Raw genomic sequence first — 138,192 nt, forward strand, 5'->3', positions numbered from 1 at the left:
ACACAATCTGTTAAAACGAAATCAATTATAAATTAATTACCAACAAATCAAATTGTGCAGGCGTTTATAAAACACAAAAATATTCAACAAAAACTATTCAGACATATATTTTCAAAAAAAATGTTGAGGGCAACTATATTAATATTTATTTGATAGATTTAATACTAGTCTATTTAGACTAATATGAATTTAATAATTCTCATTAATTACGACAGCGTTACGAACGAAAGCACTTTGGGGCAGGCGTATTTAAAACACAATAATATTCAACATAAAATATTGTGGCTCCTTTTTAAGGACATGTTGAGGGGACATATATTAATAGTTATTTGATATATTTAACACCGTATATAAATACGATACGAGTATATTAAGGGCTTATATAAATGCCAATTTGTATTGTTTACTTCGTTAATGCAACAATGTTACTTTCGTATTTAGGTACTGTAAATGAACGATGCGAAACTGAATTAGAATGATGTTAACACATGACCTATAAAGAACATTGTAAGTTTGACTGAAGGGTTTTTTATATATTGTATTTTTTCGGAAGCACCGACCGCGCCGTACCTGTCACGAGGCGATCAATATCCGCAAGCACGATACATTGTACTCAATGTACTAGTACTTACAACTGAATACTTCGTACTGCGATAAATGTATGAAGTCCGTATCCTGTATATGGTTTGTATATTTATGTTTAAAAAATAATGATTCATTTATTTTTTAAGTAACAGGGAGCAATCAGGTAGGAGGCTCATCTGATGTTAAGTGATACCGGCGCCTATGGACACTCATCTAGCCAGTCTTGCAAGTGCGTTGCCGACCTATAATTATAGCATGGGTTTATAGCTAGGATGCGGTTGAGACTCGCACGCTTAACTGTTAGGCTAAAGCTGCTTTGTACAGTATTTGAAAGACCAACTGAATTTACGAAGGTATTTCTAAAGCTAACTTCATTCTTTAGTATCTGTTAGCGACGTTTGTTATGCTTGGACAGTGCCGTAAATTCAGCTGCGCCAAAGCCGACACCAAGTTTCTTCTCTACTAAGTCTAATTACATTGTTACATTTAGACACCGGATGGGCATATAGTTTCTTTTTTCGGCATATATATTTACAAAGTTGGATTACGTGAAATGTCCTTTACAAACAAATGTATGTTTGTATACGTTGTTTTGTACTATTAACTTACGGTACTATAGTTTTGTAACCTTTCTATAATCATAATAATCACTAGATAAAGGTGAGCAACGATAACTCCGTAAAATGTCGAAATCAGTCGACTTTATTTGGTCTGCCTTGATGTCCATACAATGTTACGTTTCTTTCAGTTTAGCGACTCTATATACTCGTAGTCTACACTATACTTAATTTGCTTAATGAGCGTGGAGCGTGAATGTGGCTTCAGCGTGCGTCTCTCATTGTCTTAAGTTCTATCCCCGGGTGTGCGCCAATGGACTTTCTATGTGCGCATTTAACATTCGCTCGAACGGTGAAGGAAAGCATCGTGAGGAAATCCGCTTGCCTTAGACACAAAAAGTCGACGGCGTGTGTCAGGCACAGGTAGCTGATCTGACAGACAAATGATCATGAAACAAATACAGAAATCTGAGGCCCAGACGTAAAAAAGGTTGTAGTGCCACTGATTTTTTTTTTTAAATACTTCTGGTTACTTGGTGATGAAATGAACTTATTATTGTCCAATTTGAGAAGTTACTCGTAGTATCAGATATAAGCTAAAGAGGAAGTAAGGGTTTCATTAAGTAAAATATAGTCAATGAACCATATTTATTAAATAAAACAAGGACTGTAACTATTATTTATAAAATTATTCATGATTTAGCACTTTACACATCAAGTATTTACAAACAATACGAGCTACATACATGACTACATACATAATATAAATAAAATTCATCGTCTCCCTTTATATATGTATACAACACCCCATGACACAACGACCTCAGCGATTACATACAATATCGCTACAATAAGAAATATCATATGGACGTATAAATTAAAGCGATAAAATATGCGATGATAATCGGTCGTCGAGCTCCAAACATATAACATTATGACTATATGTATTTTTGTTAAGTATATGTGCTACGTGCACTTTTACGACAATCGTAAATTCGTAATATCAACGTTATTTCATACATTATTTACAAAATATCAAATTTAACTGTACTAAAACTCTTAATTGTGCAAAAATATAACAGTAATACTAAAAGTAATACATATACGCCTCTTATTTACGTGTATATAAAGAAATTGAGGTAATCGGTTCTGAAGATACGTATGGGTAACTCCAATCATTCCCAGTATACAGAAAAAACCGAGAAAACAATTTTGTGATGTAAGAGTTCAAATGTCATTGCACGTCAGAAAGAGTACTAAATATATCTATATACATCAAAGTTAACTAAAATAGCCTATTCCGCAAATGATAATAAAAGTTGAGCATCAAACAATGATTATAGCGATATTTGGCGACAAACAAGCCTTAATTGTAAGCACTCGGGCCAGTGTTATACACATCAATTAACCTTTATAAATACGCCTCAGCGATTTAAATTTTACAAGAGAAAACTTAACATAAATCAGGTCACAGAAAGGATAGTCTATGTTTCCGAAAGCAATCTAATAAAACTTTGTATAATCTGTGGTTTGAAGCGTGAATTCGATACTAGATGGCGCAAATCGAAATAATCATATACTGTCACACACTCGATATATTGATACACATTCAATCACACATTCTCGAATATAATCTATTATCAATAATTTCTCGTCACCTTCACAAAAAAAGGTATCCAGAATTCTTTTCATTTGAACCTTTAACTAAAAAGGTAAAATGTTACTGAACAAAGGTAAAGGAGTCTAGCGATGTCAGTGATAGACTTCAGACCGAGGTAACAAACGTGTCGCAATTAAAAACTGATCTTAAATCGAATCGATCTTATCAGGTCTTTAAGTTCCGTCTTCAAGAGAACTGTGGATGCCTTTCTAAATAACATATTTCTATGGTTCTGTAAAGTCGCCCGAGGAATAATACAGATTGAAATCAATATTTGAAGATACCTTACAATACCGTAACTATAGCAACGTAGATACTTTTTTAGGCATTCATATTAACGGTGATAATCCTTTAAATAAAACCCTATTTCTAAACTACAGTTCATAATAAAGCTTATAGCTTATAGTAAAAAAAATCATCACTTTTCCATGAAACAGAAGCTAACTCACTCACGAGTGTGTTGCCGGCCTAGGTATCGATACTTTTATACAAATGTTCCTCGGGCATCTTTACCAAGTTCCCTATACTACACTTATCTTTAAGTCCCACTATTTGATCCTATTAAGGACGAGGTCGGTGGTAACAACTAGGCCTTTTTGGTAGGGCGAGTCCGCGAGTTCCGAGGCTAAACGTGCGGCCTCTAAGCCGTGTTTGCGAGCGAGGAAGCGGGTCTGTTCGAGACCACGCGATTTGTGGACCAGTTCGAAGGCTTTCTCAACGTCTCCGGCCTCTTGGAACCGCCTCATTATCATTGGATTCAGTTCGGGGTACTGTGGAAGGAATTAAGTTTACAATAAAAAAATTTAACAAAAATCTGTAAAACATAAACCCATATTTAAAAGGAAAACTTGAGAGAGAAATAAAATAAACAAACCTTTTCACACGCGAAAAGCACCGGCGCAGTGGCTAAGCCAAGTTTAAGGTCAGTGGCAGTGGGCTTTCCCATTGCTTGCGCTGAAGACACGAAGTCCAGTAAATCATCAACCAGTTGAAAAGAGAGACCCACATTACGTCCATATTGGAACGCAAGCTCGCATGTGCTTTCGTCCGCGCCGCTCAGTAGCGCCACCTGCGATTAATATTTTGCAGTTTGAAACCCATAACTCACTAACAGTTCATAAGAGTCATGTCATTTATTCACAGAACTTACAAACTTTAGATTTTTAACATTTACTTTCATACAGTAATCTTTTACTGCTATAATAACGTAACCCGTATGACCCAACCTAATAAAAAGGTAATTTTGCACTGTTGCGACCTCAAATCTCGAAACGGTTCTCTTTCCGCACAAACTCTAGCGTGGGGCAGTTTATTAACAGTTTAGTTTTTTCAGTAACGTCAAATGCACCACTAAAGCCATTTCTATATTCAAGATACAAGAAGTTTAATACGTGCTGTCAATTCAATAAAAAGCGCATTTAATATCTCTTTTTGAAGTTATACTTCTTTAGGCGCGTTATGAAAAATTGATGAGAGTGAAATTGATGCGCGCGCACCGTGACCCAAAATTATCAGAATGAAGTTGCCCACGGAAGATGCTACGGCATTGGACTTAATTTAAACACAACATTCGAATAATAATAGAATTTATGTTACACTAAATGTAAGAGAATAATAATAAATATTTATTTATTTCATTTTTCAAGTGTAAACTGAACTTTATTGACTATAATGACTCCTTTTCCAGTTTTTGATTATTTAATTGTAATTAATTATTTGCATGCAATCAAAAACTATTTTTTATAATGCCAAAAAGTATAACTTCTTACGCGCATAAGTACACGCAACCTTTTTTTTTAATATACACAGAGACGTTTTCTTATTCCCGAACTAATTTGATGGCGCTTTAGTCGACACTGATACCTATAAACACGCCACTAGAGGGCTCTTATCACAAATATTATACAATAAAAGTAATATAGTCTAGTTAATTGTATAATTAAAAAAAATCGTGTCGCTGAAGAATTATGGGAAGGGAAAAACAAATATAGTTAGAAACTAGTATTTTTATTTTATATAGTTTATTTTTAAATAATTTCATAACACGATGTACATAACTAACTTACCCTAAATTTTCTCGCTAAGTGAATGTTATTCTTTGAGAAATAAAGTATATTTGAACCGAATTTAGTACTCAATAGAAGATACGCCGCCGTATGGAACTAGAAAATATTCTTACTGTCATAGGGAGCGTTCAATTATTACGTAACGTATTTTTGTCCTTTTGTAAAACGTTACGATGCGGGGCGGGGATTAAATTACGCGTTATTGTTAATATTTTTTTCGACCTACACCACATAATAGTAACTAAAGAGTCACTAGGTGGTCACGAAACGTTTTACTATACTTGGGTACAGTACTGTACTTGGGTACTGAAAAACGTTACGGCGAGTTACATGGGGGGGGTCAATAATCTCCAAAAATTCCGTTTCGTAATACTTGAACGCTCCTTTATTCATAAAAATAAATATAATTGCACCCGTCACTTGTCATCACAGCGTAAACGCAATGTGACAGGAAGAGACCAAAGAGTACTTTTGAAAAGACCGCAGTTAAACGGAATTATTTTTTATAAATGCTTTTTTTTATTTAATTATGTCAGTTTTCGTGAATGTATGAGAGTCTGACAATTTTATTACGTAAAGAAAATATGTTAACCATAAAAACAATGTTATTTACAAGTAGTTTAACTTACCGCTTTGACCGAGTTGGCGATGAGCGATGCCGTTTTTCTGTAATTCTTGGTGAGGTAGTGGGAGAATCTCTCGTTTTCTGTTTCTTTGCTGCCGAGCTGCATGAATTCACCTTGAACTAAGTCAGTCACCACCTGGAATAAGAAATAAATATTCAACATATCTAGCGTATACAACTAGTAAAATGTTTTAATGAATTTGTTAATCTCACATTTTGTGATTCTTCTTGTATTTTTGCTTACAAACCAAACCGTGGTTTTTGTTAAGTAACTTTTCTAAAAACGTATTTTCGTCTACTGTTTTTTTTAAATTGTAAATATGTATTTCTGTTTGTATAAATGTGGCTACGTATTGTATAAATATTATTTTGTTTAAACTTCCTGTTGGGCTACAAATAATTGAATAAATAAAGCCTTCTACGTTCGTTTAGTGTACTGTAAACGGTTGATAATTAAACAATTTTAACTTTACCTAAAAATATATTTTGTCTCGTTCTATCCAAATAAGTTTAGGATGTTATGAAAAGGGTTAGAAATCAGTGATCGAAAATAATTAATACGATTGTTTTTTTTACAAATTAAGTAGTATAAAAATGTTCTATAAAAGTATTATATTATTTTACATCTGTTGTTACGGATAAACTCAAAAACTACTGGACCGATGTTTATTTACAACACTCTAAATGCCAGAGGCCTCGCGAGTTGGTAATTCCTAAAAGGCCACAAAATGCTCTTTTCTTGAAGGTCGTATTGGTTTGGTAATACCTCGATGGGCAGCTGGTTCCACATTGTGGTGCACGACAGAATCTGCCTAAAAAACACTCTGTTGTCGGACGACGGACGTTTACGGGTGTAATTTCGTATTCTGCCTCGACGAACTATCCGAACTATTCTTTCAAAGTTGATTGCTACATTATCCCCGAGTTGGCTATATTTCTTTCTAAGACTTAAAACTGCTCCGTGCGTGATAGCTCGCTATTAAAATATATAAATTAGATTTAAACAAAAACTATGTATTGTTTCATGCAAAATCGCGTGTTACACTAGTATTTTAAGTGTAATAACCCGCTTCCTAAAATGATATAAGTACAAATGTTTATTTTCCACCATTCCAAATAGTCACTCGAGTGTGAAGACTCATTTGCATAGAAGAGTCATAACTCTAAAATTATCAGAACTAACTGAAGCCCGCGATTTCATCGTAACAATGACATTTACAAGGATTTTTTATATCCATTTCGTATGAATGGTCTTAGCTGAAGTTAATCAACATTTTATTTGTGTCTTTAATTATGGTAGCGCTCGAACACCAGCTACTTGTGAGACGCTGTATGATATAAATATTGCAAATAAATTTAAGCATAAGTTCTTATAAATAATCACACATTAAATCACAAACAATATAACAAGCAAGACGATGTTCTCAATACTGTTTGCCACGTTAAATTTTCCAATAGGTGCATCATGACCCGACGGATTGGTCAATTTTTTTTCTAGAATCTATGGCTATCACAGACAAACGCCTATCGTTCGTTTTTCAAATTCTTACTTCACAGATTATTAAAATAATTCAAATTTAGAAGTTTATATGAAGTTATACTTGGGTGTGTTCTATATATATTGTTACTTATGTAATACCTGGCTGAGCACCAACGTAACTTCATCACTGCGCAGGCGAGCTATCATCATCGACGCCACAGCGAGGATGAAGTCGCCAGCCATTGCAACCTGGAAAAAGGAATATAATTTATAAATAATGTGAATGCTGAGGCAATCTAACTTCTTAATACAACAGGAAACGCCTACAGATAACAAAACCTTTTGAGTTACTAAAACTAGTGTAGTGTAATGCGGTGCGGTATCTCGGACACACGAACATAGTGTCAAAACATTATAGGACACTAAGACTGTTAATGAACATTCCCTTAGTTTAAGCTAATGTTTTTGTAGAAAATTAAGTCAACATAATATTACTTATTAGCCATAATTATTGTATATGCTATATTGTAATTCATGTAAAGTCGCAGACCCGTTTGTGAACTTTACATTAGAATAGTAGATTTTAAAAAAATTACATTGAATAGTAGATTGTGAACTTTACATTAGAATAGTAGATTTAAAAAAAATTACATTAGTTCTTATAATAAACAGTGATTGCAAACGCTTTTGTTTCTCAAATTAATATCAACAGTAGTTAACATTGGCTTAGTTATTAGCTCATTTGGTGTATAGTCTAGGGTACCTGGGTTATATTCTTGACGAAATAATTATTGTTTCGGGTCAGTATACATATTGGCTTAAAACAGAGATGTTGCCATGCTTGGGGAACTACAAAAATTATTTAAATAATAAACGTTTAATACGTCCTAAGCCCACACCTAACCATTGAACTCCATTTATAATAAAGCCAATTAAATTCAATACTGTTAACAGAATTACATACTCATAACTTATATTGATTAATTTATAGGCCTTGAAACAGATATAATCGCGGGCATGTTCATATTAATTTTAATATTGACGTAATTATAATAACGCCACGCATTTTTTAGAAACTTAGAAAGTAATGAGAATGAGTTTTAACACCCATTCAAAAATTGTATTAATAATTACTTCATTAAGTAAATTCGTCATTAGAAACCTAATTATAATAAATGAAATTATATTGCTCTATTGAAACCGAAAGGAAACTTTCTTCAAAAATGTGAGAAAGTTGTGCGAAAAATCAATAGTGATTGGAACAGGTCAATTATTTATTACTATTTAATTAAATATTTAAAACATTTGACAAAATAATGTCAAAACGGATAAAAATGTCTATGATTTTCCTTATTGTCTTTCCTTAAACCTTTAAATAAAACTCAACTTATTTGTATGTAATTTATTATTTAACACGACATTTTGGTTACATCACGCATCAGCGATAGAATATCAATAAAATAATTGAATTTTTATGAATGAAAAAATTATTCAAATTATAATTATTACAAGTGCTATTTAAATAATTTTTAGTCTAATAATTTAGCACTCTACTTCTGTGATAATAATTCCCAAATAAAATGGTTATTTGATCAGAAAGTGAACATTTCGTATTCATAAAAGCATTATTTTTAACCAGTGACATTTCGACCGAATCCAGTTCAATGACAACCACCTGCCAGCTACCAGAAGATATTGGACCTAACAGTAACTGGGACACAATAACACTAAATTAAGTATCTAATAATATATACTCCAGTATTTCTAATTAAACTAATATTTAGTTAATTAGTCTGAAAACTTAATTGGCTTAAACCAAAGAGGCATATATGTATATTGTATATATAATCTAATATATAAAATTCTCGTGTCACAGTTTTCGTTGCCATACTCCTCCGAAACGGCTTGACCGATTTTGATGAAATTTTGTGTCCATATTCAGTAAGTCTGAGAATCGGACAACATCTATTACTCATCCCCCTAAATTGTAAGGGTAGTCCACCCCTACATTTTTATTTTTTATTTTTAGACAAAACATTTTGTTTTTATTTTTAAATGATACAACATGCCAAAATACATACAACCCTTAACTTTCACCCCTCTACGATCAACCCCTATTTTTTTATTATAAATGATATGGCAAAACGACGTTTGCCCGGTCAACTAGTAATGTATAAAAAGACATCTGAATTCATTTGTTATTTTAGTCTTACGTCAAAATCACTGTTTGTAACGCTCTAGTGATATTATAATCTGTTCCATATTCTTTGAACAAAAGAGAAAACATTTTAATCATATATTTTAAAAATTTCTTAATTACACAGTAATATAAACCAAGACTAGATGTTTTAGAATAAATATTACGTGTGCGCTCATTTCTCCCGCCACCAAGAATGCGTAGAAAGTTGTGATCCGTCCGCATACTAATACCGTACGACGGTTTCGCCGGTGACTGGGCACACCGCTCCGCTCATTAACAAACACTGGCCACTGGTTAGCCTACATTGGCTGACCGGCTTCGGCACTCCTACTCAAGTATGCAGGGACGAGTAAGGGGAAGCTAACTGGCACACCTCATCCGACCCGCCTTTAGATTTGGCCTTGACTAAGATACTTTCATTTATGATCTCCTGATAGCGTAACATTTAGTAGAGGAAAAGGAAATCATTCCAACTCATTGCTTCGATTGTTTGATTGGTACGGATTTTTAAACGCGAAACTATAAACATTAAATTGCAGTAACATTTCTACTTTTCCGCAATGAATTAATACATATATATAATAAGACTATTTTCTTTTTTTAATGTTTCTAATTTACACCCGATTTAGAACAGTATAGACTACTCGATACCGTTTTAAATTGTCGATGTGATTTTGTCTTATTGAACATACATTCAATATAGACAAAATCATTCTAATTTTCATATATCTCCAATTCGATATTTAATCATATGAGGGAAATATCACAAATACGAATACTCTATATAAATTCAACCTTTGTCCTGATATTAATTTCATAAACTACTGTGTAGAACGCTGTTATAGAAATATAGAACTATTATTTTTTACTTACCACTCCTATATATGTAGATAATTCCAATAACACTATTTTTTTCAGTTGAAATGTTTTCGTGCTCCCCTACTTCCTTTAAGCGCCTTTTAAAATCGTTGTAATTGTTTTGTCTTTTGTGTATGTACTACACTCCTGTGTTTACATTTTAATGCCAATTTACTATATATTTTTAGTTGTGATACTCATACTTTAATTAAAAAAATTACCTCTGTGAAAAAATTTAAGAACTTCAGCAATTATAACTTGCATATACTTTTTTAGATATGTTGTATTTGTGATGTGTTTGTCATGTTTCCTTAATAAATAAACTAATAATTATATATTCGTAAATACTAGTATTTCTACAATGTCATGAAACAAATAGAAAGTCGAGTCGGTAGTCGTTGTAAAACATGTGAATTGGATCGAATTATATTGGTTTCCGATCACGAACGTCACTTGGAATTTACATTAATAATATTAATTTGGTTTATAACAGTTTATATTAACCGTTTTAGTGTGTATTCTATATATTTTCAGCAGAAGTCAAAGGTTTCTGGTGGATAGGTATTTGTATAAAAATGGAAGATATTTTTATACAATGCAATTTTACAAATAACAATTCATCTATCACGGTCCGGTCCACCTTTGTTGAAAATCCCTCAAAACGTTTTTTAATCGGTTGAGGAGTTTTTAATATATAGTACGCACGTAAATATAATATATAATATAAATATAATATTAAAAATAATTTAAAAACATCTACTTAAGTTTAAATGTAAGACCTATGGCAATTTACTTTACACGTAATGTCTTGTCCAAACATTTGAAGCAATACGCCCTTGAACCGGCAAGAACTATAAGATTTTAAATAAAAACTCGAAATATATTGCAAAAGAGGGTTAAGAAACTTAAGACGTTGTCAAAGATATTATTCGTAATCCTAATAATGCTTTTCATCTATCAATTAGCAATTTTATGCATTTGTATTTTTAATTATTTATATATGCATATGTCGCGCGCTATTAATACAAACCACAGTGGTTTTCAAATGTAATACACCATGATTTAGATTATTCTGTATGTATTATACTGTAAAAAAAACTTATTTTCTGATATCTTACGGAAAACTTTTGTACTAGGAGAAAAAACCTCGATTAGCACACATAATCTATATCTCAACTAACATTATTTAAATGTTTTATTACTATTGGCTTATTGGGATAATAAGCTACTTTAAAAAAGAAATCAATTTGGAAGTTTTTGGAAAATTATAGACATTTAGTTTAAGAGTCTCTTTCTCAATTAATAAGTGTGATTTAACAGAAAATTATAACTGCAAGGTGCGCGTATCGCGTGCGCTCAGTGATCGCTTGTGGCGCGTGTCGTACGCGCATCGTTGCGCAAAACGTGCACGCATTAACACACTTTCTGCAACCGCCCCTGTCCGAACTCCAACGCATCCGTTATTCTACCATCGTCTTATCGTTAAATAAGGCTACACCACATTAATTAAGTTTGATTTATTGCTGGAATCTATAAATTCAAGCGCGAATACTAAGCAGTCAAAATATATGAGATGAATATTAATGTGTATAAGCTTTTAAGGCAATAAATTTAAAACGTACATACATAATTGTTTTATTGGCCGTATTAACTATTGTTTTGTTACTCTGTGCATGCCTTTGCTATATGTCAAATGTTTCAATATATTAAGCGCTTACTTCTAACGGATATGTTAACGTAAAACTGTAAACACCGTTAGATTGTAATCTATCTCGCGAGATTATAAACTGTCGAAATATTGTGAACCTCAGCTTACTGCTTACAATTTAACGTATTATTATTCGGTAGATTGTACTACACTAACTTAGTTATCATTCAAACTTCTTTAGTCAATTACAGATTAATTTTACTTTCCAACAATTTCATATAACTACCGAATAATAATACGTTAAATTGTAAGCAGTTCGTTGAGGTTCACAATCTTTCGACAGTTTATAATATCGCGAGATAGATTACAATCTAACGGTGTTTACAATTTTACGGTGACAGATATAAACAAATAAATTAAATATGTCAACGAGAAAGTGTAAGGTCATCTAACTTGATATTGCGCAGGCTTCACACACATGACGAAGAGTGAAAGCCTTTCACAAGATCGTCGAAAGTCCCAGCTACAAGCTACATGAATAATTTACCAGAAAAATCTCTACGATTTCACGCTAATTTTATTCCCAATGCGTTTGAGTTTCTCTCCAATTCATTTACACCAACACATTAATATGCAGGATTGCACCTCCTTACATCACAATTAAATACACTTGTGTCAAGTGACACATATTAGTACTCTAATAGTAATAAATAATCAACGCATTCAGTTAATTTAAGACTTAACTAATTCAGTACCGTTAAAGAATATTAATGCCGATCTAAATAACATAAGATTCACGCTTAGTGAACTTGAGATTTTTAATCGATGGACAGTTGCGGCAATATTTTCACAAGCTCTCGTGTAGGCTAAGTGGTAGCGTGTGGTGTTTCGCAAGGCAGCCTTGACAGTGGTGGTAGACAGGTGGTCGGAAGGTGAATGTGGATGTATGTCACGGCCGGCCTTGACTCCCCTCTCACCCCCACTTCACTGGCCATCCAAATACTTAGACGAGATATCAAATATCTGGTTATTGCAAAACTTAAGACAACATTATAGTTAGCGTAGACTCTGTCGACATTTTCTATTAATTTGTTTAAAACATGGGATGATAATTTATGAATGTATAAAAAAATTAATTAAGTTTGCTTACGTGAATGAGTTGACGAGGAACAAAATTGCGTATAACAATTAATGGAAATTTAAATATGTTAATTTTGCCTCTATCTGTATAGTTATATACACTACTTAATCCTATTTATAATTGCGTTACAGACCCATAAGGCTTTAGAATTTTAGGACCATGGTCTTTTCTAAAATTGGAGTCTGAATGATCAAGATTTATTCGAATGAATGTCGATTCGAGTATTTCGCATCAAGTGAGTGGTCGGTCCGGTATGGTTGCGAAACATACAGGCATGTAGTGGCGATTAGTGGCCAAGAAGTGGGCATCGTTACAACACACCTGGCTAGATACTTCTCACATATGGTAACTCAAACAGACTACTATTATTTCCTCTCAAATATTCTATGCGTTACCTGTAGTTATTGATATCGAGTTCCGACTTATAAACAATAAGTAAGTTTAAATTATACTCATATCTTTATATATATAATTCTTCTGTGAGTGTGTATGTCACTGAACTTTTCTCAAACGACTGGACCTATTTTGATGAAATTTTTTGTGTGTGTTCAAGGGGATCTGGGAATGGTTTAGATTCACAAATCAGCCCGCCAGATGGCGCTGCAGTCGGTACTTTCATACTTTGCTTTACTAATCGCTTGAAATATCATGCAGGACAACGTCTGTCGGGTCCACTAGTCTCTCTATAAATTCGCGCGTTGTGTGAATTCGATGTCTCTAACAATTCACAAATTATAATACTTCTTTGATATATAGTTCCCTGGTAGAACAGAATGGCTCCTACGGCTGCTCACTTGAAAAATAAACAATCACGAAACGGATATAAAAATCTGAGGTCAAGAGGTAGACTTTATGGCGCTACTGGTATTTTTAGAACAGGATGTTCTATGCCTTGTTAGAACAAAACCGCCACCCCAAAAACCCAGACATCGCGGCAAGCACGCTGGTGGTTTTAATATGTATTTATCACCGAGAGAATCAGATTTACCGAGAGTAAGATGTGATCTACATGCCCTCGAACTGTGGGACTGCAAAGGTCATTTCCACATACGAATGTATTACTTTACATAAACTAATAATAATTTCCAAATACTTCAAATTTTAAGCAAACAAAGAATGAAGAGTGTTTCACCTTGACCCATAGATTTATAACAAATATATTAAAGAAAATAAATTGTGTAACGGTCTTACAAAATATTACGTTTTGCATCTTGAACTTTGGCTTAAGATTATTAAGAAACAAACAGATACAGCACTTTAATTAAAATAAAAAGTAAGGTTAATTGATATATCCTACAACAGTTTCATAGATAATTAATTATATAGAAACATGACAGCAGAATAGTAGATAATAGAATATTAAGGAGATCACACGTAATTCTGAAAGAAGATTCAAAACCTAAGAAAAGTATAAGAATTGTTTTAATTTATTATTTAATTAAATTTCAATAGAATTTAACTGAATTCTATAAAAAGGCGGCGCCCAATATTTTTCTAGGAGTAGGTAAGTTCAAAGTTCTGCGCGTGCGTAGAACCTTGCAGGAACATTGAATGATAAGCGTTCGGGGGTTCGGAGCACGTAATGCGTATACTTAAAATGACACAATCTATCAAGTGACTTCTTTGGCTCAGTGAAAGTAAATACTAATTATTTTTAAGAGTAAGGACGTCTGGTTAATCATGAGTCAACATATAATTGTGTCTTTTTATTTTCGACTTGACGGCGCGGTTGATTGAAGAACAGAGTAGAGAACCCTTTAATCTATGGTAAATTAAATTTTTATCAACACATTTACTTTACATGTTTTTTTGCATATATTAATTTGAATCTCATAGCCACAAAAGTGACACGCAGAAATGAATACCAGGTTACTAAATTGTACAAAATTTGCTTACAACGGAACCGCGTAGTCAGAAGAAAGTAATAGTCGCTTTCATTACAATGAGTAGCCGGTACCCCCAGTCCCCATCGGACATTTCTTTTGTTACCTTTGATTAGGTAGACATTCGAAAACCGCGCGAAACTTAACAATCGCCTTTGAGCGTAATTAATTTACCTTAGAAAAATTATAAACGAATAAATTAATACATTTAGAAATTGATTAAATGATCTAGTTATTATAAACCGTAGACTAAAGACTGCGTTTGTTAACGAACTAAAATTCTTATATTAAAACTAGGTGACCCGGCAAACGTCGTTTTGCCATGTATATTATTGCTAAGAAACATTAATTTTATGTATTTTGTATGCTGTATCATAAAAAAATAAAAACAAAAAAAATATGACTAAAAAATAAAAACTAAAATTTTGAGGTGAACACCACTTATCACTTAGGGGTTTGAAATATAGATAGTAGCCGATTCTCAGACTTACTGAATATGCATAAAAAAAGTCATAAGAATCGGTCAAGCCGTTTCGGAAGAGTATGGGAAGTGGGAACGAACATTGTGACACGAGAATTTTATATATATAGTGATTACAATTACTTATATTAGCAGTATGCGAGCTAAATAGTCCTCCCTCAGTACTTAAAAAAAGTGTGTTAAAAAGAACTAATTAAAGAAGCAACAAAAATATTATTTTAACAAGCGAGAAGCTAAGCCATATATGCCTCTGTCTCAATGTAATCTAAGCCAAATAATTTAGAATTTAAAACTGTATTGTTTGTAACTAAGGTAACAGGTGTTTTATCATTTATGAATGAACATTTTTCACACAAAATTTGATTAAGTATATGCTAATAAAAATTATTTGAACAACTAAACATGCTAATCTTAAGTACGGAGAAGGATATTTAAATACACTCATTAAAAAAATATGAATACTGATTGATAAAAAAAAATAATTATCATAAATACACATCAAAGGTTCCACTCAAAAAATGAGATGGAATTATATTAACAATCATTACTCAATCAAATTCAGACATGTGCGCTGACACCCAATGAAAATTACCAAGAAAATTGACATATCAAAACGTGTCGAGGCCCATAATTAACAATGATTACTGCATCTTTGCAGGAAAGGGTAAATACATTTTTTTCTTACACCAGGTCACGAATAGCCGGACACGAAATTAACTCGCGAATTGTCGCCGACGAATTACAACAGAACAGCTGAACTATTAAAAAGCCAAACGTTATGCAATTAAAGTAAACAGTAAACACTAAAAGGACAAGAAGAATAAATAGATATGAAAAGAATAAACAAGGAATTTACTGAAAATGAGGCTGAAGTTGAAGGAAACAAGTCCAAAATAGAACACAAAAATAAGGCAATAAACATGCAAACAAAATAAAACAGAGTATATGATTGTATTGTAGACTTTTTCTAACGATCATTTTAAATATAAACCAAAATGTGAATGGTTAAGGAAGCAAGTTCAAGTTGGTTCCAATATATTGGATGTAAGAGTGAAAGCTCCGAGCGGCGACCGGCCTTGAAACCAGAATACGAGAGTTGGTATCAGATGACAAACTGTAAATGATTTAATTAAATCAAATATTTCAACACAAGGTTCTAATCTCGTACAAATATTAATTGTTTTACGCATGTCTGAAATTAGCAGTCAAATAGCAGATGAAGGAAAATAGAACACAAAAGGAATAAACTGTAAAGAATTTATCTTGAACTTTATACTTAACTATTTACGTATTCTAGACGCGTGCGGACTTATTAAAACACTGTCCCACGGAGTCCGGCAAACAATAAGTACAGAGACATATTCTGAACAATGGTCACATACGATAGGAATCGCCAATTCGTTGGTGACGTTTATTCGTATCCTTGACTACAATTGTCGCATCTACAAAGCTTTTGCAGAATGCGCATATTTAAATCAGAATAAAAGGAAAACGAGTGTCAACGACCACTACTGAATAGGTCCCTCACTACCACATTCTATACACTACAAGCTCAAATACGAAACAATAATAGGAATTTGTCATTTATGTGAAGCACGTAATACATTTACGACATCAGTAAACAATTCCACAATGTGCATAGTAACGTGAGCGTAAATGATGTACAAACAGACGCACCCCAATATCATTGCGAAGCGATCTTCTGCTTAGAAACGGTAGGTGTAAATTCAGACAAAAACGAAAAATCAACATTACATTAAATTACATAACAAATACAGGTTATTAGAACGTGTATGGGATTCCACTGAATCAATATCAGGTACTCAAGGACGTGTTAAATTAAACTTAGCCAATAGGCCAATTATATTTGCCAATAAAAGCCAATCTTACTTAACACCATAAAATCCGAGCACCTACAACTAATCAATAAAAGCAAAGTGGCAGGTATAAGAAGCCCTAGGCGCACCGACGTCGCTGTTAAAGAATCTTAGGCAATGCTTTGGTCAAAGGACATCCACCTAGCAGCCTCCAAAATCAAAGTAGCCATGATAATCGCCAACCTTCTAAACGAGACGACACTAAGAAGATAAAAGCCGATAGCCGGAAGATACTAGCATTTATCCTTGAGGACAATCACGGTATGCGTACAAGTGATCTAAAACAATGAAGATTTGCTGTAAAATATGTTATTGCCTTTGTTAAACAAAGGTTTATACATCAGGAACTAAACGAATGCAAATACAGAAGACGTTATAAATATGCAACGTTTGTAATACATTTAGGAGATAAAATAAACGCACCCGTAAAGAATTTTAAATTATAATTTTGTTAGCTTTATCTTTGATAATATTGTAACAGTTACAGTCATTGTCAAGCTTATCGTGAATCGACTTTTTAAAAATTATTAAGCGTTATGCTGCTTTGTTGAGTTAAAGTATTGTTATTGTTTAACTATTCTTTAGATTTCAATCAAAAATTAATTAAAAACTAAAGAACACGCAAATAATACTATTACAATACAATTAAATGAGTCTCCTAGACTTAAAAGAATGAGTAATAAATTATAAACCGATTGAAAAATAACAAGATGACCGCGAGCCACTTTCACCAAGGGTCGTCAGCTTTCGGTGGCTTGTTTCTCTATAGTCTATACAATCACTCCGATGTTTACGTACAATATAGCCATCTCTCTCTGTCTAACGCGAGAGAGAAAGGTGGCATCGTCTGCCCGAGTCGCTCGTACGCGGACTACTTCCCACATATTGTATTCTCTTTTTATGTAGGGCGAGAACCTGAACGTGACTTAATGACCCAAATTCCTCAATTATTCAAAATACCACGCAACTTGATTTTATAGCTATAATGTGAAATCAAACATATTAAATCCGTTTGGAAATCATCATGTTCTTTGTATATGTAAATTCCCGAACAATGTGTGCTATATGCAAACAATACGTGTTATAAAACTAATATTTTTTATGTCAATATGGTTATAGGACTTTAATATATCCGCGTCCCAAAAATATTGCGAAAACGGATACGTTTCTGCCTCGAAATATCGCAAAAGGTGAAGAAAGTAATGCCTTATGTTAGTCATCGTGGAAATATGTTACTACGAGATCGGTGTGACTAACATCAGGTGCCTTCAATGGCCTGGTAGTGGCCTACTTTTTCAATTTGTTTGCAAATAATGCGATTAAATTTTCTGAGATTTAATACTCTTGCGGTAAAACAAAAATTTAATTACATCGCAATAACACAAAACAGGAGAAAAATAAAATTAAACAAATGAAGACGTAAATGGACAACTCAAATATAAATATTAAAAAAAATACTAGTACGCTACTAATTGGTTTACACGTATCAATACTGTATAAACTTGAGATTCCAAATTGAGAGACATGCTAAGTTGATGAATCAATCGAATCGTCGATTCAAAACATCTCCGTCGGGCCTTGGTTATGACAGGCTCATGTCAGCGTCAACGTGTCTTAGCAACATGATATCCAAAACTCAGGCATAATTATCCATTGAATCAAAACGACGCATACATATGCACGACGCATTCCATTCACATACATATTGGATTATAAATTTGAAGATTCAGTGCCGAAGGTTACACGGGTGTCTATTAAATCTCCCTTGACGTTACAATAGCAACCATTTCAAATATATTTAATTATAAAATATTCGTGTCACGGCCGGTTATTCCCGATGTGTGCATTGAGCGACATACAAATTGTTGGACCTTGTGAAGGCTGCATTATATACATTTTAATAAGTTTAAGATTTACACATTACAGTAAAGATGAGAAGATTAAATATATTTTTAATAAATAAAGCTTGTTTTCATTTACTCATTAGTCTTAAGTTATGTTAATGGTAAATGATGTCTTTGTAAAGACAATTTATAAATAAAAATACAATAATGATATTACGAACAAATGACTGTCACTGATAAATAATATTGTTTTTTTTACAAATACGTTGAAGCATGATTACAGATGCTTACAAACATTTAGTAAAAAGTTTGCGCTTTATAAGAGGGACGTAGAGTTTATTGTCAGCTCTTCTTATCTGTCCTTTGATTTGAGAACCATCAATTATTTTTACTGACGTTATAATTGTACATTGATATAATTAAATATTTTGATTTTGAATGCATATTATATACCATGGAGTCCAACCAATTATCTGTTCGTTCTGGCTTAGCGGCGGAGCATGTTATGAGTGATTACGTAATTGTTATCTTGACTTACCTTCTTGTGATTCCAGAGCACGTTGACGGAGGGTTTACCGCGGCGGAAGTCACTCTGATCGATGACGTCATCGTGGATCAACGAGGCTGAGTGGATCATCTCGCTGATCATGGCCACCTGTCGCTGAGATGGCAGCAGTGCACTAATAACAACATATGATTTTACGATCTGATCATTAAAAGCCGTTGATAATTGAAATATCACCTAAAAAATTAATGAGAACGAGGGAGAAAACAGCAGTTATGGTTTAGTGGCTGCAGCGTGCGACTCTCATCCCTGAGGCAGTAGGTTCGATCCCCGGCTGTGCACCAATGGATATTATTGTGATGTGCGCATTTAACGTTTAACGCACATAACGTAACGTAAAAAAGATGAAGGAAAACATTGTGAGGAGGGTGGCTAGCCTTAGACCTAAAAAGTCGAAGGCGTGTGTCAGGCACAGGAGACTGATCATCTACTTCCCTATTACATTGACAAATGATCATGAAACGTATACAGAAATCTGAGGCCCAGACCGGAAAAGGTTGTAACACTGATTTATTTTAGTTTTTAAGAGGGGTAAAATCTCGTTAAGAGGGGTAAATCGTTTCTAATATTTTAAATGACATAATTTCAAAATAACCATCCGTCATTTCAGATATAGCCTTGGAAATTTTTCTTGAATCATATTATGTAATTGTGTTTTCCCAACGCATTATCATCTTTATGTCAGTAGGATTCTATTCACTACTCTCGGATACATAGTACGGAGAAGCGCTAATTATATTAGAAATGTATATATAAGGTATGTTATATAAGGTACATATATATGTAAAATTATATAATCACTAACAATAAATTACATTTAGGAAATATTTCAAGTTCAAAAAAACCGTTACTAAAATTAACGAGGACAAAAAAATTCACACTATACCAAGCAAGTAGGTTAATTATTTCCGCGTTTTTCCGAAGTTTTACACATTAGATCCTTACATCATGTGAAGTGACACGAGTTTTACATTTAAACCGACTTCAAAAGAGGCTTCCAAGGAAAATACCCGGGAGATGATTTTTTTTATAAGTATATTCCAATTTAGGAAACTGTTGAACGGTTCAAATCGGGTACAGTAGTTTTTAGATATGCGCCTTCCTATTTCTAAGGACAGAACTTTTATTACTATTACATAAGTAACATTGCGGGTATTTGATGCCGGGTTAATTTAAATGACTTTTATAATTCATATAAATACGTTATTGCAATTTTGCGCCCCGGCTGTGCCACCAATGGACTTTCTTTCTATGTGCGCGTTTAACAATCGCTCCAACAGTGAAAAAAAAAACAAAAAAAAAAACTTCTCAAAGAAATCTGCTTGCCTTAGACCCAAAAAGTCGACGCGTGTGTCAGGGACAAGAGGCTGATCACCTACTTGCCTATTAGATTGACAAATGATCATAAAACAGATTCTGAAATCTGAGGCCCAAAAAGGTTCTAGCGCTACTGATTTATTTTATTTTTAAACTTTGCTCCTATGTCTGCTCTCATGATCAGAGTTTCATCTCATCAGAGTTTGAGTATAAAGTATAGTAGTACTTATATAGTATAAAGAGCGCAATCGTATTGACTCAACAATATCTCCTCCGCCCTGAAGCAAAATATGTTGAATCACTTTAATTCCTTTGTCATTTCATAATCATTACATACCTGATATTAGAACATTTAATAAGTGATTCTACCCACAACCGGGTTTTACACGCACCTTACATAAAATGTTAAATATTCCTCACATGTAAGATATGCGAATGATATATACGTGCGAACAATATATTAAGATCAATAATGTCTTTAAATATCTTTTCAAGGATATCTCATATGCACATAGATACATTAGCTCATGAAAGTTGAGTAATAAAGACGTAACATATGCATAAAACAAGTGTAATCTTCGACAATGTGTAATCAATCATGCGCTGCATAAGGTTTTTGCTCTTGGGACATTTTCAACTATATTACGTGATATTAGGAAACATCAAACAACAGAATTTCAGTATTACTTGGATGATATTGTTGAATGAATAAATGAATTAAGCCATCGTTTCTCAACCAGTTTTATGTTGTACCCACTAAAATGCCAAAAAGTTAAGTAAAACAGTCTTGCGACCACGTCACTCTAAAATTATATGAATATGTACATTGTACATAGCGCGCAATTTTTTTTCCTATATGTAGTTTGTATATTTATATTTTTTTAACAGACTGCGACCCCCTTTTAAACACACTCCGACTAGGCTTTCTTATTTTTTTTATTATTATTCTATACACGGCAACCACTTTACCTCGATACTGTTGGGGAATAATTGTATTTTTTTTTAATTTTGGTGTAACCAAACAACAAGCTTTACTAAAGAAAGTTCATCTCACCTGTTTTCACCATATACATGGTAGTTGACAGCTTTTGCCATAAGTATGGCAACCATCGGCCTCAGAGCTTTTCCCTGACCGTCGAAATAATACGTAGCAATGGTGTTTAATTCTGGTTGATTTGTGTTGCGCTCCAACTCCTGCGAATCAGATAAACTAAAGTCGAGTTGGGATCACGTTTTCAATGACGTAATATAAATAATTTTAATCTTTGACCTATGATCGTTTTAGGCGTCGATTTATTATCCATTCATACACAAATTTTATACAACAATATATGCAAAGGCATTGTATCAGCAGTGCACTAAAGGAAAACCTTTTCAGCGTAAAGTCGTATCTCCCACTTCACAGCGCATCTAAATTCGTTTGATTACGAATACAATGAATTATAAACTTAACATTCAATTGTTTTTACAGATAAACGACCGCTAAATTTCCTTTAAATCTAGGAATTATGAGTTTTTTAAAGTTTTCCTTAACTAAATTTTAACACACCTAAATCGGTAAGGTGTAAAGCTTGTGTTGTAAACGTGTTGAAGCTTTTGACGTTACAATATGTTATACAATAAGAAGGATAATGGACATGGATATCGTAAAGTTCTGTTGTCCAAATTTATGTTACCATAACATTATAAGCCATAATCAATAAAGGCTAAATAAATATAAAGTCTCTATTTTTGTAGTAGTCAAAATTACAATAAACTTATCTAAAAAATTAATAATAACATAATTGTCATCGTTACTGTTAAAGATCATAATCATTCGTTGACTTGAGAAATATTCAGCTAAAGCAATGTAGTAACAATATGGATGATGTTAAACAATGTGAATCTCGAAGGAAATCACTAATGTGTTTGTCCTCGTGAATTCTATTGTACACTGCAATCTCTTAAGACAGTTTAGTTCACTTAATTTAGACTTAGACAAATTTCGTAAGACCAGTAGCATTGTCTTTACGATGTTGATTTGCACGTATTTCAAAGCATATTAATGGATTGTTATACAAAATAATAATTATACAACTTTCTCATTAATCACAATATCTATCAGTAGCAAAATGTTAAGTAAAAGTTTTTAAGTTTTTCGCGTTCATACTGATGCGGCCTCCATCAATCCAAAGGAGGAGGTAATCCATTCCACGTGTAATTATTTTTAATATGTAAGGATATAATGTAAATATAATATAATTATAATTATAATTTTCATAACTAAAATTCAATCCATTACATGTGGAGCAAGGTCCAATACTTGCAGTAGACATCAAAATAAGTGATGAAGGACTAAAAAGAGAGGCGAAGAGTTTCGTTCCAAATCCCTTTAAGACAGTAAATAATAATCGAGTCATTTAATTTTTTAAGCGTTTATACATTAATAAAAATATTTTCACAATGAATTTAAATTTTTTATTAATAGTAAGTTAGATTAGTGAATATACAGCTTTAAAGTTTCACTTGTTCAACTAGGAAATATTTGTCAAAACATTTCAGTTATATTTGTACCCAACGTTTTCCTATTAAGGTGATGCTAAAACATATAAGGTATCACGGTATTGTCCAATGTCACTGAATATATCTATACTAAAATTATAAAGAGGAATTGATTGTTTTTTTTTGCATTGAATAGTCGTCGAAACTACAGTACAGATTAAACAATTATTTAACCATAAGAACCCTATGTACCCTGCTGAACACAGGCTATAGAATATTGTCAAAAAAGTTACGATTTTGTATGAAATAACAATAGTGTAACTCGAGGTGTGAAAAGTACCAATAAAAATTCCTAAATACGCTGCGGAAACTAGCAATAGAAAACACTAATATCTAGAAAAAACGTCCGCAATACCATATTTCTAACAAAAATTACTGAGAAACGCTTATCATCATGCTACGACCGAATTTATGCGGGTGAAACCGTAGAGCACAGCTAGTTCTTTATATTTTATTAGGACTATGACTTGTCAATGTCAAAATATTACAACATTATTTGCCATGCAATGTGTTCATTAGCGTTGTAGTATTGTGGTCTTGTCGAGTTGAAAATCAGTTTAGAAGGTTATATACGACGTAATGGTTAACATAATTAAATTAGTTTACGTTTAAATGATATATTCCATTTAGGAATCAGGTCTCTGTGTTCATTAAAATATGCCCAAGTTATAAATCAAATTCTAACAGAAATATAAAATAAAATAAAAAATGCGGCAAACCAGTGCTTCTTAATATAAAACCTTAATCAATTATTAGACGTATTAGTTAAACTTCTGACAATTACTGCACGCGCAATACGATTTTCTGACTTAGGTCGCGTCATTTCTTCTTTGACATTTTAATAAAGATGTTTCTTAAATAGCACACGTGTTAGTTTACCTTAAAATAATATGTGTGGCTGGGAATTGAACCCAGGACCAGGACTATATTCTAATTAAGTCATGGAAGCAGTCAACGGCCAGAAGTGGTCAATGTAAAGTGTTTTTGTTTAAGTTACTTTATTCGAGAGTAATTACTGTTTGCTCTGCAGAACGAGTGCTGTCAAATTAGAGCTGTGCTAACCGGTTAAAAATAGTATCAATAACGACTTAAGAAGAAAGTTTTGCGTCACGGTAGACAATTCGAAAAGAAGGTCATTGTTCGTTCACTGCACTTTACGCTTGACATCATAATACTGAAACATTGTTGCACCAAGGTCATACTAGATTGGGCACCCAGAATGCAATTTTATATTCTTTAACATAGTCCTACATTAGGGCTATAATTATACAAATAACAGCTTATGATACGACTAATTTTAGAGAGCATCCTGTGAACATCCGAGTCAAGGATTTAGAATGACGAGATCTTAAAATTTTGCAACTAATGTGAGGTAAGCAATACAGAATTTGTGTGTCAATAATTTTATTTTAATTTCGGTCTTAAATACAATTTAACTGCATACATTTATTGTTAACAGTGGAACAGAAATTGGTAACAATTTTTTGTCCCCCAAAACATAGATTATACTATTAGTTGAATAAAATTAACAACAAAATATTAAAATTATAACTGATAGTCAGTTGTTGGATAAATAAGGTCAGAATATTATTATGAAAATTTTGGAACGATATAAAATGCATATAAATATCTAATAATATAATACTTTGAACCTGATCATCTTTTAAAAAACTTGTTCCAAAGCGTTGAAAGTCAAGAGTAAAACTTGAAAGAACGACATCACTAAAGATAGTAATAAAAGCGATATCTAGGAAACATAGAAAATCAACTTGCAGCATCCACCAGCCTAGTTCGAGACGGGTTTTCCAAGAAAGTAGGCGAACTACTCAAAGCTATCATTTCTAAGCTCTTAACAAGTTTATAATTCTATTTACTTATTCGAATTCTCTAACTATTTGTATATGTTAATTGCGCATTAATTGATTGATAATCACGTGTCACTACAATAGTCGTCCTTGTTGATTTTATAAGACATTTGTGGAGTAACACAAGTATTTATGATGTATTGCATCAAGATGTAGCATAATGTATGCGCTACGATGTCACATAACACATCATTAGCATAATCGTAGCTATACGTAGCAGTGTAGCACGTCTACGAATATTGGTGTGCAAATTTTATCATATTAATAATCATTACTGTAGTTAAATAATACTTACGATAAAATTTTATATTTGGAACATAGAACAACCATTTCTAAAAATTAAGTTGATATTTTAAAAATCGAACAAAACCTATTAATAATATTATAGTTAACACCACAAAATTGAATTGCACAACCCTCGACCGCTCGCGTGTCAACACGTGATGACTTTGACACAATTCTAATAATCGTGAACACTGCTTGACCTATTCTTAACATTTAAAATATACTTAATTTTGTATTGAACATATTTATATTTGGTTAACAACCTCTTGTGTTTCTCTAGTCTATACGATATACGATATCTTGCGTAATCACTTATACCTATTACTATACAAATTATGTCTCTCAAACATTAATCTTGTAGTTTTGTATACGTATTACGTTCCGGTTCGGTCACTGTCATTCGCTTTAATTAGAGATTTATGAATATTAAACGTCTTTAAATAACACAGCAAATATAAGAAATATTCTCACCGATCGTATATCTTCATATATTCCGTTAAGATCGTCTTCGAGGAGGCGGTAGGGGTCAACAATCTGAGCACCGTAGTCTGGCAAGGAGCCCGTGCTTGTACTTTGCATGCTGGAGGCCAGGCGTCGCATCGCACCTGACGCAAGCGCCCCGGAGGACCCACATGCTGGCCCACATGTGGTTACTCGCTGAAACACAACATAGAACTTATACACTTACAATAAAACAAAATTTTAAACAGCTTTATAGCTTAGTAAGTCTACCATAGCAGTATTTTTATACGAATATTATACGCATTCCTTTAATACTTTGCCCCACTCATGGCACATGTTTGGTGGCTTAAGTGAAAGACGAACCTATATAAAAAGCGATTACACATATCGAAGTGATACCTACACTCCACTGTATCCTTGACAACATTTATACTTGGAAGTATTTTAAATGTAACCTAAAAACGATGGTAATTAAGCGAGTTGTTAGTGTTTTGCCTATAAAATACGTTCCACTTTTACGTATTAAATTTAAATGTTACAATGTTAAATGAAAAACTTTTAATATGATGAACCCCTTAGAACTTGGCAACCTCTTCCGAATCTAACATACATAAATATCTAAAAATGAAATAGGTTTAATTGAGATTAAAGCATTTATCATTCACATTAGTAAAAAAATCCAATCAGATTTCGCATATGTTAATTTTCATATGATCTTGCCAAACACGCCTTTGACTTAACGGTCAAAGTTCGCCATCACTTAGCGTTCCAGTTAAATGTCATTATTTATAGTGTCAAAAAAAATCCTTGCAAATAAAAATTCTTTGTGGTACATATACTATAATCTGACAGGGCGCGGCTATGCCCTTAGCTCAACGGCGGCAGTGACCGCGATCCGAGTTTTGCAATTGGTTTATGCAACTGCAGTCGAGTGCAGTATACACCTGATGGGCTTCAACCGGCTGGCCGCTTGCAAAACCACCGGCACACGTATGCATATATTGGCATGAGACCTTTACAGGCCTTCATAATAACTAATAAATACTCCACTCTTCACTTCGGTAGTAATGATAGTATTGATTTCATATGTAGAGAGACTCCATAACATGAGTGATTTACTCGTTATGGAGTTTCATATAACTCTTGATATGATTTTTCTAGGCAATTATCTCTATTCTTCTCATTATTCTCTCTCTCTTATTCTCATTAAGGCTATATTTTAGAATAACTTGAATGATTTTTGTGATTAGAAATGATTTGCGCAAGTTCTCGCTTTATTATATGAAATAAAAATGATACACGGCTGAGTTTAGCTTGTACTTTTCAGACCGCATTTATAACTATTAGCTACGTTTTAGCAGCAAGATGTATGCAATAAATGACTTATCATTTTGATCTATCGTTAGAAATGGTACATAAAGTAACGGTACTAAGAACGTAATTTTTTCAAGGTCCTTTTACAAGGCTGCCTTGCTTTTAAACTTTTTAACCGTATGCAATTTTGTAATCAAAGTTGAACGAGTTAGTTATAGTTCATGTATGCGCGTGCGACATTACGATAATTACTGTTTTCGTATGCACAATTACACCTAATATTTTACCGCAACCTCCTTTTACATTTGAATGACTACATTAAGTTCAGTAATCTATGAGTAATTACTATTATTTGTAATGCACGGGAGGTTCTTGGAAATAAATTGCTATTATCCTGTGAATAACCTCAGATTTCAACTGCAATGTGTATTACGTTGTACCATATTTGTTTCAAAATTTGTGTTCGACTTTGGTAAATATTGAAATTACGTTACACAACTATCGCATTGGCTCTTAAGGTAGTTGTATAGTTATAAGTAAATAAATAAATAATGTATAAATACACTAATCGGTACGTCCACTAAAATAATGTTTTCTTTATAAACAGCCAACATATGAACAATCAAATTTGACATATAAAAAACCCATTGTACTCAATAACTATAATAAATATTGACAACCCATTAAGTGTCATAGTATTTAAGATTTCTGTATATTTTATCACTATTGTACAAGACCTAATTTCATTTGTGACAATGCTTATCAAATAACACGATGTAAAATTTGGAGTAATTCCACTATAAATAGTAAAAAATATTCGTGAAACTTGCTCCAATAGCCGCTACAGCCTTAGGTCTTAGCCTCAGATTTCTGTATCATTATGTGTTTCGTTATCATTTATTTCTTTCGGCAATTGGATGAGTTCTGTACCTAACACACGCCGTCGACTTTTTGGGTCTAAACTAAACTATACTAGCGAGTGTCAGGATGAATCACACGTTAATCCAACCATTATTGAAGCCGAGCAGGCTTCAATACTTGCGTACAAATATGAAATTGATACGGCCATTCAATGTAATGAAATGAAAACCGTGAACTCATCCATTCTTAAAGCAAATGAGGTGTCGAAATACATTAAAACATTATCTCTTTGGCAATCTCGAACTCATTATGGCACCTCGTGTCATGAATAACAACTTCCATATGATTTCACACACGTCATAGGCCATAGTATTTGACGTCAGTATAATCTAGAGAGTATTCGAGTCATAATTTATAATTATATTATTTACGAATGAAGCTAATAATCGACTTAGTGCCTTTTTTTCTGCGCGATGTTTAGGATTCGTTTTCTCACGAAACAATTATCTAGAAAATATAATTGTGCACAAGATCTTTTATCAGCTCTTGATATGGAGTGGAGTAAGGGAAGCTTTTAGATAAAGCTGGTGTGTTTTAGTGGCTAGGGGTCCATTGCGACTCGCGAACCAAGACTTACATTCCCCGCATTCCTTTAATAAGTTCCTTATCTTTCGCGGGGGCTTGTAAGTAGCAAAATTAAAGATTATTATTTAATCGCAATGAGCTTTTGTTTTTACAAATGGATATTGTTCTTAAAAAAAGTCAAAAATGCAGATTGACTCATCGTAAAATACATCATTCGAAATCCTAAAACTGTCGAACAAATATCCCATACAAATGTTACTTGGTTATAAGTTTATAACCTTTAATTCCTATAATTTTAAATATCCGTTAATACGCTATTTAAAAAAAATCTAAAGTATGGCTTAGATAGTTTTATAGTATTGGCATTACGCAATAAACTAAGTTTTTATTGATTTATAAGTTCGCTTTATAAAATATTACGCAATGTATCCTTATATTAAAGACCTGAGGTAGAACTTTTCTTTCAGTCAATAGATCAAGCTAAATTAAAAAGTTTGTGTAGCAATTTCCAAATTATGTTCCTTTCTACGAGCATCAATGCTACTATTACTATCCCCCTATGTATAAAAAAACCAATATAATTGCATAGCTTATTACTACTCATTTGTCTATTTTCATCACAACGTAACACAATGTGAGAGATAAAGACGAAATGATCCTTCGTCTCTTTAGTTAAAATTGCTCTGCCTTATCCGTTTGAAATAATTTAAGTCAGTAATTAGAGTAGAAATTTATCGGTAAAATTTTATTGAAAAATAACTAAGACCAGATTGTTATGTAGCATTACACAATGCAATACGAGTTTATGCGTTATGCACTACACTAACAAAAAATCCAATAGAAATATACGACACGCCAATCATTATTAATTCTTTCTGTACATTAAAATATTAATTTGATAGAAATTATCTAACCACATACAAAGAACGGCGGCTTGAACATAAAACAGCATTCTTTGTTTTATCAATCGCCATAGACACATACATACGAAATACAAATCCCAGGAAGATGTAGTGATAACTGTATTTCAGGAGCCTTTGACCAGCCACTGTGTGACTGTGTTTTGTGTAGCAATATCAAGACTTAATTATAATAATTTAAATAAATACAAAATTAAATAATGAAACATTAAATGAATTTATGATGAATCACATACAAAGAACGACGCCTTGAACATAAAATAGCAGCATTATTTGTTATAGTTATAGTAATTTTTATTTATTGCCATAAACAGGTTAACAACACGTACTCCAGGCTCCTCCAGATAAAGTGAATTGAACTTCAGGAACATGTGACTCAGTTACATGTATTTTTTGGCAATATCGAGCAGTAATTATAATAATTTAAATAAATAAAAAAAAAAATATTGGTTGTTTGTAAAGTAGGTTTACGATCGAGATGTTTACGTGATAACGTCTGGTGATATAAGTTTTTGGGAAGTAAGGAATTAATGAAGATAACAATTTTTTCAAATTTTAAATTACATCTATCGTTTTATTCACACTTTTGATGATAAATTTCGGGTGTAAAATGACAAGTTTACTTATTCGACTATGATATACATTTTTCTTCATACATTCACGGAATGACTGGCAGCGCTCGAGATGAGACGGGAGATCGGTCCGTCTCTCTCTCGTTATACCTGCGATCGCGCTCGTGAGGTTTTGGTGTGACACAAGTTTCTGAACATGTCACCCGACTAAAACGATTTTAAAGACGTTATCACGTCAATAATTAATTTATGATATATAATATAGATTTACTGATATGTTTACGCCAGCGAATCTGTTAGAATGTATTGCTTTGTGTACAGGAAAGAAACTTAACAGAACTATCCCAAATATTTGTTTTTAAATTTCGTATCATGAACTAAACTTTTGTAATAACTTAACAGCATTTTTCAATTGGACCGAAAATCGTAAAGGTGATTGATGTATTTTTATACAATCATTACACAAATTATATTTAAACATTACCGATCAATAATGACAAATAACATCTAAGCACGTAAAATTGCATGAGTCCGCACGGTACATAACAATTAAAACATGATAGAAAGTGACTGGGTACTTCATACACTTGTGATACCTATTCTTAAAATAGAAACAAATTGCACGTGCCCAGCAAATTAAGGAAGCTACATAATCACGTGAAAACAAAGTGAAAAATTTATTGGACCCCACTAGACTGTCTAATTTCAGGCATTCTTATTCTTTCAGGCATAGCTACTTTCACAGCGTTATGTCCAACGGTATTCTACTGTGGGCTGCGGCTGCAGAGGTTAAAACCATATTTGTACTGCAGAAGCGGGCTGTTTGGAGGATTTTTTGTGTTTCTACAAGGGAGTCGGTACAAGTTTAAAGAAATAAATATTATGACACCATCTGGTCAATATATTCTTGAAGACTTGTATTTACATAAAAATATAAATGATTTTAAAACAAATGGTGACTTTCACGAGTATAATACTCGAAACAGAAAAAACTATGCGTACGACCAACCAGGCTCCAGAAGATAAACCATTCCTTATATGGCAATTGTATTCGTTTTTACAACCAACTCCCAAGCGAAATTAGAGAATTATCATTGAATAAATTCAAAACTCGTTTAACGTAAATAAATCAAAAGCTTTTTATAAATCTGATGATTATTTAAATGATCCTAATCCTTGGGAGTGATTTTCTCCAGTTCAAATATTTATGCAACCTTACAAACAATTTGTATGGCAAAACTTGGCCATTAAAAAGAGTGGCAGTGAGTTTCTTGCCAGTTCTTCTTGCCCGCTCTACGCCCTTGACTTGCGAACAGGTAGTAAATCTGAATTTAGAATAAATTTAACATCTTTCTGTTGACGTTTATAAGTGTACCTGTATATGAATAAAGTTATTTTTTTTTAGTTAGTTTGACTGAGACCGAATTGAATGAGACTATTCATTGAAAGCCAAGTCCTTTTCTAAGCAGCTGTACCTAAGGCATACAGCGACTGTTAAAAAGGTTTTTCACAAAATAACAAGGTAGTCAAGGAAATTTGAATTTGGAACAATTTGTTACATACGAAAAAACTACGCTTTTAGTTAACGCATTCAACAAGCATCTATTATCTAGTGCGGCGCCTGTCTATATTCTCCTTATAGTCATCGATATGGCAACTGAATGAATAATACTACAATTGTATAATTAAATGAAAATACCCATTAATAACGAATTCAATTTCCGTAATCTACAGTTGTGAATAAATTACTACTTAACAAGCGTGATCAGTGATGACATTCAAATTACGCATTCTTGAATTATTCAGCACGATGATTTCCCCGGCGACAAATTGTTTATCCCCTTATAGAAAACACGTCAACGGTCAATCGTTTTTATACAAGATCGTCCAACATTTTAAGTACATATTCATTTTGCATTTAATTTCTGTCATGTCGACAGAGTCTTCTTTTGGAATGATTTGATCATTCTACATACATCTCACAATTCTTAAGTTGATTCCAAATCGAAGACATATTTTTATCTCATACTAAGTATGCATATACTCATGTTCTACAATATTTAAATAACAACAGTGGTATATTAAATTATCTTAAATGAGCAACGAAATGTATTGACCCGTTAGTAGAACCGATTTTAAAAGTTCACAGTTTTTAACTTCCAGATCGACTTAAGATCTCCTGATCTTAAGTCGATCTGGAAGTTAAGAGTAAGTTAAAGAGTGTACTTATTCTTATAAGGTCGGCAACGCACTAGCGAGCCCTCTGGCACTAATAGCCCATGAGCGGTGTTATCACATCTATATCATGTGAGCCTCCTGCCCGTATGCCCCTGTTCTAGAGAAAAAAATATGGATATATGAAGATTTTCTTACTAAATGTCCGTTAACTCTTTAAGTTGTACCTGCTGTTACACCTTGTGAAATTTCATCCCAGAAACAAAGTTGACAGTTACTTAGAATTAGTATAAAATACACAAATTTATTACGATGTATTATTTAAAATCTAACAAATCCCCTTTAAATAAAAAAACAGTCCGTAGATACCGCTACGTTTCACTTGTCCGCTACAAGCTTTACGAGTTGAAGACATAAACGCGCTAACAGTGCGCAAACGCATGAAACATGATTTTAGAATGCTAATAAGTAGTTGACTATACTGATATTGTATAATTATTGATTTGATTCACATTACAGTACAGTCTACATTTAGCTTATAATTATTTAATTAAAATTCTTTAACGCAGAGATTTTAAACGCCATACAATATAGTAAAAGTATTTAAAAGCAACGAAAGCCTTTTATAAAAATCATAAGTTAACAACACTAATTGTTTCCGCATTACAGGGATTCTTTTAACAAGTAAATACCCTGTCAAAAGCAATAACATTAAAGAGGAGAATTTTCCGTGTACATTTAAATAAGTTATCTCGGTAATTCACCCTAGCCGGACATACCTAACCTTGAAGGAAGAATTCAACTTTAGAGTACTTTACTTTCTTGTTATAGGTTGTATAAAGTCATCTTGTAATGCAATCAATTGTATACTTGACCATTTATACACTGCGTACGTGCTTTTATATTTACTGTATTTATCGTCGAAATTAATCGCAATAAAAATTAAATTTATTGTCCCTTTGTTTACTTTCTATATAAGGAGTTGTAATATCAGTATCTTGTTTAAAATATCTATTGTATTTACAATATTTTATGTTGGTCAGGGCCTTTTAACTAGCATTTTGTATTTTAATGAAATTACTTCTTTTGTCACGAAAGGTTAAATATTTCAGCAACATAACACCGCTCAAGCTAACAAAGGTTAAAAGCTTTTTTCGTAATCACTATATGTAGAAGTAGTAAAAGCGTTCAATAATAATTAATCGAATTATTTCCATACTAGTAGACTCGGCCAAGCGTTGCTGTGGCTAAGATTTTTGTTATATTACATAGTAGTAAACTATTCAAGAGAAAAGGCAGGATAACACCAATCCACCATGCGTTTTTGGTGGTTATGGCATTAAATTGTAGCTTATGTGAAACGTTGGTAATTATTTTGATAAGGATCAATACCTAGGTACGAATAAAGAGCCTTTTCTAGCGGTGGTATTTTAATTTAAAAAAATAAGAAAAAGGACACTTATTGTGACGTAACTATAAAAGATAGAGACATGCTGTCGCGACATTTTTTATAGATGTGTAATTGTAATACATCATTTTGTTCTATCATTAATAGTTTTCGCAGCGCAGGCGATTGAAGGAAGTTTTTTGTTTATTTTTTTACACCTTGGGTTAGATTATTCAAGTTTTAGTAATTTTTTGAAAATGAAACATAGCCTATGTCACTCGGGAATAGTGTAGCTTGCCAACGGTGAAAGAATTGAAATCGGTCCAGTAGTTTCGGAGCCTATTCATTTCAAACAAACAAAAAAACATAACCTTTCCTCTTTATAATATTAGTATAGAAGTATAGATAAAAAGTTCAAAACATCACAATGCGCTCAAAAATATTTGACATTTGCAAGAGATCTACATTTATACGTCAAGAATTTGAAAATTTTATTTTCTATTAAGTTCCTTTCAATAAATCCGTTCTCTAGATATCGAAATAGGGTAATTGGAGGTTATAATAATTGAGGTACGAGCCAACCGGTAACTCGGTCAAAGACCGCTCCATCAAATGAAAGGTTAAAATCGAAGGACAAATGAGCTTTTACAATTTATACTTAGATGAACATTTGTAGCTAGAATAGTAACAACGGAATTGTTAGTACTGGGTTAAGAAATACAAATATGGACAAACCAATTTTTTATATTTAATAAAAATATTAACCACTATGGGGTTAAAATAAAACCTTTATATAGTACATAACTTTCGTTAAAATCAACTGCAACTGCACAAAGCCACAGCCAAAATATCGTGGTAGTAATTGTATTTTTATATGTGCGTCTATGACTTTTTATTGTGAATAGCCATCGAGTATTTAAAATACTATACCTTTAAATTACAATAAATATAAACCACATCTTCAATTATTATCGTGAAAAGGTTTGCTTTATGTTAATATTAAACTACAAATTAATAGTTTCTGAGTAAGAAATGCGTCACAGTAAAGTAATCATCATCACATCACGTACCATCAAGTAATTAGAATTTTTTTTTTTAATAAATATATATGAAATTCTAACATTTACTAGTGAATACTCTACGTCCGCGTGGTATATGTATATGCATTATATTACCTTCGTCCTAAGTATTTCTAGTGATTAGTGTCGTGTTTTGCAACATACAACGGTTACGCTCTCAAAACTGTATATTTTTTTAATGATTATCACCGTGAGCTGAAACGCTTTCAAAATATTGGTCAACTGGCGTTCCCTTACTAATTAGTTATAACATAATAAATGCGTATAATTTTGTAAAGTCTTAATGTAGTGGAATAAAAATTCAAAATTTATTCCGTAAATCTTAAAATTCGATAAGAAAATACAATTGCGCTATCAGATATTGATCAATTAATTTATAATTTGACAAATAAAAGCCATAGACACAAGCCTCGCAAATTGGCGGCCGTCGAAGTAGAATAATTTAGTGAGCAGCTGGTTCCAAAATATAGTAGCGTGCACTTCTAATTTAAAATATGTAATTTTTATTATATATTTACAGTAATTATTCAAAATCTTGTGAAGCACCTTAAATTATATTTTCAAGTGTATTTGATTAAACAAATAACCGACAATACTGTGAGAATTATTTAATGAAAAATTAACTACACGCCCAAATTTATGTCAGTAATTAATATTGCGTTTACAGATGATTTTATTGTTTGCAAGTCGAATTAAGTGTAGTTGCTCAACCGTCTAATTGTATTTAGAAGGACATTTGGTAACGCAGATTGTCGTTGATTTTGCACTTTAAATTATAATACACACAATTTTAATAACACATTTTAATATTTATGTTATGACAATAATTACATCGAAAATTACCCTATGAATTATATCGCATTCATTTAAATAAGGGTCTAAAGTGAGTGTTATTTTAATGACTGAGACAGTGTATTTAAGTGTATCTGAAAAAACACCTTTTCGACTTTCAGTTAGACGAAAAATGTTCTTATGTATTCCTCTGAGACGGACAGTGAATTAGATTAACAATAAATAATTACAAAATGTAGGAGGGGCTTGCATGTCACAATCGTAAAACCACATTTTCGTGTGAGAACTATTATGACCTTTACATCATCAAATTCTATATCTACCATTAACAGTATAAATTGATTGATTGATTGAAAAATACAAATTTATCGTTCTGAAGAGTTGATAGCTATATATTTTAATAGTAGTTAAAGCGACAATATAGTAACAATATTGTGACAGCAAATACTGCTTTTTGCGCCTAAAAATATGTATGTGTATTGTAATCACGTAAGAATCAAAGAAAATGTTGTAAGTCGAAAATAACATATGCTGCGTCGCATGCGTTGTTGCAAACTCTTATACAATAATGTCGACTGAACAAATAGTTGTGTGTTCCGCATTTCTAGTGAGCTTCATTACGTGCGATTTATTGAACTGAGTTTTATACATATTAATTATTACCTTATCAAAACAAAAACGAACTTAAATGAGTGACTAAAGACTGTACTACGAAGTTTTCGTGGTTTTGTAACGCAGTTGTTAGTCTGAGTTACTTTCAAGTCTATGGGGTTTTTTATCTGACAATTTCAGACAGTTTTAAATGTAATATTTTGAACATTTTACAATAAAATTAAACTAGTATTTTGAATATATATTACAAATATTTATTCATATATGTAACACAATGTACACTTATGAACGTCAAAAAAAATTAAATGCTTCTAATTTTACATTTACTGCCAGTTCTCAAATTTAGGTCGTATGACGGAAGAGAAGAACTATAGTCGTATTTTTAATTAGACGAAGCCAACTGACAGTAGCTAATGTAACTTTGTAAATTTGTTTACTTAAATTTGTTGCCATATTTAAAGTAATAGTGATGCGTTCAGTTCTTGTTCAATCAGATGAATGAACAATGAGTGTGAATAGTCAATCATTTCAAACAATAAAAGAATATTATTTCTATTTCAAAATTGTATAGAAGTGCTCTGATATAAGTTAGGTACTAGTACTATGTAACTACAATCAGTTTTTTGACGTCTTATTACAAAGCGCGGCGCGGCGACTAGTGCCATCACCGATCATTAATTCAGGGGTTTTTACTTTGTCACAACACTATTTTTATTTCATTAAAAACTGACAACACCGTAAACGTCAGTTGACTTCGTCTAATTAAAAAATCGACTATAGTAATAAACTCTCCGTAACTCTTTTTAATCGCCAAGTTTTTTGTTTTACATAATGTTTGTAAGGAGCTGCATACACCATGACATCTTAAGTAATCAATTTTTATCAAATCAAAAATTTAATAAAAATAGCTAGTAGCCATTCTTTACTAAACGAGGTCAATGTTCGCGAAAACTAGAATAAAATAAGAAAGGCTATCAACCAAACAGCGACGCCTGCTACGTGACGTTAACAAGTCAGGTGGCTTACCCAGTTTCGGAGTTATTAAAAATTCGTCGAATAATTTCACAACTTTCACTAAGTAAAATTGTTTACATGAGCAATACATCCCTAGTCCGACAATGATTATAAACTATGACCGACTTTTTTTCAACAGTATAATATATAATCACATAGTAAACTCTATTTGATGTAATTCTTATTTAATGGTACAGTACAACATTACTATTACACGTAATTAAGGATACTAACAAGGATACAACGACATTTATAAATTTTTTCCTTCAACTCTAATGAAAACATACATTGTAATCAATGGGCGAATTATTCAATTGAAGAAGAAACTAAATGGAATATTAATGTGAAAAATAATTGTTGTTTAGAAAGTACACTATACTGTATGAGTATAAAGATTTTTCATTGCATGCTCGCACGCTGCTCGAGAAAGCACGAAGAGTCGCGATCGAACTCAGATCAAGGTTCTAATGATTATTCTATCTTTATATACGTATACTAATTTTATATGGAGTATAAGTTGGGATCCTATGCATCGTTCTCTATTCTAAGTTTCTAACGACGTTTATGATAACGGAGATGAAAATTATAATAATGTCCTGATACTAGTTAACCTACAGTTTTGTGCTTCTGAAAATAATCACAATTTATATAATACATACCTATTATTATCCAAAAAATGAGACGCAAATGGAATCGAGAATAAAACCAGCGACTGCATATTTGGCTAGTAATTTATCGAATTAACATAATACTAGGTAAAGAAAGGGGCGAGAGTTTATTTGTCGAAAGTAAAAGTTATTAACATGGAGAAAATCGGCGAACAAACTCAAGAAACCTGTGCCCAGTGCCGCTAACCGACCTACTACTACTGTACCTACTGCGACGAAACGCAGTTTCACTTTTATTTTACCAATGTTTTTATTAGCAAAATTCATAGGGTATGGGTAAATTGGTAATTTTATATATATATATATTACAAAATAAATTGATGTAGTAGTAATATAACATAAATGTCTAAAAAGTATCATAGACGGACTCATTCATAAATTGTGTAAGAAAAATACGAATTAGATCAGCTGACTTATAGGTTAATGTCATGCTGTTATGTAAAAAGGATTGCTGTCAGAAAACTAACTTGTAAGAGTTTTGTTTTTATCCAACGACGTACAAGTACAGTAGGAATTTTATTATGTAAATACAGTAAAGATAATCATTAAATTAGTAAGTACAATTATTTAACTAACCTGACATGTCTTTCCAAATATCCGCAATGGTGTTGGTCCGGGAGGTTTAAGTTTCACAAATACAGTCTGCCTTCGAACTTTAGGCCCGAATTGACACATAAACTTATCCTGAACACGAGCACAGAGCCTACTAGAACTTAAACACGCCATAACTACAACTGCAACGTAACGTTTGAAGACATGAACTACCTACATATCTTGCTATCAAACAAGAACTCGGCCTTTTACTCCCTCCTTGTAACTTACGACAGCTGATTCTGATTGATAATGAAAAGTCACGTCAAAAAATTTTGACATCACTGTCAAGCTATCCACTTATATGTTATCCACAGATATGTTATTTTGTAATATATACAAGAAACTATCAAATTTATACAATATAAAAATGTATTTCATTTAATTAATATAGATTAAAGTTTATAAAGATTGAATAACATGAAACGTACTGAAAAAGTGATCTTTACTTCCTGAGTTTCCTTTCCTTCACAAGAATAAGTTTTGTAATGTGAGAATGCCGTGAAAACAGACATGATCTGTGGTAAAGAGCTTACGCCTTACACTCGCTAGAAGTAATAGTGTTCTGTGAACACTGAACATAACCTATCAACGTAAAAACTTCTTTTTATAAATTTTTAAAATTATATTAATTGTTTAATTATCGAAAATATACCTGCAAAGTTTGAATTTATGTAATTAAATTTTCTGCAAATTTAACATGATTCCTCGTGTGACACGAAACGTTTTTAACTTTTTTGAAGTATTAGAAAGAAACATTTTAAAACAATTCTTTGGTCATCCGCCAAAAGGTAATATCCGGAAGTTCGCTAAGTAAACGATAAAAAGTAATCTTTTCGGTTAAAATGTAATATTGTTCATTTTCAGAGCTAGCTCTAGCATATGTGCACGAGAACTCGGTACCACAGCAAAAGAGAGATACACTCAAAGACATAGTTGGTGATGGATTTCTATTAGCAGTACCAAAATTTAGACGAACATTAGAGAAAAGGTTGAAAAGAAAATTTGGATCACCTCAGTATGTATGGAAAATGCTTGTCCCCCAGACGAACATAAAAGTCTGTCAGGATTGTGGTCACTACCATGAAAGGGGAAGACTATGTGGTAATATAACATTTTTAAAACAAAATTACTCTTAACAATATAAATATTATTAATTTAGTATATCTAATAAACAGGTCACTGTTACAAAAAGGTTGAAGCTGAAACAAAAGAAATACAAGAGAAAATAGTAGAAAAACTAGCAAATAAACCAATTGAAAATGATGTTATTGTCTTGTATGATGGTGAAAACTTACCAGATCAGGTATACATACTTTAATATATTCATTATTAAGATTGCAATTGAAATCTAAAAATAAAAGTTTGCAGTGAAACCTACATGACAAACTTAAGAAACTTAAAATAAATCTTTTACTCACACACATACAAATCTATATCATTTTGACTAATTTATTAGTGTGTATTTAATATGCAAAAATATTTTTTGCATGTAATAAAATAATACTATTGAATAATAAACATGGAGCAGACTCTGCTAGCACCAGCATATGGTTCATAGGATTGTCTGTACAATAAAGCACTTTGTAAATATTTGAACCTTAAAAGCCAATTATAAATTATAATTAATTATTATTATAATTATTATTAGGAGTGAAAACAGGTACTGGAGAGATATTATTATAATTCATAACAGACTAAAATGGGTGTCTTAAGTGCAGAAACTGAGTGGACACTACACACATATATAATGTTAATAATATATAATATAATGTTATATCATAACTTAAATTTTCAGCCTAAAGAGTTTTGGCAAGGAAAAAGGATCATAGAAATGAAAAAGGAAAGACCACAATTTTTCAGTAAAAATCTTCTACAAAAAACTACACAGCAACCATCTGAATCTACTGATGTGAAACCTACAGATTTAGCTTAAAAATACAATCAATTACATATATTATAGAATTAAATTAGTCAAGTACAAAGAAGTTTATTTTTTATTAATCATAATGTCACTACTAGATTTACTAATGAACTATAAATTTAGCTTTTAAATTTGCTTAAGATAGATATAAAATTGTCAAATTATAATAATGAATTACATTGCTATGTAACTACATAATGGTGACAAGGTCTGTGACAACAATTATGCTACAATGCATATGGAATGTATGATCACTGATCTTGACTTAACAAAACAAGTTAACGGCCTCTTTCTATACTGATAGTTTTACCTTTGTTGGCATAATTCTAGTATCACCCCTTAAAAACAATTTTATACATCATAATTTATTTATGTAACAGGTTAATATCTGACATTCATAAAAATACATGCTAATTAAATTACATTTTAATACATCACGATTTTATTAGATTAATGCAGCTCAACATTGGAACCATTGTTTTAATACAACAAAGCTTACATAATAGACAATATTAAATAACATTTTCAAATGAGTTATGAATGTCTAAATTTTCTAATGAATCAGTCTCTGTAACACCAATAAAGTGACTCTCTACATGTGACTGGAAGTCTGCAAAGCCTACATCATCTTTGTAAGTTTCACCACACATTGGACAAATTTTATCATAAGTTTCTTGTTTATTTTCGTTGCTTTCTAAACATACTTTATCCAATGTACTATTAATGTCCGAAAAATTGTCAAACAATATGGAATCAGTTTGTGTTGCAAAATTAACTAAATTTTGGATGACTTCAGTTTCCTTGTCTTCCATTTCAATAGGTTTTCCTTTGTTTGTTTTACATGTTAAACACATATAGCCATCTGCAAAAAGTATATTTTATCATGTAAAACAATGTTTTAAAGAACTAATGATTAAGTGTTAATTTTTTTTTTGTTATTCTAAACAGTCAGTATAATATTAGTCTAGTAGAAATCTTTTAGTTGCAGTTTCAATAACAGCAGTTTTGGGGTAAATCTCCAAAGATATGGTTATAAATAATTATAAAAAAACATATTTCAACTTACCACTCAATAAACTTTCTAATCTAGCTATCACACTTCTTAAGTCCTTTTCTTGCTGTGCAACCTCTTTTTTTAATGATTGAAACTTTTCAGCTTGGGTCTGAATCTCTTTTAAAGAATCTGTTGATGGATCTTCCAGGTAATGAAATCCTATAGAATCAAGATTTAGAATACAGTCATCTTCCATTCCTTGAAGTTGTGTCATTTGTTCATACTGATCAACCAATTGAGACTTCTCTTGTAGGAAGCTATTGATTAACTTTAATGAAATTTCTTCTAAACTTGGTTCAGGAAATTTTTCTTGAAATTGTGCAGTTTTAGGATTGCTTTGAATATATGTATTAGTACGAACTAATGGTTGCTTTGTGTATTCTTTTTTTTCTGGTCCTTTCAATGTAGCAATTTTAGTCCACAGGTTTTTATTTTCACAAGAAACCATGAATACGTGATGTAATAATTGCGATTTTTGTTTGTTTAATTCAGCAATTTTTTCTTGTAATGCACACTTCTCATCATCTCTAATTGGTGTATATGATGCATTTTCAGTGACTTTAGTTATATCAAGTTTCAGTTTTATATTGTCACTTTCCAATGAATTTATTCTTCTTTGGAGAAGTAAGCACCTGTCTCGCATCGCATGAAGGGCTAGTTCGTGAACACTGATGTTATTATAGTCGCCTTTCAAGGTGGTCTGATAAGTTGAATCATTATTAAAGCTTACAATAGATGACGACTCCATGCTAAAATCTAATAAATATTATCAAGAGGTAAATTTTCGTAAATTAGCTTTGAAATTAATAAATATTTATACTTCTATTAGCCCGTCGCATCCAGTCGTGAAACTTTTGGAGTACCAAATATAAACATTTATTGTTTAGTTGTTTGTATAACGCAAAGGTCTCGTTGTGGGTTAGGTCAACTAAAATTTATTCTAATTTTGTTTATATACTATATATTTGGTAATTAATTAATAAATAAATTATAAATATAAATTCAATTATAACTTTGTGCAAAGCAAATATTGACTAAAACTTGTGAGTTATGACAACTGACAAATGACATGAATGAAATAATGAGTAATAGGGATGCTCGATGATAATCGATGTTGAAAGCAAAAATATCGTAACATCAATAGACCACAAGCCCATGAACAAAAAATACCTGTGAAATGACCCAACCTGAATTACGCTTAGAAGGCTGTTACTATATCTGAAAATAGCTCTGAGCACTATGCCGTCATTTCTGAGCGGTACATGTGAGTACGTGAGTAAATGGACTTTCTCAGGTACAATGGGGGAATTTCGACTAATTATTAATGTACGGCTTTGTTATAAGTATATAGATGATTAAAAATAAATGTCGAAAAACCTAGTGCCGTACAAAAGTGATGGTGCCGGAAGACGGCGCAAATTTTTAATTCGACGACAGTTGCAGAAGCAATATAGGTCATTTATTACTGTACGGCATTTGTGTCATTCTTTTTGGACACATATACAGATACTTTACCCGTAAACGCCGTACATATTTCCAGCGGAGCGGTCGAAAGCCAAGGGTCGGAACCCTACCCCTACACCCATATACCCTAAGGTCATTGTAAAATGTACGGCAACATGTTCAAAATATTATTTAACACGGACAATAATGTTTTATAATTATGCCGTCCAAATATTATAGTTAATATTTGTGTAATTAAATATTTATCGAAATTTCAGGATTTACCAAGTTCTTACTGCTGTAAGATCAGAGAATAATGTACGGCAACTTGTTTTTTTACATAATGTTACTAAATATTACCGTTGTACATTATAGCCGTTCATTATAAATGGTAACAAATAAAAATATTATGCTAAAAAGTATATGAAATTTCCGAAATTTAGATGACTTTTCAAATGCTCCTAGAGTAATATGGGGAGTAATATTTTCAAAGATTATTGTTATTTTATATGTAACAAATATAAATAAACAAAAAAAACCAGATGCCGTACATTTTACTCCAGATTATTCTTTACAGCTGATAAAAACTTCGACGACGTTTGAGGTGTCCCTTAAGGTCATTAATAACTGTACATATCTGAGTATACTACCATAAGGCTGTAAAGTATATTTACAGCCTTATCGTACCAGCAGAGAGAGGTAAAGGAAAAATATTTTTAACAAAAATATATATAATACAGGGCGTCCCAAAGTTATGAGACATGAAGGAAAAGTACCTTAAATATCGCAGATAGGGTATTTTACTAAAAGAAGACTTTATGTTATTTATAAAAGTTAGTAATTCTGCATTCAAAGATTTTTTAAAAACTACTTGCCTCGTCTGGAAATCGAACCGGCTTAAATTAAAAAAAAACACCCCTACTTTTATGATGCCAATCGAAACAATGGCCAAAACCTTATAACTTTTCTAAAGTAACAGACTCGTAGGGGATTTTTTTTAGGCCGAATACGATAGATAATGTTTTTAATTTGATTAAAAAGATATATTCACGCTGTTCCTTTCTTTTAAAATACTATGTTACTTAAGAAGAGTTATTAGTTTAAGGCCATTCTTTCGATTGGCATCATAAAAGTAGGGGTGTTTTTTTTACATTTAAGTCAGTTCGATTCCCAGACGAGGCAAGTAATTTTTAAAAAATCTTTGAATGCAGAATTATTAACTTTTAAAAATAACATAAAGTCTTCTTTTAGTAAAATACCCTATCTACGATATTTAAGGTACTTTCCCTTCATTTCCCATAACTTTGGGACGCCCTGTATTGGTAGGCGGTGGTAGCGGACTATCGAAAGTGTACGGCATTTATCTTTTATTGAAGATTGTCTAAAGTATTAATAACCTGTGTTATTGCCGTACAGATACAAGTCACCGGAAAATGACTCTTTTCTGAGAAAAGTAATTTACCCCATACACCTATGTGTTCCACAAAAAATGTACGGCATGCTGGAAAATGTTATCTATTTGTGAAGTACTCTCAAGATCATTTAATTTTATGTTGATTCATATCATCATCACCTATATGCTAATCAGACATATGTTGCGACCCTTGGCTTTCGACCGCTCCGCTGGGAATATGTACGGCGTTTACGGGTAAAGTATCTGTATATGTGTCCAAAAGGAATCACACAAATGCCGTACAGTAATAAATGACCTATATTGCTTCTGCAACTGTCGTCGAATTAAAAATTTGCACCGACTTCCGGCACCATCACTTTTGTACGGCACTAGGTTTTTCGACATTTATTTTTAATCATCTATATACTTATAACAAAGCCGTACATTAATAATTAGTCGAAATTCCCCCATTGTACATGAGAAAGTCCATTCACTCACGTACTCACATGTACCGCTCAGAAATGACGGCATAGTGCTCAGAGCTATTTTCAGATATAGTAACAGCCTTCTAAGAGTAATTCACGTTGGGTCATTTCACAGGTATTTTTTGTTCATGGGCTTGTGGTCTACAATGTTAACTCACGGACAATGCAACTAACGAAACAAATTATGTCTTCTATGAATGCATCCACAAAGCAGGTATGGGATGTTCTATCTTATAATAAATCATAACCCATATTTAACTTTGTTCATTGGTTTATTCTTCACAAAACTAGAGTCATTAATTTATATTCTTATAGAAAAACCCATGGGAAAAATATACATATTTCACTCCTCTGAAGTCTGTCTTGAGTGACATTCGTTTTCTTCTTTTATTAACCGCCGGTATTTGTGTTGCCACATACATCAAAATATGAAAGAAAATACTACACAAACGCTACACCACCCCCCTACGGAGACAGAAAAACTAAGGCGAAAAATTATAGTATATAACAATAAAATAAAATAAAAACTTAAAATATTTGACATTACAAAGAAAAACTTAATATTTACAAATCTAACCTAGTCTTAAATCTAACCGTTCTGCCTGACCTGGTAACAACAGGATTAGGGGCAGAAACGGGAGGAATATTTTCCACAGTAGGCGAGAGTAATGACGGCAACGCAGGACCAGCGAGTACAAAGCTAGGTGTGCGAGCTGAAGGAAAAACAAAATGCTCGACGAACGCTGGTTTAACGCGATCCACACTTACAGTTACGTCCTTCCCCTTTAAATCGATGTTCAGGGTTTTACCATCAATGGCGGGTCTGATATCAGTTGTGAATTGCGAAATAAATGAAAGCTGGTTGAGCTGTGCGGGAGCCAATTTCTCTTGACGCTGTACGAAAGCGTACAGCAATGGTTTGTGGTCTGTAAAAATTGTTGCATGTTGCACCTCGAGAATGTGACGGAAATGCTGTACACTTTCGTACACCGCCAGAAGTTCGCGATGGTAGGCAGGCCACTGCGACTGTTTGGGAGTCAGTTTCTTGCTGAAAAATGACAGAGGGCACCATTGTCCATTGATCAACTGCTGTAAACAGGCGCCGATGTGCATGCTAGAAGCATCTGTAAAAAGACCCAAAGGTGCATCATTTACTGGATGTGTAAGTAGCGTGGCGTCTGATAAACTTTTCTTGCAGTCTTCGAAAACTCTCAACAGCTCGGGCGTCCATGGATACGGTTTGGAGCCTTTGCCATTGATCTCGACTAAAGCGTCTACTAACTGCGCTTGAAACTTGGCGGCATGAGGGATGAAACGGCGATAAAAATTAATCATACCGAGAAAACGCCTCACGCCTTGCACGGTGTCAGGAGGGGGAAAATCTAATAGCTTTTGAACGCGGTCCAGAGGAGGCCGCGTACCATTAGCGTTAATGAGATATCCGAGAAATACAACCTCGCTGGCACCAAGAATGCACTTAGATGGATTGATCACCACCCCGTACTCTTGTAGGCGCTTAAAAAGGACGCGCAGATGCTCTCTGTGGCTGCTCTCGTCCACTGAAAAAACAAGCACGTCATCGATATAAGGAAAGCAGAAATCGAGACCCCGCGTGACTTCGTCGATAAAACGCTGGAAGGTTTGGCCAGCATTGCGCAACCCAAAGGTCATGAAAGGAAACTCGAAGAGGCCAAACGGGGTAACGATGGCGGTCTTCGCGATATCTTCTTCAAAAATGGGGATTTGATGGTACGCTTTCACTAAGTCAATAGTGCTGAAAATAGTAGCTCCAGCGAGGCTGCAGGCGAAATCATTGATATGACGAACGGGGGTATCTATCTGGTATGGTCCTAGCGTTTAATGCGCGATAATCGCCACAAGGACGCCATGTATTGTCTTTTTTGGGTGTCATGTGCAATGGTGACGACCAAGCGCTTTTAGAGGGTCTTGCTGTGCCGCATTAAACCATGTCTTCAAATTCTTTTTTGGCAGCAGTAAGTTTTTGAGGTGCCAGGCGACGGGGACGACACGACACAGGAGGACCATCAATAGTTTTAATATAATGCACGGTGCTGTGCTTGATGATTCTAGGTAGACCAGGTAGACGCGTGACATCAGGAAACTCAGTAAGTATGTGTGTTAAACTAGAGTTATTAGAAATAACGGTCTTGACACTGGATTGACTGGAGGATGCAATGGAAGTGGGGATAGATAACCCAGTGCTACCATCTAAGAGACATTTGCTTCGGCAGTCCGGTAATAAATTATAATGACTTAAAAAATCGGAGCCGATAATCGGTGTGTCAACATCCGCAATAACAAAATTCCAGTGGAAATCCCTGCGTAAACCTAGGTTAAGATGCAAAGATATGTTGCCATAGGTTTTAATAGAACTCCCATTCGCAGCGCTTAGATCAAAATCTGCAGAAGCACGACGGTTTTTTGCAAGACGCTTTGGAAAACAACAGAGATCCGAGCCAGTATCAACTAGATACTGGAGTTTCGAATGTTTATCTGTAACAAAAATACGGCGGCTTTGATGAGAACAATCAGTCGCCGCGTCTACTGACTGTGTTTCCTGTTTTCCGACGGCGAGGTGTCGGGTTGCCAGTTGCAGGGTTTGGTACATTTGGTTGCCCTGCTATTGAACCTTCTATGGTACCAACACATATCTGGATTTCTAGGTGAGGCACCGCGAGAACGCTGTCTAGATATTGATTTGCTGCGTGAGCGACCGCGAGGATGCGAGTTGGTAAGAGATGCAACTTGCTTGCTTAAGTTTGATAGTATTTCCCCATTAAAGACTGAGCTTGAGTTTGATAGTATTTACCCATTAAAGACTGTAAAGTGCAACAAAAAAATCAAGTTTGATGACTGGGCCACGAGTGGTATTTTTAAGAGTAGGAATAGGCTTTATGAATTATATGCATTAAGAAAATATAATCACAACGCAGTGTTTATGGAATATGTCAGAAATTATTCCAAAACTTTTAGAAAAGTTTGCAAATATACAAAAGCATTGCATATACGTGAGAAAATTAAGAATTCAAGTAATAAAATCAAAACTACTTGGAATGTTATAAATCGAGAAACAGGAAACATTAAATCCCGTAATAATTCATTCTTTTTAAAGGTAGATGATAAGATTATTGTTGAAAGCTCAGAGATTGCTGGTATTTTTGAAGATTTCTTTACAAACATACCTGTAATTACTACATTTTCTCTAAATTCCTCTCCCAAAGAGGCTATTAGTTTTCTTAAAAGTCACGTACCGGAATGCAAAATAAATTTTCAGTTTAAGCACGTTAGCGCTGGTGATGTAGTTAAAACTTTTAAATCTTTAAAATTAAAACATTCTGGAGACTTGTGGGATGTTTCTGTACGTATTATTAAGGATATTATAGATATTATTGCCCCAGATCTTGCGTATATTTTTAACAATTGTATTGATGAAGGAAGTTTCCCAGATTTAATGAAGCATAGTAAAATAATACCTTTATTTAAATCTGGATGCAGGACAGATCCTACTAATTTTAGACCCATCTCAATATTGCCAACTTTAAGTAAAGTTTTTGAAAAAATTATACTAGAACAATTAATTACATTCTTTAATACAAACAGTCTTCTACACAACGCACAATACGGTTTTACTAAAGGTCGCTCCACTACCGATGCTGGAATAGCTCTGTTACGACATATATTTGATGCATGGGAGAAAACTCAAAATGTACTGGGAGTTTTCTGCGATTTGTCCAAGGCGTTTGATTGTGTTGATCATGAGACTCTGCTTTGCAAACTTGACCACTATGGTATAAAAAATGTAGCTCTTAACTTAATAACCTCTTACCTAAGTTGTCGAACTCATAAAGTTGATATAAATGGAACTAAATCTTCGGGATCACACATTAAAATGGGAGTCCCGCAAGGATCAATATTGGGACCATTTTTATTTCATATATATATTAACGATTTGCCTTCTTATGCAAAGCCATTATGTGATATTGTATTGTTTGCTGATGACATGTCCTTGATTTTTAAAGTAAATAGATATAAGACAAATTTTGATGATGTGAACAATGCACTTTCTGAAATAGTGTGCTGGTTTTCTGCAAATAATTTACAATTAAATGCCACAAAAACAAAATGCATAAGATTTACTTTACCTAATGTTAAAACTACAACTATAGAGCTTAAATTGAACAATGAAAAACTAAATTTAGTTGATTCTACGGTATTTCTAGGCATTACAATAGACCAAAAACTTCAATGGAGTCAGCATATCACTAAACTTTCTGACAAGCTTAGTTCTGCGGCATACGCTATTAGGAAAATTAGGCAACTCACAGACGAGGAAACTGCCAGAATAGTATATTTTAGTTACTTTCACAGCGTTATGTCGTATGGAATTCTTTTATGGGGCAAAGCAGCAGATATACAATCTATTTTTATCTTGCAAAAACGTGCTATTAGGTCAATTTATTGCTTGAAACCAGGCACTTCACTTAGAAATTTGTTCAAGAAAATCGATATTTTGACGGTACCTTCCCAATATATTTACAACTGTATCATTTTTGTGCGTAGTAATATTAGTTCTCTTTTAAAGAACAGCGACATTCACAATAGGAATACAAGAAATAAGGGAAAACTTTTCCAGCCGTCTTACAGGTTGCAGAAAATAAATACTTCATTTATGGGCCTAAGTATACGCTGCTATAACATGATTCCTAGTGAAATATTGGAACTGCCTTTAAACAGATTCAAAACACATATAAAAAAAACCTTAATGTGTAAAGGTTACTACACAGTCAATGACTACCTGGAAGATAAAAACGCTTGGCAATAGTTCTAATTATATTCTTATAATTTGATTTGTTGATGTTTTGTTTGTTTTGTTGTTATCTTTGAAGTGTTATGAATATGTGTGTAATGGTGAATGTGGTAAATCACAGAACAGATTTTTTTTTTACTTATGTAACTTTAATGACGTTGTGGTTTATGACATTTTCCTTTGAATAATTGTAATGTAAAGGGAGGGCAAAACTTGCTGAGTTTCTTGCCCGTTCTTCTCAGAACAAGGCCTCCTGGTAGTTTTGCGAATGGATGGCGTAGCCCTGCTCTTTCGTGAATTTTGTAAACGTTGTTGACATTCATAAGCATGCTCTAAGAAGCATCTAAATTGAATAAACGTATTTTGATTTTGATTTGATTTTGATTTAAATCTTCCACTGTCTTTACTAAAGAATCCAGTACCGATGGTGCAGGCGCTGGCATCGCACAGGAGTACACCTGGTGGCTGGGTCCTGATATCTCTGTGATCTTGTCTGCGAGGTCTGCTATTTTGTCCAGACTGAGTTCAGTTTGCGAAGCTAAAATAGCCTGAATATTTTGAGGAAGACGGCGCATCGCACAGGAGTTCACCTGGTGGCTGGGTCCTGATATCTCTGTGATCTTGTCTGCGAGGTCTGCTATTTTGTCCAGACTGAGTTCAGTTTGCGAAGCTAAAATAGCCTGAATATTTTGAGGAAGACGGCGCATCCAAAGCTGGCGCAAAATATTTTCATCTGTAAGGGTGTTACCCGCTAACGAACGCAGATGACGCAGAAACTGTGATGGTCGCCTGTCTCCAAGCTCCTCTACACTAATAAGCTGGCGTACCCGCTGTTCCTCTGACATTGAAAGACGCCGTACTAACTCATCTTTTACCTTTTTATACCGTTGGCCTATGGGTGGGGGTCTGGTAATGATATCCTCAATCTCCCCAGCTAACTTTTGGTCTAATCTACCTATTACATAATTATAATTGGTATTATCACCAACAATACCCGCTATATCAAACTGAGCTTCTACCTGCCCAAACCATACTGCTGGTTTGTCAGGCCAGAAAGGTGGTAACTTGACAGCTACCTTCCACACCACTTGCTCTTCAGACTTGAGTGTTGATTCTGATGTAGATCCAATATCAGTCAGTTTCTGCTGAATAGCTGCATTCTCCAGTGTCAGCTGTTGTAATCGCTGTTCTAATTCCCTATCAGCCATTATACCACACGACCAAGCAAGATGATATAATAAAAAAAATTGTAGCTGTGAGAGAGGTGCAGTGGCAGATCACACGGTTAGTATACAGGTAAGCTAAACAGTAAACATATAAGTTGTCATATCAAATAGATATAAATATAACAAATAACAATACCTATATGCACAATAATTTAGTTGAAGCGTTTTGTAAATGCGACAAATGACTCGTGAAAGGAAAAACCATCCAGACGATCGCGCTGCTGGCGCACCTGGCCCTGGAGCGACACGATTGGGGGCCGCACCTCGTCGTTGCGCCCTCGTCGCTCGTGCTCAACTGGGAGTGCGAGTCCAAAAAGTGGTCACGTCACGTCGGAAACTTCACATCACGTCGGGGTCACCAATTATGGGATGTTCTATCTTATAATAAATCATAACCCATATTTAACTTTGTTCATTGGTTTATTCTTCACAAAACTAGAGTCATTAATTTATATTCTTATAGAAAAACCCATGGAAAAAATATACATATTTCACTCCTCTGAAGTCTGTCTTGAGTGACATTCGTTTTCTTCTTTTATTAACCGCCGGTATTTGTGTTGCCACATACATCAAAATATGAAAGAAAATACTACACAAACGCTACACAGGTTTATTAAAATTTTAAACACGTATTCATTCACTGCACACCGGTCGTTCCCTTCGTTCGGTCTTCGTTGTCTCACTCATTCTTATCAATATCTCTCACACTTCCTCACTACTCTTTATCAACAAAGAAATAGATTAAAAGGTTCTTCTTTATTAAAATTACTATTCATTTAGTCAGTTGATAAAAATATCGGAATATGTAATAATTTGTTCTGCTCTTAATAAATTAAGAACCATTTTATTGAAGTTTTTCTAATATCGAGGACCACAAAAAATTCAAGAAGTTGAGTAATTATAATCTTTACTTTATCTCTACTTGATCTGTGATGTCTGTCAATAACATCGCACGATAGAACCACTGCATTGAAAAAGCGCGGGAAACTTCGTTCATGGTAGACGTATTTTTCACGGTGGTGAATATTTAATTTAATTTTACTAGTTAAAACGCAGAGGATAAGCTGGTAGTTTTAATTTTTGTATTATATGTAATCTTTATATCATATTTGTGTATAGTGTCATCGTGTAGTCGGTAAGTTTTTGTAATTTCTGTAAATACTTATTGTATGAACAAGCCCTTGATGGAGGGATGATGGCCTTGTTGGCTTGAATCTCCCTGTGGGATTAAATGTATCTGTTGGTTCACAAGATGAATTTGACAAAATGGATACCGATTGTTCGGTATCATCTCAAACAGGTGAAGGAAGTCGTAAACGAACACGTTATTTGCGCCTTTGTCGGCAATGTACGAAAATTAAGAAAAAGAAAGGTAGTGGTTCTAGCGGTGATTACTGTCAGTGCGAAAGCTTATGCAATGTAGAAGATGAGTCAATTTTAATTAAAAAGGTTACTTCAAAACCTATATCTCAATCCACGTCATCTCCACACTTGCAAAATAATAATAATTCACATAGCACATCCTCTCGACCATCAACATCTTACACGGAAAATTCAAATATCTCTCAAGACTCTAACACGGGAAATTCAAACAACACCACAGCTTCAGTAACCAATACGGACCCCCGTTCGATTGGCCGTACTGAATATGTTTCTACCGATGTTTCCCCTTATTTAATACATGTTCAACGTATTCAAAGTTCACCTGACGACGGGACCATTCTCCATCCAATAACATTTGGCAATTTTTTAAAGCAGAACAAATTTAATAATATTATTCCCGGAAGTGTAAAGCGTATAGGAAGAAACAGGTGCGTAGTTGGCTTTTCCGATTATAAAGACGCCAATAATTTTCTTAACTGCAATCTTTTGGAAACGAAAAAGTTAAAAGCCTTCATTCCCACTTTCAGCATAACAAGAATGGGTCTAGTTCGCGGGGTCCCTGTAGATTGGAGTGAAGAGGAAGTTCAACAAAATGTATCCGTACCTATAGGCTGCGGCAAAATACTTAAAATAAGACGTTTGAATCGCAAGGTAAAAATTAATGACTCGGTTTCTTGGAAACCCTCTGAATCAGTTGTAATAACATTTGATGGGCAAGTTTTACCAAAAAGGATTTTCATGTGCTATAATGCTCTTCCAGTAGAAATATATATTTATCCTACCATACAATGCTATAAATGCTGCCGTTATGGTCATACCAAAGTTCAATGTCGTTCTAAGACTCCAATATGTTAAAACTGTGGAGGTCAACATGCAGGTGTATCATGTGACAGGTCAGATAGAGATCCTCTGTACTGTGTAATGTGTGAAGTCGAAGGGTCCCATTCAGCGATAGATAAGTCATGTCCAGAATTTGTGAGACAGACAGAAATCAAAGTTAAAATGGCTCAGAGCTGCATGTCTTATGCCGAAGCCAGTAAATATTTTTCTTCTGTTAAGCCTTCATACGCAGATGCATTAAGTTCAACAATTCCGGAAGTACCAAAGCCCGTATATTCTTCCGCAGCGAAGTCTGTATCTCGTAATAATTCTACTAATGCCTCATATAAAAAGACAATATTCTTAAAACCTCGCTCTCCTCCTAAACCACAACATGGTTATGATAGTGTTGCTCATAATAATATATTAAAAGACTTCCAAGTTTCAGAGCCTAAAAATGGCAGTGCTCTGGTTGATCACAAAAATAAAGAAGAAGAAAAGTCTGATGTCTTAGAAATGATACTAGCATTATTAACTACTTTAATAAACTCAAACTTACTGAAACCGTCCCACGTTGCCTCTATTAATGAAAAAATATACCTGCTTGCGTGATGATAGATTTGATGGCCATGGTGGCGTAGCATTACTTGTCAAGAACTCAATTAATTTTTCTGAAATAGCGTTTTCTTCATTTATCTCTAATGATGCCATTAATATTGTCGGCATAAAAATTGATAATATTTCTATAGTCTCCATTTACCTAGCTCGTTCCTCTTTTGTAATTCTCAATAGCGTTAATAATTTACTTTCTTCACTTAGTCGTCCATTCCTTCTATTGGGTGACTTTAACTCTCATCACCAAATGTTTGGTTGTGGCACTACTGACTCCAATGGTGTACGTTTAGTTGAAATATTAGATTTACATAATTTGTGTTTACTTAATACTGGCTCACCAACCAGACGTACAAAGCCTAATGAAAAGCTTAGCGCGGTTGACTTATCAATTTGTACTCCAGATCTTGCTTCTTCTCGTTCTTGGTACACTTCAACATCTACTTTTGGCAGTGATCATTTCCCGATTATCATATCCTCACATATTAGACGCTCTCCTTATCAAAAACGACAACCTCGTGTGAAATATAAATTAAATAATGCTGATTGGCTTGCATTTAAAATCCTTGTCGAATCTAAAATAAATGATTTGCCTGAATTAGTTAGCGGTGGTGAGACCAATTCTTCTAAAGCTTTGGCTACATGTTTAATAGAATCTGCCGATCAGATTTTTTCTGTCAAACGAAATCCGTCTAATAAGATTCGTTTTCCTCCATGGTGGGATAGAGAATGTATGGTTGCTGTAAGTAGAAGAAAGGAAGCTGAGAGAGTCTATGCTGAGGACATGTCCAATGAAAATTTAGATATTCTCAATGAAGTTATTAGTACCACACGTAAATTCCTCAGAGATAAAAAGCAGGCAGGCTGGAAATTTTTTTTTACTTCATTATCTCCTTCTACGTGCCCTTCAGAAGTTTGGACAAGTATCAAACGTTTTCGATCTGCTTTCAAAGAATCTTTATCATCGTCTTCACTTCCCCCTTTTTTAACAAATGCCTTTTTAGACAGATTAGGTCCTCCATCAGCTGCTGAATCGATCTACTTTCCTTTGGAATCGTCTTTGACAGATGACTCTTCCTCTTTAAACTCTTCTTTTTCATTACATGAATTGAAAGGTGTGCTTTCACATGTTAAAGATTCATCTCCTGGTCAGGGCGGTATTATGTACTCATTTTTATCTCATCTTGGTGATACTGCCTTAATGTATTTTTTAAATTTAATAAACTCCGTCATGGTCACAGGTAATATTCATGAAACATGGAAGTCTCAAGAAGTTATAGCGATTAAAAAACCTAACAAACCTACCAATGATGTTGTCTCATATAGGCCTATTGCGCTGTCCTCCGTTTTAACTAAAATTGCTGAACATCTTGTGAAGAATCGTTTGGAATGGTTTATAGAAAACAATAATTTAATAGCCAATAGTCAATACGGTTTCCGGAAGTCAAAATCTACAATAGACAATTTAGCTATATTAACCACAGATATTCGCATAGCTTTTTCGCGTGATGAAGATAATATTGTAGCTGCCTTTTTGGACATTTTTGCCGCCTATGATAATGTGAACATTTCTATTCTACAACGAAAATTATTAGAGCTACAGGTTCCTACGTTATTAATATGTTTTATCATCAATTTACTATCCTGCAGATACATATCATTAATCCTTCAGAAAGATAATAATAGTACCGAGTTAAAGCGTACAGTTTTTAAAGGCCTTCCCCAAGGTTCGGTACTAAGCCCACTTTTATATAATATTTACACATATGATTTAGAATTATCTATAAATTCCCATATAAATGTGCTACAATATGCAGATGATCTTCTTTTTTCTGGTGAATGGTTCTTAGAGGTTAAAAGTTGTAAAACTGTCACTTCTGTCATTTCCAGAATGCGTTTAGGACATGTCTGTACACCTCATCATTTAGCAAGGCTTCGTATTGTTGATAGTAATATTTGTGAGTGTGGAGAAGATATTGGTGACCTCGACCATATTTTCTTTTCTTGTTCCCAATATGACCGGACCTCCTTTCTGAATTCCTTACAATCACTACATGTTCCGTTTCCGACTAAAATCTCCTGCCTTTTGCTTTATCCTTTATTGTATTATAATGTATTATCTTCTTTCATAATCTATAATAATATTAAGATGTAATATGTTTGTGTACATATTTTGTTTTTAACCAGCTTATCCCTTTATTTCCTTTTGATATCTTTGTTTATTTTTTCTCGCGTGTAGTTTCCCAACCTTTTACTTGAAACTGGCATAAAGTCAAAAGTCAAAACTATTGCCATAATATAAAAAAAAAAAAACCACTGCATTGAGCATTCACACTCACAGCAGGGGGGGTCAACTTTGTATGGGAGAAATAAAATACCTATTTGGGCAGTTATTGCCAGTGTCAAGATATAAACATTCATGCTTAAATAAATTTTCTAATAGCAACATTGTCCTAGAACCTAGAAATTTAGAAAACCAACATGGCGAATTTACATCAAGCCTCAAGGTTGGTGTTGTCGGTGTTGTTGTGGGCTGTGGCCCGAAATTTTGTTTTTCCATGCTATTTCGTCATTTTCCCAAACTACGAACGTCGAGTTGAGTTTTTATTCCTCCGTTTATGTTTTGTGCCCGTTTTGAGATAGTGACTCTAGTGCTACACAGTGAATACGAGATAGTGACTCTTGAAATCAGAAAATGTCGGTCGCTAAAGAAAACCGAAAAGAAGACAGTCGCAGGTGTTCGAAGTGTGGCAAATCCACGGCAAAGGAAAACGTTTCTTTGTTTCGTTTTCCAAATCCCGGAGTTCGGAATCTTTTGCGGTACGTACTAAACTAATTAACTTCTTAGTTAACATCACATCAAATCGATTGACAGTATTTTTGCATTCCCCAAGAAAGCAGTCAACAACGTTTGGTCTTTGTTACAACTGTCAAATTGTCGTGGTTAAAATACAATGTAGTTCAAGTTCTAGTCGATAGAACCTACGCCTTGAATTTGACAAGAAGAATTACGTGCTTCTTACTCCTTACCTTTGATATCTACTACAATTATGCCCGTTTATTTTCAGCTGCACCCTGTGGGCAAAATACCTTTTTCCCTCGGATGAACAGCACACTTCAATAGCTTTTCAAAAAAAGCTGTATGCTGAGCACAGAATGCTGTGCCAAAATCACTTCCACGAAGGTGATTTTACAGATGGCACTAAAGAATCATTACTAAGAACTGCAGTTCCGCATGAGGTAAGTTGTGAACTTTACTCACCATTGTATTTAATTTAACCAAAATTTGTTATAATTTAAACATAGTGAGTAATAGTTTGAACTATGTAGGCCTACCTACATAAACCTAAAAACATTACGATAGTAAATGAGGACTGTGACTTGATTTATTCTTGTAATTACAGATTAGACCTGTATTCATTCCTGCACTAACATTGCCCGAGAATCTGCAGCCAGGCCCTTCATTGTAGAGAAGAAACTTCTCATTTGAATTACCTAGGTAATACAAAATTATGTTGATTTCGTGTCCAAATAATTATAAGAATCCATCTAAGTGAAATAAATAATAATTCAATGAGAAAACGTTTTTGTTTTATTTCAAGATCATTTGTTAAATATCTAGTGTTCTTTTGGATGCATAGGCCATTTCATTTGTAAGAAAACTCATTCATTTGAGTTTCCTTACAAATGAAATGGCCTATGCATCCGAAATTAATAAATTTCTGGGGAACCTAGACCTGCTGGCAATTCAAATTTTTGCCGCCAGATATTCAAATATTGCCGCTACATGTAGTTTTGGGTGGGTTGATAATAGGTGGCGATACATTCGCGTATCCTAAAATCTGTGTTCCTAGTCGTCGTTCTTCCTTTAGGTAATTGTGTTCTGTGACTCACAGTCACAACTCACAGAATACCTTATTATTAGATTGCAGTTCATCTGTAGACTGCACATAAATTTATTATTTAAAAATTAGTATTTTTTTTTAATTAATATTTTTTGTTTATATTCTGCAAATTTTTAGTTCCACAGTGGTTTTTATCTAATGCATATTGAAATTTAAACAGCAAACTTAGTTCTACTTCTTAAATAAGTTACAAAAAAATAGAATTCTTAATTTCAATATGACTTACACCATTCCACTTATAAAATTTGTCGCATTTTTGGTAAGTATTTTCATTTTCCATATAATAGTATAGTATTATATATAATGTTAATTAGGTTCTATTTGTTACTTTCAGGATTTGCTTGCAGTTGGACTAATTATGCCTTTAATTCCTAGTCATGTGCGACAACTGGGTGCAAGTCATATTTATGTAGGCATTTTGGGTTCAGTTTATTCTGGATTCCAGTTAGGGTCTGGTCCATTAATTGTAAGTACTTTTAGTAAATATTATTAACCATATAAAATAATTCAGAAAAGATAAGTGTTTTATGAAAGGAGTGTAAAGCTGTGGAAGTAATGAAAATGTTACCACATTTCTAAATATTTAAGTATTATATTCTTGAAGCCTTGTTGTATGTCCAAAAAAATATAAACGATTTTAAAACAAATAGTGACTTTCACCAGTATAATACGGGAAATAGAACTAATTTGTGTGTATGACCAACCAGGCTCCAAAAGATAAACCACTCCTTATATGGAAATTGTATTCGTTTTTACAACAAACTCCCAAGCGAAATTAGAGAATTATCACTAAATAAATTCAAAGCCCTCGTTCAACGAAAATTAATCAACAAAGCTTTTTATAAATTTGAGGACTACTTAAATGATCCTAATCCTTGGGATTGATTTGCTCCAGTTCAAACAATTTGTATGACAATACTTGGCGATTAAAAAGAGTGGCGGAAAGTTTCTTGCCAGTTCTTCTTACCCGCTCTACGCCCTTGACTTGCGAACTGGTAGTAAATGTAAATTCACGATTAATTTAACTTGATGATTCAAAAGTGTACTTGGTTACCCACTTGAATAAAGATATTTTGAGTTTGAGAATTTATATTCGAAATTTATTTATTTTACAGGGCAGTTTAAGTGACTTAAAAGGCTGTAGAAGTATACTTATTTATACTTTAATAGTATGTTCGGGTGCATACTTATGTATGGCATTCACAACCTCAATAGCAATCATTATTCTTTTGCGAGCTGTTTTGGGTATGATGCTTTAAAAAAATTTATTTAAATATTTATAAAGTTTTTATGTTCAGCTAAAATGTGTAACTAGATTGCAAGTCAAGTTGGCAACTTCAAGGTCAGACAATGCAATTAGCATACTTGTTGATAAAATTGTATAAATTAATTACTTGAACAGTTTTATGAGTTACTCTATTTTACATGGAAGTAATGACCATTTTGAAATATTATGTAGGTGTAATGGTTTTAATTTTAACAGGGCTATTTAAACAAACACAGTTGTTGACAAAAGCTTTAGTTCCTGAATATGAAAAGAATGAGAAAAAACAATCAGCTATTTTTGGGAAAATGGCTGCTATATCTGGAATGGGTATTACACTGGGTCCAATAATTGGAGGCCATATTGCTGAAGACTACCCCGAAAATGGATTTTATTACATAGCTGGAGTGGTTGCTTTGTGCTTTATTCTTAATGCAGGTGATAAATGACAAAAAATTATCATTATTATGATATAATATGATTAATTTATATTTAAATTACAATGCCAGTATATTTTTTAGGTTAGGTTATAACAAGTGACAAAAATTTACTACCTTAAATGTTCCCTTATGAATATTAAGAGATGTTTTATTGGTTAACATTCTATAATTAGTGTATTCATAAGGCTCATTACTTAATTATTAAAGCTTAATTTGTTTATTTGGTTTATGTATGCTGTAAATAAATAAATAATTTATGAATTTTCAGTTAGTGTGTATATGCTGCCACAAACAAATATCAAGATGAAAAAGACATCAGAAAAAATACATTCCAATCAAAATATATTCCAATTAATATATAATAACAGTAAGGAGTCTGCTCTAGAATTATCTAAAGTGGACTGGTCACAATACTGGGAGGTGTTTGTGTTTAAGGCTTTATTAGGTTTCGCTATGGGTGTATACTATTCAAATTATGCTTTATATTTAAAAACTCAATATGAATTGTCACCTAAGCATATTGGTTATGTAATATCATTCCAAGGTATAATAGGTGCTGTTTCTAGCTTCTTAATGGGCTACATTAATAGTTATTACCCTAATGATAAGGATTTTAGCCATAGAAATTATCATGTATTTTTACTATTATCTATTTCTATCTTTGGACTTTGTATGTCTTCAAATATAATGTTTTATACAGTATGGCTAATTCCTATGGCCATAGGGAATGCTGTTGGTAGATTAGTAACTCTAGAAATGATCTTGAGGAAAAGTGATAAAGAGCATAAAGGTACATTGATTGGTGCTTCTAATAGTGTAGCTTCTTTATCTGGTGTTTTGTCACCTATGGCTGCAGGACTTATAGGTCAGTATTTAGGTGTTAAATTTGTTATTTATGCATCATTATGCTCAAATGTTATTGCACTGATATTAAGCTATAAATACAAAACTAGACACATTAAAGTGGACTAAGAAATAAATGGAATAAATTTTTTATGTTGATAATGGCATGTTTTTATAATAAAACCCATTTTTAAATATATATATATAACTTTATAACTATTCTTTATGTACAATAATTACCTAAAATAATTTTATGTGTTTAATGCATACTATTTAGTCATCCAGGGATTGCATTTGCTTTTTCCGCATGTCTCTTACGAGTTGGTGGAAAGCTTCTTTGTCCTTAACATTTTCTGGTGGAAGTATTTGCCGTTTAGTGTTTGTAACCCACTCTTCGAAATATGTTGGCTGATTAAAATAGAAAAACAATGCCACCGGGAAAGAAGTATACATAGCCATCCTAGCTACTTCCAGTTTCCAATTACCCATTGCGTATTGATTAAAAATTTACCAAGTCTGTAGTACTAGTGAAAGTAGCACGTTGGTTAATTGTTTTTATTTTTCTATTAATTTATTATTCATTAATCAGTTTCTCAGTTGTACCGAGTTCTGACAATCACAGTATTTATGAAGTATGAACCACAGATGACAGAACACTATTACTTTAGCGAATTGAACAGTCTTATGACAGTCTCTTAAAATATTTTGACAGCTGATCTTGACGTTAGCGATATGCTGCAAGTTTAATTTTGCACAGAATGCCGAAAAATTTAAATTGTACTTATTGGTTTAATACGCAATAATACTTAAAATTAAATTAATAACTTTACTAATTTATCATATGACGATGAACCTTGAAGACCCAACTTTTAGTCGGTGAAATTAATAAATTAAACTAATAATACCACATCCGATTTAAACGCCTTCTCGGTAAAAAAACAATATTTAGATAATAGATATTTTAATAAAAACTGTAAAATTCTTAATAAACTTTTAAATTTGATATAGACCTATGTGTAATTGGTATTCTCAATTATTTTTGCGATCAATTTTTGATAAAATATAAACAGATGTTTCCCCATATTATAGAGCAACCGTGGGTACAATAGGTAGGAATTCAGTATTGGCTTTAAAAATTAAAATTAAACATTTGCCACCCAAAACGCTTCTCTAGGCATGATTCGGGTAATTGTATCACGTATCGTAAAATTCATTATTTAATTATTTATAAGTTATTTTACTCTATAACGCGTTTTAAAGTCATTCTTAAAACAGATTACTCTCAATAAAATTTTATTTTTCATACTGCCTAAAAGCCTTTAATAGGTTCATCTGTTTTATTCTTAATTTTAATTGAATAAAATACTGTTCTATAAAAAAACTACTTCGTTTACTATCATGGCAGTATAGTACTATGAATATCGTTTACTTAACTTTTTAATTTTATTAAAAGCAAAACATTTTAATATTTGTCACAGGTCACTACCATATCAAAAGAAGAATCTTAATAGATAATTCAAAAGAGTAATTTTTGTTTAGACAAATTGTAATGTACAAAAATTTAATAACGTGCAAAATAGGTGCTTAACTGCTTAGGCATTTTGATCGTCACAAGAATTGAATTCCAGCTTCGGTAGGAGCAAGCCTGTGATCATTGCGAACGATATTATGTACCTGTCTGCCCTGCATAGAATTGAGTCTGTAATAACATGAAATAAGGAGTGCATTACGTTTGCATTACCTATCAGATGCCGTGCAGGCGGAACGTGCCGAGTGCTAATGTAAGACCGGCACGATTCCGATTTGTTATCAATGCCATTGAAACCCGTAAGGGCTTTTATGCTTTTCACATTAAAATTAAATAGACGCAGTTCCCCGTTAGCTACGTTAGCGCAAAGTTTTAATTTCATTCTGAAGGTTTAATATTAACAGTTAGATCATTACTAACAACGAGTTTCCTAAGGACACTTAGAATTACACTAATTACAATTGAAATAATGACACAATTCAGCCTTAAAGATATTATATGTAATTATAATATAACATGCATATTATGATTGATATTTATTAATAGAGTACCTACTACAACTCTTATGGGCATTGGGAATTGTATATAGTGTATGTAGAAAGTCAAAAATTAATTTGTATTAAAACTTTTCGACACGAACTGTCATTTCCATACAAATTTACATCTACTTCATAGACAATATTATTTTGTTAGTAGACAAGTAGGAGATTAGCCTTCTGTAGCTACGACACGACGTTGATATTGTGTTTATTAGACAATATTTTTGCCTGTTTGCTGACGATGTTTTTATTCACCATACAAGCAAGTGTTATTTGGGCGCAAAGAAAAATCTATTCGTGCTCAATCGGGGTTCGAAGGCACGACCTCCGTGTTGGTAATCGCACCCTTATCCACCCATTACACTTATCAGTCATTGACACTGATGTTTTAGAGCAATTTATCGCGTCATCAGATTGAAATTATTTTCATGTCACGATCGACGTATTCTTTCTCATTACACAAAACATGAGTTGTTGAATTTTAGATATTATATAACAATGATCGTTCGATCGATAATATTGAAATGATGGTCTCTATAACCTATCAATATTATTTGATAGCTTTTTGATCAATGGTACCATGGGCCAGGCTTTTGATATTCAAATTAAGGCGCGGGATCGAAATCGTCATCTCGGTTTATAATGAGCCATGGAGTGACAAACTACCCCTCTTTCATCAACGCCCACTTGATTGTCACTGAGTGTGGGAATCATATTATACATATTCCGACATCAATGATTTAAATTACGTTTGAGAAAGTATTGTAAATGCGCGTTATTAAAGTACTAGTGTAATATTGCGTTATAAAAACTGTGAAGTTTAATAAAACAATTTTATATCGCCTTTATTTACACTCAGCACCGGGTGTCTAAAGGCTAAAGTCTGCCAGACCTAGGATTTTTTTTATTACAGAATAGACAATGCATTATAAATAAAAGATAGCATTTGAACACCTGTTTTAAATTCTGACGACCTTATTTTTTTTTATTATAACATTAGTTTGTACAACCTACTATGATATCCATTGTAGTTGAGTGTTGTTAGTGATATATAGATGTAGTGTTGTATTGTGATAATAATTATTGAAGAAAATTTTTAGTGGCCACTGGATAGATTTGTGTACCATACGTATGAACGTATGAGCCTGTGAGCCTACGAACTAAAACTAAACTAAAAATCTCGTAAATGTATAAATTATATATAAATCATAAAGTTTACTAATTACTAGGTTTGTACCTAGTAAGTAATATATATATAATTAAAGTCTATTTATTATAAAATATTATTGTTACTCACATTTAAAAAGGACAAAATTAGTAGCAAGCGATTTCGTATTAGTAGTCCTATTAACTCATACCTGTCGAGGGATTGATATTATCTTTGGTTAATATAGTTGACAGTTGAAATCAACAGTATACAATTTACTCTGTGAATATGTTCAATATGACTATTGACTGATCACTGATGACAATTGACATATCTCATTCAAAAAAAAAATATTCTATTAACTGAAAACTTATAATAATTTATAAAATACGATTTCTATGTTATTTATTGTTCACAAGTTACTTTTGTAATAATATTTTACATCCCTAGTTTTTAAGAACTTAAAAAATAAGACTGAATTATGTTAATTGTGGAATAATACTATACAACAATTTCAATACAAAATGTCGAACACTTAACTTTTGAGAAGGTTAAATTTGAAATATTTATACTATTCAAAAATGAATCGATATAAACAATGTATTGTTGATAAATTCGTAGAAGATTGCATACAATTATTTAATAGTATATCAAAAACGGGTAAACCACTTGAAAACGAATGGACAGTTCTGAGTTGTATAATCCAATATGATGCTGTGAGCTCTATACATAAAGTAGTGGCTTTAGGTACAGGATCCAAATGTATTGGAGCCTCAAAAATGTCTCATTTAGGCAACATACTAAATGATAGTCATGCTGAAGTAATAGCTCGTCGTGGGTTTCTTTTGTATTTATATAAAAATATTCAGTTGTGTTTGGAAGGCAAAGATTCTATATTTGAAAAAGTTGAAACCCAGTGTAAATTAAAAGAAAATGTTGAATTTTTGTTCTATTCATCTCAGTTTCCATGTGGAGATGCCTCCATTATTCGTAAGGATGATATTGAAAACATTGGAGATATAGTAGTATGCTCAAAGAGGCATGCTCAAGATGATGTAAGCAAAATTCAAGTTAAGAAACCAAAAAGTGATGTCTTTAGAACAGGGGCAAAGTGTTTGGAGAATTCAAAACAAGATCCTAAATTACCTGGTACAGAGTATCATTTATTGGGACAAGTAAGGACTAAGCCAGGCCGGGGAGATAGGACTCTGTCCTTATCATGTAGTGATAAAATAGCCCGATGGATACACTTAGGTATTCAAGGAAGCCTAATATCATTGCTGATAGCTGAACCAATTTATATAAAACATTTAATATTTGGTGGTGGTACTCCATATTCAGAAGACAGTTTAAAGAGAGCCCTGTTTACTAGAGATACATATTCAGAAGCAAAATTAGGTTTAAGTCATCATATTTATCAAAGTACAATTACTTTACCTTGCATCAAAACTGATAAAAAAAATAAACCAGCACCTAGTGGTATTATTTGGGTGAATATAAATAATGGGTGAGTTTGAGATAGATAAGAAATCTCTTATTTTGTCATATAAGACCTATATAGTTTATTAAATTAATGAACAACATTAATTTGATTTAGTTTCTTAACTAAATTTATTTTATTGCATGATTTAGGTTTTTAAACATTTTGACCTATCTCGAATTTAAAATTTGATCAAGATAACTAAAAGAAACCCTTTATTTCAGATTATCTGAGGTTGTTGTTCAAGGAAAAAAGCTAGGTGTTACAAGAAAGAAGGAGAATTGTCCAAATAATTATTTATGTATATCGAAATATAATCTATATAAAGCATTCATAGAAATATTGGATAACAATAATAAGTTGTACAAAATATGTGAAAATGAGGATATCAATAACATAGCTTATAATGATATGAAGAGAAGGTCAACAAAATATATTACTAAATGGTTAGAAATTAAGCAAAGTTTTTTTAAAAGATGGACTACAAAACCAGACATTTTTAATTTTAAAATAAAATAAATTATTGTATTGTATTTTCTTTAATAAATTTAGGTATCTCCTGATTATAGTATATTTCCTACAATTTAAAAAAACTAAGTTAAAGTTTGTTCACAAACTTGTAGATTCAATGCATGCAATCGCTACTTACGTTTATATTTTTAATATTCGTTAGTTTGATTTATAAGCATCACATGTTAATACACTATAGTCAACAAAAACTATCAAAGTTTCTTTGCATAGAAAAACAAAAGAACTTATCATATTAATATTAAATAAGTACAAAGCAGTCATAAGTCATCGAAAATCCTGGAAAGAGGCCACCAGCGAACAATAGCTCCTTTATAAAAGGATTGTGTAGGTAGGTATTAAGGTTTTATTAAAACAAATTGCCGCGTAGACGAAACACCGTGCGTCCCATGTACCCCGCCTACACTAGGTTTATTATCCTAATATTGATATTTCTTTTATTATAATGCTTTTACATACGCTATTGTACTTACGTATCTTGTAGTACCATTGTGTTTATAATGTAATGTTGTACATTTTTTTTCATAGTATAGGATAAACTTGGAAGTTGTTCAAACTTAGCGAAAAAGGGACGTATGCTTTTAATCGTTTAAACATTTGACTAAGCTTGCTGAAATGATACACTTTTGAATAAAAGCAGATTTCTTAGATCTCTTTCTTTGGGTCTATTCGAACTTTTCAGTAAAGCGCCAAATATAATGATAATAAATGAAACCTAGAAAGTTGATCGATAGAAATATCTAGATCTTGTCCAGTTAAGCAGCACTCGATAATTATTCCTATCTATATAAAAGCAATCACGTTTAGCAAAGCAAATAGTGTGAACTTAAAGTGAGGTCCAATTTTCTTTAGAGAATGGGGCAAACGGGCAGGTAGCCAACCTCTTTGGAAAAAAATTTAGAAGTTAAGATTCTAAATCTATCTTAACTTTGGACTCTTTAAAATACTATGTCTTACGTGCCGAACAGAAGTCGCTGGAGTCGTACTTAGTAGGTATACATTTTATTTAGTTCGATTTATACTGACGTGTTTTACAAACGCTGCAATCTATACTACTGATTTAATTGGCAGATTAAAAGCACTAAGATGGTGCATATGCTCGTAAAAAAATTGCTAATCGTGATGTCTAGGCACGCCGTTATTGGAATAGTTACAAGACAACTTTCAGGATGACACGTGGACTTGCAATTTCGACGGGTATCAAACTGATTCGTCCGGCCCAAACTGTGTTCAAGTTCACCCACTTTCTACCGGAAGGCAATTAAAAATAATTTGCATTTCTCCTTGTGTATAGATATACACCTAAATGTTGCTATCTGTTTTAAAACAAGATCTTTTAAAATTCTATTTTAAAATTTCGATATCGGTACGTAACGATTATTATGAACTTATAACACTATTTGTTTTTATATGAAATATATTGTTAATTCTATAAGTATGATTCTATTTAATTTTTAAATAATTTAGATACAAAAGTATAATTTTCCAAACTCGTGTCGACTAGGGATGGTTTAACCTTAAGATTCCTATTAGGTCCGCCTTCGAGCCACGACAGAACAATGCCCAATCTAGTAAGTAGATCATAAACATAGCAGGTGTACACTAAAATTCTAAATTAATAGTCCAAGAGGACAAGGGACATCCATTTATGCTTAACCGTGTATAACCCTTAAGTATCTCATATTAAAGAATAAAACCCTAAGTATCCAACGGATTTGTTGTAATTTTGTTATTTATGAATAGCAAATATAACGGTTCGGTCATAAATTGGATGTTCTTCGTGGTTTAAGCTATCGAGCACCGAGGGGTGTGCCTGATCACGACTCAATGTTTATCCACGACAAATTGCTACGCTCAAATCCTAAAGAAAGCTGACACCACCTACCATTGCCACAATAAATCATATCTGACATTTAAAATGCGCCATTATTCATTGTTGACTTTTTGCATATCAGCGAATTTTAACGTTAAATGATTAATTAATTTTCATTCAACTTCCTTAGCACAATTTGTTGTTTTTATATAACGAATGCAATACGCAATCGAACGTCATAAAAGTTGTAAGAATTCGTAAAGCGAATTTTTGGCGGTAACTGTTGATGAATCAACGAATAGTTTTCCTTGAAGCTTGACCATACACGACTGACGTCAGAATACGTAAAAAGTAGTAGAGTTTGCGATAAAACTAGACAGGAATCACTCGTTTCAATTCCATGTACAGAGCTGTACAGTTAGATTGCTGTGTGGTCTATTTTCCATCGAGCGTTTCATTTTGTAGATAAATTGGCCAATATGGATGAGTTGAATCTAGACGCATCAGTTCTATAGCTGTTTCGTGCTGTGCTTGACGGATTTAGGTCAGATGTATTTATTTTAAAAGCAGGTCGAAGAAGGATGCGGTGTCCCCTTTCGTAATATTATACGGTAATTGTTTAAGAACTTACTCACGTTGAAAGGGCAAAGGGATTTATTAGCTACTAAATAAAAATATCGTAAGTTCTCGCCTTTATGAGCTGGTAATTGTTATAAATAAAGATGACTTTTATTTTACAATAATTTATGTATTATGAGATGAGAAGAATAAATTTTATACAGAAACAATAACATGTGTGATTTTAAGCTACAGATATTTCAGATGTGCAGTTACCGAATATAAACCTTTTGCAAAAGATTGCTCATAGGTGTATAAAACAATTTTAAAAAATGTAGGTACTCGATCAACATAATTTTTCTTTGTTACTCGCAGTTTGTTCATTTATAAACCAAACTTGAGAATGTCTGATACATCCTTGGCTCAGTTTTGCTCCCGCATAAATAATGCTCAGATTAATCCGTGATTATTTATGAAGCTTCCTGAGGTTAGCCAATTGTCAATTTGATTGTTCACGGAAATTATCTCTGTATTATTGTGGTTGACTAACCACGATCTACGAAAAGTTCTTTGTTATTTTGTATTTCTAACCTATACTATACCTGATATAGTTGTTATGTTACGCTGATTTAGTTATCTGTGTCGATATTCAATTTGAGTATTTTATGATATTTCAAGAAAGATGAAATGTGTCGTAATTTAAAGAGCACTAAAGGTATTTTTTGTAACCCAAGGATTAAAGATTATTCTCTTAAAATCAGGCTTATATATTAAAGTATAAAAAGGTGTGACATATTAAAGTATAAAAAGGTGTGACATATTAAAGCATAATAAGGTCTATAATAATATAACTCAAGCCGGATTTTTTTTATATTCTCAAACGAATAAAATCAGATGTTTTATGGTACATAAATATCACCTCCAAAATCCCTAGGTACTATATTTTTGATATAAAAATCTTGAATGGCGTCAAAAACTAGCACACCACCGGGCATGCGCAATTGACGCTGACATAGAGATATAAGTGTAAATATTAGAATTTACCATAGACAAAGAGTTGGCGCGTCTCGCCATTACTATACTTTACTAGAAGTCTTACTAACTAGTAAAATCTTAACTGGTTCCAAGCATGCCTTAGACTTTCAAATGCACAAATTTCGGCAACTTCTTGAAAAAAAAATCCTTCAGATGTGGACGTGGGACCGTGGACAAATCATCAACAAAACCTATATGTGATTTTTATTGCGACATTGATTGGGATTGTTTGTTGTCTTTTATAAATTTATTTATCTTGCAAAATGTTTTTGTTGTTGATGTAAAGATGATTCGATACACATCAGTTTAAGGTCTTACCAAGGTAGATTAAAAATAACCAACGTAATTCAAATAACGAACATAAATCATCCGTGAATTTATTTAAAACGAAGACGTGCGTGGGATTTTTAATACAAAAATCACTTCTTATATTAAGGCAAACAGAGAGTACATTCTCAAGATCAATAGGTTTTAAATTATCAACTTATTTGAGGGCCTGAGGGGTAAGTGTGTTTTATGAGCGCAATATGTAGAGTAAATTTGTAGCGATGCCTATAATGTTCGGCTATAAATCAGTACCATGCGGTCATACCCTGAAACGCGCTAACAAAGTTATTCCGAACTTCTCAAGCTTAGCCAGCCAACAGATACTGGACTGGTCGAAGATAGCCCTTTAGCTCGGAGGAAGAGTAGCACCTCCCTGCGCAAACTGTATTGTATATAAGTAGAAGGTGCTATTATGATTAGTAATATGTAAGATTGTCAGTCTAAAATAAACCAGAAACTGTAAAGGTGGGAACTGACCAACGTTACGAGGTGTAATGTAACATGTAATGTAATGTTACACAGCGAGCATTCGTGCAGTCAGTACGTCGTGTTACGTCGTGTTTCCCCGTAACACGACGTACTGACTGCACGAATGTTCGCTGTGTAACATTACATTACATGTTACATTACACCTCGTAACGTTGGTCAGTTCCCACCTTTACACAAACATGTTACACCTCGAATTGTAAAAGTACTTCTTCGGGTTTTCTGAAGTCAGTTAAAAAAATTACAATAATAAAGTGGTCAATTAGATAAAGTGCTTTTAATGCTTTGTACAGTTTTTCCAGGGTGAATGACCTGTTTGATATTTGAAAATTCAAGACAAGTACCAAGATACTTTCTTTTTGTATGGACCGAATACCTAAAAGACTGATCTGTGTTTTCAATTAACATTTACTTGTTTTATTGGACGTACATTTTCAAAAGAGAGCAGAATAAATAATGTTTGGTTTTTATCGAAAGCCCCGATCTTGGAACATTAATTTTTAACGACGTGCTTGTTCGCACCAATACCTTTGAACTTGGTATTTTTAAATTACAAAATAATTTCGAAAGATATGGATAGAAGTCCGCTTATATAAATAAAGTATTTAACCTTTACGTAGTCCGGTGGTTCGTGGGGTTTACCAGACACGTTGCGTAGTGTTGTAAAAAATATGGAAGGTTACGGCCCAAAAATCCATTTTCACTAGCGTCTTAAAATTCTAAATTGTCGTACATCCCTCTACCGGGACACAACTCTGACCTCACGTTTTTATTTTTTGTGTCTCCCTATAGTACTAAATAAAGCCTGAAGGCTTAACATTCTTGAGTCTCAAAACAGTTTCTATCTCCAATTCAATCGAGGGCTTCGGAATCTCTCAGATACAATATCGGGGTAAAACTTGTGGAGAAAGGAAGGTGCTGCTCTTACTCCAACCTCAAGTGAGGATGCTTGACCAGTTGATACACTGTCCGGCTGACATGATGACCCCAGTAGCTAAGGTCGAGAAGATTTATATAACCTTAGCAGCTGGAATAAGTTTATTAGCGCGTTTCAAGCTATGACGCCACCGTACTGTTTGTAGCCACAGACTGTAGATGTCGCTACAGACCTGACTCACCTCCAATCAATCAACAATCTTTTCTTTAAATTACAGATCAAGCTCTTAATACCCATTGCAAAATAGATAGACATTAAAACTTATTTTAAGTCTATTAAGGTTACGAAATCAATCAAAAACCAAACATGTAAGATTAGCTCGTTCAAGATCATTGTTTTGTAATAACTTATAACGCTAACTCGTTCAGATAAAGATATGCATTGTTTAATGTTCTAGTGTGAACGCTATAATTGTCGAGTCAAATAACGAGTTTTAACACGCTATAATATTTACGAAACTTGCTCACGACAAAGGTAAATTCTTATTTATTGACATTGTTACCCAAGCTGTTGATAAGTAATTTAATTAGAACAGAAATAATTGAATATGCCAATCGATCTATGGAAACGATACTTAAATTTTAGCAGTCATAACATTCAGTACTTATAATAAATAACATTGTATTTTATGTAATTGTTGCACAAGACGATTTTATGGTTTCATCTTTCATTGAAATATAAGCTGATTTTTGTAACAGGATTTGATCATAACCAGCCGAGTGGATTGCAATAAAATATACGTCTGCGATTTTCATCTTTTATGTGGTCGTAATTTACGTAAATAAAATATTAAGTAACAATTGCCTTACTGCTTTTGTATTGTAAATAAAATTTTAATCTAAATATTTATCTTTCGCCCTTCATTATTGATGCAAGAATCACACATTTCAATTTAAATTTCATTTTTAATTTAAATCTGGAAAACTTTTCCAGTCTCAAAACAAGCATGGACTAATATTATTATTACCTATAAACAAAAATCCGTACTGTATATGTAGATGATTGCATAAACAGCGCCGTTCTAGGAAGTTATATTAACGGCAAGCGCGTCGGGAAGCCATGCTTTTTTCGACAACCTTCCTTAATGAGCAGAGAAACTAGCAATTACTCCTATGCAAATGCGTTTTCTTCGCTCTAAAGTTCATACGTTTGATATATTAAGCGTTAATGAGGGAGACATTTAACATTTACAACTTCATATGCCTTTGAGATTCGTAATCTTAATGCTGTGAAATTTATACATTCGTATATTATTATTAAAGCTTTATCTATCTATATATATAAAAAGAACATGGTGTTCGTTTGAGGCTCTTTCACGCTTAAACCACTGATCGTATCGACATGAAACTACCACCATTCGATGCGAAATTTTTCCTAGATGGTTTATGGTTAATTCCAACGTTCCTTCATTTTTTTATTGCTGTTTTACTTTTATGAAAATTTATGCATACGGACTTCCTAGAACGTGAAAACGTCAACATCTGTCAAAAACTCGATTTACGAAATATTTCAATTTTCTTAGCGGGAAGTTAAAAAGAAGAATAATAAAAATATGAAAAAAAATAAAATAATGAAACATAAAATTTATTTTAATTCGTCCAGCAAAGCGGGCGCGAAACGGCTAGTTAATCCATATAACAATTGGTTAGTTTACATTCCAAAAGTATTAGTTAAGTTAGTATGAGTTTTAAACAAAATTTAAGTTAGATTTATTGACGTGACAACGTCTTATAATTTGATGGAGCCGGCTGCACGCACGAAAAAACATGACTCATGCGGCGTTACCTCGGTCTGAGGCGTTCCATTTAAAATTGACATAATTGTATTTATGCGTACAAATAAATGTAACTTGATCAATTCAATTGTGATTTTTATTTACCTCCTTCTATATCCATACAAAATACCTATCAAACAAATAAAATTTAATTATTTTTTTTGAAAAATGCAACCATCCCATCAATATTTTTTTATGACGTTGTCACGTTCAACTATCGTCAGTAAACCGACTTTACAGACAACCGATTTTTTTTAAATTTTTTAGTGGTCTAGGTTTTGTATGTACCCCCTTTTAGGGTAAAAGCCTCCTCCATATTTTTCCATTTCTCTTTGTCTTGAGCAACATTCATCCAGTTTCCCCCCGCTAGTTCTACAAATGTCATCTGACAGATGACATTGATGATGACATTCGTATATATCTTATTATAAATGTATTTGGAAATAAAAAAACTTAGCCTAAATGTGACGGGGTAAGAGCAAGTCTAGATATAAATTAAATTAAATTAAATTATCACAAAATAATCTTTAATAGTTATATTATTTAACGAATAACACATCCGTAGTTATTTTTTGGTCTTTTCTTTATTTTCAAGTAGATAAATTAATTAAAAAAAAAAAAAATATTTTATGCAAGTTTATTTCCATTTAATTTCGCAACTCTTCAGAAGTGTTAATTAGTAGGGTAAAGTTGTGCTATTTGTCTAAGTCTACCTGCTCTGTCCGTAGGAAGTCGCGTAGCGTGGGCGGCAGGGATCCAATTACGTCCCATTGCAAATTAATTTATAGCGTCGGGCGCCTGAGCCACTCTCACCTTGACACTCGGACGCACCCAATCTGGGCGTCCAAACCCACGACAGGTTTGCGCAAGCCCTAAAGTAAAGCCTTAAGGATTAAATCGTTACTTTCGCCGCTTTCAGTATGCATTCATTATTAATATTACAAATATCAAATTACCGACATAAAGTTGCAATTCAAAACGACAAGCGGGCGCGAGGCGGTCATTTAAATGATTAGTTTAAAGGAATTCATATCTACAAAATTATTATGTGTTTTAAATAAAAATGTATGAGGAAGATGAACAAAAGACAAAATACATATAAATATTTTAATAAGTGATATTGAAGTAAACAAACGATTTGCGCACATTATAACGTAAACCTGAACTTCCTGAATCAATCATTATAGACAAAATGATGTGTTTAAGCATGCTATTGCTCGATATGTATCGAGATAGTGACGCCTGCATTCCATTATTCCATATAGTATGCGTATACGTAAAACTAGAACGGAGGCTGTATTATCGGAGGCTGCGCTTGCGCTTTTGATGTAAGCAGATCCGAGAAGCCGGCAGTCGCATAAGAAACCTTGCGGCAGATAGTCGACTCAACACGGTCGCACCACCGCTGTCGACCGGCCGTGTCGCTTTCTCGAAATTATTTACGATAAACAACCGATATTATTGCATTTTCCGTTTGCTACTTGTGTATTGTGAATATTGTGGGTAATTTTGTGAAGAACAATGTCATTTTAATTATTTTGAGACTGTGATATTAATAAAAAACTGCCCAAATGAAGATGACTGTAAATCGAATAAGAGTGGTGGTGCTCGGCAGCCCTCGAAGTGGAAAGTCGGGTTAGTATTATTAGATTACAAACACAAAAAAAACTTTACCAAAGAAAAAAATTATAAATGCTATATTGCTTTTGGGTTTATATAAAAATTTCGTAAGTTTCGTAACAAATTTAATATTTGTTTAACATGAATTTATGCTCTCGATAACCTAAAAAATGGCACTTAATATAATGTTGAGTTGCGTGCGACGCGCGACGGTTGCTCTTTGCCTTTTGTAGCTTCGAACAGATGGTGGAGTTATAAAAATATTATTTGCAACAAAGGTTTGGTTATTAACTTGGTATTCAATTACAACGTAAATTACACATCTTGTTTACGAACATAACAGAAGGATTAATATATCTAATGCCTAGAAATATAACATTACGACTATTTACTCGCAGCATTCCAAGTATTATATGAATGCATTCCTTTCGAGGACGCGCTCCACTGTCACATGATAACAGATAACTACAAAGGAAATATTTAAGACCTGATGAATTGACGTGACGTAATTATAATTATCCGTAAAATATTTAAGTTGGATCAACGACCTCGAAAACTTGGTTGAATGGTCGTTTAAGTTACACAACGTCTTTGGCGCCGTCGCCGGGAAATCGCTTGACCTAGCCTCGACTCTTGTAATTGCCGCCCTAATTGTTAATCGCTGATGGACAAGCACGCTTGCGATGCACTAGACGTAGACAGGATGCATTTTTAGCGTGTATCCTACGTCGCACGTCGCGACGGCTGGCGCCAGCGGATGCGACCGGGTTACATCGATTTGTCATTTTAATTAAAACAAAAGTATTTTAATACAAGCAATTCGTGTGAAATATAACACGTAACAACGTTAGAGGTCTATTTTCTATTTACCAAATTCGATTTTTTATATCTAGTAATGTACTGGACATAAAATAATTAAAAAAAAATAAATAAATTTAATTATAAAAACATCGTTTGACAGCTCTTGAAACTAAATTAAGAGCGAGAATTCAGAGCGTGTATTGTTTTCAAAGTGTTGGGTTAAATACATTTTTTACAAGTTTTTTACACATAAAATTTACATAATAATTTTGAATACAATTTATGCAAGGGGAACGGCGCAGACGCATGCAAGCGAAAGCTGATGGCGTCGAGTTATTTTTAGAACATGACATAATTGCGATCATTAAGTTCGCTGGACTCGTAAATATGAGAATGAGATGTGTTTCATAAGTTGACCCCTTCGGAAACAATTGATCATGCGGACGCGATGCAAAATTATGTTGTACAATGTTTTCGCTTTATTAACAACTCATTTATTCTTTATGTAACTGCTTCAACGGGATAAATACAATCCTACGGTGAAAAACGATGTTTTTATGTCGGAACTGATTTTTATAAAAATAATTGTGAATGTTTTTTAGACGAGAAAAACATAATCTAATTACTAAAACCCGTAAAAGGAGCTCTCAGATTACCGATCGAGGATTATACTATTATGTATAGTATAATATACTTAAAACGATGTATTAAGTTTATTTTATAAAAGATTGACCATAAGACATTGATGAAGCCAGACACATGTGGGTAGACATACGAGTGATTATCTTTATCAATCGGCAATTTTATGTCTTGTTGTACCTACCTTCATAATCGAAACTACAATCGGTAATAGGACTGGCCGGATACATAAATAAAAACAAATAATTCTGTTACAAAAAAAACAAATAATATATAAAAAGGCCTTACTATTTCACTATAGGATTTAAAATAAATTTGTTAAAAATTGAAACATAAATTCTAAATACAAAACAAAACGTATAACCGTAAAACCGTTAATGGATTTGGTGACCTATGTTAACAGATACCATACATCGACGCCAAGCAATAGGTGATGGATTGTGTCTTTAATCTATTAATTACCCATAGATTCCTACACACCTATTGTCTATGCAACGATCAATCAAAACCAACGGTGCCATGTTGTTTCATTATTGTAATTTGTCTTATACGGTTAAACGGTTTTTTAAATATTTTCTTCGTAATATTTCGAACCGATGTACAATGATCAAGCGGTGTCTTGTTTACTATTGAGAATCACATTGCATCATTATGTAATAGTAATGTCGATATTAAACCTTAAAAAAATCTTCAAGCACGATAAACATAAAAATTTTATGCCTTCAAGAAGTAATAGTAGGATCCAATTTGAATTTGCGTAATAAAACTCGTTCCTATTTACTACTGTGTTAATGTCTGTTTCATGGAAAAAACATATGGCGAATGCTCTCAATACTTTCAAATAGGAAACGAGCTAGTATTTATCGAACTTACTGTAAATAGAAGATGAGGATTTATTAAGTAGTAGTTATCACATCAGTAATCCATTGGTATAATATTATATGGCTATTTCATTGATCGATTTTCCCTATATCTTTGTGTTATAAATATATATAAGCGCTATTGGAATACGCCGTGCGACAATATGTATACAATTTCCTGTAAAAAATTCACAACTTTCATAATGTAAAGTTCAGTCGGTATAAAGGCATTAAACGACTCCTACACATTGCGCATTAACACTACATTAAATTACCTTATTACTAACTGTTTACATTTCGGCTCAATCATACCTTATCTCGCGTAATCGGATCGCGGAGAAAGTATTTTAATAACTCCGAATCGACGACAGAAAAAGAAATAAAATGAAAACGAGAGTGTGGAATTTCGTGTGTTTAATAAATAATGTGCTGTAATTCGCCCCCATTAGGCTTTAACATAATGGCTATTGAGTGGTTATTTAACATTTTATTATTCTGATAATCGCTTTACGTGTAATTTATTGCGTTTAAGCTTAAAGGAGTTTCGTATTTTAAGCTTTTAAAAGTCATAATGGATTTGCAGGCTGCCGCATTTCACCGTCACGACGTGAAATTTTTTAATTTTAATGAAATACCAAATTACAGAAAATACTTTAGTTAGTTTAATTGATTTATGTCTCTGCACACTCAGAACATAAAGAAACGTAAAATGTAAACAATTTATTAATCAAAATTGTTTAAAACAATTTTAAAAAAGCCATAACAGATTAAAAATTTACTAAAAAAGCAAATCTACGTAATTCATCAGTCTTCTATATTTCCATAGCACACCACTATCAGTTTTATGGTCATAGGACTACCAAAATGGTTTACAATTTAACATAACATCTAAAGTACTGAAGAGTAGGTAATAGAGATTAATAAATACTAAGGCTAATTCGAAACTTCCTTTTTTGAAGTCACTTAAAATAAATTTCAAGGCGAAGTTTGAACATATTCCTATATATAACAGCATTAAAAGATTTCAAAGTTATACTGATAGACCATCTGACATCGACATTCCATTAACTCTGTCCCAAGCTCCATCAAGTTCAATATTGATTTCTAACTAGTGCACTTGGAAATGTATTTCAAGTCCATTGTCATGCGACATTATTGCGCAAACGCCGGGCACGCATCTATTACGCAATTGGTTCAGCTCGTGACTTGGACGATCCAATCTTGTAGATGGAATCGAGAAATGAAGGCTCTTTAAACTAATTAATTGTTACGCTTTCACGATAACTAGGGAACCGACTTGAATATTTATAATGGATTCTATACTACAAATACAAATCAGTATTTACTAATACTGATTTCTCATTTATTTATTACAAATACCATTTATATTCTTCATAGAAATACACAGAATATAGTGAAAATATAGTATGCAAAAGACATTACAAATAAAGATACCGCATTCTATTTTTAAAATCCTAAAAATGGAATTGTTTTTCTTGTTCAAAATTAACCACGTTTATTTATGTGAAAGTATCTCAAAAACTTAATAGCATTTTTATTTATAAGTTTATAAAATACACCTTTATTATACAACGCGTAGGCTTCGAGTAGGTGATAACAATGAAAGTTTTTACGATCAAAAAATGAAGTACATTGTTGGAAAGTAATTATCTCATAGCTACCAGGATCCAGTAGCTTTTGAGAGCTGCAGAGTCATCGGTGTTGATAACTATTACTCCAGGAGAGCATCGAGAAAGGACTTATAGAAAGTCGAGTGTAATGACCGCTTGATGACGAAGAACTATTTTGTGTACTTTGTTCCTTACATTACAAATAGGCCACGCTCACTTTCCAATAGTAGGAAGTTGTTTTAATTAGAGTCATATTAATTAGTATTGTTTGTTGCAGCGGTGGTTGTGCGTTACCTCACGAAGCGGTATATTGGTGAATATAGTTCTACCGGCGGTAAGTGACATTTATTAATTACATAAAGTTATTGATAAGAGAGAGAGTTCTTAGATGGCAAGTCGATCCGTATTCTGTGCCTTCCAGCCCGAAACATAACTCGCATTCCAGGCTATTTGTCCCTTTCAGAAACTGCGTTTTGGCCAAATTTCACCGATATCCAGATTGAGTATTTTGATAAACCATAGTGGCTCCCCTCACATTTTGTCATTAATGTTCAAATTATTTGCAAATCGAACACGTTCAAAACTACATTGAGCTAGTTGGTAAATATTAAATATACTAAATGAAAAGTGATTAAAAGCTCAAGGCAAAGCGCATTGTTTTCTTTATAGGAGAGGCCATAAACGAGTATACAATACATACAATACAATACTAATAATGTATAATAATACAACTGGACTTCTCTGGCCTTAAAACCAATTAAATAATATTTCCAATGTCATGTACATCATGAAAATCGAGCATGAATACCCACATTACTTAGAATTATTATTAGTTAAGAGATATATCCGATTAAAGCCGTTCTGCAAATCAATTTTCATTTATACTGCCTATTAAGATAGGGGAACAAAACGTTTCATTCGCTTTTATCCAGTAGCTTAATTTACACAATTAAAGTCAATTTACAAGATTATAGCACGTTTTTCTTCGAATATGTAGGAAACGAATTCCTTCCGTGCTTTAACTACGTCATAATGACGTTTATGATTTACGTAAATTTCGTTAATTTTCGTCAATGAAAGAGAATTTCAATGACAATTGCTTACGTAATAAACACGTAGACCTTTAGTAAATTGTTTCCTAACTTGTTAATGAATTTTGAAAGTACATAAGGTTATGTATGTTTATTTTTTATTACTCTTAAGTAAATTTGAATTATATAAACGTGACAAAACATTCTATTGGATACGAGTAAGACTGTTAATGTTTAATTTTCACAACATAAAATGGCGATTGGTATCTTGTAATCGAAGTAACTTAATCTCTTTGATAACATTTAAGGCTAAAGGGCAAAATCATAAATGTAAATTGTCTTGTTTCAGATTTTCTTTATCAACATCGAGTGGCATTCGATGGAGCGGTTTCTGAAGTTGAAATACTTGACACATCAAATTGTGCGGTGAGTGAGCAAGTTTTATTTTCCTTTATTATGTTTACTCTCAAACATCACACATGTTACAAGGAGGACATTCAGATACTTATGGAAATATGTTATAGATAAGATGTGTGAAAATAACATGAAAACTTAAGACCAGATCTATTAACTTCCTCACAATCGAGTGCCCGCAATATCGCAGCACACAACTCACGAGGAGTCTCTTTGTATTGAAGAAGTCGCATGGTCCTCCAAGCAACCGCGAATATACTCTTTAAATACATAATTATCTAAGAATAAAGAAAATAATAACAATATCAAATAATTAAGACAGCTAGTTTTCTGAAACGACTCAGCTTAAACAAATTAAATAATATGGTACCAAGTTAAGCAGTAAATCGTAATTGGCAATAGCGCCTTTGCTTGATTTGCTTTCATGACCAGATGATTAAATGTTATCGAGAGCTTATTAATGAACCGTTATCTAATCCCAGATTAGATTAATTTTGTACGACATCTCCATTACGTATAACGTCTTATAACATTAAGATTATTGGATCTTATAGGAAGCGTAATCGTGTGATAGATTCGATTAAAGCTAAGACAATAGAGATTTTAATCTGACAGGTGTTGCATTAACCGCCTGCAGTTCGTACGATTTAATTACGAGGAAATTACAAGGGCTCGGCGAGCTGTCTTTTAGTACGTACGCCGATTCTAAATGAATGAGTTATGTAATCTAAAATCTCCCGAAAGCGAAACACTTAGTCATTGTTTTGATTGGCGAAAACAAGTTTTGTTTTCATTTGTGTGCAGTTGTTTTGTTGCGTGTTAATTTTATTCCATTGTCGTTGACATGGCTTTTATTTATCTTCTAAGAACATCAGCTAGTACATTATTTATTGCATGAATTTGCGCTGTGCAAGCGGAGTGTACTCCGATGTGCAACTTTGTGTAAGGTGTGTAAGACAGATATTTACAACCTTAAGGTTGAAAATTATTGTTTTTGTCTTAACATTTGAATAAATTATGTGGCCTCGATTGCGAATTATATATTCGTAAAAGCTCGTATAGTGAGTTAGCATTCATGTTTCTTTGTATTGTTCTGAACTTAGTACAATTAATGAAGTAAAGAATGTGTTGAAGTTAGTTAAGATATTAATTCATGGTTTTTGTATCCGCAATCTACATATAGTTTTTAAAAGCAAATGCGTATAATAACCCAATTTTCATTCTTAGATCCGTGGTTGCCTTGGAGACCACGTGCGCTGGGGTGACGCCTTCGCTGTAGTCTACTCGGTTTGCGAACGGCGGTCATTCCTGGCTGCTGCTGAACTATTGTCCCTGCTGGAAAGGACGAGACTGCCGGGCTGTGCCGCTATCACCCTCTTGGGCAACAAACGTGACCTCGAGCACGCCAGGTGAGATAAGCTGCATTTGTATAAAGTTATATTATTTGTATGAAATTCGTAATATAAACACAATATTAAATAATATATAAATGCTCGTTTTTAAGCCTATTATTAGAGACTTTTGTACATGTTAACATAGGTTTGATTTGTGAACAAACGTATGGATCATTTTATTTTGAGAACTAAGACTTTAAGACCTAGTGAATGCTCTACTAGTGCATTTTTAAGTCACAAAGTAAAAATACTAATAGTAATAGCACTAGTAATACTACTTGATGATGTTATTGATTTATCTCGATAACTAGAACCTCGCCGTATGAGTGACTACATCCTCCAAGAATTCCAAATTGTACTTGACACATCTTGTACAAAAAATTTCGTCAGACCACAAATCTTTGTACAATATACCACGATTCGTTTCGCATTTATTACTGTTAAATCCTTTGCATATATCCTTTCGCGTTGGGCAATAACTTAAGCTTAACCATGATTAATTCAATGTACTTTGTTTACACAATCAAACCGTAATAATTGTCCTTAGTTTATGTTAGTCCTGAATAATGGTCCTCAAGCTCAATAATGACTTCAATTAATTTACTTCAAAAGGTGCGCCGTGAGAAATTACTTCGGCTGACTTTCATATCTTTAGTAATTTTTAGCCGACAACGTACAATCTTAAACCTAATAAAAGTAGATCAGATCAAAATTAATTTAGTTACATTAAAGAAGATAAAGATTGACTTTCTAGTTCGAAAGTAACAGGATATATATATTTCCTACATATATATTCTTTGAGCTTTATGATCAGTAGAGGTAATGGATCTTTTTTCTTATAAGGGAGGTCCACGCGGAAGAGGGTCAGGAGCTGTCTCTCCGTTTCGGGTGTCAGTTCTACGAGGTGTCGGCAGCAGAATCGTGCGCAGGTGCAGCGCTTGCTTTCCACGCGCTTCTTCGGGAGGCGCGGGCTCTTGCACTATTATTACCCGCTCCTAGACGAAAACTCGCCGCATATTCTGTTTCTAAGGTAAAACAATGACATAGTTTTTAGGGTTAACACATGGCTTAGTAAATTAATAGTGAGTTGCAGTTTCAGAGCAATTGAATGAAGTGTATTGAATTAGTTAATAACTTAACATAGTACGTATTCCGAGTATATGGTAAATAAGCTTATAAGTTTATAAAATTTATATAAATATGTCTAATAAATTTACATAAAGCAGCTTTTATTCAAATTACAATTTCATATTTATTTTATAATCCAAAGTAACTTCAGCGCAAAAAATTGGCTGAAGTTACGCTCCTACTACATTTTACTAAATCTTTCTAAAGCAGTGGCAAATAGCTACATACATATATCTATTATCTACATACATATATCTACATACATACAAGATTCTTTTATTTTAATAATGATTGCATATTTAAACTATATTCCAAAGTAACAACAATTATTTCTTCTACTATTTTTTTAAAGTAGTAAAAGAAGATTCAGGCACCTCTTATTTGAATTCTTCGCGAATATTGTAATATTAACAGAATATTATTCTGTTGAATAAACACTGCTTGTCCAGAGCTTGACATTTTCGATAGTGGACAGATCAATTTAAGAAAAGCATTATTAAGAGTCTTTCTGATACCCGCTGTTTTGCTAGTAAATTTTTGCTAAACAATAAGCAAAAAATTACTAGTAAAAACTAAAATTGGAAGTGGAATATTTTTTTAATGTTTTCCATAATTATCATATTTTAGAAAAGATAGCTTGTAACATACCTACTGTGGATATAGAATTATATGTAGTGTGGTAAACTTTGACAAAAAAGAAAATCTTTATAAAACATTGGCTACATATCTAGACATACACGATTTAAACATCGTCTATAATAATTAATAAAAACATTCCACGCTGTATTCCCAGGACGTGTACTAAAAAAACATTAATCATTCTTACACGTCGATCTTTCACTTGCCACAGTTTAAACCAGACACGGATGCTCACAGTTCCCACCATCATAATGCTCGGAGTTATGTTAGCGATTTTCTTTAGCATTTCTAGCGATAGCTTTTCCCATAACACTTTTCATAATACATTATGTAAACTGTAATCTTACATAACGCGCTGTTGCGTACATCAGTACTTTGTACTTAACCTTCCAATAATTCTATCTAATTTAAGCGGAATTGTACGCTTAAACCGCTGAAATGGATTTTACTTTTTCGACATATTACTCTTTGATGAATAAAAGCGGACCAAGCGCTTACTGAGTCATGGGAGCTTTTTTTATTTTTATATATACGGGTAAACGGAAAGGAGGCTCACCTGATGTTAAGTGATACCGCTGCCCATAGACACTCATATTGCTAGAGGGCTCGCAAGTGCGTTGCCGGCCTTTTAAGAATTGGTACGCCCTAAGTCGAATTGGTTTGGAAATACATCGGTGGGCAGCTGGTTCTTTTATCAGGTTTAAATTTTTTACATTTATTTGTATTTAATTGTTATTTTATTTACAGGTAATCGGGACGATTTTCGGCAAAAACAGCAAAAGTGTTCGAAAAAAACGACCATCGCTTAGTATTTAACTAATTTATTTTTATTTATAAGCCCATAGACTGTTTTAGGCTAAGTGAAATTAAATAATAGGTTCTTATGCGAAATTGTGATACTTGCATAGAGATAGTGCCTATATTATTAAATATATTATATGTCATGCGAGTTCAAAACTTACATAAATTGGCTAATTTACATGATTTGATTAGAGGATTATATACATAGCTAAATTCTTTATTATAATAGTTGTAAATAATTATGTACATAAACATCGAAACCTCGCACAGCGACTACAGACTTGTACATAACAAGAGTTAATGTTCTCTAAGATTTACAATTAAGTACATAATAAATTTTTATGATTATATCCACGACTTTTATTTCTTACTCCTAACGGTGGCCACAAACATGATTGTTAATGCACTTCTAAAATTGCTTTTGCAGACTGGAATTGCATCATTATAACAATAACTATTTCAAACGAATTATATAATAGCGATTTTTTTTTATATATGTCTTTATCTTGCAATCAGTCAGCTAGACTATGAGCAGATGTGTTGAGAGCTGTTAGACGTTCAGAGCAAAATCTCCATCGAGACTGCTCCTCTCTTTCAACCGTGTCTATAGACTTAGGATTTGTCGCCTTTTAAGCCTATTTATTAGGTCCGGTATGGTTAGTTGCGTGGCAAGCTGATTAGGATGCATTTCTAGCCTTTTTCTGTATTTCATACTCCAGGTCTTGATCTCCTCTTTGACAGTCCTGATTTTGAGGTGCTCAAATAGCGAAAAATAATGATTATAAAAAAATTACAAGCTGAAACTTACTAGCATTATGAGTTAGTAAAATACATACGACAGGTACTATACTTTTTGGATTGAAACTATAAAAGAAGCCAAAACGCCCGCGCATGAATTTCATAATATTATTCATAAACTGGTCTTTTAAGATAAACGCAAATGTAGTGGCGTTTTCCTTTATCGTATAAGCAATTAATTGACGCAAATTGATACTTTTTGATCAAACTGAGTGCAGTCAGTGTGTATGACAAAACACTAGATCGTATATAGTAAATAATATATAAACACTAGCTGACCTGGCAAACGTCGTTTTGCTATGTATATCATTTATAATAAAAAATAGGGGTTGATCGTAGAGGGAAAATTAGGGGTTGTATGTATTTTTTAATGCGGTATCATAAAAAAATAATCTAAAAACTAAAAAAAAATAAACTACAACCTAAACATTTAGAGGCATGAAAAATAGATGTTCGATTCTCAGACATACCCAATATGCACACAAAATTTCATGAGAATTGGTCTAGCCGTTTCGGAGGAGTTTAACCACAAACACCGCGACACGAGAATTTTATATATTAGAATTTTTACTATACTCTACTCGTATTTTGCTATACACTGTTAAATTTGACAAAATATATAGATGAAATATTACTTTACTTTCTAATAGTGTAAGGTAAATTATAATGAAAACAAGAATAAAGCAATTTCCCGCCATCAAACGCAGTGAAAATCAAAGGAAGCAGTGACCTGTAGGAAGCACATTCAGCCCCCAGCGTGGGCACTGGAGGCACTTCGATCTACTCGTTGTGCAATTCATCTTTCAAACTGGACACTAACAAGGTGCCGCACAATAAAACAACGCAACACTTATAGGGTAACTAAACTGTAACAACCAACTAGATTTAATCTTCCAATGGTTTTCCTGAGGTATTTCAGAAGTCAGTGTCAGAGCCGCAGGGGACATGGCATGATGTCAGAACTTTATTGATCGCAGTCTAGGAGAGAGTGACGGCCTTGCGCACGAGTTGCAGTTACACCCACGTGTGTCTGATAACGTCTTAATGCTAGGCCATATGTAAAATGACAAGTAAAATCTTGATTAAAAAAACCTGCTGCTTCAGACTTAAAGGGGAAGTTTACTTGATGGGAACAGTTACTTGTGAAGCATGGTGTGCTGTTATAAAATATATAGACGACGCTATAATTCTTTTGTGCATATTAAGTAACTTATGTCTATATAGATATTATCATAAGCAAAACAGCTTTTGTAACTAGTATGATTAAGTACAGCAAGTTTTAGAAAATGACTTTTAAGCTTTACTTATACTGTGGAATCGGCTCCCGGGGGGGGGTCTTCCCTCAGAGATACGACCTCCAAATGTTTAAAAAGCGAGCCTACTCCTCCCTCAAAGGCCGGCAACGCACCCACTAAAAATGGGTGTCTATGGGTTGCGTAGACTGCCCTTTTTGGTCGTCTCGCAAGCTCGTTTGCCCCCCTATTATATAAAAAAAAAAAAAAACTATTTTTTTTGAAGTTTTTTTCTCTGTTATGTTAATTCCTATAATTTGTGTAGTTATGTACCTGTCGTACCCATACATTGCACAGTGAGTCAGGACATGTAATACCGTCTCATCAGCTTCTGTTTAGGTTAGAAGGACTTTAAAAATTGCGCATATATAGAAAAAGCCATTAGTACTAAGCCGGGGTTCTATCGTCTCAGAAGAGAATCGCACGCTTCACCAATAATTAACATTTCTATTAACATTAAAATAAATTATGTGACGTGCCTGATATATTATAGACTCAACTTTCATTAATGCGACACATCAAATCTCTAATTTGTGTAATTAAACTCTCTTAACAAAACTCTAATTAGATTTGCGCAACAAGCGGAAACAGATATTTAGCTACCGGCTATATGTAAAAACGCCGGCAAGTTCAAGAGCACGAACATAATTTCGTTACAATTTATCCGGTTGACGGTTAGAATGGTAGAATAAGCAATAAATAATTGGCAAGCTAGCTTACATAATGCGTTATAAATGTTTCTTTGCTTGCTCTCCATTTATATTAAATCTACAGGTGTATCGATGCGAAGATAAAACTAATAAATCGAATTGCTCGGACGTATTAGCTACGGCATTGGCGGCGCCAACTTTCCGTTCGCTTTTCAAAATACTTGGATTGAGTAAAGGAAATGAAAATGAGCGGACACCTGCAATGAGGTTGGTTTCCTCGGATTTCTAATGTTACATGCGTTTACATTCTTAGGGTCTGTTTCACAATGTACGCATAAGTTCTACATAAGTTCCAAATTAGCTATTTATTACTTATTGGTAGGATAAACACTATTGTTGCGTTTCACGACTGTCAGATAGCGCTATTCGTCACATAAAGTCCATCTTAAGTTATGAGTCCGATGAATGTCAAATAGCACAATTTATCTTCCAAATAATTTATGTGTTGCATAGCTATTTGGTAATCTATCCATACATTGTGAAACAGACCCTTAATGTACTTGACATATACTGCATTATACACGAAGGGCTTCCCATTCCTTATCATATTATGACTGTCCTGAGTTCCTATAATAATAATATTAAACGCATGTCAACTTTCATGTAATAGACGACATAAAGTAATAAATAGAAGTTTGATAGTAAAACTCCATATTATACAATATTGGTACCTGTTTCATAAATAATATCTAATCATTAATCACAATTTGTGAAGAACGCAACTTATAATTGTTGAGTCACATCACGTATAAAAGAAAGTGGAAAGAATTTCGTCTTTCTAATTCAATCAGGAGGGTTAGGAACATAATAACCTTTCCGGTGATCGCAGATTTAATGTCAATTATAGATTGTAATGAATCACTATTGATTGGTCAGTGAAAGCATTTAGATATAATCAGACAAGATCCATCGTATAACTAGGCACGATTTAATGATCTATCGACAGGTAGAAAAGAATACAAAGACTTAGAATATTCAGCAGAACTCTATTTGTTTTAAAGGTTAAATGTTCGCTTACATCTGACAAGGCTGACTGAGAGATGTGGAGGCCCCTAAAGACATACTGTGCATAACATTGTGGCATTATTAAAGCTATTTATTGTGTTTAGTGCTTATTATTTAAGTTTGCACAGCATGTTCCAATGTTTCTAGTTGTACAAGACATATACAGATCTAGTCTCCTATCTAAGAACAGCTGATCGGTCATCAAGGCAGAATACAAAATACCATCCGCATCATCTCAACGTCCGCCGTGCCACAACTGAGCGTTTCTTAAGGCTATGTGGAACCAGGTGCCCACTGAAGGATTTAACTTCCTTCCTTTGGGTCCTTCAAGAAAAGAGCGTAACAATTCTTAACAGGCCGCCAACGCACTTGTGAGTGTCCAGTATCACTTAATATCAGTTGAAAAAAATATGTCAGTCTATGAAGAATATCTCAACGACAAAGTTAACATTTTTGATTTCGGACCATAGTTACGAGAAGTAGGAACGAGTTACAAATCATACTTTTAACTGATTGCATTCCACTCAGAATATATGATCTACTCATGACGGGCTACAATAGACGGGTACAATGCACGAAGGCACGTCATGATGGCGTTCAGCCAGCATCCTAGATGGAGCCGATAGTATTATCAGTCACTTTCATCTCTCGACTTTGATTTAACGATTACCAATGTCGTCTAATTGGTCGTATTTGTCTCGGGTGAGGCATGCATGGCTGCGGTTACACCTGACGCGCTAATGTGACGCGACATTTATGTATGAAGAAATAAAAATATGCTATCCTTATAAGAATTTCTATGCCTTCTTTTAAATGAAATTCAAATTCAAAAATCATTTAATCATATAGGTACATTGTACACTTACGACTTGTCAGTAAAGAAATACATATTAATGCTTCTAATTTTACATTGAGTGCCAGTTCTCAAATCAAGGGCGTAGAACGAAAGAGAAGAACTGGCAATAAACCTCCGCCACTCTTTTTAATCGCCATGTTTTTTTTTACACAACGTTGGCAACGTTACGCAAATGTCTATCATATTTTTTTCTTTATTTCGAATATTTTTGTTTTACCATAATACTTATATGACTAATTCCATCATGGAACGCGAATGAAATGTTATTCACAAATCTTAATCTTTAAAACATTTTACATATTAAAACACAAATTGTCGTGCAATGTAGCGTGTCTAATCGTTTAGTCAAAAGTTCATCGCCCTGTGAAGCGAATATACTTTAAACGAAATAGTCAAATAAGCCGATGTCCATGTATTGATCTCTATCGATTTGTATAAAGATATTCAAATGTGCTCTGACAGTTTTATAGATCTACGAACATGATTGGTAAGTGTCGTAAAAAAGAACAAATGTCGTGTGAATTAGTTCCATAGGCTGGTCTTGAAGCATTACTGTCATCCATAAAACGATGACTGCCTAGCAATTTATTGTGATGGTTTAAAAGTGTATGTGTCAGTACTCTTCTACATCCACTATCCTATTGTTATTCTCGGGAACCACACACCACAACATGTCCTTCGTTTCATCTTTGTGGTGATAAACAAGGTTACTTTATACTTTTAACGTTTTCAAGTTTAGTTTCATAATCATCATATCATGTATCTTTGTTATTGATATCGTCACACAATACAATATTGTCTTAGAAAACGAAAACTAAAAACGATATCCGCGTTTCGTAATACGCTAAAACTTGTAAATCTGATAATCTAATTGTATAACAGCAAACCGGTAAGAATGGTATCGTTTTAAACTAATGGAGCCAAATTGAGATAATCAGTGGGCACCTGTCAAACAGTAGACGAATGAGAAATCATAGTTGGGGATGATTCATCGGAGAAAGTAAAAACTGAGTTATAACTTCTGGAATTGATTGCAAGGTTTCAATATAATTTACTCACTTCAAATTGCTGGATTTAAATATCTAGTTAACTGGGACGCTCTTGTGGATTTTTACCATATAAATCAAGACCGGTTAGCATTCTTAATGACTTCACGTGTATCAAGTTAATCTTTATCGCTGTTCCGTGAAGAGTGCAGATTTTAAGTCCAACAGTAAATCAGTTAAGATTTTTTGATAGTGTAAATTCAGTTATTCGGTCACGTCATGGCCTTTTCTGGCACACTTAACTCATTTAGACTTGGCCTTAAAAAGGCAATTATAATTAGTCTCTCATGATCCTGTGGTATCAGAATGTACGGAAATTAATAGGCCAGAATGTATAGTACATTTATAAAAGACATTAAACTACGTAAAATAATCTAATCAGGTCTAAATATCGTCGAGATATTATAGCATTTTGACGGTGTTGTCAATATGGTCAATTATTATTATTATTTTCCAACAAGGGCATATGCCCTTAAAAAGCTTGCTTATAAGAATATTCTTAAGACATTCGATGGCAAAAGGATTTATATTAAATACGACCCGTATTATATATTCTAATAATTATAATGGACATTAAAGCAATCTTCTAGTTACAACTAACTCTTCAATTAAAAATATACATACTCGAAGCTTGTTTTGCGATAACACTAAATGGTTAATTTGTAAGTCACACGTTGCGTAAATCATGTCAAGTTAGAGCTTAATGAACGTGTTTGGTTACTGATTACATTATTATAAGTAATGACTATAAATATATTGTTAAAAAAATGTATTACCTAAGCCATTGTACAATGCCACAATACGTTTCCTTCTTCGTTTCCTATCTTTTGTTTTCTTTAACTGTGGCCTCACACTCAAACGCATTTTAAGATTATAAGTGAAGCCAGTGAGATGCAGTCGGGTAGTGATTACAGATAAAATATAATTACATTACTTATATCTGCATGATTGATAATATTTCTTCATACGCAAACCTCCAAGGACCGTCTAATGCTTGCGTTACCAATTAAGGATCAATTACACGGAAAAGCTTGGGTCTAAATTATACTAATCTTCTTAAGCTTAAAAGTTTCTTTGGTTGAACGCGCTAACCTCAGGTTCGAATTGAAAATTTCTTTGTGTTGGAGAATTCTTTGTTTTTTAGAGCAAGGATATTAAGCGCGGAGCAGAATTAGTTTAATATATATTGAGTTATGTAAAATATATAGAGAGCTTGAAGATCTAAAAAATATCAATGCCAATTACAATATTCATGTCACTGAACCTAATATTCAAATTACGATGATTTTCATTTAGTTATGTAGTTTTATACAATCGATTCGATTATGAAATATCGTTTACAATATTATTTATGAGGCAAATCATTTCTGTTAAATTAAACGGTTGAGTAATGTCAAATTGTCGCCTAATTCCCTTTGACAGAGTCAAAATGCCACAATGATTACAAATCTTTGAGACAAATCACGAACAATTTTCGTGTTGTGTCCAATGATTCATTAATTTTATCCAAATTATCTTGTTAACGCTATAAAATGTGTATAATAAGTAAATATAAATGCAAATGGTTAAAAGTGTGATGGTAAAATCTTTAGAATTTTTACTCCTTTATTAATGTAAGTACCTATATGAGTTTAAATTTATTTTTGTACCTACAGATCAGAATTCTGGTCAATTCGTGCAGCGGACCGTAAAAATAGAGGCATTTGAGATGTGGTGTTGCGAATACCATGGACTGCAAAAAAACCAATAAGTCAATTTTCAACCAACTAAAGATCACCTCTTGATTGGAACCCGCAAGGAAAGCGGAAACGTGGCCGTCCCAAGCAAACCTGGCGCCGTACAGTCGCAGACGAGGCAAAGAGAGCCGGAAAGACTTGGAGTGAGGTAAAATACGAGGCTCAAGACAGAATGCGATGGAGACTCACTGTGGACGCCCTCTGCCCCAACTAGGGGTTATAGGACATTAAGTCAAGTAAGTAAGTCAAAGATCACCACAAGACTGTCAACTAACACTTACTGGGTGCTTCGCTACTTTGGTCATATTGCCAGGAGAGGACCGTATAGTTTCAGCAAACTGGTATTGGTAGGGAGGACTGATGGCAGGAGAAGTCAGGCTCTTTTTTTTTTTTCGTGGGGCGTGGCGTTACGCATACCCTCCCGCGGCACGGTTGACCTTGGTGGGGAAGGGTTATGTGGGACTCGCACAACAGTGCATACCCACTAAAACCCCACGGCGCCACCAGCAATCGCCCGGGGCAGGACACGGTAACAGCGTAGCCTTGTCCGCATCCAGCCACGCGATCAGCCGTTAGGCGGACCGTATCACGGTCCTCTACGGCCACAAATGATGTGGAATGGACCTTGGCACAGCAAGGGCCTTTCACATCGGCCAATTCACCCTGTTTATAAAGCTGGGGGAGGTCGGGCACGATGCTTGCAGGGATGCGTCAGCATGAGAAGTCAGGCTCTGAGACAAGCTGAGGATAGAGTGTTGGAGGCAGCAAGTTAACATATCGGTTAGGGCTTTTCAAGACAGGTACGACCTTCAGTAGACTTCATCTACGAAGAAGAAGAGATAAGTATAACATTTAACGTAATATCGATGTACTTAACAAAAAGATTTTTGTTTTATTAAAAATAAAATCTTTTATAGAGAAACTCAATAAACCAATTAACGTGGGTTGTGTGGAGGCGAAAAAGTATAGTCACCAACAACGAAAGTTTTCCAAATTCCATTCAAACGAATAGAGACATCACTTGACGTCAAAGTTGACGTTATGAATACAATATGTTTACTTTGTTTGCATTTTATACACGCGTTAAACTTTCATTTTTGAAATAAACTTACTAGCAACATTCGTAATTTCGCTTTAAACTTGATTAATTAAATAAGAACCAATATTTTTTTTATTTAATGTGATAACATTGTTGAAACAAATGTCATATGTGAATTTCATGTGTATGTCCCCAATATTTTAGGCTTTGCGTATCTCCATCAAATACTTTCAACTAAGTTAACTTTTGCAATATAGCAGAAAATATAAAGCAATATTTTTGACAACACAATTATTTAAACGTTCTATCAGCTTTTAAAAAATCACAATTTAAATTTTAATAAACCGAAAATTAGCTTACTGAATATAGAAAGCGCATATGCTAAAGATATGGGGAAGTGCAGCTTAATTTAATAATGCAAAATTCATAACATTAGTGTTAAATATCGGCATATATTCTATCCACAACTATTTTATCGGTATTTTTACGTTAAGAACTTAACCAAATTATGTTTACGATATATTAATGGGACCAAATTAAAAAGCTTTTTTTAGAATACATTACGTATACTTGACGATAGATATGTGTTAAATAACGGTAATAAACAAAATATTTATGTGCAAATAAAACTTATAAAATATTAAATTTCATTTTAAGTTTGCTGCAAAGATACTATAATTAAATATATTCATTATTTTTTTAAGTCCGAGTCAACGAAATCGGATGTAGAAGCTCTAGTATATTTCGTTCTAAGTGCGTTGAAATCAAATCAAAATATCATTCATTCGTATAACTTGATTACACTATGAACGTATTTAACTTTCGTGTCGAATTTACATTATATGTAATACTTAGTTATTTGAATTATTAATCTCTGTATATTATTAAAACTGTTAAAGTAAATAATGGTTCGTTAAACAGATGAGACTTAATATCTATTGACATAGTGCAAACAAAGGGTGGTTTATCCATTTACGAACTTTACAAGGTTTGCCAATCAGACTTCACCTTGAAAAATTCGTTCCCAGAAATATATGAGTGATCTTCTTCACGAAATTGCCAAGTCAAGGTTTGGTTTGGGAAAATCCATTTACGAAATTTAAAACCTTCGGTATCTCACAAGCAGCATTGAATATGTTTTGCCCAGATTCGGTTCTCCGTCAACTAAAAATGTTACGGTTTGAGACATTAGACACTCGCCTATAACTAAAGTGTACAGTGATATGAAGTAATGCCCCATGCTCTTAAGCCCAAAACTCCCCTTTACACACCAATTTTCTAATAGTAATTAGTTTTATGTTGTATTTATTTCGCTGGTGTATTGTGTAATTTGATGTACACAATATACATTGAGAATTTAAAAATCTTTGTGCATATATAAGTAATTTAGTGGGTATTTATTACTGAAGTTAACTGCCTGTTAAATTAAATCAACGATTTCGCCTATATTTTATATTGGACAGCAAACTGCTCTGCTAAGATAAGATAAGAAATGTAACTTTTCCATCACAAAGATTATTTAGCATAATTTCATATAACCGCTGTCTGTTGACGCCTGCGCCGGCGTAGATCTTATCAACTACACGCTCAAAACCGCTGGCGCCACCTTCTATTATCTATATTTATTGCATGCCGCCTTGAAGAAGATGTAAATCCAGCTTCTATTCTGAAGTTTATAGAGGTCAACTCCATCGTACTTTACGGAGTTCGCGAATCTATTAGAAAATAGACCCTTTCACAAGGTAGTAAAGTTTGTATGAAACATCGTAAAGTAATAAAATATGCACAATTCGCTATCGATCCTCGACATCCGCTCATTACAAGGCGTCGGAATGCTGTTCATAATATTTCATAATACTTGCAACGGAATAGAATAAAGGTTTTGTAGAACAATTTTTTGTTAAAAAATAATTGATCGGTGTTATTCAAACATGTCTTCAGGGAGCAAAATAAGGAATACAATATGTTTTATCATTTCTTCCAGGATTGGAAGATGAATAATGGTGAGCGGGCGGTTATTGTAAAATTGGACACAATTTGTACTTTCAAAAATGTAATCTATATTCATAGATCTTGCTATATTTAGTCTAAAAACAATAGTAATTTTAAAATTCGCGTTCAAATTTTGTTTACTTATAACAAGCACTGATTGAGTAACTAATCTATTTCGATACCAAATTAATTAGTGTACGTTAACCTTCAAAGTTTTAATAAGTGTAAATAATGACTTTTTTATTGGCTTAATTAAATCAAAATAAAAAATGGTTTTAACTTTTAAGCTAATAATATTTTGCAATAAAAAGTTAGGTTATTTGGGTTAAGTATATCTGACGAAATATTGTGTCTATAGACGTCGGAAATGTGGAAATTAGTAAACTACTTTTAAGAATAACATTAACGCGGTCATCTCTCCCCTTAACACACTATAAAGATCCCGAAACGAGACTTAGCAACTATGAGTCCAGTTTATCAAAATCCAATATGTTTCCGACATACGAAAGTTACACTTAGCGGTAAGTATCATTTCTGTTCTTTTCCCTTAGTAGCCCCACTTTCTTATAGTACTCTTAGACTTTTAGTCTAACTCAATTTAAATCACTATAGTCTATAAGGCAATAAAAGTTAGTAAGGCCATAAGCGAATATTTCAATTTAATTTGCTTGACTACTACAATTCAATTTTTAATATTTTAACAATAATACAGGTGCTAGTATTTTTAAATTCCATAGACCCGATCATAGAGACAAATTCGTATGTCACAGAGACCGGATTGTTTTATTATCTTCATACAGATGTAATAAAGATAGTGGTTAGCCAATGGCCATATAATTAGAGTAAGATTTACCGCTTTACGAGCAACTGCAGTTTGCCGGCAAATGTGTAATTAACATTTCATTTACAAAGGTGTAAACGCATTGTATATTATCAGTTTTAGTAGGGATGAGACAGTCTTCGCACATCATGCATATAATTCATTAAAAAAAATGTGATAGCCTTAATTTTTTTATTGGATGCGGTTTCCGGTATTTATGGCGTAAACGTTATCAGAACTTATCTATCTTTACACATTTCAGCTTTTTTAATCGCAGAACATTAGGGTTGAAATTTGCATCTTACAGTACTTACCTCACTACTAAACGAGAGCAATTACTAAATGTTTGAGTATGTTTAAATGTTTAATATTTTAAATTAGATATCTTAGTTTATTAAGATTTTTTACTTAATATTTTTTTATGTTACAGGAGGCAGATGGGCAGAAAGCTCACTTAATGTTAAGTGATACCGCCGCCCATGGACACACACTGCCAGAAGGCTCGCAAGCGCGCTGCCGGCCTTTTAAGATATGGTACTAAACTTGTTATATCAATGTGTTCAAGTTTTTGTACATATTGGGAAACAGTATTTTGTTACAGGATCCATATGGTAGGGAACAGTTGCTACGGATACACAGCTTGAATAAAAATTCTCACGCTATAAATGGCGATTCCTAATATAATGACAGCGGCTCACGATTCAGAAATTTGTTTTTTTTAATAATTTGACAATTTGCTTCCATTATTTTTAATTGCTATCGATTTTGAACCAATAACATCCTTTATCATTGTGTTCTAAAGTCTTAATTAAAGACCAAAGCAAAAGGTGTGTGAACCTAACAATTAAATAAAACATTCCTTAATTTATCCCGAGGGAAAGAATAAATCTTTTGGTATTTGTCGAGAATGTGTTTTATCGTTTTTATAACCTCTACAATATGGCTGCTGCCGACTTGTCTATGCTAGAAACATTTTATTAAACATTTAAAAAAGGTTCTAGGTATATTTTCCAAATTTAAAAGTAACAATCCGTTTTCATGAATTTTTTCTAACGGAATTGGTTATCTAATTATATAAGGCCCAGCACACACGGTGAAACGTAACTGCAACGAAACCCTTTTGAAATTATAGGTTTGAAACCAGTTTCAGACGTTTTCCACACACGCCGCAACCTAAATATGATAAAATTTGTCACAATCATTCCGATTATGAGACCAGACAGAACCAAATCCGACACGAGTTTCCTGCACGCTGGTTTCAAAGCAACTGATCTGCAACGCGTTTCAAACCGGTTTCAAACTAGTTGCGAGGTGTGTTGTCTCTCAAAGGTATCTATGGCATAAACTCAAATGAAACTCAAAAGTAACTAGTACATAGTTGCAGTTTCGTTGCAGTTGCGTTTCACCATGTGTGCTGGGCCTAAGAGATCTCTCTTAAAAGTTTCGGATATTAATAACTATTAATAAGGATGTACTATTAAGGTTCAGATTTAAACGCTTTAGACAAACGAAATTAAACCTACCCAGTCGAAACCCCATGCTTGGCATTCATAACGGCCCCATGCATATGATTTAGATTTTGATAAAGATCTTGTTACCCGATATAGGTCATTGTGGCTGCAGGTGGGTATTAAATACCCCTTTGTTCGAATTTTAGGGACATCCGTTTAGTTGGCCGGATTAAGTTTCATGGCAGTAAAAAACTGGCCATAAGACGGATGTCGTAACGGTCTTACGAATATTTTGATTATTGATTTTTGAAGATCTTAATATTTGTTTAATAAAAGGAATTATTGATACTATATAACTATATAATATACCCGTTTAAAGTAATATACGTGCAAAAGCGTATCTAGTTTTCACGTGGAGGTCAAATTGTCAAAGTTAATAGAGCCTGATCTAAAACCTTACGTACGGTTGGATTGGAATGGAAGTATTATATAAACAGTATTAAACTAAGTAGTAAAAATAGGTATAAAGCTCTCACTATAGTCATTCATGACCCCCACGGATCCGTTATTTTTATTGATAAGCTTTTGTATATCTAGGAATATTATGGATACAAAATAAATTAGTACATAAATATCTCTAAAGAAAAAATATTATTGTGTGTTATTTTGAATATTTTTTTACATCTAAAGGCAGGATCGACGATTAAACACAATATGAACTGATCCTTAAACGTAGCCATAATAAAGAATGCATATATGCAACATCAAAGTCAAGGCAACTCGCTTGTATGTATAAATGTAAATTTGAGAACGAATATCAAATAAAAAGTCGGCCAAGGTCATGTAAGCATGGTTTTTGTTCTTCATAAATATATTGCAACTGTTATCTACAAAAGCTCCATAAGTTACGAGCAATAAAATATTGGGGCTTTTAAAATAAAGACTTTTAAGAGAAGGTATAAGAAATTTGCTATTTAGCAATGTCGTGAATACATTATTTATTAAGAATATAATTATTAATTGGATTCAACCTTTTGTTTTGATTTTATTTTAGCTTATACTATAAGCGATTAGAAAAGAGGTTTTGTTGCACACCAATACTTTACTTATCTTATATCGAGTGTTTTTTTTAGAGGTATAGAACTTTAAATTGCAATAAAACAACGATGGATTATTGGACTGACATGATTTTTTTTTTATTTGAAAGATAATCTTGTGGCAATACATTTTAAATATGATTTCTGGCATATGACTACCACGGCTGGCTCGGATATAGTCCAATCTGGACGTCCAATTTTCCCGTCCGTTGTTCCCGATTTTCATAAGCGAATTTTGTTTAGCGATGAAGCACACTTCTGGTTAAATGGCTACATCAACAAACAAAACTCCCGCATTTGGAGTGAAGCTAATCCTCAAGTGTATGTCGAAACACCGTTACATCCAGAAAAACTGACTGTTTGGTGCGCTTTATGGGCTGGTGGCAGCATTGGTCCATACTTCTTAAAAAACGATAATGGCCAGAATGTTAAAGTCAATGGTGATAGGTATAGAGACATGATTACTAACTTTTTCATTCCTGAATTGAACAATCATGATGTCCAAGAGCTGTGGTTTTAACAAGACGGCGCAACATGTCACACAGCTCGTGCCACAATCGATTTACTGAAAGACACCGCCTAATTTCACGTTTTTGACCTGTGAATTGGCCTCCAAGATCTTGTGATTTAACACCGCTAGATTATTTTCTGTGGGGCTATGTAAAGTCATTGGTCTATGTGGATAAGCCACAAACGCTTGACCATTTGGAAGACAACATTCGCCGTGTTATTGCCGATATACGGCCACAAATGTTGAAAAAAGTCATCGAAAATTGGACGTCCAGATTGGACTATATCCGAGCCAGCCGTGGCAGTCATATGCCAGAAATCATATTTAAAATGTATTGCCACAAGATTATCTTTCAAATAAAAAAAAAATCATGTCAGTCCAATAATCCATCGTTGTTTTATTGCAATTTAAAGTTCTATACCTCTAAAAAAAACACCCGATATATAAAAATGAAACCCGTTTTCCGTTGTCACGACATAACATGAAAACGGCTTGACCGATTTGTCTGATTTTTTTTTATAATATTCCTTGAAGTACGAGGATGGTTCTTACGGAGAGAAAAATTAAAAAAAAATGAGTGAAAAAGTCTAAAAACAACTTTTCTATATTCCCATACAAAATATTCGTAATAATACTTAAAAGGCAATTTGAACTTTAATACCATTTTATAGAGTTCAAGTGTTAGTGGAGGGGTTCCGGGAAGGTACATTTTTATTTTTGACATAATGTATTTGTTGTCTTATCAACTTTCTTTTTTTATCTTACTAGCTAGACCGGTGTCCCGAATAGCAGAATAAGTATTTAAAAAATAATAAAGAATAGACTATTAGGCGGTACGATGTTCGCCAGGCCAGCTAGTAACCTAATAAATATGTGGGTAATTTATGTATTTGAAAAAAAACGTACACTACAGATTTACTGTGTAAAATATGTTTTTCATCGTAAGGGTGTGTTGAGGGTAAGTAAGTTTACTCGGACTTAATTTTAGTGGTTATCGATCCACTTCTATGAGTAGATTTCGACAATTTCAAGCCATGATCTTACCTTATTAAAATTGTTCGAACCGCATTTCGTTAAAAAAAGATATATGAACAGACTACTAAAATACATAGAATATATAAAAAAATCACAAATGCATTTCCAACGTAGATATTATCCATAGTATTTCAAAGCCATACTTATTACTGAGGCTCGTTTTAATGGACGTTACTTATACTAGAATCTACTTAGCTGTTAATCCATTTTCTTCTTGGAGTTTGACATATTTCTTCATTCCCAAGCGAAGAATATGACAATTGATAACCTGAGATACTCATTTGAAGGGAATGAAAGATGTAATATGCAGATTGACATGATTACAAAATGTGTTTACCAATCCTAATAACATCTAATTTGACATTAGTAACATAAATAAAAACGTTTAATCATTTTGACGTTACGAAAAGTGTTGAAGTAATCGTATGTTTTGCCTTGTACCCATTATAATGTCTTCATTGTTTAATTCCATTTATTAAAGGAGGGTAATTAATCTAATGTATTCGTGTGGGTCGGTGACCCGGCGATCAATAGATTACTAAATCTCCGTATGTGTATTTTGCAATGAAGAAGCAAGACTCACCTGTTAACAATTATTAGTTAAGTTGTTCTGTGCAAGTTTTAAAGTCAATCATCAATACATTGACGTGAGGTTATACTAAATCTTCGAACAGTCTTTTGTGTTTTGTGACACGTATATTTTTATGAAATAGCTTGGTTTATATTGGTAGGTGTATAGAATTATTATAGGTTATTTTCTATGGATTTTTTAAATAACATTGTATTACAATACATGTAAAAGCCTTTTTAGTGTATGTTTAATCCTTTTGATTTACATATCATTACGAGTTATATGTATTGTGAAGAGATATAGAGAACTAATAATAATAATTAAAAAAAAAACAAGTCTAGTAAAACGTTTCGTGACCACCTAGTGACTCTTTAGTTACTATTATGTGGTGTAAGTAGGAAATAATATAAACAATAACGCGTAATTCAATCCCCGCCCCGCATCGTAACGTTTTACAAAAGGAAAAAAAAATTCGTTACGTTATACTTGAACGCTCCCTGGGACAAAAATATATATGTCCGCAATTTTTTAAACTCTGTAAAAGTAGAGGTTACATCTGTGAATGAATATATCTTATATAACAGATTTCCTTTAAGCGAAATCGATTCTAATGATAGCGTCACGTTTGTGGTGGCGACTGATATTCATTTGTTTTCCTTGTCCATTTTTGAGGGCCTAATAATGACGTCGACTAATGAGTGTAATTTAAGCCTTTTGTTGATCACTTTCGATTGTATGGAGTATGTTTATAACTACTAAGAAATGGTGTAGCAGTAATGCTACGTTCACAATCAACATCGATATATTACGACCATATCAAGACGCGATTATTCAAGGGACAGATTGAGTGAAAAGTTTTATATTGATGTAATAAAGATAAGGTTATTTATAAAGAACATCACCCATTTTGCTGTAGAAAAGTTATGTTGCTTGAAAATTATTAAAAGAATTTGTCAATCTTAACGACCTTTATGCCTCAGTAATACATAAATCTCGTAATATGAAGTAAAAGTCAGAGATCGTAAGTTAGATTTCAGGTAATTATTTCTGGTAGGACGTGTTTAGTGGTTCTTAATACAAATTATCTGTTTAAATGCGTTGTTTCGCCATAAACCATTAGTGGTAACCATTTAGTTTCGGTTTGCCGATTTAATATTCAATCCATTGTTTTCATATGAAAAAAACTTTTTACTGAGCTCGTTTAAATTATATTCCATAGTAACAGAGTACTTTAAATTTTCATATTTTATGAACAGGTTTGGGGTGGAAAACCTCAAATTATTGTTTACGAGTGAGTTTCAGTGTCTGAGTAGAACAAAAAGTTGCATATGTTCACGTGACGTAATGCTTATAATGTCGGGTTCTAAGTTATTTTCTTATATCGAACAAATAAAGTTTAGTATTCGATAGTTAACTAAACAGAGTAGGAATAACCAACCAAGACACAGGCAGTAAATTATACCTTTAAAAATAATAAATACTGGGATTGACAATATATCTTATACGGGCTTCGATTTTATCTAGGTTTTCATGGATCTCTTTTTAATTTACATGGAAAGAGGTTAAGATTGCATCAAGACTTGTATGATGACCTTCGAATAAGCTTTGAAAGCTACGTTTGTCTTGAATCTAATCCCGTAGAAGTATATTTTGTTTCTGATATATAGTTCAGGAGATAAAGGAGAGGATAAAACAGAAGATGGGTTTTTTCCGCCAATATGAACGCAACGTAACCATGAACAGGGTTTGTAACATTGCGCAATTTTCTCATTACGTTATTGATTTCACAAAGTTTTGTTCGCCGACACCCCGCTGGGAACTTGCGAGGCGGTCTTCAACACTCAGTCGAAGCCGTGAATTCGTTCCTACATGATTATTTAGAATATTCCAATGCGCCGGAGCATACAAAGTCGTAGACAAAGAATGTTTATGTCGGCATTGTTTAGCATAATGTCGCATTTCATGTTACCAGTTGTTAAAAGGCACGAGTATTTTATAAAATACATAAGTGCTTACGTCTTGTCGAGCAAAGTTATTACTTATTATGCTTCGGGCCGGCGGAACAATAAAACTAATATATGTATTTTAAATACGTAAAATATGTTCATATGACGATTTAAATTGTGATTATTTATGAATACTTTTAACTATATACTACAAATGCTTCGTTGTAATTCACAATGTTGCTGTTATAGAAATGTTAAAATAATTCTAGATATCAGACATTCTAACTCGTAAAGGAGGAAACGTACACGTATGTCTTATGTAATGGACATTAGGAAAGAAATATTTATTGCGGCTAAACTATTTTACAATATCCGCTGCAATCAGCCCACGCCTAAAGACCCCTATTAAATTTCAAAGGATTTTTATTATATTACCACAGAATGCAACATTTGGTATCATTTATTAGATCAAGCATGTGCTTAGTAACTAGTTTGAATATAAGACAGCATTCGTGCGCTTTTATGTAGCTAGATTAATAACAGACATTAATGAATGCTCCCTTTCATTTCACTACAGTAAATTGGTGTTTAAAACTAAGTTCTAGAACTTTGTTTAATATGTTCTACTAGTGGAACATATTAAATTGCATACAGTGACAAGTGTTTCTTATAAAACCCTTGATAACCTTTGACAGTATTATGAATATGACGAAATGGAACTAGTCCGTGTTCCACGAAGAGGCGTAGATAAGGGATCACAAAAAGCACTGCACAACGTGAGTTTTGAGCTCGGAAAGTTTTGCAAGTATCAAGATAGGTTACCTCATTGTTTGAGATGCCAAGGGTTATTCCTTTCCTTTAATGAAAGGTGAAGGACGCGTAAGGAATGTGGTACACTTGTACCATACAGTATGTACATACCATAATTTTATTTAAATAATATTTATTATAGCTGACATTTGACATATTAACAATATATTTTTATGTTATAATTAGCGTTTATTATGAATCCCATTATGAATTCCGCGGGCAATTTTGCTTAAACCTGCTATGTTTAAATTGTATTACAAAGAAACCGTTAAAACCTCGACAATTTAAAAAAAACCTTAAATTATTACCTGTTCAGCGAATCTTTCTTACAACTTTCTCAGGTGAAGAAAGAAAGTATTAACTGTGTCCATACTTCCTATAGTAGGTTTCTGGTTAATGGTTATATTAATTTCAATCCTATGTTTTATTTTTAGGTTGGTTTAATTATTAATGGTCATGACCAAGCTTCAATGAGGATACAAGAGTGGTTATGCATCTTTTTGAGAGTCGATGAAATAAATACAAAATATTTTTTTATGATTGGCCAAAAAATCAATTAGCTTTCTTTACCGTGACCCTCGTCTTTTTGCTGTTGAACTGAAAACGTAGAATAATTTAATAAACTCTTTAGGTAATAAATATCTGCAAACATATTTACATGTACCAGGAATTAATGAACGGTAGTGAGTATTTACGTCAGTTTAGTAAGAAATAATTGCGACGCTTAGCAGCTGGAAGTGAAATTCACAATTATGCTGTCTGCAAAGAGATTTATTTTCATGAACGACATTTTTGTACCCATCAAACGGGTTGTGATCCTAAATAATCACTCATTAATACTTTCGCTATAGAAAAGTAATTTTCTAGAAAACGGTAGCAGTTAAGCGTAGTTTTCTCTTTTTATCCACCGTCCGCCCCGGGCTCAGCACAATAATATATACTATGAAAATGACCCACTTAGGAAAATTTGATTTTCGTTTCACTTCGAGAAAGTGAAATGTGTGCAGTTAAATTTAAATGATCTTGTTATAAAATATTGCGTTAAATTGTTTGAAATTCGAGAAAAGTATGCGTATACAGAACTATGATCAAGAACAAATTGAAAATTGTTGTGTCACTTTCAATATGAGCAGTGTTGGCCTAGTGGCTTCAGCGTGCGACTCTCATACCTGAGGTCGAAGGTTCGATCCCCAGCTGTGCACCAATGGACGTTCTTTCTATGTGCGCATTTAACATTTGCTCGAACGGTGAAGAAAAACAGCGTGAGGAAACCGACATGTCTTAGACCCAAAAAGTCGACGGTGTCAGGCACTAGAGGCTGATCACCTACTTGCCTATTAGATTTAAAAATGATCATGAAACAGATTCAAAAATCTGAGGCCAAGACCCAAAGAGGATGTAGCACCACTGATTTATTTTTTCAATATGCGGCGTATGGCCAATAATTTTTCACCCTAGATAAATGATCCTAATCCAAATTGATTTGTTCCAGTTCAAACAATTTGTATGACAATACTTAGCGATTAAGAAGAGTGGCGGAAAGTTTCTTGCCAGTTCTTCTTACCCGCTCTACGCCCTTTGCGAACTGGTAGTAAATGTAAATTTACAATTAATTTAACTTCTTTCTGACAATTCATCAGTGTACTTGTTTACCTACATGAATAAAGATATTTTGAGTTTGCTTTTGAATGTAGTGGTTTTGGCTGAACTGAAACACCAAAGGTGGATAAAAAAATAAGGTGGATAAAATATAAATTGGCACGTTAGGCTTGAAAGTTGTATAGTTTTGATCACGTAGTAAACTTTAATGACCTTAAGTGAGTTATACGAGAGATATGAGTTGGGTATGACTTTGTCATAGCTAAAGAATGTGTCTACAACAAACTTTAAACAATGTGCCCAAATTACGAAGACTAGTGACCCGATACTGTCATGACGAATAAACTATATCTTATAATCAATTACCTTGAACAATGTGTACCCAGCATATTTGACGCGATACACCGCACTAAGAGTCCGTGATCATTCCGCACAATGTACTTATTTAATCAATCACATGTGTAGTTGAAGCTGCTAATTCATGTTATATGGCTTGCTGAGTATTTATTAATTACGGTTTTCCAAGACTACTTAATTACATTGAACAAGCTACTTTAACTGCGTTTATGCTAAATTTAAATAGTTTTTTTATGTTTTGTCATTTGCGATCTCTTTCAACAATTGAAATAAAGTCGAAGTCAAATCATTTATTTCAATTGGGCCTATTAAATAGGCACATTTGAAAGTCAAAATTAGAAGTTTAAAAAAAAAAACTATGTAGTTGCCCCTCACATCCTCGTATAGAGAATAATGGGCAAGAAACTCCATAGGTACAACTCTTTTAAAATAGTTTTTACAATATTTTGTATACATTGATTTGATAATTATATGTGAAGCTCATGTACCTAGAATAAAGGAAGTACTATACTAAAATAGAAGGCTCACGTTATAAGTAAACAATGCAGCAGATAACTAAATTATTGTGTAGATGTAGTCTATTTTATGTCGTGATAGACGAAAATATTTTAAAATAAGGAGACTTGAGCATCGAAGGTGGATTACAGATGAGTTTTTTTGTATAAAGTTGGGCTGAGGTTGGTGAAGCAAGACAGTGACCGGCTCTTCAATGCTGCAGATTCGGTCGTTCCCGGAGTCCGCGGAAAGGCTTAATGTAGCTATTAAGTTCAAGCTGTGTCTGTAATTGGGTCTGCTATATATTATAGTGCAAAGTATTTTCTATATGTGTGGGGAAAAATGCAAATCTTTTAACTGACCTAAAATTAATAAAAATAAATCTTGGAATGAAATCTGTTTTGTCATCTTACTTTTTTTAATAGGCGATTAGTCTTCTGTGCCTGACACACGTCGTTGACCGTTTGGGTCTAACGTAAGGTTAAATTCGGACATAGATAGAAGACCATTGGTGCCTAGCCAGAAATTGTCAATAAAACTTTCGTAGAACCAATAAACGTCAAAAATAAAATCCGTAAATTTTAATTTATTAAAAATTAAATTAAATTATATTTCCTCCATTTTTACATTTACACCAAAGTATATTGATTTTAATACGTTCTTAGTTCTTGTCTGGCGCATGGAACAGATAAAGAAGTCTGACCCAAAGAGCAAAATTCGTAACGCCATAGATTTTTTAATGTATTATTATGTAATTTTTAAATATAAATGAATCATTTTAATCTTTGTTCTAAGCACCAAGTAATTACTAAGATTAGTTGCTGGCATGTTTTGTTACGACTTGATAGATGATGTATACGTGGAATACAAAACAGTCTGCGCACACGCATGTTCTTAATCGTATTACATGTAGTAGACAAAAGAAGATTTATGTGCTCTCTCCTAACTCCTGTTATAGTTTAGGGTTCCGTGTATTACATTATTCGGTAATACACATGTGTGTATATTAATAAACTTCAATGTTTTACGAGCTTTAGCAAGCAAGGTTATCTATAAGTTTTTGAAACATATAAAAACAGCAATCTCTTCCAGGCAACCCTTATAAGGAAAAATTAAAAATAAATACAAAGAGAATGCAAGAAGTACATAACAAAATTAACAAAAGAGAAGATTGTCGATAACAAGTAACAAAGTAGAATTATGTAATAAAAAAAATCGAAAAACAGAACAAAATGTGTTAATGATGTTCGGATTATATCCAGCTGAGTTTCATCATGGGACGTCGACGCAGAATATGAAATTCCACCCATATCACCTCGACGTCCGTAGTTATACAACAGAGCATTTTTTAAGGCGTTTTCCCTGCACCACCGCTATCTGGAACCACCTGTCCGTTGAGATATTTCCGATCCAATACTTCGCGTCGTTCATATCAGTTCTTAAAAGGCCGGCGACGTACTCGCAAGCCTTCTGGCGTTTAGTGTCTATGGGCGACGGCATCACTGAACGTATATAAAAACTAAAAGCTAATATTAAGGCTTTATCAAGTACAACAGTCAATCAGTAAACTAAAGATTAGTTTAACCATGAGTTTACTGTTCTAGTGTGCGTTAATCTGGTCTTAACTATTGTTATTTTGGGCTGGTACAATAACCGTTACATACCTAAATAAAAAGTATTTTTAAGACTTTAATTTGTTACCACCGAAAGTACAAAATCGTACAGAACTCCTATATTTCTTACTGAAGTTCTCTTAACGTTCAATACTTCAATTAGATTTATGTATACAGTTGAAATATTGTTGTCACTGATTATTATTAACTTAATTTAAGCACTGAGCTTTATTTTGTACTTATAAGTTGTTAAAATGCCATATGTATGCTTGTGTTTGAACATAATAAATGTTTTTGTTCTATGGTCTCTTTTACAAGTATTAATCTAATATATAAAATTCTCGTGTCGCGGTGTTTGTGGATAAACTCCTCCGAAACGGCTCGACCGATTCTCATAAAATTTTGTGTGCATATTGGGTATAACTGAGAATCGGACAACATCTATTTTTCATCCCCCTAAATGTTAAGGGTAGTCTACCCCTAAATATTTTTTTTTATTTTTAATTTTTTTTTTCTGTTTTTATTTTTTTATGATACAATATTAAAAAATATATACAACCCATAACTCTCACCCCTCTACGATCAACCCCTATTTTTTTATTATAAATAATATACATGGCAAAACGACGTTTGCCCGGTCAGCTAGTAATAATTATAATAATAACCTGTATGCACTGTTCCTGCTGTTTCCTTAATCTATCCACCTTATGAATTTTCCTCCTCTTTTATGTTTATAGTTTAAAACAAGGTAAAGATACGTTAATTAAGTTAAAATATACTATAATTTGTATTATTTATATTATTCAAATGAAATCCATAAAATTGTATAAGGGGTCATCGAACCTCTCTCTATTAATCACAACACTTCAAGAGGGCCTAAAATACAAAGAGAGAGAAAGTATGATGTAATGTTCGATGTGCGATAAGGATAAAAGTTTCACCATCTTATTAGTTTCCATTTATCTTGATGATTTAATTTACAACAACAATACACGGCAGAATTGTCGCTCTGTAATAACATAACTACCAGGTTTGTAGAACCGGTAAAGAAATGGACAAAGAACTTTCTATGGAAGGTACTTACAATTGGCGGACTTTATTATTGAAAGCAAAGATTGTATCTATTGCTGGTTATTAGCGTGTGATTTAATGGTCCCGGTTATGGACCCACGGAGTTAGACCACCCCTTTCAAAGATTGGCGCCAACAGCTAGTTTCGCAGAAACTGTAATTTACTTAATCGATATTATTTTCGTAGAAGACGTTGCCTTTATAACATTAACGGTAGTTTTACTTTTATATATTTATTACCTTATATAGAAAGAGAAAATTAAGATTGCTTTCATTTTAAAATGTCCTGTAAGCTCATGAAATTGTAAGGCCACTCGTAAGATTAAGCGAAACCTGAATTTGTTCTTTCTCAAAGCTTATTACATCAGCGGCTCGCAACATGGTTCTAGTTGTAATTAGAGAGATTAACACTTGTAGGACACTCTAATGTTGATTTCGAACACTAATTCCTGCGGACAGGTGTCACCTAACCCGCCCACACAGTGTCAATATTGCATAAGTGCATTAACTAACACAGTAATGTTCTTACGCCCCAAATAATTTGTGAGAACTAGTTTATTTAAAAATGGAAACAGAAAATCTATTGACACAACAATGTCATATTGATGACGGTTAATGCCGCATGTGCGTGGTCTATTATTACTGAAACCTGTAGTAAATAGATAGAGGATGACATAAATTGTAAAAGTAATAACATAGAGAGATGCACGCCACATTATAGATGTGTTGCCAACTCTTATAAGGGATATGAACCTCGCGAACCTATACTTATGGAGATACCTATGTAAATAAGCCAAAAAAACGTTAAACAATTGAAATCCCTAAAGTCATTAGAAAATCACGCCACAATAATAAAATATATAGTCATTTAAAACAAAAGAAAGTTGTTGAATAATTTATAAAATATTAGAAAATGATTTATGATTGCGTTTCATAGTTGCGTAAAAATGATGTAAGCGAAGGGCCTAAGGCTTCACGGGGAGTACCTTGGGAGATTATTAAGATAACAGAGAACTGCTGAGCGAATTGTTTACCGATAATAGTGTGTCACACTTTGTTAGCAGATAAGACGCTTAAGTAATATTTCTTGGTAAGGTAAGATAATCTATAATCGATTTCGCAAACTCAAGGAAAGAGGAAAATGCATTCTTTGATAAGGGTAACGAAATATATAATTCTATGATGTTTACAAACTACTGTTCAACACTAAGGGCGTGTCGATTCTTACAACGCATCCGCGAGCCCCCTGGCATTGAGTGTCCACGGGCGGTATCACTTAACATCAGGTGAGTTTCCTGGGCGTATATTGTATAAAAAGGTACAGTCAAATATGTAAAATATGAGTATTTAGTTCTTCACTAAATTATAGTATATATTATATAACAATCGTATTCCGCACTAACACTACGGGTAGTGTAGTAGATTTTCATCGTAATTTTGTCATCGCAGACTTGTCTATGAAAATAATAATAAGTCGTAGTTCGGGCATAGAATCCGAATGTTAAGAGGGTAAGTTGTAGATATTTAAATTTTATATTGTACTTTTCATTTACATCTGATATGTTTGTGTGTTGTGTGCATCAATAAAAACATCGCACTCATTAACAGTGATGTTCCATACAGTTTGTATATTACCTTAAACAGTATGTAGAACACTGCCATCCAATAGAAACGGTAGTAGGCAATATGCGAAGTAGCAGTTTCTACTTTAAATCGATATAACTACTATGAAAACGTAAGTTTATTCACTGCGTAAAATCTGTATCAATAAATTTTGCTACTAAAGAAAACGCCTTATGTTCGAATAAAGTACTTTAAAATTATAGGAACTGACGAACAATGTGTTCTTTATGAGGTTAGAGATAAGTGAATGTTATGTTAAAGCAAATAATAAGGTGTTGCTAAACTTCGAACGAGTAACTCACTTTACGTAACTAAACTTTTGACATTTGAGGGCTGCGGATGTGTCTATGCGCAAATTAAATACATTAGTAGGATAGAAAAATATTCAGTTAAGGAGAAATAAATAATATTTATTCGATCGCTTGTCAGTATTAGTGTTATCATCAAGTTTAAATTTGAAGTTTTTGCGTTTCCTCAGTATTGATATGGTGCGGCCCAATATGTTTTTTACACAAACCAATAAATACAATTATGACTATTATAGGGCTTAATTTGAAGGAAAAGAAAAGGTCATTTGAAAAGTTAATAGTATAAAGGTTCTTCTACTTTTTAAAATTATTTTTTTTTTTTTTTTATAAAACAGGGGGCAAACGGGCAGGAGGCTCACTTGATGTTAAGTGATACCGCCGCCCATGGACACTCTCAAAGCCAGAGGGCTCGCGAGTGCGTTGCCGGCCTTTCAGGAATCGGTACGCTCTTTTCTTGAAGGACCCTAAGTCGAATTGGTATTATTAATATCAAGCTTTAAATATAATTCAATAATAACTTTTTATCCGTTAACTAAACTGCGTAATTTAAAGTTGAATGCATTAAACAACACTTGTGAATAACACTTAAGAGTAGTAATATTCATAAAAGTCATTTGGCCCTAAATAAAAATCTTTACAGCCTCCAATATAACCTCAAGAACCTATCACCATTATAATTATAAGAAGATATTTTATAGACATTAGCAAAGAGTTTATAACGGAGCAATTAAATTAGCCAAGAGTGCAATATCCTTATGTTATAACGTTAATTAAGTCTTAAAGGCTTAGCTTTTGTCGTGAATAGGATAACGTCTTATAATGAGCATTGGATGCATAGGTATGTTTCACAATATGCAAATAAGGTGACAAGTCTTCCTTACTTGATTTTCTATCTACTTTCGACCGCACTGCCGTGCGATTCTGTTAATCCGTGAGTTCACCTCGCACTAACAACATTCCCTTCGTCACTCACGTCATTTTTGGAATCTCATGGTATTCTGTTAAGCAATTTCACATTACGTCTTGACAAGCGGAGGGAGCTTGTAGTTTATTGTTTATCAGAATGCCAAATCGTAAAATGACTGCTTCACGACTGATTTGAGCGCGTCCGCCGCTGCGAAAACCGCTGTGAGAGTTCGAAAAGTGAGTTACAGAATCGCAACGCTGATCTCAAACCCTTACTATGATTAAATAAGAATATATATGGGATCGTTTATTAGTTTTGAAATACAATAGCTTGGTAGTAGACGACTACTTTTAACACTGGCAGGATTTCCTCGCTGCATTGCGATACGTTAAACGTGAAAAGCACCAGCTCTGGGGTCACCGGTACAGTCAACTAGGCGCCAACTTTAATCTTTGATTAACGCTTGTTACTAGTACCCCACGACCTGAGAGTCTCTAACGATATCTTATTAGTTATTTTATAATATACTAATTGACAGCTTATCAAAATCTTTTAATAAGGCTTACATATAACACAATCACCACAAACAAATATTACCAACCATAAAATACAATATGATGATACTGGTTAAAATACACTGGTAAATATTACTCTCATATATCTACTATGTCATAAAAAGAGACGAGAAGAGAAGTTAGATGTCACAAAAGACGTTGGCATCTTTGAGAGGTATATATTTAAAGATATATTTTGTTATTGTATTGGAAATAAGATAGAGAGTACAAGGGAGTTTAGAAGTGACAAAATACACAAATTCCTGGACATACGTAAACATCAGTTAGTAAGATAACATACACCCTCCATACCTAGAGACAGGAATTATCTAATCTAATATTTGCTTTTAACTTTTAATATTTTTTCGTCATAATTTAGCAATACATAGTTATTGATTCAAGGAGTTAAAATAATAAAATATTTTTATAATTTAGGTTTAAAAATTTATTAAGACTAACAATTTATCGTGATTTTTATGTCACTTATGGTATTATAAATGATTATTGCGTAACATATTTTGAATGTAACTTTCCTTTGGCAGAGTTTCAATAATGCAACTGTGATATACGTTTGTTGCGACAATCACTTTTATTAAAGTATACAAATTATATAAATGCTCGAATATCAATAAAGAAGACTATTTCGACCTCGTGATCTTTTAAGACAGTAGAGACAAACAACTTCTAATTTTAACGCTTAAAGAACTTTATTTCTCATTACAAGAATTTTTTTTTACATGAGAAACTTCATGTAATACCCACGAGATGCCGTCCTGATTTTAGAGTCATTCTGATGTGTATCTTTAATGCCCTTTTAAATTTATACGCAAATATTTCGAATTTTTAATTAAAACATAAACTCTACTCAAAAACATATAAATCAGAATTGATTCAGCCTGTATAGATAAAATAATATGTATAACGACAGTAGAATGTATCACTCAAAAGAGAAGAATTATAAAATATATATTAATTAAAAGACATTTTCTTTTGAAATTAAATATGTTGTAGTGGTTATTTTTGTAATAAAGATTACATTATAAATAAATTTAAGTTGTATAAGTTCTAAGTAGTATATTAATTATAATTATATATCCCACGCAAATCAGTCATACTGATACCAGCAGCTATCCAAAGCAAATTATATAAATCGCCGATCACATACAATGTGAGGTTAGTGACATTGGTCTGCACGTACTCTCAGCATTCTACTGGGTGTCTTTTATGGACTTCGATCGGAGCCAGCCCCGGTCGATTAAACCCAGGCCATAAACGAACTTCAAGATGCCAAAATGTCGCCAAATTACCTTACGAATCTTCTATGTTTTTGTTCACAATTTGAGGCTGACTCATGGTACGCAAAGACAATTTTAGACTGCTAACCTTTTAATGATTAATATATCTTGGTTTTCCTTCAGGCTATTTAACTCCATTAACGTAATAATAATTTGACGGCTCATTGGTCTAGTGTTTAGTACCCCTGACTGCGAATCCATGAGTTCGGTCCCCGGCTGAGACAAACATCTATGTGATGAGCAATTTGTGTTGTGCTTAGGTCTTGGGTGTTTAAATATATATTTATATGTGTTAGGTCTATCTATGTATAAAACGTATGTATATCCGTTGCCTAGTACCCATAATACAAGCTTCACCGCTTAGCATGGGACTAGGTCAATTGGTGTGAATTGTCCAATCATAAAAAAAATGTAAACGCGTTCAATTATTATTGTTGTAGGTTAAGAACTCAATTAAAAGTAATTATAGCTACTAATCAATTAAAACGTTTTTCTTTAAGCCTACTTGTTTTAATTTACATGTCTCAGTGTAAAGTTCATACATTATGCAACGATATAAAAAGATATGAGGTCTCTTCGTGGAGATGTCTGCGCCGTTTAAGCGTGTATAAATAAGTTGGCTGCTTTTGTCGCATCCTTTATTAGTCACGTTCAGAAAACTTGTCACATTAAATACCTCCTAACAGAGTAGTACTAGTAACTGCTTCTATGGACTTATAGGCCACTGACCACTGCGTACAGAAATAAATAAATATATACAGTTATATAAATTTTTAAATAAATAACTAATCTTAACATATGAAAACTAAAATATATTATTAAAAGGAGTCCCTTTAGGCAAGGTTCCGAAGATACTGGCAGCGTTTCCCCTTTGAATAACTAGATTAAATCTTTGTCCGAGGTAGCTACCACATCTTCGGTCTCCTGTGATGTCGACTAACCTTTTTGATATTTCTTTAAAAAGCTTTAAAAGCCTATACAGTTATAATAAATTAATAGTCAATTATTACACTCAACGTGTTTACCCAAAAGCTTTCCAGTTTTTTTCTAGAAAGTACTCAAAACGTCAACCAAAATGACATATTAATTAAATGATTTTTATAAAGCTTGATAAGTTTTTATCCAATTTTCGTGTGAAATTCGAAAGGTTGCACTTGCTGGCTGTTAAGACTACAAAAACTTATCATTATAAGATGAATGTTTTGTTGGATCGTCTATAAATAGATATCACAGAGTAATATAAAAATCTGTAGAGAACAATATCTGCGGTCAAAGTAGCAATTTCGCTGTCCATTGCATTAAATTTATCGCCGTTCGAATCATCGCAGGGCGTGCATAATGAGACCAGCGCAGAACTATTTCGTTCTTTATTTCACCTCTAAAAATTGCGTGCACTTTTCCTTTTATGTAATTATTTTAAAACGCTTCACATGCCTAGGTACTTGGATTTATGGAGCGAATATTCTGCATGCCTTGGAGGCGTCGATAAAATTTGTTTTGACTGAATAAAAAATGAATCTTAAGGTATATTTTATATAAATAACATAGCACTGATCTCAGTAACTCAATTTAACTACAAAAGCTATGCTTTGCCTATTTGTTATACTAGAGTTTTAGTGATCACCTTCGCTTAAATCGCCTTAAAAACGGTTATAAAACTAAGTAAACTTGAGTGAGCAAAATCTTCAGATGCGTCAATATGTTGCTTCTTGAAGTTACTTTGCACCAGCTTAAGCAGTATAAATATATTCAAATTATATGCCCGAATTAAATACAGCGACCGACAGTTCCAAAAGAGAATTTTTTTACCGTTGGGAAAACTATTTACTCCTTCAGAACGTGATGACTCTTGCTAATTCAAAACAATAATTGACCCGAATGAATATCATGACTTACAAATATTTGGACTCACACTCGCTCGTAACGTGACTCACATTAGCGATACTGCACCTTCAATATTGAGCTACCCAAATTCCACGTAGTTCTTTTGATATCCTTAGAGCTGACGACGTAAGGAATCGCATAATACAAAATGTTGTCCATAGAAAACACATAACCAGAAACATAATTTATAATAAAACAACTTTTAAGCAGTCAGCCTATAATTTTACAAATTTTCACGATTGTTAAAGCATTCACCGTCTTTGGACACGCAATGTAAAGAAAAACACTTCCATATTACAAATTTCTCGCTTTTTAACAGATGCTATTAACGTAACGGGATTTGTAAAACTGTGGATTATATTTACAGAAAAACCTCTTGCGTGATATTTAAGACAGCGACAAATTGTTATTACCTTTCAGAGGAAATTGAATTTGTAAATAATGGTTTTGAAGTGTATCAATAAAGTTAAAATTACAGTTATTGTATAATGATTAACCAGTTCCGTGGTGTACCGGTCTAGATTTTTTGAAGCAACCTGTTTCGATATTCTCAGTTTTAATTTGAGTAACCGTTTAAGTTGCTGTATTGGTTAAGCGTGTATAAATTTTTTTTCACTACTTTTTTGACGTGATAACGTCTTTAAAATCGTTTTAGTCGGGTGACATGTTCAGAAACTTGTGTCACACCAAAACCTCACGAGCGCGATCGCAGGTATAACGAGAGAGAGACGGACCGATCTCCCGTCTCTCTCACTCTAGCGGCATACAAACGAATGGAGATTTGTATGAATGTATGTATGAAGAAAAATGTATATCATAGTCGAATAAGTAAACTTGTCATTTTACACCCGAAATTTATCATCAAAAGTGTGAATAAAACGATAGGTGTAATTTAAAATTTGAAAAAATTGTTATCTTCATTAATTCCTTACTTCCCAAAAACTTATATCACCAATAAGACGTTATCACGTAAACATCTCGATCGTAAACCTACTTTACAAACAACCAATATTTATTTTTGTTTAAAAACTTTGAATCATTTGAATTGCATTCGAAGTGAGAAAGTGAGCATAAGTTTCAGCAAAAAATGATTACTATTACACCACAATCAAATAACTATCCCTTTGTTTTTTTATATATTTTTATTTTCTGATACGTAATATTTGTTTTATCAGGCCAAGTAGAAGGAATTTGTTATGTAATTTTTGTTGATTTATTTATTTGTTCATTCATTAACATATTATATTACTCATAATGAAAAAAACCCTTCGTTCTCATTTTAAATGTGACAATAATTAAGGTTTAAAATACCTTTTAGATTAAGATTTAAGAATTCGATTCAATTACTCGTACTATATTGCTACCACTGTTTCACAATCGTAATATAACATTTAAAATAACACGTTAAGGCAATTATACGTCTTTTACGTACTAATCTTTCTACGGCTTTCTGGTTAAAGCTTGCTCAATGAGACAACTTAATGCTAACAGAACTAGAATAAATAACATAATTTTGTAACAATAATATTCGGTTAAATTGTCTATTCAAAGTATTAGGATTTAGTTAAATGTATTGTGTCAGATCGTGATATATTTCACAAAACAGTTCCTGTTTATTTAAATTAACTTAAACAATAACTGCAGTGCTGTTTGAATTTCGTTATAGTTTAAGATTCAGAAACGGGTCTTAGCGCGATCTATGATTCCCGTATGTCGAATTTGAAAACGTTTTTGGAACTCTCATTTGAAAACTCTACCATAATTAAATTAATATAATGTTTTGTTTGGAAGATAATAATATTTTTACTATTTTTTCTAACATTTATGTTCACTGTAATTGCTATTTAGAATAGAAAGATTGAAACTTATACCATAAATAAGGAATAATAATAGAAAATGTATTTTTTTATGTAATAGGAGGCAAACGGGCAGGAGGCTTACCTGATGTTAAGTGATACCGCCCATGGACATTGGACACTCACGTTGCCAGAAGGTTCGCAAGTGCATTGCCGGCCTTTTAAGAATTGGTACGCTTTTTTCTTAAAGGATCCTAAGTTTAATTGGTCCGGAAATACTTCAGTGGGTAGCTGGTTCCACAAAGTAGTGATGCGCGGCAAAAACTGCCTTAAAAACGCCAAATTGTGGAACGACGGGCGTATTATTTAAGTAGTAATCTATTATTTATTAAAGTAGACCACATTATTATGTTGGGTTCCGTATCCCATGGAAAGTGACTCAATAAGTTTATTCTTAGCCTTTTATAAGAAGAAATGAATTTCCTGTCTTAGAAGACATTACACACTGAACTTACGATACTAAATGGGCTACAGAGACGTTCAATGACAATAATAATACTAAAGCTTATACAGTAGCAATAGAGACATAAAATTTTATAACGCGTCCGCCCCGGGCCGATGTATGATAGCCCGCTGAGCTTTGGCACAGTAGATAATAAGGCAGTATGTTTTCACCATTCCCTTATAAAGGACTACATAGGGGTATTTTAATTGGTAAGCTGTGCACAACACATCCCCTGTGGCATAATTTACGTGCGTAGAATCTCTTGTTATACAAACAATACTAGTAAATAATAATTCTGCTTCGAAAATATAAATAAGGGGCAATAGAACAGTATAAACTAGATAATTATGAAATAATTAGAATAATTAGCCTAGTGTCTCGGCGCGCGACCCTTAAAATCGTGCGTTTGGTTAGTTTTCATATATATTATTATGTTGAATGACAACATCTTGAGGAAACCCACATCTCCATAAGTAAGCTTCAAAGAAGACTTTTAACTAAGAATGAATCCCATATGTCAAACGTATAGATTGCGACTGGGGCAATACCAAAAAAATTAATAGCCTTCATTTGAGCATTATAATTTAAAGTTACATTAAGTTTAAGTTGTTATTTCATTAATTACTAGTGACCTCTGAAAAAGTGAAGGCCTCTAAATTCTTTCATTTGTCTCTCATCTTCGCTCCGCTGTCTCTTTTATTTCATCTTCCCAGATGGCGTCCTCTTCTGGCGGCCTACAAATATAACAAGTAAGGTTCTTTTTAAGGATTTGTTGTTTGATGATTTGCTATTTTAAAAGAGTACCGAGAGTTTTTTATCCCGGTCTTTTCTCTCGGCCTACACCCTCTGTCTTCTTTGCCAATGAGTAGGGATGTCCACCTATTCAAATTTAATGACGTGGAATATGTGATACTTGTATCTTATGTTCCATGATAAACGTATTTTTTTTGACCATACTTAAGCGCTAAAATGTTGATTCTAAATCCCTTACACTAAAAAATTCAACTGTTTGCCATTTGACGAAAATCATTAAGGAAACAAATACAAATTACTGTAGCTTAAACAAAAAGGTTGTATAGACGTAAAGAGATAAACAGTTTCAACTCTTTATTGTGGAAAAAGCTCTATTTAACATTTGTTCAATTGCCGGGATTTATTGTTCGTTAAATTTAATTCGACGTTAATCGCTGTGCTTACCTGAAAACCTCTGTTGTATATCAAATAGTTGCGTGTGGTCTATAGAGATTTAGAAGTAATATGATCGCTTTACAATGTAATTGACTAAACGACCCAGATATTATTAGCGCGATAAACAAACAATCTAGATACAGTTTTAATCCGACTAAAACTGTTTATAATATTTATTTACGTTGCAAGAAATACAGCACAATTAAAATAATTAAATAAAAAGGAGGACAACTGGGGGCCTTATCGCTCTCGAGGAATCCTTTCTGGCAACCAGTGAGCGAAAAAAAATAAACGGCAAATATATGTAATATGTACCTACAACTTCTTAGATATAAATAATGGAAATGCAATGCATTTTAAACATATCACATCATTTATTTTATAAATCCGAATAGAGTTTATTCATTTTAATATCATCACAATACTACAATACTAACAAAATATTAGGTAGGGAATTAAAAAAAAACGTGTGTGTTAGAAGATATACTTCTTTGGCGAAAAAGATAAAAATCTTTTCAAAAATTTTATCTTTCGCCTAATTCCACATTTGTAGAAAAAATGACACTAACGATAATAGAAAAAATTTTACTCTCATAATTTTTCTCTAACGCGCCAAAAGAAGTATAACTTCAAAAAACTAAAATGTTGACTATAGGTAACTTCAGGGTGTCGGTTTTTTGTGTAAAATTTTCCCCTCATCATTTTTTTAAAAGAAGTATAACTAATAATTATTAAATATTAATAAAAATAGCTGTCTAGCTGGTGTGGGTGAATCTCGTTTGTAGAAAATCTATACTATAGATGAAGTTTATCTACAATTAATAAGAGCGTGCTTTTGGCGAAAGTTCTGAGAAGCTCGTGTGCAATTGATTCGAATGTCGGAATGTGCCGGAACCCACTCACATTGGTCATTCCTGCACGCAATGCATTTCGGCCCTCAGACAGGCTGACATCGTTTTGTATTTGTGTTAAAGCAATATACAATCAATGAAATCCAGAACAATCGTCTTTATTTCATTTCTACATTAATTTACGATGTGTCTGATCGGCATCTTCGTTAAATTTTAGAATAAATTAGTATTGCTAACAGTGACAAAGCAACTCAAAGAACACATGAACAAAGTGTCAACCTTTGTTGTGACTAAGAAGCATTGTTTAAAATTTGTTTCACGTTTCTTGAGCAAATAAAGTAAAATAATGATTTTTTAGACAACTTAATAGGGATTAATTTAAGCGGCGGTTAAATAGGCATCTCCTGGACAGGCGTTCCCTTCAATAGGCAACATCACATTGAACATCAGGTGGGATTGCGGCCAAACGTCTCTCCAGCTCGGTATAAAAAAACGATTGCGATCAAAGGTACGTTTATGGGTTCCAAGGTTGCGACATAAGCTCCATCGATATTGAGAAAACTATATCAAAATGACAAAAAAAATAGTTTTTTAGTAAGCACATTTAGTGACAGGATACAGGCGCAGAAGGCATCTACTTGTCCATAAAGTAAAACGTTTTAAATGTTTAAACTGAAAAAAAGATTTGAGGATAAATGAATGAATATGATATAAATACTAGCGGACCTGAGACGTTTGAAAACGTTATTTAAATATAAACAAAAAATAATAATCTAATTGTAAATCTAAACTATGTATTATAAAATCTATTTTTGGTCCAGCCGTTTAGGAGGAGATTATTAAGCTATGAAAAGTAGCATGACTCAGAGGTTCCAAAAACTATCACAGACACAAAGCACACTTATAACAACTCCCAAGGCATACGCACGCACATACACACATTCATGCATACTTAAGGTCTTATACGAATTTGGTTTGTTAGATGTAACACTAAGACTAACAAAAAACTGTTCTCTAGTTACCCACAGCAGTCTAGGGGACTAGCCCCACACCCTTAGATCAATTTTGTCACATCCATAATTCTGTCCTGAATAAATTTTTATTATTATTATAATTAAGAGTTTATAATTATTTTACAAAAATAACGATAATAAATACAGATACAGACGATCAATGCTCCACTTTAAAATTGGCTGTAACACAAGTATGCGATCATTTCACTGTTATCACATATATGAACATCTGTTAGTCGTGACCTTGCTCATGGATTAGTGGTGAAGAGTAATTTGTCTTTCTCATAATAACCAATAGACGGTGTATTTATTGCAACACAATATTTCGACATCGGCAAGAGTTTGAAATAGGCCACGGCCAGTATTGAGTTGGGTTAAGAGAAAATTTATTGTACGTATAAATTGTATTAGTCTTGTTTCTGGGGTTGCCAGAAAGTGATTGCTGATACATGATGTATTTGCATGTCCTGTAGGTACTCTTTGAAAGCTAAAGGAAAATAGAAGAGTAGAGTTAATATTAATATTATACTAGTATAAAATGGGTGTCTATGGGCTGCGTAGACTGCCCTTTTTGGTCGTCCCGCAAGCTCGTTTGCCCCCCTATTATATAAAAAAAAAAAAAGTATACAGTGACTGTCTCTAATCGACTGTATTATTATTATCCAAACTTCTATGCTTAAATTCTCTTTAAGCTCAAGATTAACAGAGTAAAAACGCTGATGGCTCCTTAAATTGGCTTCCGAAATTTGTACTACTTGTTACTCATGTTGGTAATAATTGGCTATAGAAAGAGCGCACAATGCTTTTACTTGGAAAATACGAAAAAATTCTTATTTTGACAAATTTTATCAGAATTTTTTTTTTTCACATTTTAACCTTAGACTTAGTGTTACTTAGTTAATCTGAAATTTCTTTTATATTATCACCGATAATTCTTATAGGCTGGTAGGCACAAATGCTGTCATACTTTAAAAAAATAATATTAAAAACTTGACTGCAGTGTCTCCCTCATACCTCATAGGATTAAATAACCTTTTTGGCTATAGGTACGAAAGAGAAAAACAGAATATTACCTAAAATTAGGCCAGTAGTGTTGGTAGAGTTTTGTATATATAAGTGTATGGATTTAGGGCCAATGTCGTACCTTTGACCGCAGTTCAGAGATCGTGTATCAAGTGATTGACAGCTACAAGTATGCAATTACAGCTGAATTTGGCTTTAAATAGTGTGAGTTAATACTTAGGCCAAATACATAACCGTTTTCAAATTTGACTATGGTTCTATTCCAATACCAATAAAAATATATGTACACATATTAAAAGAGTTATCCTCGCAAGATGAACAATTTGACAAACTCAGTTTCTGAAGTCAGTTTAAAATAGCGCAGTGTTGGCCGTCAGTGGCTTCAGCGAGCGATACTCATCCCTCAGGTCGTAGGTTCGAACCCCAGCTGTGCACCAATCTATGTGCGCATTTATCATTCGCACAAACGCCGAAAAACATCGTGAGGAAACTGACTTGCCTCAGTCGAGTCGTATGTTAGGCACAGGAGGCTGATCACCAACTTGCCTTTTAGATTGACAAATTATTGTAAATCAGATACAGAAATCTATGGCTCACACCTAGAAAGACTGTAGCGCCACTGTTTTTTTTTCATTTTCAGTTTCAAATAAACGAATCTTTATAGGTGAGAGCGTATTTATGCGTCGCCTGTTTCGCCGCCATTACTTTAGGTATTTCTAGGTAGAGCAAGCATTTCTCTTGTCCATATGATGGACATATAGTATTTTTATACTAGACTAAGTTTTACGATTGAGCATGATGTTTTTGGCATACAGGATCGACCTTCGAAAGAGTCCGCAGAGAAAAAGTGCGCACGCTCGCGTGAAAGAATGAAGAAAATAATTGTCCTCATTATAATAATCTCAAGGTAATAGGACATTCTATAGAAAATATGAAAACGAGTCCATCAAGTGACAGACGGTTGCAATACCTGTCATTACTGTGTAAGTCAATTGGCGCCTGCGCGGCGTCTACTTGTAACGCATTTACTGTGGCGAATATTAAATAAGCCTATTTAGCTAACTTAGATCTACGATCTATCTGTGAAAGGAATACATTTACTGTACGATATTTAGTGACACCTGTAATGTTATAGAAATGAAACTTGTTTTTTTTTTATTTTTTTTTATAAATAATACCTTTTCTACTCCCCTGCCATTGTGTCCAGGGACTTTTTCTATCTCTAAACTTCACATCACACGTCTCGCGAAATACGCCCCTGCTACATCGGTAATATTTTTGTTTACACATGAAACTTGGTTTCAAATGGTTGGCTAACAAAAATTTTATCACCTGAAGAACCAAATACTGTATAGGTAATCTTTTTATATTTGGTTTTAAAAGTTCAATTACTGCAATGAAATAGGGTATCATACATTATTTCAATTTTAAAAACATACATACGAATGAGTAAAGCTGAGTGAAATACTCTGCATATGAAAATATAATAATAAGCTTAGATTATATTACATTTTCATACATTTTTTTTCTTTTACTTGTTATCTATATTCTAGCTTCCTTCAGTACCGTCGATCGTAACCCCTTCGCGGGTAAAGGCCTCCTCCAGCTTTTTCCAACTGACTCTGTCTATGGCTCTCTTTCTCCATTCGTTTTCTGCTACCGCTTCTATGAAGGAGAAGAGGTCGCCCAAAAAAAAGGTGAAGAAGAAGACTATGCACCTTTTTTTTGGGCGACCTCTTCTCCTTCTTCCTCTTGGTCCTTTCAATACTGTTGTCTTTAAGGTCCACCTATTATCGGTATATCTTGCTATATGCCCCGCCCATTACCACTTACGAAAATATAATAGACACTTTTTATTCCCTAATCCTTAAGTTCCATTTCAAATGTTGTTTATTACTTAAAGCTCATGTTAGTCGGCTGTGGATATGGACCCCTCTTGGGTGATGGCCTCCTCCAAGCCTTCCAGATGTCTCTATATTTGCCAATAGACTGCCAGTCTTTTCCTGCTATTTCTACCCTCCACTTGTACTCTGTAATAAATAAATAATTTTACAGTAACAAATATCCTTCTAGCACGGATATCTGGTCTATGGTTTCGTTTAAAACTCTTGCCTCATAATATTTTCTCCTGCAGGCAAGTAGGTGATTAGTCTTCTCTGACTGACGCTGTCGATTGCGTCATAAACGTCAGAATGGTTTGAATTCTGTATAATCATGAAAAAATTGCGCACATAAAGAAACCATTGGTACACAGCCGTGGACCGAACTCAGAACCTGGTGTTGATAGTGCTCAAGCCGTAATCAAGCGAATTTTTCAAATATTAACAAGTGAATATATTATGCAGCCCACAATACAAGTTCGCTATTAAACAATTGTAAAGTGCAAACATGTTGCAAAATAACCAGTCTACTCCAAGCTATCGTATATGGAAGTATACTTATCATTAGAATAGAGTTAGTCTAGAGATTAAGATAACAATTTTTAACCTTCAGGTTCTGCGTTCGTACCTTGGGTGTGTATCCACGAATCCTTTCTATGTGCGAAAATAAAACTCAACATCAGGAAACAGAAAACAGCATCTGAACGCACAAATCTATGACATTTAATATATAAAATTCTCGTGTCACGGTGCTTGTAATTAAACTCCTCCAAAATGGCTCGACCGATTTTTGTGAAATTTTGTGTGCATATCGGTTTGGTATGCGAATCGGACAACATCTATTTTTCATCTCCCTGAATGTTAAGGGTAGTCCAGCCCTAAATTTAATTTTATGGACGTTTTTTTAGTTTTATATAGCATATAACAATACACACAAAGTTAATTTTCATCCCTCTACGATCAACCCTTATTTTTTATTATAGTAGATAATCATATTTTTGAACTAAAAAATGTTTCCTCGAAATAATAGACATGGAAAAACAACGATTGCTGGGTCAGCTAGTTAAATATAACACTTTTATATATATATCTATGAATAAACACAGTTTTATTTTATTTACATCATCAATGCTTGATGCCCCATCATGAGTCTTCATACTGACTATAGATTAGTTAAATCAAGACTTACATAAGGATGAGTAAAGGGTTATCCAAGTTATTTTTAATTAACCTCTGCCTCAACCCTAACTTATTACCTCAGCCGTCTGGCTTCAGATCTGACTTATTAGATTAACTCTATCTGTTCTGCCATCTCGAGTCTTATTCGCAATATTTATTAGTTGCATAAGTGGCGAGGTGTTATCTACCCCAGATATGGCAGAATTTTGACCGATTGTTTTGTATCAGACCCGAGTCGTTTCATCAATCTTTCATATTCGAATTGGCCAATAATGAGAGATTAAGAAATCATCAATTACCTGTTTTATATAACTGTTATACAAACGAAAGTAAGAGTAATCGTAATTTGTCCCTCATTTCCATACGAGTCCCACAGTGGCATTTAGCGATGACTTTTAGCGGTTTGTTTTTGCTAATTACCATCTTATTTGCAATTTAAAATCCTATGTGTATCCTACGAGGTCTAGGACTGTTAAATGGTTACTTTATGGGTGATATGTAAACAACGCCTCCGCGCAATCCGAACTTAAATGTTTAATTATTTAAAGTATCTATTTATATTAGACGAAGGTAACTAAATTCCATATTTTTGATGTGAAACTTCTTTAGGCGCATGAGGTTAACATTTTTATGGAACGTCACGTAGATGTGCAGCGTTTTTGTCGAAGAAAAGGGAGATGAGACTTGAACCCCGATGGTGTTTTTAATACATATCAATATCATTATTATTTTATTAAGCAACTAAATTACCATTTTTTTGTTGGTTTTGTATTTTTATAAGGGCATAGATCAAAGACCGTTTTCGCTAAGACCAAGATGGCTATTTTAGAAAATGTGGACATAAGTTAGCAATTATGATAATAATGTATTTGTAACCATAAATATGGTAACAATTACCACTATACACACTATATACATAACGACAGCTATTTTTAGTTCTGGTTTTAATTAAACTTAGTACATATCATTCATTAATATAAAAAGACTGACAAAATTAAATTATGGGATTTGGGCAGCTAAATTACTCCTTAATTAATTTACAAAGAAGTTTCACTTCTGACATGTGTACTTTGTAAGCACGCACTTTTATTTTACTAAGCATACTTCTTCTGCCATAGCACTTTTTAGGGATTTGTTATTTTACCGTATGACATACAACCTAACATATATATGTGTAAAAAATTGTGTTGTTGCAGCGTATAAAGCGCATGTAAAAAATGTTGTATACTAAATAACAACACGCGTAAAAACGCAATTTTATTAATAAAGATTATCTTCATAAAAAATATTACTTGAAGACTCGACATCTAGTACATTTTCTGTATCCATACTTGTATTTATGAGCACTACCTAACAAGCAATGTACATAAATGTACTGGTGTTATCAATTTCAAATATAATGTGGTGACATGACGCGAGTGCTGGCACTTGCGCACATGTTATAATTTACATTTTATATTACCTATTTGCTATTAAGAGAAAAGTGAATAATATAAGTAAAGCGGTATGCCTACGTACTATATTTGTAGTTCAGTTTCTTCCAGATTTAATAAGTCTATTATCATTTAAATAACAATATCCCACAGTTATGAAATCTTAAATTATAAAACTGACATAAAATGTCTCATATCTGCTCCATACACTTAAAGAGACTTTTTCACTATGACTTGTCTACTCTGTCTGTGGTAGAAAAAAAGAAAGAAAAAATAAATCTACGTATCCCTCTCCAAGATACGATACAATTATTATTACAGAAGTAAATATTAAATTGTTTAAAATATGAATATATTTTGTTTTAACAAAAGAAAAATAGTTTGTTTTAACAAAAGCTCCGCAAAAAGTCCTAGGAATAGCTTAGAATTGAACACAATATAAAATAAAGCGAAATAAATATGCAATACTGTAGCGAAATAATTGGTGTGCTTGAACTTGTGGTTAATGTATGAAGCATTAGTCATGCTCATCTCTTTGAGGTCAGATGGCACGGACTCGCTTTATCACTGCCAGGATCGGATGAAGTTTGATGACAATGTCAGTTGTGTTTGTCCTGTGGGCTTTGTAAACCAGCTACTATTATTAAACCGGGTCAGTAGTACATGACTATTAAATTAATTCAAAGTTTGGGCGTTATATGTAATATTTCTGTTCATGAAGCCATATTTAAGTGAGATAATTCAGTTAAAACGACGGTTTTATTTTGTTTATATACTATAATTAACTTTCGTCGCCCAGTTAATGAAATTATAAGCTTTTTGGCATGTTAGAAATCGGAGAAAATAGCTACGTTTGCACTCATTTGCATGGTAAGAACGATCGACAACACAGGCTGGATATTAATTGAATCTACAAAACTGCATGCTGTGGTTGCTTTTTTATCAAGGAAAGCTGTTGTACGACAATGTTATAGTCTATTTAAATCAGTCAATTAGTTTAGAGTTGGTCGTCATACACATGATTCAAAAATATTCTGACGAATTTCTTTTTATCCCTAATAAGGGGTTTTCAGGTACAGGTTCGGAATTAAGCGACGGCTGCCTGAAATATTCCAAATTCAAATTTGATATTCAGTCGCTCGTGTATATTAAAGGATCGTGTCCTGATCCACTATTTATTCCCATTTCTCGCGCTGACATGTATTGAAGTCGATGAATGGCCTATTAATATCGCAAGTCAGAACATCACTTCGTAACTTTATACACGAACTGGGTTTGTAAAGTTTAAATACTATTTTTAATCGATTAGATTTATTTTGAATATAAAATTAATGGTTAAATAAATCTTTATATATATAATTCTTCTGTGAGTGTGTATGTCACTGAACTTCTCTCAAACGACTGGACCGATTTTGATGAAATTTTTTGTGTGTGTTCAAGGGGATCTGGGAATGGTTTAGATTCACAAATCAGCCCGGCAGATGGCACTGCAGTCGGTACTTTCATACTTTGCTTAATATCCTAATCGCTTTAAATATCATGCAGGACAACGTCTGTGGGGTCCACTAGTAGCTATATAAAATCAAAACTATTTTATTTTGTAATATATTGGAACCCCATCTTATTAAAGGTTGGTTGATTTGTATTTTGTCATTATTTATACTGCATTTGAATCCGACTAAAAAAACATTCTAACAAAAACCTATCCGTCTACATTGAAAGCGTTCTAAAAATAAGTTGTTAACCACAATAACTCCAGTAATACGTCCTGATAATGCTTACATTATTCATGATTGAATAACCGTCAACATTATATTTATAACGGCTAGGAACCGCAGCACTGCCCTTGGTATGAGGTGTACATTTCTCGAAGCGATAATTATTATATGATTTAAGATCCACGCTTGTGTGGACAAGAGGGAGGTTTCAGCTATTAATAATTGCACGTTTTCGCATTATAATAGTAACCTGCCAGCTGATATATCCTGCATATTGAATTCAAGGTTGTGAATATGAGATTGTTTTACGGTAGTAAATAAATGAAAAGATTTATGTCTGTGATTTTATTTGGTTAGTGTTCGATTTAAGAATGATTTTATAGTACTTGATCCTTTTAGTTCTTAATAAGTATTCGATTACTTAAATAAGGTATTATTAGTAATACCTTGCTAGAGCGCGGGATAAAAGATGGACACTAGAAAAAACAAAATCTACCTACTGGAAAGAGATGTATAGAACGACAAAAGAAAAGATGGACAGATGAAATTATATAACTAGCGGGGTAAAACTGGATGAATGTTGCTCAAGACAATGAGAAATGGAAGAATATGGAAGAGGCTTTTACCCTAAAACTCATGCAAAAACTAGACCACTAAAAAGAAACTAACTTAATTTTAAATTTATACTAACACAACTAATACTAATATAAAGGTTTGTAAACTAACCAATTGTTGTAAGGATTAATAAAGCTTTAATAATAATAATACTTAAATAAAGATTAACCAAATTATGCCGTGACCCCGTGATTCATACAAAATAAATCAAATTAACTGCATCATCAAAAGTACCTAGTCGTAGACAAGAGACAAAATAGTAGGTACTTTACTTAAAATAATGATTTTTATTGAAAAGGGAAGAGTATGAAGCACTGATATAAGATACGGAATAACATAATAGAAATATTGCGTTTGATACACAATTATAAGGTTAAACTCAAAAGCTAAATAATATATCATTAAACCCAACGTTCGATATCTTATCTCATGCTCGTCCTTATTTTAGATTCTCGGTACGATACTTTCAATGTGAAACGGTACTCGCAACGATACAAAATTTATTTGTCCCACATTACATGTCCTGGATGTGTCGCTAATTTATTACGTCACGATTAAAAGCCGACACGAAAACTTAAAGGTCAGTATAAAAACGAGTGCGTAATTGTCTGTGATTTTCTTTACGTCAAATATTGTAGGACAGTGTCTCGGAAGTGCGTTGGTGACCTTATGGAAATTAAATATTTCGTAATCTGTAGGAAAGGTTTTTTGTCTCAAGTCAACTAAAGCTAGGGAGCGTTCAAGTATGACGTAACGTATTTTTGGTGATTTTTGACCCCCGCGTATTGTGCCGTAACGTTTTTCTCTACCCCTCCCCCTACAGTCAGTTAGTCGGTGGTCACATAAGACCCTAGTAGTAAAATGTGACCACCGACTGACCATTACCTAAAATTCACAATTATGTGGCGTAACCCCCCTCCCGCCGCCTGTAACGCATCGATTGTCACTGTTATAACGAAATATTCATAGCATCAAATTTGTAATTTAAGCTATAGCAATTTAAAAGCGCATTACAAATGTAGAAACCTCATGTTTAGTGAATTGTTAGCGTATTTGCGTTAATATTTACTTCGGTTAAGCGAGTAATTCTTAATAGATAAATTTATTCTATGACCGTTAGTTACAAACCGTTACAAACAAAATAACAAATAATTTGTAAGATATATGTAGAATAATTATTAAAAAATTATTAGGCACCAGTTATGGTCTGGTTGTTTACTGATGATAATGATGTTATATGCCTTACTTATTTTAGCCAATTCTGTTTCCTGGGCTGGTCTTTCGTTTTGAGAGTACTTAATTATTGCGAGTATTTCATTAAGCTATCGATTGCTATAAAGCCAAAACCTTACGCTTATAATGAAATAAATTCGCAACGTTCCCACAACTCAATAAAAAAGATTCTTTAGGTGAGATTCTATACACACATTAAATTTGAAATAAACATGTTAACGGTTAGCGCTTCTGCGCGCACGCCGATCTCATTTCGTAGTTCACGATCACGAACTCTTTGTAAAGCGACTTGATCCTTCTTGGTTCTCACCTCTAACGGAACTGAATTGTACAATTCCTAAGAAATTGTTATCTGATCGCTTATCAAAATAAATTAAAATAGAAATCGTATTTAAGTCTTTACGGACAAATCCGAAGAGATTCTATTCTATTAATATTCTTATCATAGATAGTAGACGACATGTATAAAACTTTTTATTACTTAAGATGCTTAAACGAGATATTTATATGTTTATAAATGAACGTGTATGTTCACAATATGCTGCACAAAGAAATACAAACCAGAATTAATGTTAATTAGTCTCAATTTAATCTATATCACATGTATCGATATAACTTTATTAGCAATAAAAAGTATTGAAGTACAAGATATAAAACACAATTTCAATTAAATTTTATTTGTAATTAAAATTATTAACTCAAGTTAGTGTATTTAAGAAATAACATTGACTGTCTACGATGATAATAAAATTGTCTGAGCAATAAAATTAAAAACTTTGTCATATTGCTTATTCATATTGGAACTTATTTCTTTATATGGCAACAATCTTTAAGATGTCTATTGTCATTATCGTCATATGTCAAAGTGTGTTGTGGCGTCGATTCGATTGTGCGTGGTCTAATTCTTGGATATTGTGTTATAAGTGCATTAAAATATCGTAAACTGATAAAAGCCAGTTAAGAAAACTTCATTACAATATAACGCAGTATTTCTCATAAAAAAAAGAAGAAACTGGGAATATTTCTATACGACATCACGGACCTTGTTGTCAACATGACAATTTGCATGTGTATGACCATACTTAGTGTTGCTATAATCATAGTTAATTTAGCGCCCCCAGCAGGTTTTACTCTAATGGTCGGGCTGTATAGTAAAAAAAAATATAACTAATAAATCAAACTTGTGCATATTTACATAGATAAGGGTAGGTCCACCTAAAACTTTTCACCGACATACAGCGAACACACGTGAACATTTCAAATAGTTTTCCGACTAAAGCAGTTCTCATGTTCTTTATCTTTTATTTGCAACGCCTAACATTATGCATCCATCAAGTTGCCTTGTCAGAGCGCGATTAGGAACTAGAAAGGCCAGCTTCAAGTAAAAACCACGCAGGAATATAATCACCTTTGAAATCAGTATTCTGCCATTCAACCTTCTTTTTATTTGTCTGCAAAGTGATTGATCTGTGGGCATTCAAGATTTACCTCTATATTATGTCTAAATGGTCCTATCTCACTGATAAACAAGATGCATCTAAATGGATCATTCCCCAAGCTAATGCAAGCCTATTGTGAGTGAAACCAATAAGACATAATCTTCTGCCAAGTCCGGATAATGCAATTTTAAATGACATTGCAAAACCAGAGTAGATCCATTATTAAAGCCCGCGTTTCTGATAAATAGCCGATGACTCGCCACTATTCGACCGTGTTCCTTTGACAACATTATTCGATTTAACATTATGCAGCCAGCGATTATATGAATCGATAAACTAAAATCCTACTTAACCTAACTGACCGTTACATTATGGAGAGATTTTAATTATATCGCGATATTCTGTAATTGTCTATTTCAGTATGACCATTAAGATATACCGATACAGTGCTTGTAAGAATGGTAATAATATTCAGCTATTATTCGTATTGTAATGGATTATAATACGCGCTTAGAGCGTGAAGATCGAAGTAAAAGATTTGCGTAAGCAATTTTCATATTTTAGAGAAAGGTACGGAAAGGATCAGATAATTCCTTAGTTCTCTGAAACTTTAGAAGCTTAGGCTTGCGATAGCAACAGGTATAAATGATGAAAGGATTACATTACTTTTGTATCTTACGATATTCTTTATGGCATTGCTTTTTCTTTATGATCTAAATATAGATATGGTATCTTAAAAAACTTATTATTTAAACTTTGACCTTTGTCATCGGAAAACAAACGTAATATTACATCACAAATATCAATATAATGTTAAAATGCTTTTTAGCGCAGATGCTACGGCTGAATGATGAAACCCGGAAGAAATGAAATTATACCATTCTGATATTGGTCGTAATAGCACTAAAGCATTAAGATATTGTATTATGAGGAATTCAATAAATAAGACAGGTAAGAAATTAATTATAATAAAAATAAATAAGTAAACGATACTGGTACCATTTTCTTGCGATTTATATATATGTATTCACAAAATATATTTAGTCTGAAATAAATAGACTAAAAATGCATGATTGTTGCTTACATGAAAAAGCTGTTCGCCATCGATTTTAATGACATGTCTACAAAAATAGGTCGTGCAATGAAAATTACAGCGGCGCCGCAATTACTTGGCAAATCGTTGCACTGAATAACAACAATCAATGAAATATTTGCCCGCTAGCTACGCTATAAGAGATCATTAGTGCAGTAACTAGTATAAATGACAAGTTTTTCGAACTTAAAAACTAGATCAATCGATTTAAACCTATCCAGTTTTAAGAATTGCCATTTGCAACCACTTATACAGATTCTTGTCCGTTATATTCAGGTAAATCTACAATAATTGTGGTTAATAATTTCTTTCGAACTTGATACGATTAATAAATGTTTCACCCAGCTTCAGCAACTCCAATTGCATTCCAAGAAGCGAAGTGAAAGATAGGTTGGATTACCGTCATGATATGTTATTTTTAAAGTGAAAGGACCAAAATGTAGGAGTAATAAAATTAAACCAGGACATAGAACTGGCAGTATAATGATATGTAAATTAAGAACTATTCAATTTTTGAAACGTTCATTGTGTTATATAGGAATTGTTAACGAATAAATGATATTTTGATTTGATAGGAATGTCACTGTATATTATTGTTCTACATATACCAACAAATAACCAAAATAATCATTAAGGCGGTCCATGCAAAGAGACACACACATTTTGGTAACCATCTCTCTGTCGAGACTCTAGTCTTATTATGAAAATGCTAGGCGTGGAATGTGATGGTTTCCTTCTGAAAGCAAATAATGCTACGGAATCTGCAGATGGAGAGAGAGAGAGGGCGTTTTTGAGAGATGTATGTATTGCAATGGGGTGAAAAGGAGAAGGTTCGCTGGTCTCCTGCCACCTATGTCGTCCACACTTTGTCTACAACATGTAGCTATACCGCTGAGGTCCCGGTAGAGTGCAAAAACGACCTCGAGGCCCATTGATGCTATCGTTTTTGTGGACTGAGGTGGTTTTAGTGGGTTTAGCTCACCCGGTTCTGAAAATGCTTGGAGTGTGTTGAGTCTCACATACCCTGCTGCATTTAGTGCGGGTGATAATAATAGTAATTTATCTTCTACCATATAACATTTACAACAAACAAAGATTACAGTTGAGAGGGTATTGGGAGACTGTTTTCCAAACTAGGTAAGAGCCTGTGATATGAATAACCAGGCTTCCATTCCACAGCAAAGTTATAATGAGTGGTAACAAAATGTACATACATATATGGGTAGGCAACCAAATTTAACGTTTTAAATAAGGAAAGAAAAACAAAACAGTCAACTAGTTTGAAGTTATTAGAAATAAACTTGTATGGGTGTATGTGAGTGTGTGTGTATGTGAGTGAGTGAGTGTGTGTGTGTGTGTATGTGTGTGTGTGTGTGTGTGAATTTTTACCTTGGTATAAAAAACAAAGTGATTTATATATGTATACAGTATGTATTGTGTGAGTGTATATATCATAAACACAATTGGACATAATTGAGAAGTTAGATTAAAGTCTAATTTTTCATAAATAAATGTATAAGACTCATAGTTGATTGGACTGTCTTCATCTCAAAACTGTTAGGTTTGACAGTTTTGATTGCAGTTGAAATAGAGACATGCCTCTGGGCAAGCCGAAATAGAATCGCTTGATTAAAACACTCTAGACATTTTCATTTATTATCTGTCTTTATTCTACCTGTATTGTTTAAAACGCCATATTAATTATTTTTCCTTACGTCTTGTTACTCAGAGTTGTTTATTAAGAGATAAAGGTTACTAAAGCAAGTAAACGCAGAGAGATTGCCGTAAGTCGAATCAGAATCTAAAAAAGGTTATCCCAACTCAAATCCGTCTTTAATCCTGTGTTAAATTTCGTAGTTTACTTGCATCGTTTAGCATAAAAGTATATTATTCTACTATTAGAGATAATTTAATAGACGATTCGACTCTGAGACTTCTATAACACGCACGATACACCTTGTAGGATATAATTTTTGTCGACATAATGTTACTATTTTATATGAAGTAAAATGTTTAATCTTAGTGAAATCTTTATTTATTGTAGACAATATTGTGACCGTGCTTAGCTTTATGACACAAAAACGTAAGTTCCAAAACTATAATTATTTTCTAATGTAGTTTAGTAACAGTAGCGGCGGGACATAAGAATTGACTAAATAAGTAATAAAAAACATTAATTTTCTCTTCCGCTAAACAGTATAGATTGAGCCAATTTCTTAGCATTGTTCGATAACAAAAGGATCCCGAGTTTATTCCCCGATTGTTTTGATTTAAATAATTTATTGCGATATCTCATAATTGTGTTGACTCATTATTATTTCGAGGTTTATTTGATGCTGGAGTCATTTACCTACTTTCCTGAATTTTTCATTAAACATTTAAGACTTTTATTATGTATTTTTATTACCATGATTTGTATTATTTTTATTTGTTATCGAAGTCAACATAATTAGTTTGAGCGCTCTCTTTGAATACAACGTTACTTTGCTGACCGTAAGCATAATTCCACACCTGCTACTATGGACAAAGCCCCCAAACTGCCCAGCCTTGCGATTCTGTAACTCACTTTTCGAACTCTCACAGCGGTTTTCGCAGCGGCGGTCGCTCTCAAATCAGTCGTGAAGCAGTCATTTTATGATTTGGCATTCTGATAAGGAGTTAGAGTTTTAGTTAGTTTGAGTTACAGAATCGCAAGGCTGGACTAGAAATCGGCAGTCCGCGAATGACGACACTTATAAACTATTTCCTCAATTCCGAACTAGAACAAGACATATTTGTGACAGGCTTGGAAAGATTGAAGTGAAATTCCTATGTTTAGTATTATTTACTGGCATAAACACTAGATAAGTCTAATTGCACTCTTTCAATTGAAGTACTATTTCGTCTCTTTCTGTCAAATTGAGTCTACGCTGTGGCAAAAGAGATAGGTACTTTAGATAAAACGTTGCAATTAGACTGTTTTTTAGGAATAAGTGGATTAGAATGTAGCTTAAGGTAGTCTATAAGTAGATTAAGTTTTTGGCATCGTATTGATTTGCTATAAGTAAATACTTAAGGTAACAAAAGTATTATTGAAAAGAGGCCATGGTGAAGCGACCATCACGGAGTCTCTGTCAGTCTTTAAAATAAGAACATGTTCTGTGTCTTTATTCAAGCCAGCTACACATACCGGCAAAGATCTTGAACAAATGCCTGCGCAGAAGCGATTTTTAGGTGTCACTAGGAGGTAAATCAGTTGACGTTTGTGTCCCGCGCTGCGCAAAGTTTCCCTTGTTTAATGTTCAAGATGTTTGCCGGTATGTGTAAATACTATTTATAGGTATCACGACACTGGATTATTAAAAAATTACACTTGTTACGTGCATAAAATTGTTTTAGCTTTTAATTTATATTTGATCTAAGAACTTTGTTGTAGAAAAGTTAAAAGTTTTATGTCTATATAATAAAAATAATATGTATGTGCTTTAAGTGAAGTTTTCGCTTCCTCAATTCTTCCTCGATTTTAAATAAGATGTCCACGTTATTTACGCATTGTCCACGTAAGAGATTTACGTAGTGATGAAACGGCAAGGCGTGTCCGATAGCGCTGGATCGTGTGCGCCGGCGCCTTCGTATTTATGGCGATGCGCACGCGCATAGCGTAATGTTTCTTGATAAATATCTATGGAAAAAGCAAATACATCCTCTACAGAAATAATTTTGCGATACCATCTGGCATCGTACTAGGATTATGAATGCGCTGATCCTGGAGATATAGACGGAATATTGATAAATAGTACAAATATGACGCGTATTAATATCAATAAATTCAATCGATCGCTGACTGTAATTACATAGAAAATGAGATGTATTTTATTATTGCTGTACTGCTGTTCTTCCTTTAAAAAACATCTGCAAACATTTTTGGAGAACAGGTCGTCGAGATCAGGCTTCCCTGATTTTAATGCCTTCCAAAAGACACTGCCAAAACCGAAAAAAAAAAATTGTATTTACAACGTTACTGATTAGATTCGATTAAATTCTATTTTTGTACATTTGGTCAGCCTAAAAAGTTGGGTTTACTTTTATTAAGAACATTTAATAAAAATAAAGTTTTATGTGGCTTGTTATTTACCTATTTTAAATCATAACCACGAAGGCATTAACCACGTGAATTTGAATACGAAAAAGTCGTTAAATCAAATTTTGATAAGCTTTCAACATATTAGTGGTCGAAATTTAGTAAAGAATTGTACATTTATGGCCTTTTTATTTCTTGTACTGGTACTTTAATAAGTGAATTTCAAATTCACTGATATATGTTATTGACGTCTTTAACTGTTATTGTGTTATATAAAACTCCGCCACCAAATAACGCTTCTCATGTGTAGAGAGCTTTTGATTTTGTAAGCTAATTTGGATGATATGCGCAAAGTTAAATCTCGTTGCGTGATATAAGCGCATTACTTTGCGATCATAATTAAGCATGCCTGTTAACTGTCAACGTGTGAAGTTTCTTTAAATGGAAGCAGATTTTTGTTTTATTGATACCTTGAAGTAAAATACCTAGCGTTGTCTTATAATCAATCAGTCTGTTCAATGGAGCTTCGAGAAATTCAAATTAAAAGCGTTAATTTTCAACAATGAATGATCAAATGCTTGCTGCTGCATGCTTATGGTTAACAAAATTAAATTATACTCAAAAAACAGCGGTTGGATTATTTTTCTAGTTCATAGTACTAAGGAACTATATCTCTGTTTTTAAAATGACTGGTTCCCTTGCAGCCGTTAATATTTGTGAGATTCGACTTAACAGAAGAGCGTACCAATTCTTAAAAGGTCGGAAACGGATCTTCTTGCAGTGTACGTCTCCATGGGCGGCGGCGGTATCACTTCGCATCAGATGAGCCTCTTCCCCGTTTGCCCCCTGTTCTATAGGAGCACTTAAGCCAGATATTTCAATAATAAATGTGATTTTACTAAGGTATGCCGTGATTGACCTATGACGGTAATAATAGATATTATAATAAATATTATGTCATCAATGTTTACACACGTGTAGACTGACGCATTTAAATCATGTTTTATCTTCTATAACGCATTTATTCTCAGAATGTATTTCATATTTCTGCTCACCTTTGTGTTGAATTTATCCATGAATCAGGATCGTAAAACTATTGTTAAGAAAAACTTTGTCCTATAATAATATACCTGCATAATTAGCCAATGTTTCGGGTTTCTAACTTTGACACTAATTATGAGGATATTGATACTTTCCACCTCACCTAAGAGGATGTGAGGAAACATTTGAAAAGGCGGGAAAAACTATGACTTTGTAGTTTGTACTTTGAAGTCGTAACACTCTAGTTTTTTCTTTGATTCGTTTATCGTTTAAAAAAAATTGTATATATTGTACTTATGTTTTCTGTTTCATATATATATATATTGTTTATCTATGTTATCTGTTTTGGCTTTCTATATTGTCTAAGTGTTTAGTTTTATAATATGTTTATTAGCTGTAAGATTACTAATAAATAAATATTATTGAAAAATATTACGTAATATAAAGAAGATAATTATAGAATGAGCCAAATCTTGAGCCCAATCGGTACACAGACTTATGTATCGAGAAACTACTCCGAGGATAATGTAAAACAAAACACGAAACAATGGCGCGATTGGTTTAACGGAAAAATGGATCGCATCCCGTGTCTTTGATTTGACTAGAGACTAGTCACAACGAAACGCGCCATGATTTCGTCTCTCATTTTATATTTTCACCTCTCGGGTCCAGCTTTTTGAAGTCTCTTAAAATGTACAACTGTACATTGCGGTACTAAATTATTATAAAATAACGTTTTAAAACTGTCGACGTCACGTCAGTTATAAAACCGTAAAGTTATAATCACAGGTTGTCATATCGAAGTTTGGTCAAATTCTTGGTGTAATTTATTTTTTCGTATATTTATATCTACACTGATAGCGTAAAGACGAAAAGTTTGTTTGCAAAAAATCATCTCTGGAACAACCGAAAATGTCTGATTAACATTTAGTTTTCCTGTACAACTTATAAAGTTAAGTTAAGCAATATGTTCCCATTAACAGTGCTTCGTTAAATTAACTAAACACACTTAAAGTATCAAAAAGGTCACGCTTGGCCAGAATCTCACCTGATGTAAAGTTTGATGGAGAGGAGATGTCTATTTAACCACCGCTTATATTAAACTGTCTAGAGAAGAAGGAAGGGGCAAGGAATTCCACTCCTTTGCAATTTTTACAAGAAACGACGATCCAAATCGTGCAGTGCGGCACCTGGGGATTTCAACAACCAATGGGTGAAACTCCAGCGTGTTTCTATGAGCGTTGTTTGATAGGGGATGACGGAATAAGGTTGTAAAGATCCAAGGAGCATTCTCCGGAGTACAATCTATAGAAAGGTAGGGAACTGAACGATTGTCTTAAGAGTCAACGATTCACTCGTTGAGAATCGTGTTAATTGATAATCCAAAACTATACAAAATATTTTGTTGCTACATCGTGTCAAGTCAAGTCAAATCATTTATTTTAATTAGACCACCTAAAATGGCACTTTTGAACGTCAAATAAAATACAAAGATGATTCTAGTTGACCCTTCCAAAAGGTAGTTTCGTGTGGAGAAGAATGGACAAGAAACTCCACACTTACTCTTTAAAATAGGTTTACAATATTTTGTATACATTAGTTAAATAATTATATGTGTGTCGTGTATTCTTGTTACGTAGGCATATTATTGCCTGGCACCTAGATCATACTTGTAATAGCGTATCTGATGAAGATAAATGCAATCTCGGTGACCTGTTCTCGATTACTAAAAATTAGGCCACACCAACAAACACTACTTTTAAAATACACCTTTTTTGGCCTTAATCACAATCGTTAAGTAATTAAGGAAACATGTGAAAGTTTAACACTTCTTTGAGATGCAAATTGACCACTAACCATACGTTGCACTTGTTGGGAAAGCTTTTAAATCATCGCGATTTTTGTGCTTTATTGATTGGTAAGTGGCAGGTACTTTCGAGAGTAACTAAATACATAATGATTTAAACGTATGTTTTATAAGAACTTTGACTGCAGAAGTGATAGCCTAGGTCTTTGTAGAAAATGGGGGGTAATAATTTAATTATTTCAGCAGACAATCATAAGTCCATATGGTTATTATTGTGTTAGTTACAGTATTGTTCTAAATAGGTATTATATTAATAGGTGAGTTTAAGGTAATCATAACATTAAACATTAATTATAAAATTACCTCCGCACATATCACCCCAACACAGTTTTTTTTATATGGGCGCAAGTGTTGGATGGACGATTATTAATTATATATCGCATTTTCAGATTCAAGGCTAAATCCTCATTTACAAAATTATATGGTACCACATACCACACTAGGGACTATGTATATTTTAATATTTCAATCTAATTCTTATTTAATTTTTATTTCAAAACCAAATAAAATATATGCGTGTATCATTATTTAATAGTAGACATATTAAATTGTTTATTTGAAATTTAAACCGGACTCGGATGTACTCCGTAAAATGTAGT

At 33.2% G+C, this 138,192-nt stretch overlaps 7 protein-coding genes and 1 long non-coding RNA gene across 8 annotated transcripts; 5 read left to right on the plus strand and 3 right to left on the minus strand.

Annotated features, from left to right (window-relative positions):
- Positions 1–1,810: 1,810 nt before the first annotated feature.
- LOC125052991 (all trans-polyprenyl-diphosphate synthase PDSS1) lies at positions 1,811–38,739 on the minus strand. The gene is made up of 8 exons (XM_047654129.1): positions 38,496–38,739; positions 25,950–26,135; positions 21,842–21,981; positions 19,444–19,585; positions 7,133–7,222; positions 5,498–5,629; positions 3,677–3,871; positions 1,811–3,572 (listed from the first exon to the last, which is right to left on the minus strand). The coding sequence occupies exons 1-8, from the start codon at positions 38,643–38,645 to the stop codon at positions 3,351–3,353; spliced, it is 1,257 nt and encodes a 418-aa protein (XP_047510085.1). The 5' UTR covers positions 38,646–38,739; the 3' UTR covers positions 1,811–3,350.
- A 319-nt stretch (positions 38,740–39,058) lies between these two features.
- LOC125052993 (39S ribosomal protein L32, mitochondrial) lies at positions 39,059–40,495 on the plus strand. Its single transcript, XM_047654132.1, has 4 exons — positions 39,059–39,301; positions 39,378–39,614; positions 39,689–39,816; positions 40,309–40,495. Exons 1-4 carry the CDS (start codon positions 39,211–39,213, stop codon positions 40,444–40,446), a joined length of 594 nt encoding a protein of 197 aa, XP_047510088.1. The 5' UTR covers positions 39,059–39,210; the 3' UTR covers positions 40,447–40,495.
- LOC125052992 (protein spindle-F) lies at positions 40,490–42,538 on the minus strand. Its single transcript, XM_047654130.1, has 2 exons — positions 41,501–42,538; positions 40,490–41,296 (listed from the first exon to the last, which is right to left on the minus strand). Exons 1-2 carry the CDS (start codon positions 42,234–42,236, stop codon positions 40,947–40,949), a joined length of 1,086 nt encoding a protein of 361 aa, XP_047510086.1. The 5' UTR covers positions 42,237–42,538; the 3' UTR covers positions 40,490–40,946.
- Positions 42,539–56,020: 13,482 nt separating this feature from the next.
- On the plus strand, positions 56,021–57,182 carry LOC125052984. The gene is made up of 3 exons (XR_007117516.1): positions 56,021–56,497; positions 56,746–56,917; positions 57,082–57,182. It is a non-coding gene; the product is annotated as an uncharacterized LOC125052984 (long non-coding RNA).
- A 391-nt stretch (positions 57,183–57,573) lies between these two features.
- Positions 57,574–60,291, plus strand: LOC125052981 (major facilitator superfamily domain-containing protein 9-like). Its single transcript, XM_047654117.1, has 5 exons — positions 57,574–57,841; positions 57,917–58,048; positions 58,698–58,827; positions 59,066–59,284; positions 59,555–60,291. Exons 1-5 carry the CDS (start codon positions 57,800–57,802, stop codon positions 60,256–60,258), a joined length of 1,227 nt encoding a protein of 408 aa, XP_047510073.1. The 5' UTR covers positions 57,574–57,799; the 3' UTR covers positions 60,259–60,291.
- Positions 60,292–60,327: 36 nt separating this feature from the next.
- Positions 60,328–60,764, minus strand: LOC125052983 (protein PET100 homolog, mitochondrial). Its single transcript, XM_047654119.1, has one exon. It carries the CDS (start codon positions 60,616–60,618, stop codon positions 60,403–60,405), a length of 216 nt encoding a protein of 71 aa, XP_047510075.1. The 5' UTR covers positions 60,619–60,764; the 3' UTR covers positions 60,328–60,402.
- Positions 60,765–63,731: 2,967 nt separating this feature from the next.
- Positions 63,732–65,347, plus strand: LOC125052982 (tRNA-specific adenosine deaminase 1). The gene is made up of 2 exons (XM_047654118.1): positions 63,732–64,850; positions 65,048–65,347. Exons 1-2 carry the CDS (start codon positions 63,925–63,927, stop codon positions 65,340–65,342), a joined length of 1,221 nt encoding a protein of 406 aa, XP_047510074.1. The 5' UTR covers positions 63,732–63,924; the 3' UTR covers positions 65,343–65,347.
- An 8,270-nt stretch (positions 65,348–73,617) lies between these two features.
- LOC125053351 (ras-related and estrogen-regulated growth inhibitor-like protein) lies at positions 73,618–83,589 on the plus strand. The gene is made up of 6 exons (XM_047654686.1): positions 73,618–73,916; positions 78,110–78,166; positions 79,213–79,289; positions 80,505–80,686; positions 81,515–81,701; positions 83,186–83,589. Exons 1-6 carry the CDS (start codon positions 73,853–73,855, stop codon positions 83,252–83,254), a joined length of 636 nt encoding a protein of 211 aa, XP_047510642.1. The 5' UTR covers positions 73,618–73,852; the 3' UTR covers positions 83,255–83,589.
- Positions 83,590–138,192: the final 54,603 nt, after the last annotated feature.

Source organism: Pieris napi, chromosome 10 (assembly GCF_905475465.1).
Source record: "Pieris napi chromosome 10, ilPieNapi1.2, whole genome shotgun sequence".
In the NCBI taxonomy this organism is placed as follows: domain Eukaryota; kingdom Metazoa; phylum Arthropoda; class Insecta; order Lepidoptera; family Pieridae; genus Pieris; species Pieris napi.

What these genes read in the sequence shown, in the direction of transcription:
- LOC125052991 (XM_047654129.1), bottom strand. Translation starts at nt 38,645, where the DNA reads ATGGCGTGTTTAAGTTCTAGTAGGCTCTGTGCTCGTGTTCAGGATAAG. An exon ending in CATGTATATGGTGAAAACAG is followed by an intron (nt 19,586 to 21,841) that starts GTGAGATGAACT and finishes TGTTGTTATTAG; the next exon opens with TGCACTGCTGCCATCTCAGC. An exon ending in TCGCCAACTCGGTCAAAGCG is followed by an intron (nt 3,872 to 5,497) that starts GTAAGTTAAACT and finishes TATTAATCGCAG; the next exon opens with GTGGCGCTACTGAGCGGCGC.
- LOC125052993 (XM_047654132.1), top strand. Translation starts at nt 39,211, where the DNA reads ATGATTCCTCGTGTGACACGAAACGTTTTTAACTTTTTTGAAGTATTA. An exon ending in CTTTGGTCATCCGCCAAAAG is followed by an intron (nt 39,302 to 39,377) that starts GTAATATCCGGA and finishes GTTCATTTTCAG; the next exon opens with AGCTAGCTCTAGCATATGTG. An exon ending in GTGAAAACTTACCAGATCAG is followed by an intron (nt 39,817 to 40,308) that starts GTATACATACTT and finishes TTAAATTTTCAG; the next exon opens with CCTAAAGAGTTTTGGCAAGG.
- LOC125052992 (XM_047654130.1), bottom strand. Translation starts at nt 42,236, where the DNA reads ATGGAGTCGTCATCTATTGTAAGCTTTAATAATGATTCAACTTATCAG. An exon ending in ATTAGAAAGTTTATTGAGTG is followed by an intron (nt 41,297 to 41,500) that starts GTAAGTTGAAAT and finishes TACTTTTTGCAG; the next exon opens with ATGGCTATATGTGTTTAACA.
- LOC125052981 (XM_047654117.1), top strand. Translation starts at nt 57,800, where the DNA reads ATGACTTACACCATTCCACTTATAAAATTTGTCGCATTTTTG. An exon ending in TAGGGTCTGGTCCATTAATT is followed by an intron (nt 58,049 to 58,697) that starts GTAAGTACTTTT and finishes TTTATTTTACAG; the next exon opens with GGCAGTTTAAGTGACTTAAA. An exon ending in TCTTTTGCGAGCTGTTTTGG is followed by an intron (nt 58,828 to 59,065) that starts GTATGATGCTTT and finishes TAATTTTAACAG; the next exon opens with GGCTATTTAAACAAACACAG.
- LOC125052983 (XM_047654119.1), bottom strand. Translation starts at nt 60,618, where the DNA reads ATGGGTAATTGGAAACTGGAAGTAGCTAGGATGGCTATGTATACTTCT.
- LOC125052982 (XM_047654118.1), top strand. Translation starts at nt 63,925, where the DNA reads ATGAATCGATATAAACAATGTATTGTTGATAAATTCGTAGAAGATTGC. An exon ending in TGGGTGAATATAAATAATGG is followed by an intron (nt 64,851 to 65,047) that starts GTGAGTTTGAGA and finishes CCTTTATTTCAG; the next exon opens with ATTATCTGAGGTTGTTGTTC.
- LOC125053351 (XM_047654686.1), top strand. Translation starts at nt 73,853, where the DNA reads ATGAAGATGACTGTAAATCGAATAAGAGTGGTGGTGCTCGGCAGCCCT. An exon ending in TTGACACATCAAATTGTGCG is followed by an intron (nt 79,290 to 80,504) that starts GTGAGTGAGCAA and finishes TTTCATTCTTAG; the next exon opens with ATCCGTGGTTGCCTTGGAGA. An exon ending in CCGCATATTCTGTTTCTAAG is followed by an intron (nt 81,702 to 83,185) that starts GTAAAACAATGA and finishes TTTTATTTACAG; the next exon opens with GTAATCGGGACGATTTTCGG.